General features: G+C 48.6%; 5 protein-coding genes across 10 annotated transcripts in view; 4 read left to right on the top strand and 1 right to left on the bottom strand.

Moving 5' to 3' along the window:
- Positions 1 to 3450, bottom strand: part of epor (erythropoietin receptor) — a 36758-nt gene extending 33308 nt beyond the window's left edge. Inside the window, exon 1 of one of the 2 annotated variants that reach the window (XM_070867260.1) lies at positions 3163 to 3450. In XM_070867260.1, the coding sequence (XP_070723361.1) occupies positions 3163 to 3262 (100 nt within the window). In that variant the 5' untranslated portion in view covers positions 3263 to 3450. The remainder of the gene's footprint in view (positions 1 to 3162) is intronic. The other variant, XM_070867261.1, reaches the window with a different exon arrangement.
- A 22716-nt stretch (positions 3451 to 26166) lies between these two features.
- LOC139237935 (AP-1 complex subunit mu-2) lies at positions 26167 to 60393 on the top strand. 3 transcript variants are annotated; one of them, XM_070867258.1, is made up of 12 exons: positions 26167 to 26718; positions 34388 to 34544; positions 38891 to 38958; positions 41158 to 41288; positions 43557 to 43704; positions 46839 to 46965; positions 49395 to 49537; positions 50480 to 50551; positions 52244 to 52402; positions 53922 to 54047; positions 58726 to 58801; positions 60286 to 60393. In XM_070867258.1, exons 1-12 carry the CDS (start codon positions 26677 to 26679, stop codon positions 60306 to 60308), a joined length of 1272 nt encoding a protein of 423 aa, XP_070723359.1. In that variant the 5' UTR covers positions 26167 to 26676; the 3' UTR covers positions 60309 to 60393. The 3 variants fall into 3 exon arrangements, with proteins under 3 accessions (XP_070723359.1, XP_070723360.1, XP_070723358.1); XM_070867259.1 differs by lacking the exon at positions 26167 to 26718 and adding an exon at positions 33644 to 33854; XM_070867257.1 differs by lacking the exon at positions 26167 to 26718 and adding an exon at positions 34032 to 34129.
- An 8564-nt stretch (positions 60394 to 68957) lies between these two features.
- Positions 68958 to 80850, top strand: mri1 (methylthioribose-1-phosphate isomerase 1). The gene is made up of 6 exons (XM_070867036.1): positions 68958 to 69172; positions 70859 to 71094; positions 73659 to 73828; positions 76627 to 76803; positions 78209 to 78433; positions 80569 to 80850. The coding sequence occupies exons 1-6, from the start codon at positions 69041 to 69043 to the stop codon at positions 80703 to 80705; spliced, it is 1077 nt and encodes a 358-aa protein (XP_070723137.1). The 5' UTR covers positions 68958 to 69040; the 3' UTR covers positions 80706 to 80850.
- A 4335-nt stretch (positions 80851 to 85185) lies between these two features.
- Positions 85186 to 95600, top strand: c24h19orf53 (chromosome 24 C19orf53 homolog). Its single transcript, XM_070867035.1, has 3 exons — positions 85186 to 85298; positions 90187 to 90242; positions 95326 to 95600. Exons 1-3 carry the CDS (start codon positions 85217 to 85219, stop codon positions 95446 to 95448), a joined length of 261 nt encoding a protein of 86 aa, XP_070723136.1. The 5' UTR covers positions 85186 to 85216; the 3' UTR covers positions 95449 to 95600.
- A 41237-nt stretch (positions 95601 to 136837) lies between these two features.
- LOC139237934 (zinc finger SWIM domain-containing protein 5-like) overlaps positions 136838 to 142863 on the top strand; it is a 122183-nt gene continuing 116157 nt past the window's right edge. For 2 of the 3 annotated variants that reach the window (XM_070867254.1, XM_070867253.1), the window contains exons 1-2: positions 136838 to 137034; positions 142625 to 142826. In XM_070867254.1, coding sequence (XP_070723355.1) covers positions 136846 to 137034; positions 142625 to 142826 — 391 coding nt within the window. In that variant the 5' untranslated portion in view covers positions 136838 to 136845. The remainder of the gene's footprint in view (positions 137035 to 142624; positions 142827 to 142863) is intronic. The other variant, XM_070867255.1, reaches the window with a different exon arrangement.

The raw sequence follows: 142863 nt of genomic DNA, 5'->3' as shown, positions 1-142863 counted from the left end.
CTCCAGGGACACCTTGGCGCGAACGTAACTTCAGAAGAGAGGCAGGCAGTCGGGCTGAACGACCCCCTCGAACGCCCGCTGCCTGGACCAGTTAATGGCCCCCTTGGCCAGGCCCAGGAGCAGTCCCACGAGGAGGCCCTCCTCCACAACTCTATAAAACCTGTGAACGTCCTCACACACCAGGGTTCAAAGTTCTTCTATAAAGTTAGATTTTTGGAACTTGTTCTCCAAAGTTAAATCGTCAATAATTAAATAAATGCAATTGGTTCAATGCGTCCACCGGTGAAAGCTGAAACTTGCACGAGTGTACAGAGCTTAAATGTGACGTAATCATTTAAATGGGATCTTTTGCTTCGTTAAAGGCGCCACATAAATGTGCATTGTTGTTGTTGCAAAGTTAATGAAGGAATCAAGGTATGGCTGGTTGAGAGGGTGAGGGATGGAATTTGGAATAACAAGCCTTGGTGAAAGGATAGATACCGGACTGCCTTTGGGGGTATAGTGGTTATGTTTCTGCACTCGTAACCCAGAGGCCTGAGTTTATGAAATTTAAAGCAACAGCAATGAAACTCCCTCCTGGAGGCAAGGAGTGGGGTGGAAACTCAGCCAACTGCAGAAGTCATGCGACGAAGCCAAGTTGCCAATACTGTGATTCTGGGGTTGCTTTAAGCCCGCAGAAGCTTTGGGTTGTCAGAAACCCCATAGTTAATCAGCCCTTCCGACTTTAATACACTCCAAAAGTACTTCGTTGGCTTTAAAGCGCTTTGGGACGTCCTGAGGTTGTGAAAGGCGCTATAGAAATGCAAGTTGCATTTGCATTGGCAGCCATTTTGCGCACAGCAAGCTCCCACAAACAGCAATATGATAACGACCAGATAATGATGTGGGTTGAGGGATAAATATCAGTTCAGGATACCGGGGAGAACTCCCCTGCTCTTTTACGTCCACCTGAGAGGGCAGACGGGGCCCCGGCTTAACGTCACATCCGAAAGACAGCACCTCCGGCAGTGCAGCACTCCCTCAGCACTACACTGGGAGTGTCAGCTGAGATTTTTGAGCTCAAGTCCGACTCAGGTGAGAGCCTGAAAACGTTATGGAAGTCGGGGTCATATGAAGGACATAGGGTCCCGACGGCATTTGAAGCGGTGGCTGACCGGGATATGTTAGCGAATCCTGGTCTGTCGGTGTTATGTATGTGAACCTCACCTGTGTGTAAGACTTGCCACTAGAGGGCACACCTGTGGGAGACCTATGGGTCACCTGTGTACCCTGGTGCAAGCAGGTATAAAAGGCAGTCCACCACGCTGCTGCCTCACTTTTGGAGTTATATTAAAGAGACCAAGGTCACAATGGTTAGAGCTTGCAATACAGTCAGTCTCATGGAGTTACTCTGGACATAACAGTCGGAAGGCGTGGTGGACAGAAGTGTTTGAACTTTCCTCTGTGAGGCCACGAGAAGTAGGAAAGACTGGGCCTCCACTGCCCCAGGCACAGCCCCCCCACCTCCCCCCCCACTCATCCCACTCCGCACCCTCCCTCCCCACCACACCATCCCAAGAAACCCTGCTGAAATCCTCCAACCCCGCTCCCCCACCCCCACTATCGCACAGCAACGTACCTGAGTTCTGATAGGTGACCTCCAAGTTGCCTGACCATCAACAGCCACCTGCCGGCCAGCTGCCTCCGTCCAGTTTTCCTTTCGGGCCTGCAGCTGGCCAGCACGATATAAATGAGGCCAGGCCTTTAAAACTTTTGGAGAACAGTCGCTGTTTTGCGGGCGACGGTCAAGTGCCTGCAGCAAAGTCCCATGGACAGCAAAACAAGACGGGTGACCAGTTAAGTGTCAGCCAGAGTCTCAGTGGGCAGCACTCTCGCCTCTGAGTCAGAAGGTTGTGGGTTCAAGTCACACTCCAGGGACTCGAGCACATAAATCTAGGCTGACACTCCCAGTGCAGTGCTGAGGGAGCACCGCACTGTCGGAGGTGCCGTCTTTCGGATGAGACGTTAAACTGAGGCCCCGTCTGCCCTCTCAGGTGGACTTAAAAGATCCCGCGGCACTATTTCGAAGAAGAACAAGGGGAGTTATCCCCGGTGTCCTGGGGCCAATATTTATCCCTCAATGAACATAACAAAAACAGATTGTCTGGTCATTATCACATTGCTGTTTGTGGGAGCTTGCTGTGCGCAAATTGGCTGCCGTGTTTCCTACAGTGACTACACTCCGAAAAGTACTGCAAAGCGCTTTGAGATGTCTGGTGGTCGCGGAAGACGCTATATCTATGATTCTTTTTATCATTCTATGATTGTATATAAAGATCACTGCATTTCCGTCGAAAAAAATTCAAATTGCGTAAACGTAAAAACACTATTGTGGCAGGGGCCGAGGGAGCTGATAATAAATTTGAATCACTGGGCAATAGTCGGGAACATAATTCTGGATCGCAACATTGGAATATTAATGCTATGAATCTCCCGACAGGAGAACTGTCAGACTCAGGAGGGGAAACATGGACTGGACTCCCACTAATTACAGCAAGACTCCCTGCATCATGTCTTTCGCTCACAAGGAAACAATGTATGTCTAAAAAATAAAATTATAATAATAATGTTTATTTATATAGCGCCTTTTACGTATTAAAACGTCCCAAGACGCTTCACAGCAGTGTTACAGACAAACAGATAAATTTGACACCGAGCCACAGAAGAAATTAAGGCAGATGACCAAAAGCTTGTTTAAAGAGGTAGGTTTTAACAAGCATCTTTAAGGAGGAAAGAGAGGCAGAGAGGTTTAGCGAGGGAGTTCCAGAGCTTGGGGCCCAGGCAGCTGAAGGCACGGCCACCGATGGTTGAGCAGTTATAATGAGCAATGTTCGAGAGACCAGAACTTGAGAGGCGCAGACATCTTGAAAGACCACGTATACGCCTTCCTTTGAAACAAGCTGCCCTGACAACGATTCTGCCTGTATATTTATTTTGAAAAATGGACATATTGGAGGAAACATTATAACTTGCGGGAAAACAAGTGTATATTTCCTAAAATCGTCTATAAGCGTCAAGGCATCTCTTAACACAATGGAAAGTTTATTCACAGTATTCACCGCTGCACAAAGGTTGGTTACTGAGGTTCTAAATGGGCACAGTAATAAATGTAAAAAGCCTTACTTTTGCCATCCAGATTCATCGACCTTGCCTTATAGACAGCTGCAGCGCTCAGCACAAGGAGGTAGAATCCCACATTCCGATGGCAGCCCGCATTAATCATGGTCGGAGGTTTCTCAGTTGTGAACTTTAAGCGGCCAAGGTGGTTCCTGAAAGTGTTCTGACACCAGCAACCACAAGTCGTGAAGCGGCTTTGCAAATCTCATGAGCTCTGTGCGGGGGGAGGGTGTGGGTCTGAGGGGGCAGGGGCAAGATGACTGACACTTCCAATCTATCGCCAAGGTTCGTGGAAAGTAGTCTGACCCGTCCCCCTCCCACAATGGTACAACCCGTATTGATTGGAATATTTCGCTCTCCCCTGGATCGGGAGCCCATTTACATTTTTCCAACATGTTTCTGTCCAGACAAGACTCACACTATTTCTCCACCTCACGATAACCCAAAGCGCTGCACAGCCACTGAAATACCTTTGAAGTGCAGTGACTGTTCCCTAATACAGGGAAATGCGGCAGCCAATTTGTGCACAGCAAGCTCCCACAAACAGTAACGCCAACGACAACAGATAATCTGTTTTAGTGATATTGTTTTGAGGGACAAATATTGGCCCAGGCCACCGGGGTTAGTGCCATGGGATCTTTTACATCGACCCGGGAGGGCAGACCGGTTCCCGGTTTAAAGTCTCATCTGAAAGACGGCACCTCCGACAGTACCGCACTCCCACAGCACTGCACTGGGAGTGTCAGCCTGGATTTATGTGCTCAAGTTCCTGGAGTGGGACTCGAACCCACAACCTTCTGACTCCGAGGTAAGTGTGCTGCCCACTGAGTCACAGCTGACACCTGAATATTCCCACATAAATTCATCCCGAATGCATTTTTAATTGGTGTTCTGCAGGTACGCTTTGTTTATCCAGTCACGATACAATTCACACAATGGTTTAAAAGGGCATATAACGGAGTTGAATTGCATCATCCCCACTGACACCTGGGAGTCCCTGGCCAAAGACCGCCCTAAGTGGAGGAAGAGCATCCGGGAGGGCGCTGAGCACCTCGAGTCTCGTCGCCGAGAGCGTGCAGAGATCAAGTGCAGGCGGCGGAAGGAGCGTGCAGCAAACCAGTCCCACCCTCCCCTTCCCTCAACCACTATCTGTCCCACCTGTGACAGGGACTGTGGTTCTCTGTATTGGACTGTTCAGCCACCTAAGGACTCATTTTTAGAGTGGAGGCAAGTCTTCCTCGATTCCGAGGGATTGCCTATGATGATGATGATTCGCACCGTCCTGTGCGCTTCCCCAATAGCTCTGTTGGTGATCTCCGTCCCAGGCAGTCGCAGTTGGTCTCAGCACCCGTCGGGTGGGCACGGGGTTAAGTTAGCTAAACATCGCTATCCCGCAGAGTGCACATGTGTGGATGTCTGGCGAGGCCAAGATCGGGTCCCTTATGCTCAAATCATCATCATCATAGGTGGTCCCTCGAGGCGAGGATGACTTGCTTCCACGCCAAAAAAAAGATGAGTTCACAGGTGTTTCAATGAAGGACCTAATATTCCAGATCCCGAACTACATGTTGAAGGGTGGAAGATGCCTGTGCGTGGATTTTTTTTAACGTGGGATGGCTGTTGCACACCAGACACCACACGGGCTCGACAGAGCTAGGTCTTGGTCCAGTGGCAAGGGTTAACCAGGACGAATGGAGACCAGCTCTGCTGCACGGGCCTAGTGTGCGCACACATATCGCAGTGTGCGCTGGGCCTGTGCTGCCCCTGGGACCCTGGCCCCGAACTCACGCCTCCCCTGGGCCCCAGTCACATCCCTCCACAGTCTCTCGCCGCTCCTGCTGTATCTGCCCACCTCCAATCACCGACCTGGACCTTGATGACGTCACTCTTCGCTGCTGTCGCCCTCCTGCACCAGCTCGCGCTGCTCCCTGAGGGGCCTCCACACTGCACCTGGGCCGCCGCTTGCCGCTCGTTTTATGGCCCCGACCTGCTGGTCTAATGGAGGTGTTTAAGACGATTGAAGGATTTGATCGGGTAGACAGACAGAAACAATTTTTTCTGGTGGGGGAAGAGTCCAGAACAAGGGGGCAGACTCTTAAAATTAGAGCCAGGTCGTTCAGGGGTGATCTCAGGGAGCACTTCTTCACACACAGGGTAGTGGGAATCTCGAACTCTCTCCCGCAAATAGCTGTCGAGGCCGGGGATCAATTGAAAATGTCAAAATTGAGATCGATTTAATTTTTTTAATTAAGGGTATTAAAGGTTATTAACCAAGGCGGATAAATAGAGTTAAGGTACAGCCATGATCTCATTGAATGGCGGAACAGACTCGAGGGGCTGAATGGCCTCCTCCTGTTCCTATGTTCCGACAAGAAAAGCCTATTCCCTCTGGTTACAAGTGATGATATTGGCCACTTTTCCACATGTCACGTCAGCCTGGCAAGGATCTCCCCTCTCAGTTCTTCATCTCCCCAAACTGGCCAATAAACCCTATAAACCAAGCCCTCCCAAAGTCAAGCGAGCAGTCACTCGTACTTGGAAACTCAGCATCGTTTGAAAGCACTCATTGAATACACGTGCAGTTCTGATCACCGCATTACAGGAACGATGTGATAGCACCAGAGAGGGTACAGAGGAGATTTACGAGGATGTTGCCTGAACTGGAGAATTTTAGCTGCGAGGAAAGATTGGACAGGCTTGGGTTGTTTTCTTTGGAATCGAGGAGGCTGAGGGGAGATTTAATTGAGGTGTATAAAATTATGAGGGGCCTGGATAGAGTGGATAGGAAGGACCTATTTCCCTTAGCAGAGGCGTCAACAACCAGGGGCCATAGATTTAAAGTAAATGGTAGGAGGTTTGAAATATTCTAAAGATTCGTGAGGAGAAATGTTTTCACCCAGAGGGGATTTGAGGTGAAATGCCTTCACCCAGAGGGTGGTGGGGGTCTGGAACTCACGGCCTGAAAGGGTGGTAGAGGCAGAAACCCTCACCACATTTAAACAGTACTTGGATGTGCACCTGAAGTGCAGTGACCTACAGGGCTACGGACCGAGAGCTGGAAAGTGGGATTAGGCTGGGTAGCTCTTTGTGGACTGGCGCGGACACGATGGGCCGAATGGCCTCCTTCTGTGCCGTAAATGTCTGTGGTCCTATTAACAAAACAGGAAGAAACTAACAAACTGAAGTAACCCTGTGCGGGAGAAAGAACCCGAACTTTGATTAAAGGCAGGAAGCCGTTTATCTCATGGAGGTGGCGAGGGAGGTGGGGGAGGATGGGGGGGGGGGTGGAGAGAAACAAAGTTACACTCAATAATTTAACAGGAGTTAGAGATAAGGTGGCTGAAGCAAAGGGAGTGTGTGTGCACCCTCTGATAGCCCATCGAGTGAGGGGCACCACATAGCACATTTGTCACAAGCCGTTCATGTCTTCACACCCAGTTGGCAGTTTAAAAATCGTCTGAATGTTCTTTGGAAACGGTTATTTATTCCGCGCCATTACATTGAGGCAGAGGCCTGGAAATGGGTTGCGGGCGGTGGCTGAAAATGGACGTTTTCAGATCAGTTCCATTGACTGCAACTCCTAACTCGCGCCAAGTCCCGCTCGCCCATCATCCTCCCTGTGCTCGCTGCCCTACATTGGCTCCCGGTTGAGCAACGTCCCGATTTCAAAATTCTCATCCTTGTTTTCAAATCCCTCCATGGCCTTGCCCCCTCCCTATCTCTGTAATGTCCTCCAGCCCAACAACGCACCCCCCACCCGCCCCCCCACCCCCCCCGAGATGTCTGCACTCCTCTAATTCTGCCCTCTTACGCACCCCCGATTTTAATCGCTCTGTCATCAGTGGCCGTGCCTTCAGCTGCCAACGCCCCAAGCTCTGGAATTCCCTCCTTAGACCTCTCCGCTTCCCTTTCCTCCTTTAAGTCACTCCTTAGAGCGGCACCCTCGCCTCTGGGTCAGAAGGTTGTGGGTTCAAACCCCACTCCAGGCTTTTTTCTCCTGCACAGAATTAGTCAAATCCAGGGACTTGAGCGTAAAAATCTAGGCTGACACTCCAGCTCTCGGGTGAAGTTGGGTTCGAGGGTGGAGGATAATTGGTTGCACAGATATAATTCAGACCCCATTTTAAAGCCTTCTATATCATATATTCAAATTATTTTTTCGCGTTTAACCTCCACAAAAGCAGACGGTTCTAATTGCATTTATCCACCCTGTTCCCAAACTCTTTCCGCTTTTTTCCCTCATCCACCTCTCCAATCTGATCTTCAATGTTGACAAAGTCTCTGCCTCAGCCGTCACCACTGGATGTGAATTCCGTAGCCTTTCAGCACTCTGTGTGGAGACTTTTTTCTTGACCTCGACTCTAAATCATCGGATGTACGGCACAGAAACAGGCCATTCGGCCCAACCAGTCCGTGCCGGCGTTTATGCTCCATTTGAGCCTTCTCCCGTCTTTCCTTATCTAACTCTATCAGCATAACCCTCTATTCTTACTGGGCTTGACAGGGTAGATGCAGGGAGGATGTTTCCCCCGGGCTGGAGAGTCTAGAACCAGGGGTCACGCAGTCTCAGGATAAGGGGTCGGCCATTTAGGACTGAGATGAGGAGAAATTTCTTCACTCAGAGAGTGGTGAATCTTTGGAATTCTCTGCTCCAGAGGGCTGTGGAGGCTCAGTTTTTGGGTATATTCAAGACAGAGATCGATTTATTTTTGGATATTAAGGGAATCAAGGGATATGGGGACAGTGCAGGAAAGTGGAGTTGAGGTAGAAGATCAGCCGTGATCTCAATGAATGGCGGAGCAGACTCGAGGGGCCGAATGGCCGACTCCTGCTCCTATTTCTTATATTCTTGTGTTCTTATTCCCTTCTCCCTCATACGCTTGTCCAGCCTCCCCTTAAATGCATCGATACTATTCGCCTCAACCACTCCCTGTGGTAGCAAGTTCCACATTCTCACCGCTCTCTGGGTAAAGAAGTTCCTCCTGGATTTCCTATTAGATTTACTTACATTAAATCACAGACATTTCATGAAAAATTATACTTATTGAAAACGGTTACAGGTAGAGCGTCTGAAATCCGGAAACCTCCGGACCGAGGCAGTTCCGGATTTCGGGTATTTCCGGATTTTGGAACGTCTTTCCGACGTCCCGAATCCGGAATCGCCTGGGCTGAAGTAAGGGTGCTGCGGCGGGAGAGGGGAGGGGAGGGTGGAGGGGCGGCAGATGGGGGTGGGGTGGGGGGGGGGGGGGGCGGGAGATGTGGCGAGGGGGGGGGGGAGCGGAGGAAGGTGGGGGGGGAGGGCACAGGGTTGGCGGAGGATACGGGCGGAGGAAATACAACGGAAACTGAAAGGGAATGAATACAACAGTAACTCAAAGTCAACATTCAGCTATCAAAGACAACAAAATTGGCCATTCAACCCACCGCCATTTTTGAGATCTTGATGATGCCGAATGCTGACAACTTAACAACGATCTTCGAAGGAAACAATATTTGTCAGGTGAAGCACTTTGAGATACTTCATTGTGAAAGAATTGGCAAAGATTAATTATTAGGATAGAGAGAAAAGGGAGAGAACAAGACATAGAGAGAGAGAGAGAGAGAGAGAGAGAGAGAAAGGAAGAGAGATAAAGAAAAGTAGGAAGAGAGATAAAGAAAAGTACATAATGTGACAGATACTGAAAGCGCTGGTATTGTGGTTATTTATCAGATACTGCCAGCTGTGGCCTGCATTCTTCAGATGGGGTTTGTGAATAAATGACTGTTCGCACCTGTCTGCTATCCGAAAAATCAAATTCAAGGTAAAAATATTGATCTATAAAAATAAAGATTGGTCAGTACGTCTCGCAGTTCAAAGAGTCAGAAGTGCACAAAAATCTAGGCTAACACTCTAAGTGCATCATAGGCAGTCCCTCGAAATAAGGATGACTTGCTTCCGTACCAAAAAAGGATCAGTTCACAAGTGTCTCAATGAAGGACCCAAACGACATCCTCAAGGGTGGAAGATGCCAGGGCAGTGCTGAGGGAGCGCTGCACTGTCTGGGGTACCGTCTTTCGGGATGAGACGTTAAACCGAGGCCCCGTCTGCCCTCTCAGGTGGACGTAAAAGATCTCATGGCACTATTTCAAAAAAGAGCAGCGGGGGTCCTGGGGCCAATGTTTATCCCTCAATCAACATAACACAAAAACAGATTATCTGGTCATTATCACATTGCTGTTTGTGAGAGTTTGCTGTGCGCAGATTGGCTGCCACATTACAACAGTGTCTACACTCCAAAAGTACTTCATAGGCTGCAAAGCACTTTGGGACGTCCTGAGGTCGTGAAAGGCGCCATATAAATGCAAGTCTTTCTTACTGTTAAAATAAAGGAAGTCAATGCAGTTCTGGTTCACTTACTTTCTGTCCAGTTTTCTCCCCCTTATTCCCTTGCAAAACTTTCCCTCTACACTAGAATTCCATAGTGTTACCCCTTACCTTCCACTCCCCTGTTACCATCGAATCATGTAGTACAGAAGGTGGCCATTCAGCCAATTGTGGCTGTGCCAGCTCTTTGATGGGGCTCTCCAATTAATCTCACTCACCCTACACTCTTCCCGCAGCCCTGCAAATTTTTCCTTTCCCAGTATTTATCCAATTCCCTTTGGCAAATCACTGCTGAATCTGCTTCCGACAACCTTCCGTTGGGCTTGCCGCGCAGGCACGTGAGGTGTCAGAGATCAAGGTTGTCGCTCCGACGGCCCAGTACACACACTTTGAGCTAAGTGGCCCTCACTGGGAACACAGGAGCTCAGAATTAGCCCTCATAGCCGATGATGGGGAGCCTTGCCACGTTAAAAACAACGCGTTTTAATTACAGGGAACTTCATAGAGTCATGGAAATTTACAGCATGGAAGGAGGCCATTTCGGCCCACCGTGTCCGCGTCAGCCGATCAAGAGGCTCCCCAGCCTAATTCCACTTTCCAGCTCTCGATCCATAGCCCTGCAGGATACAGCACTTCAAGTGCACATCCAAGTACTTTTTAAATGCAGTGAGGGTTTCTGCCTCTACCACCCTTTCAGGCAGTGAGTTCCAGACCCCCACCACCCTCTGGGTGAAGAAATTTCTCCTCAAATCCCCTCTAAACCTCCTACCACTTACTTTAAATCGATGCACATTGAATAAATTTAAGGCAGAGATTGACAGTTTCTGAACCGATAAGGGATTAAGGGGTTATGGGGAGCGGGCAGGGAAATGGACCTGAGTCCATGATCGGATCAGCCATGATCGTATTAGATGGCGGAGCAGGCTCGAGGGGCCGTATGGCCTACTCCTGCTCCTATTTCTTATGTTCTTATGCCCCTTGGTTGTTGACCCCTCTGCTAAGGGAAACAGGTCCTTCCTGTCCACTCTATTCCTCTTTAAACTAGCTTTGTGGCACCGCAGTCCGAATGTCTGTAAACCTCTAACGGACGTTATGTCAGGCTTGAATAGATAGAAAGAAAGCCATATATTTCATCCTGTGTTTGGATTGAGCCAATTGATCTCTACCTGACCTGATGAAGGGTCGTCGACCCGAAACGTTAACTCTGTTTCTCTCTCCACAGATGCTGCCTGACCCGCTGAGATTTCCAGCATTTTCTGTTTTTATTTCCGATTCCAGCATCCGCAGTATTTTGCTTTTTGTGTTGTGTGACCTTTACTTATGTTTACTTAACAACAATTTGAGGCATTAAAGAGATGCCTGAGTAGCAGAATTTTAAAAAAAATCTTCATTCACAGGCTGATGTAACTTTTATTTATTCGTTCATGGGATGTGGCATGACCGGCATTTATTACCCATCTCTAATTGCCCCTTGAGAAGGCGGTGGTGAACCGCCTTCTTGAACCGCTGCAGTCCATGTGGTGAAGGTGCTCCCACAGCGCTGTCTTCGTTGTAGCGGTTTGGTGCAACAGCGTGTCTCGCTGGGCCATTTCAGAGGGGCAGTTAAGAGTCAACCGCATTGCTGTGGGTCTGGAGTCACATATCGGCCAGACCAGGTAAGGGCGGCAGATTTCCTTCCCTGAAGGACATTAGTGAACCAGATGGGTTTTGACGACAATCTGGTAGTTTCATGGTCACCATTACTAACATTTATTCCAGATTTATTTAATTAACTGAATTTACATTCTCTAGCTGCCGTGGTGGGATTTGAACTCGGGTCTCACAGATTATTAGTCCAGGTCTCTGGATTAACGATTCCAGGAGCATAACCACTAAGCCACCGTTCCCTACTACCATTCAGAAAAAAACATTCTGAATTACATTCCACAGCAACACAGTCCTCATAAACCAAGTGACCTCCTGATTTATTCTGCGCAACACCACGGGATCTCTGCTCAAAATATATGTTCAAATGAAATGCGCCCAGGGTCAACAGGTAAACTCTGGGCACCACACTTTAAGAAGGATGTCAAGGCCTTGGAGAGGGTGCAGAAGACATTTTACTACAATGGTATCAGGGATGAGGGACTTCAGTTATGTGGGTAGACTGGAGAACCGGGGTGGTTCTCCTTCGAGCAGAGAAGGCTAAGAGGAGATTTGATAGAGGTGTTCAAAATAATGAAGGGTTTTGATAGGGTAAATAAAGTGTCATGTATCCTACATGGTTACTGCGTGTACTATTACAAAGTGTGCCACCAGAGGGCACTGCAGTGGGAGGCCTTGTAGGTTACCTGTACAGGTGGGCCAGGTCTACATAGAAACATAGAAACATAGAAAATAGGTGCAGGAGTAGGCCATTCGGCCCTTCTAGCCTGCACCGCCATTCAATGAGTTCATGGCTGAACATGCAACTTCAGTACCCCATTCCTGCTTTCTCGCCATACCCCTTGATCCCCATAGTAGTAAGGACTACATCTAACTCCTTTTTGAATATATTTAGTGAATTGGCCTCAACAACTTTCTGTGGTAGAGAATTCCACAGGTTCACCACTCTCTGGGTGAAGAAGTTTCTCCTCATCTCGGTCCTAAATGGCTTACCCCTTATCCTTAGACTGTGACCCCTGGTTCTGGACTTCCCCAACATTGGGAACATTCTTCCTGCATCTAACCTGTCTAAACCCATCAGAATTTTAAATGTTTCTATGAGATCCCCTCTCATTCTTCCAGTGAATACAAGCCCAGTTGATCAAGTCTTTCTTGATAGGTCAGTCCCGCCATCCCGGGAATCAGTCTGGTGAACCTTCGCTGCACTCCCTCAATAACAAGAATTTCCTTCCTCAGGTTAGGAGACCAAAACTGAACACAATACTCCAGGTGTGGCCTCACCAAGGCCCTGTACAACTGTAGCAAGACCTCCCTGCCCCTGTACTCAAATCCCCTCGCTATGAAGGCCAACATGCCATTTGCTTTCTTAACCGCCTACTGTACCTGCATGCCAACCTTCAATGACACCCAGGTCTCGTTGCACCTCCCCTTTTCCTAATCTGTCACCAATCAGATAATAGTCTGTCTCTCTGTTTTTACCACCAAAGTGGATAACCTCACATTTATCCACATTATACTTCATCTGCCATGCATTTGCCCACTCACCTAACCTATCCAAGTCGCTCTGCAGCCTCATAGCATCCTCCTCGCAGCTCACACTGCCACCCAACTTAGTGTCATCCGCAAATTTGGAGATACTACATTTAATCCCCTCGTCTAAATCATTAATGTACAATGTAAACAGCTGGGGCCCCAGCACAGAACCTTGCGGTACCCCACTAGCCACCGCCTGCCATTCTGAAAAGTATCCATTTACTCCTACTCTTTGCTGCCTGTCTGACAACCAGTTCTCAATCCATGTCAGCACACTACCCCCAATCCCATGTGCTTTAACTTTGCACATTAATCTCTTGTGTGGGACCTTGTCGAAAGCCTTCTGAAAGTCCAAATATATCACATCAACTGGTTTTCCCTTGTCCACACTACTGGAAACATCCTCAAAAAATTCCAGTAGATTTGTCAAGCATGATTTCCCTTTCACAAATCCATGCTGACTTGGACCTATCATGTCACCTCTTTCCAAATGCGCTGCTATGACATCCTTAATAATTGATTCCATCATCTTACCCACTACCGATGTCAGGCTGACCGGTCTATAATTCCCTGCTTTCTCTCTCCCTCCTTTTTTAAAAAGTGGGGTTACATTGGCTACCCTCCACTCGATAGGAACTGATCCAGAGTCAATGGAATGTTGGAAAATGACTGTCAATGCATCCGCTATTTCCAAGGCCACCTCCTTAAGTACTCTGGGATGCAGTCCATCAGGCCCTGGGGATTTATCGGCCTTCAATCCCATCAATTTCCCCAACACAATTTCCCGACTAATAAGGATTTCCCTCAGTTCCTCCTCCTTACTAGACCCTCTGACCCCTTTTATATCCGGAAGGTTGTTTGTGTCCTCCTTAGTGAATACCGAACCAAAGTACTTGTTCAATTGGTCTGCCATTTCTTTGTTCCCCGTTATGACTTCCCCTGATTCTGACTGCAGGGGACCTACGTTTGTCTTTACTAACCTTTTTCTCTTTACATATCTATAGAAACTTTTGCAATCCGTCTTAATGTTCCCTGCAAGCTTCTTCTCGTACTCCATTTTCCCTGCCCTAATCAAACCCTTTGTCCTCCTCTGCTGAGTTCTAAATTTCTCCCAGTCTCCGGGTTCGCTGCTATTTCTGGCCAATTTGTATGCCACTTCCTTGGCTTTAATACTATCCCTGATTTCCCTAGATAGCCACAGTTGAGCCACCTTCCCTTTTTTATTTTTACGCCAGACAGCAATGTACAATTGTTGTAATTCATCCATGCAGTCTCTAAATGTCTGCCATTGCCCATCCACAGTCAACCCCTTAAGTATCATTCGCCAATCTATCCTAGCCAATTCACGCCTCAGGTCTAGTATAAAAGGCAGGCCGCCAGGTGTGATCCTCACTCTGGGGTTATCAATAAATGGACTAAGGTCACGACAGTTCAAGCACAACACATTGCCTCGTGGAGTCATTATTTGAGCATCTGAAGACAGAACATAAAGAGAAGATGCTTCCAGTGGCAAAAGGGCCGGCAACCAGAGGATTATATATATATCAGCGTCAGCTGTGGCTTAGTGGGTACCATTCTCGCCTCTGAGTCAGAAGGTTGTGGGTTCAAGTCCCACTCCAGGGAAGTGAGCACATAAATCCAGGCTGACACTCCCAGTGCAGTACTGAGGGAGCGCTGCACTGTCGGAGGTGCCATCTCTCAGATGAGACATTAAATCTCTCAGGTGGATGTAAAAGATCCCACAGCCACTATTTTGAAGAAGAGCAGGAGGAGTTATCCCCGGTGTCCTGGTCAATATTTATCCCTCAATCAACATAACAAAAAACATTATCTGATCAGTATCACATTGCTGTTTGTGGGAGCTTGCTGTGCGCAAATTGGCTGCCACATTACAACAGTGACTACATTTCAAAAAGTACTTCATTGGCTGTTAAGCGCTTTGAGACGTAGGCTGGTCATGAAAGGCGCTATATAAATGGAAGTCTTTCTATATATATATACATGTATAAAAAAGTGCAAAAATAAATATAATTGATCAATAACATTTAAAAAAGTAAAAATGACAGATCCCAAGGATAATTTACAGCGGGAGTGTCAAATTGACATTGCTGGTCAAACGCTTGTTACTGGGGAGTTGATTTTTGGCTGCTTTCACCTGTCGTTAACGGGCAGTAACAGCCGCACCAAAACCCTGGTCTCAGTTTTGGAGCGTGGGCAGGAACATCGGCGGGGGCCCAGGTACAGCGGAGCGGGAAGGTCGGGGCGGATGAGCGGCGAGTGTTTGTGGCGAGATGCGGTGAATGTTCATGGCGGAGGAGCGGTGAGAGATCGTGGCGGAGGTGCGGCGAATAAGGGTACGGGGCCCAGGAGAGGCGAGGGCCCAGGGGCAGCACGGGCCCAGCCCACACTGCGATATGTGTGTGCGCACTAGGTCCGTGCAGCAGAGCAGGTCTCTAGTCGTCCTGGTTAACCCTTGCCATTGGACCAAGGCCTAGCTCTGTCGAGCGCGTGTGGTGGCTGGTGTGCAACGGTCACCACACGTTAGAAAAATCCACGCACAGGCATCTTCCGCCCCCCTCAATTGTTGTTCAGGATCCTTCATCGAAACACCTGTGAACTCGTGTTGAAGCAAATCATCCTCTTTCGAGGTACCACCCACCTATGATGGATAAGAAAATGTCTGATTGTCTACAAGGGATGGCGAGCCGTTACGCCAATCTGACTCTCCAACAGTGAGCGGGTTGAAAATTCCCTCCCGCCCGACTCGTTCTGTTTTCTGTTCATTCAGTAAACAGCATGTGATCATGCGGCAATGTGTTCTTTTTGCTAAAATGATGTCCTGTTTGTGCAATGTCTTGTTTTGTTTTTGTTTGTTGTTGTTGATTTGGCGCCTGAGATGTTTGTGAGATTGTGCGTGCCCAGCGAGGGTTGCTAAGAGACCGAGCTGCGAGGAGGAAGGGAGCGGGGGGAAGGGGAGTGGGCTGTAGATTGGGAGGAAGGGCCTCACTTGTCCTTATTTATGGTGGAGCAACTCCTGTGGCTTTGGCTGGTCGCAGAGATAAACACAGAAAACACTCAGAGGACCAGGGTGTTACAATTAACCACAAAGCTCGAGGCACATTCGATTCAACTTGTGTTTTTCCCCTTGACAGTGCGAGCTGCTCCTAATCAGCACCGAACAGAACACACCATGGTCAAGTGGGAGGGGCGGTCACATGTAAATAACAGAAGAGAAACACCTATAACAGCACGAGCGAAGATTTTTTCTTTTTTTGACTTCAGTGTCATTTCCCTCCACCCCCTCCACCACCCTCCCACGCTTTCCCGCTGTAATGTATTTGCGTCGTGGGTTCTTTACTTAATAATTCACAGCTACACATTTGCTGTGAAGAACGAGCTGGTTTACCAGCAAAGGTTTATCAATCAAATGGAACCCGACCAGTTCATCCACCAGGCTCACAACTGCCCATCTCATCGTGGAGAACCTCAACTTAATTAACCGGGGTTTTATTTATTGAGTCTTTTTTTTTCCAAAATATACTTTTATTCATATAAAATTTTCACAATACATTGGAAAAGAGTTCAGTCCCTTGCAGTCAGTAATTCCATACAATTTGTTTGGATGCTGATAGCGGTTCCATACAATGCACTAGCGTGCATTTCATTTCAAGGTACAGTTTACTCCAATCCATAAATCACGTTACATGTAGTACTGTGCAAATAAGGGTATTACATGGAGCAGATAAAAGCAGGTTTACATTACATTCCAGGATACATTTCAATATCGATCACGAATCACGTTACATGTAGCACTGTGCAGATGAAAGCAGTCCACGGAACGGATAGGAATACATTGATATTTCTTTACAAGTTACTAAACAGTGCAGAGACTTTCATTGTACAGGGCACAACACAGGTGTTTTTCAGTACATGGTGCTCTATGTATACAAGCAGATTAACAAGTACAGCCCGAGGGGGGTCTGATTCCATCCCCTGGGTTTACCGTGAGGGAAGGGCCTTAAACTCTGGCCCTTCCCCACCGTGCCTTTGCGGCGACTGCACCAACCATTAGTGCGTCCCTCAGCCCGTAGTCCTGGACCTTGGATTGCGCCAGTCTGCAACACTCGGCCGTGGACATCACCTTGAGTCTTGTGAACATCACGTGACTGGCTAAGCCACTCACAGTGCAACAGCTCCACAACTATTTTGGTAAAACTTTAAATCGAGTGCCTCCTTTTGTAAGCGCGCACAAATCCACAAATTAACTAATAAACATCAAAGGGAACCTTGACAAATCAAATTCAATAAGAATTTTGTTTCCTGTTGAAATGAAGCACTCCAGTCCCTCTGGTGCCCACCTCTCGCGGAAGGCCGCGAGCGTACCGGTGGACACCGCGTGCTCCATCTCCAGGGACACCCTGGCTCGGATGTAACTGCGGAAGACAGGCAGGCAGTCGGGCTGAACGGCCCCCTCGACCGCCCGCTACCTGGACCGGCTGATGGCCCCCTTGGCCAGGCCCAGGAGCAGTCCTACGAGGAGGCCTTCCGACCTGCCCACTCCCCTCCACACCGGGTGCCCAAAGATCAGGAGCGTGGGGCTGAAGTGCAGGCAAAAAATCGAGGAGCAGCCCCATCAAATAATGGAATGGGGGCTACAACCTCACACACTGTATATAAAAGTGGAACACGGACTCTTCCAGACCCCAAAAATTGCAGGCGGCCCGGGAGTCCGTGAACCGACTTAAAAACTTATTGCACGGGACTGCTCCGTGAAACACCCTCCAGGCCAAGTCCCCAATAAATAAAGGGAGGACTCCCACGTAGAGAGCATTCCACTGGGGACCCCTGCCTCCTCCGGACGGCAAAATGGTGCGCCGTGGCGTGTCCGGACAGCAGACGAGGATGGCAATGTGGAGAGTGTGCAGGAGCAGCCCGCACAGGAATCCCCTCCGCGCAGAACTGAAAGGCACGGAGGGGATTTCCCGGAGGAGGCTCAAGTTGTGAGGCCCCGGCTCCCGAGGGAGGTTTCGGAGCTTGGCGCCGATGAGGAATTCCGTCCGGACGGTCTCGACACACCTAACGGAGTCAGGGCCCAGTGCTGTTTTTAGTGACTCGATGGATTGACCGCGAGCCGAATGTTGGCCCAGGAAAGGCGCTGTGCCAGACAACAGCTCTATCCCGAGCTCTCTGTGGTGTCAGAATACTATTGTGATATTATGTAGTATTTACAGCACAGAAAAAAGGCCATTCAGCCCAACAAGTCCATGTCGGTTTTTATAAAACATAAGAATTAAGAGCAGGATTTGGCCATACGGCCTCTCGAGCCTGCTGCGTCATTCAATAAGATCATAGCTGATCTGATCTTTGACCTCAACTCCACTTTCCCGCCCAACTCCCATAATTCCCCCGAGAGTCCAAAAATCTATCGATCTCAGTTTTGAATATTCTCCACACGAGCCTCCTTCCACTCTTCATCCAACCCCATCAACATACCCTGCTATTCCTTTCTACCTGTGTGTTTATCTAGCTTTCCCTTAAATGCACTGACTTGTTCAACATCCAGTCTTGGATGAGCCGTAGATTATTCCTCCCGTTAAACATTAGGAAGGCCATTGTTTTTGGTTCCTGCAAACTCCGTACTCTTGGCCACAATTACATTCCCCACCTTGGCTACTGCCTCGGGTTAACTGTTTGTGATATCTTCACAGAGCACAGCACACACAGCTCCTAACATGGCAGGCAGCTCTCTCGGAAGCCTCCGGAAATCTGCCTGGTTCTGTTTAATTATTAACAGTGCACTTGCAGTTCACAATACGTCCACATCCACAGTGTGGAGCTACAAACATTACAAGCCGACAGACATTACACTTCTCCCTCCTTAATGAAGAAGCCATCATAACAAACATCATACATAACGTTCATGTTTCTACATAACACAGGATATAGACTTATTTTTTTCCATATTTACAAATTTAACTTTACTACTGGTTTTCTGTTTCGAAGAGGATACCTTCGCTCTCGAACAGAACCTTCCAAACATGGTGTCGAATCTAAACTCATTCGAGGCTCATCCTGAGGAACGTTTTCCTTCACAGAATTTCCTTGATTTTCATTTGAATTCACTCGACCTTCAGGCTCTTTGTTTTCCTGACTCAGACTTAGACTTTCATTCTGATTCTCTCCTGGATTTGTTTCCAGTACATTGGATTTAGGATTTGCTACTGGTGTATCAAAACTATCTGATGTCAGAAATAATTGAATTATTCCCACCTTTAAATCCTTCCATGTCTGTCAGTAAAATATGATCAATATGAACAAACCTAACCTGTCCATTATCAAACATCTTTACCAAATATGTGCGAGGACCACATATCTTCACCACTCTTCCTGGTAACCACTTTACCCATTTATGGTGATGGTTCTTCACTCTCACCTTCTGGCTTAATTTCACACTTCTCTCTTTTACTCTACCTCTATCATGATTCTCTTTCTGTCTTAATTGTGTCTCTTCTACGGACTGTGCCAAATTTGGCTTTAACAACGAGAATCTGGTTCGTGGCTGTCATTTGAGAAACAACTCTGCTGGTGTTCTACCAGTAGTTGTATGAGGAGTATTTCGATATTAATCAAAAAATTAGCCAATTTGTGATCCAATGACAACTGTCGTTTCCTTGGATTTGGATCTAACATTTATTTTATGAGTGCAAATTTTACAATTTGTACAGTGTGCTCTGCTGCACCATTCGAAGCAGGGTGGTATGGTGGAACCTTGGTGTGTTTCACACCATTTTTGCTCGTGAATTGTGCAAATTCTTCTGAACTAAATTGTGGTCCATTATCCAAAACAATTTCTTCTGGGAGGCCAAATGAAGAAAATTATTTTTGAAAAATGTCCAATGTTTTACTTGTTGTTATTTTCCACATTGGGAACACCTCAACCCACTTCAAATGGCTATCAATCACAATGAACAATTGTTGTCCTTATAACTCAGCAAAATCAATATGTAGCCTTTGCCACACCCTGGGAGGCCATTTCCATGGCTGTATTGGTACTGGTGGTGGTTGCTTGCTTACCGATTGACATGTCGTACACTGACTCATGATGTACTCTATATCTTTATCAAGACCTGGCCACCATAAATAACTGCGTGCAAAACTCTTGGTCAAACACATTCCCAGGTGCTGGTCATGGAAATCTCCTAATAATTTGGGTCTGAATTTATTTGGTATAACCACTCTTGCACCCCACATGATACAATCTTTATCGACTGATAATTCATTCCTACGAATGAAGAATGGATGTGTATCTTTGTCTGTTACCTGGTTTGGCCATCCATTTGCAATATAATCATACACCTTTGACATCACTGGGTCATGTTTGGTTGCTCTATCAATCTCTTCAGCTATGACTGGCAGTTCATCAATTTATGAAAAATAAAACACTTCTTCCCTATTGGGTGTAACTTGTGATGTGGAAGGCAATCTAGACATTGCATCAGCATTACTGTGATCAGCTGATCGTCTGTGTTCAATATCTTATGTATATGCTGACAAAATCAAAGCCCATCTCTGCATTCGGGTTGCAGCTAATGTTGGAACTGGGGACTTTGGATGGAGGATTGCTGTTAGGGGCTTATGGTCAGTAACGATGGTAAACTTACGACCATACAAGTATTTGTGAAACTTCTTGACCCCAAATATTAATGCCAAAGCTTCCCTTTCAATTTGCGCATAATTACTCTCACTGGCACTGAGAGTGCGTGAAGCAAAAGCAATTGGTCTCTCCTCCCCACTACTTAATACATGAGAGATTACTGCCCCAACTCCATACGGAGAGGCATCACATGCTAGCTTAATCTCCTTAGATATGTCATAGTGAACTAACATGGTGCTCTCTACCAATTTGCTTTTACACTCCTTGAATGCTGTATCGCATTCTTTTGACCACTTCCAATGGACCTGTTTTTTTCAAAAGTTCATTCAGTGGATGTAATACTGTAGCTAAATTTGGTAGGAACTTCCCATAATAGTTCAAAAGACCCAGGAATGAACAAAGTTCAGTGACATTCCTGGGAGTGGGTGCATTTCTAATTTCATCCAATTTTTCCTTGGTCGGATGTAAACCATCTTTGTCTACTCTGTACCCTAAGTACTCCACTGAGTTTTTAAATAAGTCGCTCGTACTCTGTGCTTCTCTCGCCGTTTGAGGACTTCATTCAATATGTTATTATGAATTTGCCTATTTGGTGCTGAAATTAGTATGTCATCCAAATAACATACTACCCCTTCAATACCTTGCAAAATCTGGTTCATCACCCCTTGGAATATGGCAGGGGCGGAAGACACTCCAAACGGTAGCCTATTTAAATTGATATAGGCCTAGATGAGTATTTATAGTCAAACATGACTTGGACTCCTCATCTAGTTCAAGCTGTAAGTAGGCATTCATAAGATCCAGTTTTGAGAAGATCTGACCACCTGTCAGTGTTGTGAACAAATCTTCTATATTCGGCAATGTATTGGGGACATTATCCTCTAGAACCTGGTTTACAGTTACTTTACAATAACCACACAATCTTACCTTGCCATCGGACTTAGATACAACAACAATGGGTGTAGCCCAATTACATCGATCTATCTTACAAATAATGTTCTCAGTCTCTAGTCTTTTGGGTTTTTGCTCAACTTTCTCCTTGAGTGCATATGGTACGGACCGTGGCTTGTAGTAAACTGATCTAGCATCCTTCTGTACCCTGACACTCACCTTGAAGCCTTGGATCGGACTGCCCGTTTCACAGAACACCTTCGGATACTTTGTTGATAACCTCATCCGTTGATGAAAATCTCGCTTCCACACAGAAAATCTTACTCCAATCCAGCTTCAGTGAGCTTAACCAATTTCTTCCGAGTAAGGCAGATTTGTCTCCTTTCACTATTATTAGAGGCAAGTTCTGAAATTGATCTTTATATTTCACCGATATGGTGATATGACCTACCACAGAAAATTTCTCTCCCGAGTAGCCTCGCAGCTCTATCTTGGATTTCTCCAGTTGGAAATCACTCAATTTGTCGAGGTACAGTGACTCCTGTACTACACTCACGGATGCACCCATGTCAATTTCCATTGGTATCTTGAATCCCGCAACATCGATGTGGATTTTGATGCTTTCCGAATCGCTGTCCGTTAACTTCGTGCTCCTGATGACGTGTAACTCTAACATCTCCTCGTCCTGTTGTTGTTCTTCCATGCTATGTAGTCTCTTGGGAGTTCTACTCATAGCTTTGAATGCTGGACTCATAGCTTTGGAAGCTGGTTTACCCTTCAGTCGCCATGCCTTCGCAAGATGCCCAGTCTTCCTGCAGAAGAAACACTCTGCCTTCACGTATGGACAACTTTGAGCAATATGTTGTCCCAGGCACCTATAGCACGACTTCGATGCTCTGTTAGAATTTCCAGTTTCTGAGACTTTGGGCCCCCACCGTCTTTTACTTTGAACCTGCAGGTGATTTACCTTGGTTGACTGACAACCGTAATTATTATTTAATTCTCGGGAATATTGTTCGGCCATGCCCATCGACCTCACTGTCTGACAAGCAATCTCAAAAGTCAAGTCATCCGTCGTCAATAACTTCCTTCTGATCGCATCACTTTTCACCCCACAAACAAAACGATCCCGTAATGCTCGGTTTTGAAAGTTTCCAAAATTGCAGTGCATCGATAGCTTTTTTAATGCTACGATGTAATCACTGATACTTTCATCAGCCTTTTGATTCAGAATCCCGAAACGATAGCTTTCAGCAATTTCTAACGGTTTGGGATAATAGTGCTGCTCCAGCTTCGTTAAAATCTCTTTAAGCGTTGTGTCCTTTGGCTCGTCAGGCACAAGCAAATTTAGAAGGGTCTCGTACAATGCCGGACCCGCCTCCGATAAGAAGATCGCTTTCTTACGTTCCAACACAGCCCGGTTCTGGACTGCATTGTCTGGAACTTCGATTACGTTATTTGCAGTGAAATACATTTCGAGTCGATCCACATACGCTTTAAAATGTTCCCGGTCATGTCTATATTCCCCCAAATGTCCGATTGCACATGCTATTTTAATGTCGAGCTGTTCACATGGTGTGCTGTATTTTACCTCGGATTTTTATAGCTTTTTCCAGAAACTTCTAAAGTCTCTCTGTCGGCTGGCTGAATCCTTCACCAACAAAATTTAAGCTTTAAATCATCCAAAAAATCCCATCTCAATTGGCAAATGTGACATCTTCACAGAACACAGCATACACAGCTCCTAACATGGCAGGCAGCTCTCTCGGAAGCCTCCGGAAATCTGCCTGGTTCTGTTTAATTATTAACTGTGCAACTGCAGTACACAATACGTCCACATCCATAGTGTGGAGCTACAAACATTACAAGCCGACAGACATTACACTGTTCATAGTCTCCGTGTCCTGTTTAACCTCGAGCTGAGCATCCTACCCCATATCATAAAGTCTGCCTACTTCCAACTCCAAGATATCATCTCCCTCAGCCCATCTGCTGCAGAAACCCTCATCCATGCCTTTTCCACCTCCCACCTTAACTATGAGCACATAAATCTAGGCTGACACTCTAGTGCAGTGCTGAGGGAGCGCTGCACTGTCGGAGGTGCTGTCCTTCAGATGAGACATTAAACCGAGGTCCCGTCTGCTCTCTCAGGCGGACGTAAAAGATCCCATGGCACTATTTTGAAGAAGAGCAGGGGAGTTATCCCCGGTGTCCTGGGCCAATATTTATCCCTCAGTCAACAAAAGAAAGAAAAAACAGATTATCTGGTCATTATCACATTGCTGTTTGTGGGAGCTGCCGTGTTTATTACATTACAACAGTGACTGCACTCCAAAAAGTACTTCATTTGCTGTAAAGTGTTTTGAGACGGCTGGTGGTCATGAAAGGCGCTATATAAATGCAGTGTTGGAGGCGCCATCTTTCGGATGAGCCGTTAATCCGAGGCCCCGTCAGCTCTCTCAGGTGCATGTAAAAGATCTCATGGCACTATTTCAAAGAAGAGTTATCCCCGGTGCCCTGGGCTAATATTTATCCCTCAATCAACATCACTAAAACAGATTATCACATTGCTGTTTGTGGGAGCTTGCTGTGCACAAATTGGTTGTCGCGTTTCTCACATTACACACAGTGACTACACTCCAAAAAGTACTTCATTGGCTGTAAAGCGTTTTGAGACGGCCGGTGGTCGTGAAAGGCGCGATATAAATGCAAGTCTTTCTTTTTATTCCAACGCTCTCCTGGCCGACTTCCCATTCTCCAGCCAACACAGCAGGTTCCACATAGCAGTAGCCTCATGCAAAGCAAGATCATACAAACAGCAAGAAGGGTGATGGCCAGTGGCACTTGTTCAGTGATTGATGTTGGCCAGGGCACCAGAAGTGTTATGTATGTAAACTTTACTTTCTATGTTTTTATCGAATGCACGAGGTTGCAGCCCCTGTTCCATTATTTAAAGGGGCTGCTCCTCAATTTCCCACACTCCTGATCGTTTGGGCACCCTGTGCGGAGGGGAGCGGGTAGGTCCGAGGGCCTCCTTGTATGACTGCTCCTGGGCACGGCCAAGGGCAGCCGGTCCAGGCAGCGGGCGGTCGAGGGGGTCGTTCAGCCTGACTGCCTGCCTCTCTTCCGCGCTTACATCCGAGCCAGGGTGTCCCCGGAGATGGAGCACGCGGTGTCCACCGGTACGCTTGCGGCCTTCCGCGAGAGGTGGGCGCCGGAGGGACTGGAGTGCATTATCACCCCCGGCAACCAAATGTTAATTTGATTTTACATGTTTTAAAGTTTAATTTGTTTTAATTGCCGGGGTTTTACTGTCCCCCTCCCCTTTTATAGGGGGCATTTGTAAAATATATAATTTTAATGCCCCCAAAAAATAAAAATAAAAAATATATATATATAAAAAAAAAGGGCAGTTAAAAGTGTCTGGAGTGTCCCCCAGATCAGAGTTGTAAACTTTACTAGTGTGTAAGACTTGCCACCAGGGGGCGCACCTGTGGGAGACCCAAGGGTCACCTGCACATCCCGGGCAAGCAGGTATAAAAGGCAGTCTACCATGCTGCTTTCGCACTCTGGAGTTACATTAAAGAGACCGAGGTCACAACAGTTTGAGCTGACAGCATACAGTCTTGTGGAGTTATTCTAAATATAACAAGAAGCACCCCTTGCTTTTTGTTGAATAGTGCCGTGAGGTCCTTCGCAGCCCTTGGGGGAGGCTGGTGCGTTGGCCCAAATCGCTGGGTTGATCCCACGACCTTCTGACCTCCACAAGTGAGAGCGCTACCAAGGGGGGTAAACTGACACTTCCAGCTGGGAAGTTTCTGCGGAGAAATCCCGGCCGGTGAAAACCGTCAAGGCACGAGCAAGAGCACAAGAACAGAGAGCATTCCGCCACAGCGACACGATTTAGGCATCAATCGCAAGAGCCATTCAACCCATCTACTCAGAAATAACCTCCCAGTCATGCAGTAACAGCTGTGGCTCAATTGGTAATAGCTGGCCTCTGAGTCAAAAGGTTGCAGTTTCAAATGCCCCCACCCCCTCCTTTTAGCCAGGAGGCACTTGAATAATTTGTGTGTTGGTGCCCTCAAACAAAAACAAGGGGGCACTTGTTTGAAAGTTTAGTGCCCTCCCCCCCTTTAATTAGGGGGCATTTGAGTTAACGATTTATGTTTTAACAGATTACAACAAAATCGTTGCAGGTTCAAATCTAAGAGATGGGCGCCGGAGGGACTGGAGTGCATCATCACCCCCGGCAACCAAATTTTAATTTGACGGTTTAAAGTTTAATTTGTTTAAAATTGTCGGTTTTAGTGCCCCTTTAACATTATTTATGGTTAACTTTAAGACTTAATTATGGTTTCAACTGAAATAGTTGCAGGTTCAAATCCAGGCTGACATTCCCAGTGCGGTACTGAGGGAGTGCTGCACTGTCGGAGGTGCCGTCTTTCAGATGAGACGTTAAACTGAGGCCCCGTCTGCCCTCTCAGCTGGACGTAAAAGACCGCACGGCACTATTTCGAAGAAGAGCAGGGGGAGTTATCCCCGGTGTCCTGTTTCACCCCTCGGTCAACATCACAAAAAAAACAGATTATCTGGGTCATAATCACATTGCTGTTTGTGGGAGCTTGCTGTGCGCAAACTGCGTGCTGCGTTTCTCACATTGCAACACTGACTGCACTCCAAAAAGTACTTCATTGGCTGTACAGCGCTTTGGGACGGTCCTGTGGTAGTGAAAGGCGCTATATAAATGCAAGTCTTTCTTCTATTTGGTGCTCCCTCTCCCTATCACAACAATCTTAGATGGTTCCAGGGTTTTTTTTTGCTGCCACTCAGGCTGTGAGGAAGGTTTGAGAGAAGGGGGAGGAGCCTCCAGGCTTCTGAACTGGTTCTGACCCTTCCCTTGCCATGCACTTTACTCCTGGAGTCCAGATTTTTGGAGTTCTGTGTCGAGATGAACTCCCTCCTAAAATCTGGAGCCAGGGTGGGAGGAGAATAGCAAAACGCAATTGATTGGCAAATCACTGAGAGTCAGAAAGTGATGAAACCTGATCCCCAAACTCTTGGCATCAAATCTTACCCTGCAGACTATTTAGACTGTCTGCCTTCTTGTTCCCTTTCTGTTCCTTTGTTCCTTGTTGCTGCAAGCTTATTAAGTCGGCTTTGATCTTGTTGATTTCCGCGTTTCTGTGTGCATTGAGTGTTGTATGTGCGCTTGTGTGTGTGTATGTGTGTGTCGGGGGAGTGTTTTCGATTTTCTGTCGGCGGACGTAAAAATCCGAATGGCACACCTGGTGGGCCGGCGCCTTTAAGAGGTTGGCCAGGTCCCGATTTACCTGCGAGTGGTGACGTGGGCTGAGCAATCTGGGGCTCCAGGAAGTCGGAAGCTGCCTTCTGCCAATCTCAGCCATTCTCCAGCACTGACCTGAAGAGGGACATGTCAGCCTCCGCAATCTTTATCCTGGACCTTAAAGGCAAGGTAAGGGCTTCAATATACATTACTTTTTTAAAAAAGTACAATTGCAGGATTTCAGAAGGGTCCATTGCCAAGGCTGGTTAATGCAGCCCTTCCCCAACCCAGTGGGTTGAAAAGCCTTCCAGCTTTCACTTTTGAGAGCAAGTCTACAGTTTTGGTTTGCATGGCCAGAGCTGGGGTGCAACAAGTTAAGCTGGTTAGTTAGGATCTTTTTCAGTTGCAAAATGAATTTTGCTTTTGTGCAAAATGCAGAATAATGCACACCTGGGACTGACGACAAGGCCACAACTTTACCACGCCTCCATTTAATCTGTGCATTTAAGGGGAGGCTATGAGGGAGAAGGCAATACAAGAAACTAAGACTTGCATTTATATAGCGCCTTTCACGACCACCAGACGTCTCAGTGCTTTACAGCCAATGAAGTGTAGTCACTGTTGTAATGTGGGAAACGCGGCAGCCAATTTGCGCACAGCAAGCTCCCACAATCAGCAATGTGATAATGACCAGATAATCTGTTTTTTGTGATGTTGATTGAGTGCTAAATATTGCCCCAGGACACCAGGGATAACTCCCCTGCTCTTCTTCGAAATAGTGCCCTGGGATCTTTTACCTCTACCCGAGTGAGCAGACGGGGCCTCGGTTTAACATCTCATCTGAAAGACGGCACCTCCGACAGTGCGGCGCTCCCTCAGCACTGCACTGGGAGTAGTGTCAGCCTAGATTTATGTGCTCAAATCCCTGGAGTGGCACTTGAACCCACAACCTTCTGACTCAGAGGCGAGTGTGCTGCCCACTGAGCCAAATAGCCAAGAGTGATGAGGGATGAGAAAGGGAAATTATAAAGTCACAGCTCGCTATTATCGCAGAGAGGAAATTTCATCAGATGTTGGGGAGATGGGTTAATGTAATTTTAATTTATATTAAATACAAGGTCAAAATTAAGGAAAAATAAATGAAGAATATCTTAAAAATATAATTCTGTCCCTACCTTTCACTGTCCCCGCCCCTTTGCTAAATCTCTTTCCCACCTTTCACTGTCTAAACTTTTATTTTATATCACTGTTATTCTTTCTTAAAGCAGCCGTTTTTTGAATAAAATACCTTCCTTCACCGCCTCCTAAAAGTTGTTGCTTTGGCACAATTCCATGGGCATCGCCTGCCCTCATCCAAAGGGGCATCTTTTATCAGAGAGTGGTGGGTGTGCTGGCAGTCTGTTCACTCGCACGGGGGCATCACCACGACTGGGACCTCACCTGCCACCCCACACATCGTCACAGGCAGTCCCTCGAAATCGAGGAAGACTTGCTTCCACTCTAAAAGTGAGTTCTCAGGTGGCTGTACAGTCCAATACGGGAATTACAGTCTCTGTCACAGGTGGGACAGACAGTGGTTGAGGGAAAGGGTGGGTGGGGGGGTCTGGTTTGCCGCACCCTCCTTCCGCTGCCTGCGCTTGGTTTCTGCACGCCCTCGGCGACGAGACTCGAGGTGCTCAGCGCCTTCCCGGATGCTCTTCCTCCACTTGGGGCGGTCTTTGGCCAGGGACTCCCAGGTGCCGGTGCGTATGTTGCATTTTATCAGGGCGGCTTGGAGGCTGTCCTTGAAGCGTTCCTTCTGCCCACCTGGGGATCAACTGCCATGTAGGAGTTCCGAGTAGAGCGCCTGTTTTGGGAGTTTTGTGTCGGGCATGCGGACAACGTGGCCCGGCCCAGCGGAGCTGGTCGAGTGTGGTCAGTGCTTCGATGCTGGGGATGTTGGGCCTGGTCGAGAACACCTGACGTTGGTGCGTCTGTCCTCCCAGGGGATTTGCAGGATCTTGCGGAGACTTCGTTGGTGGTGTTTCTCCAGCGACTTGAGGTGTCTACTGTACATGGTCCGTGTCTCTGAGCCATACAGGAGGGCGGGTATCGCTACAGCCCCGTAGACCATGAGCTTGGTGGCAGCCGCTAGTGTAGAGCAATAATCCCCCTCGCCGCTCCCCACCTCCCCAAACCCAACCCAGGAGCACGGTGGCCAATTCTGGAGCCCCGACTGCCAATTAACTCAGCGCAGATTGGCCGGAAAGCGTGAAGATTGAATATACAGTGCAGAAAACAGGCCATTCGGCCCAACTAGTCTGTGCTGGCTTTTAAGCACCACACAGTTCGCAAAGCGACCAGATCACTTTCTAACCACACCAAAGTGGGAAGTGATACATTTTGGTAGAGAGAGTGAAGAGAGGAAATCTAAACTAAAAGATACAATCCAGACGCACAGCAATATGGTTGACTCTTGAACTACAGGGGAGTCGAGGGTTGTGGGGAGCGGGCAGGAAAGTGGAGTTGAGGCCAAGATCAGATCAGCCGTGATCTTATTGAATGACGGAGCAGGTTCGAGTGTCCGTGTGGCCGACTCCAACTCCTATTTCTTATGTACTTAAAAAGGGGTGCATGAACAGAGAAACCTGGGGGTGTACGTGCACAAATCATTGAAGGTGGCAGTGCAGGTTGAGAAAGCAGTTAAAAAAGCTTCCAGAAGTAGAGAGTACAAAAGTAATTGAGTTATGATGGACCTGTATAAATCACCTGGTTTAGCCTCAACTGGAGCATTGTGTCCAATTCTGGGCACCACACTTTAGGAAGGATGTGTCGGCCTAAGAGAGGGAGCAGAAAAGATCTACGAGCATGATTCCAGGGGTGAGGTACTTCAGTTACGGGGATAGACTGGAGAAGTTGGGATTGTTCTCCTTGGAGCAGAGAAGGTTGAGAGGAGGTTTGATCGAGGTGTTCAAAATCATGAGGGGTCTGGCCAGAGTAGATCGAGAGAGAAACTGTTCCCTTTGGCGGAAGGGTCGAGAACCAGAGGACACAGGTTTAAGGCGATTGGCAAACAGACCAAAGGCGACATGAGAAACTTTTTCCCGCAGCGAGTGGTTAGGATCTGGAATGCGCTGCCTGAGAGGGTGGTAGAGGCAGACTCAATCGTGGCTTTCAAAAGGGAGTTGGATAAGTACCTGAATGGGGGAAAAAAAAAATTGCAGGGCTACGGGGAAAGGGCGGGGAGAGTGGGACTGGTTGAGGTGCTCCTGCAGAGAGCCGGCACGGGCTCAACGGGCCGAATGGCCTCCTTCTGTGCTGTAACCATTCTGTGATTCTCACCCATAAGTGTACCGGGGAGTACCAGCAAAACCAATTATATTTCCAGCTACTCCTGAAACACTGTTATATGATGCTGGAGGAAACATTTTCTGTTTCATAGAATGCACAGCATAGAACGAGGCCATTCGGCCCATCGTGCCTGTGTCGGCTCTTTGAAAGAGCGATCCCATTCCTCGCACTCCCTCTGCTCTTTCCCGATAGACCTGTCATTTTTTTTCTCTTCCAGTATTTATCCAATTCCATTTTTGAAAGTTACTATTGAATCTGCTTCCATCGCCCTATTGGGCAGCGTGTTCCAGATCACGACAATTCGTTGCGATTAAAAAAATAAAAATAATAATAATTCTAAATTTCACCTCTGGTACTTTTGCCAATCACCTTTAAATCTGGTTACCAATCCTTCTGCCACTGAAAACAGTTTCTCCTATTTGTTCCATCAAACTATTCAAGATTTTAAAGACCTCGATCAAATCTCCTCTAAACTCGATCATGCGAATTGCTAGGCCAAAATGGCCTGCCATTTTCTGAGGCCCTGTGTCAAGGGCTGTGATATATTCACAGAGCACAGCACACACAGCTTTCGATAATGGCAGACAGCCTCTCAGAAGTTCCGGAAGCTTCTGGTCAGCTGACTCCTTTATTCAACCTTTAGTTGCAGTGACACAGTACGTCCACACCCACAATGTGGAGCTACAGCATTACAAGCTTACAGACATTACAAGGGCTTAATAGTCCTGAGTCTGTGCTCCTCCAATTAAGGCCTCTTGCACATGTCTGATTGTAATCGCTCAACCATCGGTGGCCGTGCCTTCAGTTGCCTGGGCCCCGAGCTCTGGAACTCCCTCCCTAAACTTCTCCGCCTCTCTACCTCTTTCCTCCTTTTAAGTCGCTCCTTGAAACCTACCTCTTTGACCAGGCTTTTTGGTCATCTGTCCGAATATCTCGGTTCGGTGTCAAACTCTGTTTGATAACACTCCTGTGAAGCGCATGGGGACGTTTTACTACGTTAACGGCGCTACGTAAGTGCAAGCTGTTATTTAGGTGGGGAAAAAACCTCTCTGTTGAGAAATTATAACGGTAATAAATGTGCTGACCTCCGTTTAATTTACAACCAGGTGGCAGTCAATGAGTTTCAGCAAGTAATAGGGCTCGGTGTTCAGCAGATGTCCTCGAACTGTGGGAGAGGGTAAAAGGGACAGAGTTCAAATTTAAAAAGAATTGTGCTTTGTGAATCAAATCACTGCAACTTTAAATACCAGACTCCAGGGGGCGAAATTTCCCCTTATAGCCCTGTTAGCGCCTCCTGAAACATATTACTCGAGCCAACCAGAAGAACCATTGATAAGTCACACCCTCCCTCAGAGAACGTGGGAAAAGATTGGTTGTGACATATTCACACTAGATGGCCAAAACTACTTGTGCACAGTGGACTACTACTCAGACTATTTTGAGATGGACAGCTTGCATGGACAGAAAGATGCCACTGTCATCATCAAACACCTCAGGAAACACTTCTCCAACCACGGTATTCCAGACAAGGTTCAATCCGACAATGGACCTCCCTTCAACTCTCAACAGTTCACAAACTTTGCCGTAGAATATGGGTTCGATCACGCAACAAGTTCACCAGAATATCCCCAAAGCAACGGAAAGGTTGAGAACGCGGTTAAGCTCGCAAAGCGGTTAATCAAGAAGACAAAAAAAGACTCTGGTGACTTCCACATGAACCTTCTCATCTGGCAAAACACACCAACTGAAGGCCTGGAGAGTTCGCCAGCACAACACTTGCTCGGCCGCCGCACAAAGACCCACATCCCAATCGCAAACGAACTACTCAAACCAAGGATCATGCACGACGTCATCGTCAACAAGGAAAGGAACCATGCCAAACAAGCACACTACTACAACAGAGGTGCCCCAGCACTTCCGACACTGCAGGAAGGAGAAACAGTGAGATCCAAACAAACGCGAGAAAGCAAAGAGTGGCAAAAAGCTCAGGTTCAGAAACAAGGCGGCATTCGATCAGATCAGGTTGTTACAGAAGATGGCCGTGAGTATCGCAGAAATAGGAAACGTCTGAGAAAGAGCGCTGAGGCATTCATCGAAACTCCAGAGATCTCAGTGACCCCCACAGACGGTCCGTTGCCAACATAGCCAACTAACACGTGGAACAGCACTTCAATGACAACACATGGAAAACAGGGATATGTTGCCTGATATTTCCCCTCATAGCACTGATAAAGGGACTACAGCGATCAGTGCACAGAACACCACTGAAACAACCAGTTTGAGGTGAAGCAACAGAATCTTCACAACACCAAAATACCTGGTACAGAAATAAGAAGTCATGGACACTGGACACTTGGATAAAGAATTAATAAGACAATAGTTTTGTTGTTGTTGTTAAACTTGTAGTTGCACGATGACATGCTGGCCGTGATCCTTACCAACGGATCCATCACAGACCCAATCTACGTCCGGACCAGGGTCAAACAGGGCTGCGTCATCGCCCCAACCCTCTTCTCAATCTTCCTCGCCGCCATGCTCCACCTCACAGTCAACAAACTCCCCGCTGGAGTGGAACTAAACTACAGAACCAGTGGGAACCTGTTCAACCTACGCCGGCTCCAGGCCAGATCCAAGATCACCCCAATCTCTGTCGTCGAGCTACAGTACGCAGAAGATGTCTGCGTCTGCGCTCGTACAGAGGCTGAACTCCAGGACATAGTCGGCGTGTTTACTGAGGCGTACGAAAGCATGGGCCTTGCGCTAAACATCCATAAGACAAAGGCCCTCCACCAGCCTGTCCTTGCCGCAAAGCACTGCCCCCCCCACCCCACCAGTTATCAAGATCCAGGGCACGGCCCTGGACAACGTGGACCACTTCCGATATCGCGGGAGCAGGCAACGACGATGAGATCCAACATCACCCCCTGTGCGCCAGCGCAGCCTGAGGAAAAGAGTGTTTGAAGACCAGGCCCTCAAAACTACCACCAAGCTCATGGTCTACAGAGCTGTAGTAATACCCGCCCTCCTGTATGGCTCAGAGACATGGACCATGTACAGTAGGCACCAAGTCGCTGGAGAAATATCACCAACGATGTCTCCGCAAGATCCTACAAATCCCCTGGGAGGACAGGCGCACCAACATCAGCGTCCTTGTTCAGGCTAACATCCCCAGCATTGAAGCACTGACCACACTCGATCAGCTTCACTGGGCAGGCCACATAGTTCGCATGCCAGACACGAGACTCCCAAAGCGAGTGCTCTATGCGGAGCTCCTTCACGGCAAATGAGCCAAAGGTGGCCAGCGGAAACGACACAAGGACACCCCTCAAAGCCTCCCTGATAAAGTGTGACATCCCCCAACGACACCTGGGAGTCCCTGGCCCAAGAGTGCATCCGGGAGGGCGCTGAGAGTATGCAGAAATCAAGCGCAGGCAGCAGAAAGAGCTTGCGGCAAACCTGTCCCACCCTCCCCTTCCCTCAACGGCTGTCTGTCCCACCTGTGACAGAGTCTGTGGCTCTCGTATTGGACTGTTCAGCCACCAAATAACTCACAGCCACCAAATAACTCACTTCAGGAGTGGAAGCAAGTCTTCCTTGATTCCGAGGGACTGTCTATGATGATGAATTATTTAATACATTTATTCATAAGTTAACTACCCATTTTATATTGAAACTAACTTTAAATCATTTTTATTCCTTTATGAAAGGAAAGGTGTAACAAGATAATGTATAGCGCCCTCTAGCTAGGAGGTATAGGGAGCTGTATTGAGAGAGAGGGTCTGTGAAGGAATGTCATCTTAAAGCTCCACATGGCTGTCGGAGGTCTCCCAAATAAATAAAGTTAAGTTGAACTAAGAGTGTTCCACCGACTACAAAATACAGTTCTGTTGAGAATAGCGATGGATTGTCACAGGAACTGCTGAGGGGTGACAATTGCAGTGACACATTCAGTTAAAGGGCTTCAAGTTCATGAAAAAGTCTGTGGGGAAATACAGGTTTGTAAGTGGGGGATCCTAACGATGTCTCCGATTTCAGTACCCCCAGGTCTGGTACACCCACAGTATCTCAACCGTTGTGTACTTTTATATTTTTCCAGTGTTTATTGATTTTACTAGCATGATATTTCTGTTGTTGTGCACTGGTCTCGGAGTGTTTCAGTACTGGTATGGGTGGGGCCGTCTTGGAGTGTCTTGGTACTGATACGGGGATCTCCAAGTGTGCCAGTTCGAAACACCCAGGATGTCTCAACATGCTTTACAGCCAAAATAAGGTACTTTTGAAATGTAGTCACTGTTGTAATTGTAAAAAATGCGGAATTTGCTCACAGCAAGCTCCCACAAACCACAATGTGATGCTGACTGAGCGATAAATATTGGCCAGTACATTGCGGTAACTCCCCTGCTCTTCTTCGAAATAGTGCCGTGGGATCTTTTACGCCCACCTGAGAGAGCAGACAACTGTGAATAGCGAGAGAAGGAGGACAATAACCTTTAACCCTTATCTTTCCTTAAACTCTCTGTTGCCTCAGCTCCTGGTATGTCGGAACTACAAAGGGGATGTGGACATGTCAGAGATCGAGCACTTCATCCCGATCCTGACACAGATGGAAGATGAAGGGACGGTGTCCCCTCTGCTGACTCACGGCAAAGTTCATTTCTTGTGGATTAAACACAGCAACCTGTACCGTATCCTTTCTGTGCGACAAATACTGTGGCGAGTGTCTGCACCCAATGGGTAATAGGTGCCTGGGAGCCATGATAATTGTGGCATGGGCTGTTCCAACACGCAGTGTGATTGTGGGTTGGGCTGGGCTGGAATGCTGGAGGCTGACTGAGCGGTTGTCAGCTTTGTCTTTTCTCAATCACCATCTTGTTGATATATTGGAGAGAGGTAGAGAGAGAGCGAGAGAGAGAGCTAGTTAATTGCCTAAGGTGTTGCAATTGTCACTTTTTAATCTACCCCTCTCACTACCTCTACCTCTCTCGCTCTCTATCCCCTCTCTGTCGTTCTTGCTCTCTATCCCCGCACGCTCTCTCTCTCTCGTTCTCTATCCCCTCTCTCGCTCTCGTTCTCTACCCCCTCTCTCGCTCTCTATCCCCTCTCTGTCGTTCTTGCTCTCTATCCCCGCGCTCTCTCTCTCTCTCGCTCTCTGTCCCCCTCTCTCTCGCTCTCTGTCCCCCTCTCTCTCGCTCTCTGTCCCCCTCTCTCGCGCTCTCTGTCCCCCTCTCTCGCGCTCTCTGTCCCCCTCTCTCGCGCTCTCTGTCCCCCTCTCTCGCGCTCTCTGTCCCCCTCTCTCGCGCTCTCTGTCCCCCTCTCTCGCGCTCTCTGTCCCCCTCTCTCACGCTCTCTGTCCCCCTCTCTCGCGCTCTCTATCCCCCTCTCTCTCGATACCCGTTCTCTCGCTCTCTATCCCTATCCCTCCTCTCTCGCTCTCTGATATATTAGTGTTGTGTATCTGTAAAACATGCACTCCCATGTCCCACCACCAAGGAGCTCATCCCCTGAAGTCCCAAGGAATCCCAGCATCCCTTGGGAGCACTGTACCTAAGCCGGCTCCTAAGGCCTGTTCCTTACTCTGGAGTGTCTTATTAAAGACTCTTACTTTAACCTCCCTGTGTGCAGCCTCATCTGTGTTAGGAACACAATAATTAGATAGAGTCGGATGAGAGACTTCACAAAGTCTTGCCTCGCAACCACCTGGTGGCCAAATCATGCAACTACACTGTGACAATTCGCACGGCAAAATTGAATAGGAAATGTTTACATCGCGCTTTACAATGGGAAAGGTTAACAGAAAAACGTGGCCAAAATCGTGACGACAGGAAGTAAGGTTCATGGGCAGGAAGGACATGACTTACCTACGATTTCTGAGAATAGATTATGCGGGTCCAACGAGGACAAACTGATATCATTGTCTGATCCAGCAATGAGTTTTGAATAATGACTTTACCTACAAGGAACTGTGCAATAGTATATAACACTCCGAGCTGACTAATTGCAATGTTTCACAATGCTCTTCGGCTCTCAACCCCTCCTGAAGTTGCTGCCTCCATGATCTGTCTGGTACTGAGTGATGCAGAGCGCATAGATCCCCGTCTCGACTCCTGCTCGGTGGCGAGGGAGCTGATCGCGGACAAGGGGCAGTCCCGTGAAACGGTCAGCTTCGGCATCCTCGGGCGGGAGACGAGACACATCTCCCACAGCGTTCTTCTCTCGATCATCCTCCACTGGAATGAGTGAGCGTATGGCCGGGGAGAGGGGAGGGTATCTCCAGCGGAGGCATTAGGACTGCGTAATCCGAGGCAGTCGGGGGCCCAGGCTGACCCAGTGATAATTATTCCATGTCGTTGTTTAGCGAAAACCCCGACACCGGGCCATTGCAAGAGCAGAATCTGCCTCGGCTCTGATCACATGTAGAATACCCTATTCCACCTTGTAATGGATGCTCACAGGCTTGTAGAGCTGTTGCCCCAATGGAGGGCTCTCGACGCGGGAGTCCTCCCTCTATTGATTGGGGGACTTGTCCTTGAGGGTGTCGCACGGAGCAGTTCATGCAATAGGTTTTTAAGTCGGTTCATGGACTCCCGGGCCACCTTCAATTTCTGCAGTCTGGAGGAGTCAGTGTTCCACGTCTATATACAGCGTGTGAGGTTGCAGCCCCTCTTCCATTATTTGAAGGGGCTGCTCCTCGATTTCTGGTTGCACTTCAGTCTCACGCTCCTGATCTTTGGGCACCCGGTGCGGAGGGGAGCGGGTAGGTCCGAGGGCCTCCTCGTAGGACTGCTCCTGGATATGGCCAAGGGGGCCATCAACCGGTCCAGGCAGCGGGCGGTCGAGGGGGTCATTCAGCCCGACTGCCCTGCCTCTCTTCCGTGCTTACATCCGAGCCAGGGTGTCCCTGGAGATGGAGCACACGGTGTCCACCGGTTCGCTCGCGGCCTTCCGCGAGAGGTGGGCGCCGGAGGGACTGGAGTGCATATTCACCCCCGGCAACCAAATTTTAATTTGATCTTTGAAGTTCTCTTTAAAGTTTTATTTAATAATTTGTGGGTTATTGTCCCCCTTTAATAAGGGAGTGGCGTTATCTGTTTATTTTAAAATAGTTGTAGAGCTGTTGCATTGTGAGTGGCTTAGCCGGTCACGTGATGTTCACAAGACTCGTTGAGTCTAGGTTATCCACGATGAGGTATGCAGTGGTGAGCCTAGTGGATGAACTGGTGTAGTTTGATAAACCTTTGTTACTTAACCAACTAGTTCTTAATAGCAATGTGTTGCAATGAATTCTTAAGCAAAGAACCCATGAAGCAAATACCCATCAAAGCTCGCACCTGAAAAATAGAGGAGCAGGAGCAGGCCATTCAGCCCCTTGAGCCTGTTCCAACATTCAATGAGATCACGGCTGATCTGTATCCTAACTCCATTTATCCTGGGTTAGGGACGGACTCTGCCAGTATTCACCACACTGATTGCTGCACTGCGCACCCTGCTGCATGGCCTCCAGTGTTGGACGCAATCAAGTCTGGCTGCAATTCCGCTGTTCTCTCCTCACTGCAGTCACCTGGTTACTCCCACTGACCAGGGTTCAGATATAAGTAATGATCCGGAAACCCAAGTTCAAATCCCACCACGGCAGCTGGGGAATTTAAATTCAGTTAATTAAATAAATCTGGAATAAAAAGCTAGTATCGGTAATGGTGACCATGAACCTACTGGATTATCGTAAAAACCCATCTGGTTCACTAATGTCCTTTTAGGGAAGGAAATCTGCTGTCCTTACCCGGTCTGGCCTAGATGGGAGGAAAAGCAATGTATGAGGAGGACTCAAAAAATCTGCAAATGGACAGACAGGATCAGTGAGTGGGCAAAAAATTGGCAGATGGAGTATAATGTTGGAAAGTTTGGCTGAAAAAAAAATCAAAGAGCAAGTTATTATTTAAATGGAGAAAGATTGCAAAGTGCCGCAGTACAGCGGGACCTGGGGGTACTTGTGCATGAAACACAAAAGGATAGTATGCAGCTGCAGAAAGTGATCAGGAAGGCCAATGGAATCTTGGCCTTTATTGCAAAGGGGATGGAGTATAAAAGCAGGGAAGTCTTGCTACAGTTATACAGGGTATTGGTGAGGCCACACCTGGAATACTGCATGCAGTTTTGGTTTCCATATTTACGAAAGGATATACTTGCTTTGGAGGCAGTTCAGAGAAGGTTCACTAGGTTGATTCTGGGGATGAGGGGTTGGACTTATGAGGAAAGGTTGAGTAGGTTGGGCCTCTCCTCATTGGAATTCAGAAGAATGAGAGGTGATCTTATCGAAACGTACAAGATTATGAGGGGGCTTGACGAGGTGGATGCAGAGAGGATGTTTCCACTGATGGGGGAGACTAGAACTGGAGGGCACGATCTTAGAATAAGATGCCGCCCATTTAAAACAGATGAGGAGAAATTTCTTCCATCAGAGGGTTGTAAATCTGTGGAATTCGCTGCCTCAGAGAGCTGTGGAAGCTGGGACATTGAATAAATTTAAGACCGAAATAGACAGTTTCTTAAATTATAAGGGAATAAGCGGTTATGGGGAGGGGGCGGGAAAGTGGAGCTGAGTCCATGATCAGATCAGCCATGATCATATTGAATGGCGGAGCAGGCTCGAAGGGCCTACTCCTGCTCCTATTTCTTATGTTCTTATATGTGACTCCAGACCCACAGCAATGTGGTTGACTCTTCACTGTTCTCAGAAATGGCCCCAGTGAGACACTCAGTTGTACTCAAGAAGGCGGCTCACCACCATCTTCTTGAGGGCAATTAGGGATGGGCAATAAATGCCGGCCTTGCCAGCGATACCCACATCCTTTGAATGAATTTTTTTTTAAAGTACCAGCAACCAAAGGGCAGTCAGCACCTGCTAAACCATACCGCAGCAAGGAGTCGGGGCAGAAGGGCTTTAAGAAATACATGTCGATCAAATGTGTAGCGTTGAAAAAATGTGATCCGTTGAATACTGCTGAATGTTTATTTTTCTTAATCTAGTGTTCAGTGGTTGCAGTCACAATAAAAAATGCAAACGCTTCCCTCGTGTATGCATTCTTATATAAAATTGTGCAGGTAAAGCCCTCCCTCTTTATTATTTTAAATCCTGATATAATTGATGCTTAACTGATATTTTTTTCTTCCCCTCCTTCCAGCTGACCCTGTTCCATAGGCACCATCTCCCTCTGTAGCTTGCCTGAGTCACTATTCCCCTGCGGCCTGGACAGTGATTCCAGTATTGTCCACATGAAACACACACTGGGTAGAGAATGGGAGCCCCAACTCTCATTGGGGCATCACTCAACAAGGATGCATCTGTTGCCCATCACTAGTTGCTCACCCACATCAGCGTTCGCTCGCTCAGGCCAACATCCCCCAGCATGGACAATGCTCGACCAGCTCTGATGGACAGGCCACATTGTCCGCACGCGCGATACTAGACTCCCGAAACAAGCGCTCCATTCAGAGCGAGCCCCAGGTGGGCAGAGGAAACGCTTCAAGGACTCCTTGGGGAAAAAATATAACAACTCCCTCCCCCCCATCCCCCCCACCGACTCTTGGGAATCCCCGGCCCAAGACCGCTCAAAGTGGAGGAGAAGCATCCGGGAAGGAGCTGAGCACCTCGAGTCTCTCCGCCGGGAGCAGGCGTTAGCCAAGCGCGCACGGCGGAAGGATCGCACAGCAACCCAAGCACCCCACCCACCCGTCCCTCCAACCACCGTCTGCCCCACCTGTGACAGAGACTGTAGATCCCGCACTGCTCTCATCATTCACCTTCGAACTCATAGTAGTGTGGAAGCAAGTCATCCTCGACTCCGGGGGCGGGGGGCTGCCTGAGAAGGAGAAGAGTTCCCGTTGCAACTAATCACGAAGAATCAACGACCAGTGTGGGACTGGAGTCACGTGTAGGCCAGACTGGGTAGGGGTGGCAGGTGCCATTCACTGAGGAGCATTGGGGACCCATCCCCTTCCCCACTCCCCCGCATCCCTCTCCAAGGCCAAGTTACTAGATTAATGACATCGAGTGTACAGCACAGACACAGGCCATTCGGACCAGCTGGTCCATGCCAGCATTTGTGCTCAAGAGCCTCCTCTCGCCCGATCCTTCTTTTCCAGATGTGTTTGTCAAGCTTCCCTTTAAATGCGTCTGTGTTATTCGCCTCCCTGTGGGAGCGAGTTCCACATTCTCACCACTCTCTGGGTAAAGAGGTTTCTCCTGAGTTCCCCTATTGGATTTCATTACACGATGCTTTATCTCCTCACCCCTGGGTTGTTAGTCCTGTATCATAACCACGGGGCTGAGGGCGTGAGCATTGAACAGTACGTGGCTGCCAGGTAATTGAGCCTTGAAGCCACGCTTGAGCCGATCCTTCGCTGACATCCATGTTTCCAATCGTAGCCTGTTGCACTGTCCCCCTGTTGAGAAAGAAAGACAGACTTGAATTTATATAGCGCCTTTGCACGTCACAAAGCACTTTACACCCAGTGAAGTACTTTGAGTGTAGTCACTGTTGTAATGCAGGAAACGCCAATTTGCGTACAGCAAGCCCCCACAACCAGCAGTGTGATAATGACCCAGATAATCTGTTTTTATGTTATGTTGATTGAGGGATAAATATTGGTCCCAGGACACTGGGGAGAACTCCCCCTGCTCTTCTTCGAAATAGTGCCGTGGGATCTTTTACATCCACCTGAGAGAGCAGACGGGGCCTCGGTTTAACGTCTCATCCGAAAGACGGCACCTCCGACAGTGCGGCGCTCCCTCAGCGCTGCACTGGGAGTGTCAGCTTAGATTTTTGTGCTCAAGTCTCTGGAGTGGGGACTCGAACCCACAACCTTCTGACTTGGAGGCGAGGGTGCTGCCCATTATGGGGCAAGTGGTTCCACAGGGTGGTTAGCGCACGGCCTGGCACACCAGGACGAAATCGCGGTCCGTGCTGGGGTCACCGACGGCGGCAAGGAGGTGATCGGCCGGGAGATGCCTGTTCCTGATCACAATCCACGGGCTCCGAATTGCAACGTGCCTCGGGTGAGGGCAGGATTGGGCATCTCCGCTGCCTCCCCTGTGGCCTGTTGGCACTCGCTGCCCAAGCATGTTCTTGGATGAGGTATCCGAGGGCGACTCGTGCCCGTGGAGCTGTACCCCCAAGTGTCCTCGTCTTCGGGAGAGGAAGGAGGGTGGGGAGGTCGGGGGGGGACTGCTGGGAGATGGCCTTGAAATCATCATTCATTCATTGTGCGTCCCATGTTAGCTCACTCCTGCATTCTCTCCAGGTCTTCACGGAATATTTCAAGGAGCTGGAGGAGGAGAGCATCCGGGACAACTTTGTGATTGTCTACGAGCTCCTGGATGAAGTCATGGATTTCGGCTTCCCGCAGACCACGGACAGCAAGATCCTGCAGGAGTGAGTGTGCGAAAGCGATCTGTTCCTAACTCGCTCACCCAGCCAAGAGAAATGGTCTAGAAGTCAGTCACTGTGCAGACATCCCCAAACAGTAAAAAAAAATCTATACTCACAAATTGCATTTATATAGCACCTTTAACGTCCCAAGATGCTTCACAGGAACATTCTTGAACAAAAAAATTGACATCGAGCCACAGGAAATTAGCGCAGGTGACCAAAAGCTTGGTCAAAGGAGTCGGTTTTAAGGAGTGTCTTAAAGGAGGAAAGAGAGGTAGAGAGGTTTAGGCAGGGAGTTTCAGAGCTTGGGGCCCAGGCAACAGAAGGCACGACCAAGAATGGTTGAGCGATTATAATCAGAGATGCAGAGGAGAGCAGACACCTCGGGGGCGGGGGAAGGGGTGGGGTGTGGGGCTGAAGGAGATTATCGAGATAGCGAGGGGTGAGGCCACAGAGGGATTTGAAAACCAGGATGAGAATTTTGAAATCGAGGCCTTGCTTAACTGGGAGCACAGTGGGTGATGGGTGAGCGGGACTTGGTGCGAGTTAGGACACTGGGCAGCCAAGTTATTGGATGACCTCAAGTTTACATCGGGCGGAATGTGGGAGGCCAGCCAGGAATGCATTGGAGTAGACAAGTCTAGAGGTAATGTTGCTTTGGATGAGAGTTTCAGCAGCAGATGAGCTGAGGCAAGGGCGATGTTACGGAGGTGGAAATGGGCGGTCTTAGTTTCACTGCGGTATGTGGTCGGAAGCTCATTTCAGGGTCAAATATGACACCTAGGTGTCAACTAGCAGGAGAAAGCCTGGCATTCAGGTGTGATGGGGAGTGTACGTATTGGGAGGCACGAGGCATTTTGTGGGACAGGCTGGAGGGACCAGAGGGTCTTTTCCTGTCCGTCATTGTTCGTATATGCCTTCTTGGAACAAGGATAGGGAAATATCTAGAACTTTATCTGTGATACATTCTTTACGAGGTCACAAGATGGCTCTATTTTACACAGGCACTTGTCAGGTGGAGCTCTATGTTACATTATCTTTCACAGACTGGAGTGAAAATGTGTTGGAAGACAGTGCTGTCGTAGAATGTTAAAATGTTAAACAGATACTGTTCGCGGGGAGAAGTAGTGTAGATCGCGGGTTCCCGCCCCCTCCCCCCTCTCTAAGCCCCCCTGAGGTTGAATCTCGAACCTGGCTCGCTGCGGCCAACACGGACAGGTCAGATTAACGCCGTCGTTCCACGAGGAACATGGTGTCCACTTTGGAGCTCCCACTTGGAGCGAGGATTTGAAGTTGACCCTTGACCCCGGCCCGGCATGATTGGGAGCCCTGGTCAACAAACAGGCAAGCAGAGGCGATCTTCCTTCACTTTACACAACAGAAACCTCTGCCGTCATTGCAGCGGCCTGTGGCGAAAGTTAGGAGGGTGGGAATAGCCTGTGTGGCCTTCTGTGTTCTTTAAATGAACCTTATCCTCCTTCCCCAGCTCCCATTTTCCTCCTACATTTACTGAAGGCGCTGACCTGCGTAAGGCCTGCATTTGCTGGTGTAAGAGTTTTAAAAGATGGAAAAATTAAATTTTAGCACTAATTTATATATTAAAAAACCCTGTCCATTAAGGCAATAAACCTATTAAAACATTTTCAAATCCATTTTTTCCCTAAAACATTTAATTTGATTTTAATTATTTTTAAATATCTGAGATGTTTCTTTTCATTTTATTGTGTTGTGTTTCTGTGTTGAATAAGAACATAAGAAATAGGAGCAGGAGCAGGCCATTTGGCCCCTTGAGCTTGCTCTGCCATTCAATACGATCATGGCTGACCTGATCTTGGCCTCAATTCCACTTCCCATAACCCTTTACTGACTTATCGGTTTTGGGGGGGGGGGTGGGGGGCGCGGTCTTCTCATTGATAGTAATGGAAGCTCGGTACAAACGGAACTCGCCATTGTTATCACCTTGTGATTGGTGGTCTAGGCCCACGTGATCCCAGGATGCGTGTACGTTCCTGGGGTGCGTGGGCCTCTGCGCTGGACTGCGAATGGAGGCCTCGGACAGGAAGTGTCCGTTCCTCCGGGACCGCCAGGTACTTGCGTAAAAATAATTTTGGTCAGAGCCTCCGACAGCGTTTTTTTTTTCGTCCCGTGTCGATTGCGGGGTCTGGTTGGGATTCCGCTCTCTGTTTCTTTTCTCTTTTGTTCTGATTTGGGCTGTGATCGGAGCGAAGCAGCTTTGACTCGTGCCTGGTCGTTTTTGTTCCCACCGGACAGATATATCACGCAGCAGGGGCAAAAACTGGAAGTGGCCGCCCCTCGGCCTCCTGCCACCGTCACAAACGCTGTGTCCTGGAGGTCGGAGGGCATCAAGTATAAGAAGAACGAGGTGTTCATTGATGTCATTGAAGGCGTTAACGTGTTGGTGAGTGCTGCTTTTTTTTTTGTTGAGGTGAATGATTGTCATGCCACCCATAACCCCATGGCCCGTAGTCTCCTGGAAGGGTGCAATTCTGCCCTGCACTTGCGTGCCGTTCCCTCAGCACCAGTGGGGGCGCTGTCCTGGAAGAACAATAGCAACTCGCATTTTAGACAGCTGGGGAATTTAGATTCCGTTAATTAAATAAATCTGGAATAAAAAGCTAGTATCAGTAATGGTGACCATGAAACTATCGGATTGTCGTTAAAAACCCATCGGGAGGCTGCTCAGAGAAGGTTCACTCGGTTGATTCCAGAGATGAGGGGGTTGACTTACGAAGAAAGGTTGAGCAGGTTGGGTCTATGCTCATTGAAGTTCAGCAGAATGAGAGGTGATCTTATCGAAACATATAAGATAATGAGGGGGCTCGACAAGGTGGATGCAGAGAGGATATTTCCACTCATAGGGGAAACTAAAACTAGAGGACATAGTCTCAGAATAAGGGGCCGCCCATTTAAAACTGAGATGAGGAGGAATTTCTTCTCTGAGGGTTGTAAATCTGTGGAATTCACTAACCCAGGGAGCTGTGGAGGCTGGGTCTTAGAATATATTTAAGGCGGAGATAGACAGATTTTTGAGCGATAAGGGAATAAAGGATTATCGGGAGCGGGCGGGGAAGTGGAGCTGAGTACATGATCGGATCGGCCATGATCTTATTAAATGGCGGAGCAGGCTCGAGGGGCCAAATGGCTGACTCCTGCTCCCATTTCTTGTGTTCACTAATGTCCTTCAGCGAAGGAAATATTACCTGTTCTGGGCCTATATGTGACTCCAGACCCACAGCCCCTCTGCTAGTGGGTAAGGACAGAAGTGCTGAGTGAGCAGGACTTGGTGCGGGATGGGATACGGGCAGCAGAGTTGTGGATGAACTGAGGGTGGAGGACAGGAGTCGGGAAGTGCCAGGGGCTGAGATGAGGGATTCACCAACAGCCAGAAGATCAGCTGAGTTTACCGACTCGCGACTCGGTGAACGTTGGAAGTGGTCCAACTGTGTAAATGGCCGCCAGCCCTGGTTTCTCTGGCTGAAGAGAGGCTCGAGTGCCATATGGATGCTCCTCTGCTATCTGGGAAAGGTCTATGGCCTGAAATCCAGGGGGCAGATTCTGGAGTCGTGGGATCCAAGGCCTTTTCTCATCCTTGAGTTGGAAGTATGACTTTGCGTGCAGTAAAAACCATTGTGTAGCGGGGCAGGGTGGGCACAGCAAGTGTGCGACACCGATGAGGTGAGTCTGGAGAATAGGTTAGAACTGATTGGCCATTGGGTGCATCCTTGCTGCGGCTTACCATTGGGTTGCATTGTGCATGTCCACAGTCCGCCTCTTCCCGACAGAACGCTTCGGCTAACGATTTTCCCCAAATTGGCCTGGGTTTTTAATCTGGATTTTGCCTCTCCCAGGAGATCCCATGGCTCCGGTTGGGGTGGAGTGTAGAATGTTTCAGTGTAAGGGGTGTCGCAGTTGTGTGGGGCGGACTGGTTGGGCTGGGTGCTCTTTGCATGTCTGCCATTGTTCATTGTTCATCGGTTTATATGTCACCTTCAGGGCTGCTGACCGAGGGCCATGCGGGTCTTTGTCGGCCGGCGTGGACACGATGGGCCGAATTGGCCTCCTGCTGCGCTGTAAATTTCTATGTTACTATCAGTCAGTTACGTTATTTCCACTAATTATATTATAAAGAGAGCTTTGAACTCATTATTTTGAAGGGAAGGGGAGAAATACTTTTACCCATGGATTGTTGCAAATGTTGTCTCCACTGGGGGGTTTACTCAACTCATGCCTGGTACTTATTGTAGACTCATTGACAGAGACTGATTGCTCTCATAGAATGATAACGAAAGACTTGCATTTATATAGCGCCATTCATGACTATCGGATGACCCAAAGCGCTTTACAGCCAATGAAGAACTTTTGGAGTGTAGTCACTGTTGTAATGTGGGAAAGGCAGCAGCCAATTTGCGCACAGCAAGCTCCCACAGACATGAAATGTGATAATGACCCAGATGGTCTGGTTTTTTTTCGTTTGAGGGATAAATATTGGCCCGAGGGCACCTGGGATAACTCCCCTGCTCTTGTTCGAAATAGCACCATGGGATCTTTTACTTCTACCTGTGAGAGCAGGCGGGGCCCTCGGTTTAATTTCTGATCCGAAAGACAGCACCTCCGACAGTGCGGCACTCCCTCAGCACTGCACTGGAGTGTCGGCCGAGATTTGTGTGCTCAAGTCCCTGGAGCGGGACTTGAACCCACAACCTTCTGACTCGGAGGCGAGTGTGTTGCCCACTGAGCCACAGTTGATCCAGCGCCAAAGGAGGCCATTCGGCCCATCATGCCTGTGCCAGCTCTTTGGTAACACTATCCCATTAGTCCCATTGCCCCCACTCTTTCCCCATTGCCCAACAAATTGTTTCTCCACTTCTCTTTTGAAAGTTACGATTGAATCTGCTTCCACCGCCATTTCAGGCAGTGCATTTCCAAACCGTAACAACTCCTGTGTGTAAAAACAAAAATGTTTCCTCATGTCAAATGTTCTGCCATCTGGCAACTTTCTACCCTCAACCTCTCCCCTCCCACTGTCTAAACTCTCGCTAGCCCTAATAGACACTAATAGGTGATGCACACACTTAATCCTTAGCTTAAACCTAACCCAATCCAATCCCACAAGTTCGGGCCTACCTGTTGCCACTGGTTCTACAAACCACCGTAAATGTGTGTCCTCTAGTCTCTGACCCTTCTGCCACTGGAAACTGTTTCTCCTTACTCTATCAACACCATTCATGATTTTGAACACCTCTCTCAAACTCCTCTTTACCTTCTCTGCTCAGAGGAGATCAACCCCAGCTTCTCCAAGTCTCTCCACACAACTGCAGTCCCTCATCCCCGGGACCATTCTGGTCAATCTCCTCTGCACCCTCTCCAAGGCCTGTGATTGGCCAACACAGCCATGATCGTCGTAGCATGCGACGACCAGGAAGGGCGCAAGGCGAACACGACGGGACCGTGGTCTTTCGCCACCCGGCAGTCCCTCCATTCCTCCGATAGCCGCACAGTTGCTCCGCTCACCTCTCCTTGTCTTTCGGGCAGGTCAGTGCCAACGGGAACGTTCTGCAGAGCGAGATTGTCGGCAGCGTGAAGCTACGGGTCTTTCTCTCGGGGATGCCAGAACTGCGGCTTGGACTCAACGATAAGGTTCTCTTCGAACTAACGGGGCGTAAGTAGCATGGTGGCATCCTGCGAGTCTCCCCACTGCCTCTTGGTACGGTCATGCGAAGAGTTTTACCATCTGTGTTATCGGAGGAAGTAGTTGCTTAGTCATAAGTGTTATGTTGGTAAACCTGTAAATGCCATGTCTAGCCACCAGAGGGCCTATCGCCTGGAGTCCCAAGGGATCCCACAATCCCTTGGGAGCACCTGTACATAAGGAGGCCACACAGGCTGGAGAGGCACTCTGAGATCTGTAATAAAGGACTGCGGTCACACTTACTTTGAGCTTGCAGCGTCTAGTCTGACTCTTTATCCAAGACAAAACAATAAGAACATAAGGAATAGGAGCAGGAGTCGGCCATTTGGCCCCTCGAGCCTGCTCCACCATTCAATAAGATCATGGCTGATCTCATCTTGACGTCAGCTCCACTTCCCTGCCCACTCTCCATAACCCTTGACTCCCTTGTCGCTCAAAAATCTGTCTATCTTCGCCTTAAGTATATTCAATGACCCAGCCTCCACAGCTCTCTGGGGCAGAGAATTCCACAGATTCTTGACCCCCAGAGGGAAGAAATTTCTCCTCATTTGCGTTTTAAATGGGCGACCCCTTATTCTGAGACTGTGCCCCCTAGTTCTAGATTGCCCCACAAGGGGAAACATCCTCTCTGCATCTACCCTGTCAAGCCCCCTCAGTATCTTATACGTTTCGATAAGATCACCCCTCATTCTTCTAAACTCCAATGAGTACAGGCCCAATCTGCTCAACCTTTCTTCATATGACAACCCCTTCATCTCAGGAATCAACCTCGTGAACCTTCTCTGAACTGCCTCTAATGCAAGTATATCCCTCCTTAAATAAGGAGACCAAAACTGTACGCAGTACTCCAGGTGTGGTCTCACTAAAGCCCTGTACAGTTGTCGCAGGACTTTTCTTTTATACTCAGGATCAATTTTATTTCAGTGCGTGAAGAATTTGCTTCAACACTGTTGCTCAACAATCTGTCTATCTCCACCTTAAATATATTCAATGACCCAGCCTACACAGCTCTCTGGGGCAGAGAATTCCACAGATTCTCGACCCCCTGAGAGAAGAAATTCCTCCTCATCTCAGTTTTAAATGGGCGACCCCTTATTCTGAAACTATGCCCCCTAGTTGTAGATTCCCCCACGAGGGGAAACATCCTCTCTGCATCTACCCTGTCAAGCCCCCTCATGATCTTGAATAAAAACAGAAAAGGCTGGGAATCTCAGCAGGTCAGGCCGCATGAAGAGTCACAGACCCGAAACGTTAACTCTGTTTCTCTCTCCACAGATGCTGCCTGACCCGCTGAGATTTCCAGTATTCTCTGTTTTCATTTCAGATTCCAGTATCCGCAGTAATTTGCTTTTGTATTCCCCTCAGAATCTTATACGTTTCAATAAGATCACCTCTCATTCTTCTAAACTCCAATACGTACAGGCCCAACCTGCTGAACGATTTCGGTTTGGTGTTGTGTTCGAAAGGGTGTTTTTCCCCCACGTTCTATTATAGACTGCTATATATCGAACAGCTCCCACAACATTTAAAAAAAAATAATAAAATTAGTTCCTGGAATGTGGGCGTTGTTGGCAAGGCCGGCATTTATTGCCCATCTCTAATTGCCCCTTGAGAAGGTGGTGGTGAGTCGCCCTCTTGAACCGCTGCAGTCCATGTGATGAAGGAACGGTTGAGTAGTGGTTATGTTACGTTGACAAGCAATCCAGAGGCCGGGACTGATGATCTGAGGACATGAGTTCAAATCCCACCATGGCAGCTGGGGAATTTAAACTCCGTTAAATAAAACAAATACGAATCTGAAATTTAAAGCTGGTATCAGTAATGGTGACCATGAAACGACCAGATTGTTGTTAAAAACTTTGGAATTTTTTTATCCCAAAGGGCTGTGGATGTTGAGTATATTCAAGGCTGCGATGGATAGATCTTTGGACTCGAGGGGATTATGGGGATCGGGCAGGAAAGTGGAGTTGAGGTCGATGATCAGCCCTGATCTCATTGAATGGCGGAGCAGGCTCGAGGGGCCGTATGGCCTACTCCTGCTTGTTATGTTCGCTATCTCTCTCCCTCATAGTCCACTCCTACTCCTAAATATCTCTTATGTTACATTTAGAATAACTCCACAAGACTGCACATCTTAAGTTCAAACTGTTGTGACCTTGGTCTGTTTATTGTAACTCCAGAGTGAGGAGGCAGTGTGGTAGACTGCCTTTTATACCTGCTTACCCGGGGTGTGCAGGTGACCCTTGGGTCTCCCACAGGTGCGCCCCCTGGTGGCAAGGCTTACACTTGGTAATGTTTGCATACATAACATCTTAAAATTTAGTTACCAGAGAGCTCCAGACCTTGAGTGGGATCGAGCTTCCAGGTGTTGTTAACTCACTCTCCTCTCCCTGGTTTAGGAGGCAAAAGTAAGTCGGTTGAGTTGGAGGATGTGAAGTTCCATCAGTGTGTGAGACTGTCCCGCTTCGAAAACGACCGGACAATTTCCTTCATTCCACCGGATGGAGATTTTGAACTCATGTCTTACCGGCTCAACATCCATGTGAGTGAGCAGTCTTCCGAATAATTTTTTTTCCCCCAGTTTCCCTACATAGGCACAGACGATCACCAAGTAGTCAACCTTTCGTAAACGCCTTGACTGTGCGGGGAACCTTGCTCGCACGTTTCTTGGGGAATGGCATGGCGCTCTGCCCTCGGTCAAAGTAACAGGAAAAGTCTTCGTTTGCGTTGAAATGCACCGCGAATCCAAATGTGCAGTGACATTAACAACTCTTTGGTTTAACCTCGGCTGTCGGCTTTGACACCATGGCATTGCAAACCGTTTACAGTTCTCCACTTCATAGTCCAGGCACCCAGTAAAGATTAGATGCGAGGTCACGCGGAGCGTTCCCCTGCCGAGCGCCCACTCACCCCCGCCCCCTCCTCCCCCCCTGCTGAGCGCCCCCTCCCCCACCCGCCGAGCACCCTTCCCCCCCCCATACCCACCGAGCGGCCGCTCACCCTGGTATAAAAGAAAAATGAAGGGCCGATTTTCACTTTAGGCGGTGGCGGGAAAACGGGTGCTAGCGGATGGGCCGCCCGGTGTATACACCGCCCGGTCTATACGCCGCCCGAGCTTGCTTCCCGTTTCACCGTGGGGACTGAAGGACAGTCCGTTATCCTCGAGGCATCGGCAAGAGTTTTGCAACGGCTGCAGGACGCGACCCTAAACGGTCGCCATCAAAGCACCGAGGGCAGTCCGATGTAGTTGGGCGAGGTGGGGACCGACTGTCCCTGGGGGCTGGTAGGGTGGGGGTGGGGTGGGGGGGGGCAGGGGGGGAGCGGTGATTGAGGACCGGGTGCCCATGGGGAATGAAAGATATGAGCCTGAGTTTTGCAGCTCTTCTTAACCCGGTGTAACCCTCCCCGAGACCCAACTCGAACCTGATGAGTAGTTGGGACGGTTTGTGAGGTGGAAATGATTAAAAACATTCTCTGTTTCTAGGTGAAACCTCTGATTTGGATTGAATCAGTAATCGAGAAATTTGCTCACAGCCGGGTTGAATATATGATCAAGGTAAAAATAAAAACACCTCAAACTGAGCTCTGAATAATGTGTGAACAATTCAAACTAACTTGCTTCTCATTTTATTGCTGCTACCATGGTCCTGTGAACTTCCTTCTTTTGTTGATCCATCACGCACCCCCTTCCTCCATCCTCGTAGGTTGAAATCAACATTCATCGCCCAATCCCAACTGCAATTCACTCTTTCCCAGTACCTCAGAACCATGAAACTGTTCTATTTCCATTTGTCTTCCCACAAACTACTCTTGGCTTCATCTAATATGTCAGCCGTGGCTCAGTGGGTAGCACTCTCACCTCGGAGTCAGAATGTCGTTGCTTCAAGCCCCACTCCAAGGGACTTGAGCACAAAAATCTAGGCTGACACTGTTATGTATGCATGCTTGTATTAATATGATGTTCTGTAACACCTTACCTGTACACCAGAGGGTGCTGCTGCTGGAGACCTAAGGGTCACCTGTACACTGCAGGTAACCCAGTATAAAAGGGAGCTCACCTCTTGGTGTCCTCACTCTCGGAGCTGCAATAAACGGACCACAGTCTGTCCAGTCTGAGTACCATACCCTTGCCTCGTGGCGTCATTAACACGGTGCCTACGCATATAATAGACACTCCCAGTGCAGTGCTGAGGGAGTGCTGCGCTGTCGGAGGTGCCTTCTTTTGGATGAGATGTTAAACCGAGGCCCCGTCTGCTCTCTTAGGTGGACGTAAAAGATCCCATGGTGCTATTTCGAAGAAGAGCAGGGGAGTTATCCCTGCTGTTCTGGGGTCAATATTTATCCCTCAAACTACATATTATCTGATCATCATTAAATCTGTGAAATTCTCTGCCCCAGTGAGCTGTGGCGGCTGGGTCATTGAATATATTTAAGATCGAGATAAACAGATTTTTGAACGATGAGGGTTATGGGGAGTGGGCGGGGAAGTGGAGCTGAGCCCAGATCAGATCAGCCATGATCTTATTGAATGGCGGAGCAGGCTCGAGAGGCCAAATGGCCTATTCCTGCTCCTATTTCCTACGTTCTTATGTGCAAAAGATCTAACCTGACATTCCAGTACAGTGCTGAGGGAGCGCTGCACTGTTGGAGGTGCCGTCTTTCCAACAAGATGTTAAACTGAGGTCCCGCCTACCCTCTCGGGTTAATTCCCATGGCATTATTTGGAGCAGGGGAGTTATCCCCGGTGTCCTGGCCAATACTTATCCCTCAATCGACATAACAAAAACAGATGATCTGGTCATTATCACATTGCTGTTTGTGGGACCTTGCTGTGCGCAAATTGGCTGCCGCGTTTTCCTACATTACAACAGTGACTACATGGTTTGGGACTGAGCTGTGCGGACCAGGTAAGCCTATCGCCAACGAGGAGTACCAGTACCACCTCCTGATAGTCATCCAGTAACCCCCGCGAAAGGAGTGTGTGTGTCAGACGACGGAAGTAGCCTTAGCCACGATGCCCATGTGGTTGAATAGCCAGCTGGCACTCCCTGTACCAAACTTGCCCATGAAGAGCGGCCGCTTGAGTGAGATACTGTGGGGGGGGTGGGGGGGGAGCGTGGCAGGGAAACCACACTCCTCAAGAGAAGTCCCTTCGGGAAAGGAGGGGAGAGAATTGGAGGCGGAAGGGGAGAAGTTAGTACGGTTCAGAGGCAAGTCAGTTGACGATAACTTTGTTCTTTTCCGACAGGCTAAAAGTCAGTTCAAGAAGCAATCCGTGGCCAACAATGTAGAGATCATTATCCCAGTGCCCAGCGATGCTGATTCACCCAAGTTCAAGACCAGTGTGGGTAGTGCCAAGTGGGTGCCTGAAAATAACACTGTGGTGTGGACCATCAAATCCTTACCTGTGAGTAGGAGTCATTTTGTGGTGTTTGTAGCAATTCCGACGAGGTCAGCCGTGGGCTCAGTGGGCAGCACCCTCACCTCGGAGTCAGAAGGTCGTGGGTTCAGCTCCCACTCCAGGGACTTGAGCACATAAATCCAGGCTGACACTCCCACTGCAGTGCTGAGGGAGAGCCGCACTGTCGGAGGTGGCGTCTTTCGGATGAGACGTTAAACCGAGGCCCCCGTCTGCCCTCTCAGGCGGACGTAAAAGATCCCGCGGCACTATTTCGAGGAAGAGCAGGGGGAGTTATCCCCGGTGCGCTGGCCAATATCGATCCCTCAACCCACATCGCTAAAATGAATGATCTGGGTCATTAGCACATCGCTGTTTGTGGGAGCTTGCTGTGTGCATATTGTCTGCCGCGTTTCCTACATTACAACAGTGACTGCACTCCAAAAAGTACTTCTTTGGCTGTAAAGCATTTTGGGATGTCCAATGGTTATGAAAATAACTTTATAAATGCAAGTCTTTCTTTAAAATGGGAGGATATGCAGAAAGAGCAGGGAACTGGGATTAAAGTAGATAGCACTGGGATTAGTGCAATGGGCCTCTTTGAAACATAGAAACATAGAAACATAGAAACATAGAAAATAGGTGCAGGAGTAGGCCATTCAGCCCTTCTAGCCTGCACCGCCATTCAATGAGTTCATGGCTGAACATGAAACTTCAGTACCCCCTTCCTGCTTTCTCGCCATACCCCTTGATCCCCCGAGTAGTAAGGACTTCATCTAACTCCCTTTTGATGCTGTAATTTCTGATTGCTCACTGTTATATCATCCTATATTAATATATTTAGTGAATTGGCCTCAACAACTTTCTGTGGTAGAGAATTCCACAGGTTCACCATTCTCTGGGTGAAGAAGTTTCTCCTCATCTCGGTCCTAAATGGCTTACCCCTTATCCTTAGACTGTGACCCCTGGTTCTGGACTTCCCCCAACAACGGGAACATTCTTCCTGCATCTAACCTGTCTAAACCCATCAGAATTTTAAACGTTTCTATGAGATACCCCTCTCATTCTTCTGAACTCCAGTGAATACAAGCCCAGTTGATCCAGTCTTTCTTGATAGGTCAGTCCCGCCATCCCGGGAATCCGTCTGGTTTGCGAGGAAGGTTTAATCCTCCAGGTTGTACTGTGGGGTCCTCTGTAAGAAATCCATTCCGTATGTCGCAGTTCTTCCAAGCATTCCGCCGTCGGTCATCGAGGCTGAGGGGAGATCGCTGAAGGGCTCCGGCGACAGTCCAAAATGGCCGCCTAGATTTGAGACGGGCCTAGTGGTCGGTTGTTCAAGTCGGCCTGGATCGGCCTGTCTTTGCTGGTGTAGCGGTTGTATTCTCTGGAGACTGCACATTCGCGGCGTAGATGTGGTGCTGCGAGATGTTGGTGTCAATAAAAGTGCTAATTATTATTTAAATCGACCTTTAGGTTTTAATGGCTGACGCACTCTCTCTCTCTCTCTCTCTCTCTCTCTCTCTCTCAGGGCGGGAAAGAATATTTAATGCGGGCTCATTTTGGCCTACCGAGCGTGGACAACGAAAATACCGAAGGCAAGCCACCAATCACCGTGAAGTTCGAAATCCCGTATTTCACCGTGTCGGGGGTGCAGGTGAGTGCGACCGTGCGTTGGTTTTCTGTGCGTGCTCCCCCTGAGGGGGATCGAGACTGTCTCCCCAAACCCGGTCACGCGATGGAACAAGGTGCAAGTGCTGGCGGTCTCAAACGTGCGAAACAGACCAAGATGCTGAAGTGCGCGGCAGGTTAATCGAAACAACAACAACAACAACTTGTATTTATCTAGCGCCTTTAATGCCGTGAAACGCCCCGAGTAGTAAGTAGCGCAGGTGACCAAAAGCTTGGTCAAAGAGGTAGGTTTTAAGGAGCGTCTTGAAGGAGGAAAGAGAGGCGGAGAGGTTTAGGGAGGGAGTTCCAGAGCTTGGGGCCCAGGCAACAGAAGGCACGGCCACCGATGGTTGAGCGATTATAATCAGGGATGCTCAGGAGAACAGGAGGTGGCCATTCAGCCCCTCGAGTTTGTTCCGTCTTTCAGTGAGCTCATGGCTGGTCTGCGTCCTAACTCCATATACTTTTGCCCCATAATCCCGCTATCTTTGTTTCACAAAAATCTAACAATCTCAGATTTAAAGTTTTTATTTTTACGCAATTTCAGATGGCAGGACTGTCACATGAGGAGAGACTGGGTCGACTAGGCCTATATTCATGGAGTTTAGAAGAATGAGAGGGGATCTCCTTGAAACGTATAAAATACCGACGGGGTTGGACAGACTGGATGCGGGGAGGATGTTTCCCCTGGCTGGGAAGTCTAGAACAAGGGGTCACAGTCTCAGGATACAGGGTAGGAAATTTAGGACTGAGATGAGGAGAAATGTTTTCACTCAGAGGGTGGTGAACCTGTGGAATTCTCTACCACAGAAGGCTGTGGAGGCCAAGTCACTGAATATAGTTAAGAGGGAGATAGATAGATTTCTCAACACAAAAGGCATCAAGGGGAATGGGGAGAAAGAGGGAATTATGGGCCCAACTTTCCACATGATTTGCGCCTGATTTTTAGAAATCGCAATTCTCCACATTTTTTTTTCTGCAGTTCTAGTCAGGTAGAACAGTTCTACTTTGGAACAGAATTTTTTCTTCAAAAGGGGGCGTGTCCGGCCACTGACGCCTGATTTGAAAGTTTCCACAGTGAAAACGTACTCCAAACTAAAGTAGAATGGAGCAAGTGAAGATTTTTGTAGAACTGAAAAAACCTGTTCTACACGTTAAAAAATCAGGCGCAGGTTACAAATTAGGCGTCCAGAACGAGGTGGGGGGGGGAGGGAAGTCATTAAATTCTACAATCAATCCTTATTTATACTTCTACAAATATTATACAAATAAATCCAACCTGAATAAACATTTATAAGCAAAGAAAAGATTAAATAAACCATCTTCCTACCTGTGTGAAAGTGCTTCAGCCAGGGAGAATTCTGCAGCCGTTCGTTGCCGCTGAGCGGGAGGGGTGGCGGGGGGAGGAGAAAGCGGTTTGTTGCCGCGGAGGGGAAGGAGACAGCGGTTTGTTGCTGCGGAGGGGAGGGAGGGGAGGGAGACAGCGGTTTGTTGCTGCGGAGGGGAGGGAGGGGAAGGAGACAGCGGTTTGTTGCCGCAGAGGGGAGGGAGGGGAGGGAGACAGCGGTTTGTTGCTGCGGAGGGGAGGGAGGGGAAGGAGACAGCGGTTTGTTGCCGCGGAGGGGAGGGAGGGGAAGGAGACAGCGGTTTGTTGCCGCGGAGGGGAGGGAGGGGAAGGAGACAGCTGTTTGTTGCCGCGGAGGGGAGGGAGGGGAGGGAGACAGCGGTTTGTTGCTGCGGAGGGGAGGGAGGGGAAGGAGACAGCGGTTTGTTGCCGCAGAGGGGAGGGAGGGGAAGGAGACAGTGAGAAGGGTAGCCTCAGTGCTGATGGCAATGTGATTTTATTTAAAAAAATATTCAAAAATTAAACAGCTACAAAGAACTACAAAAATGGCCGAGTGCCAATGTTTTTTTTCACACTGAGCATGTGCGAACGCTCCAACGCGCACGCGCAGCGTTGCCGGCAGGAAAAAACCTAATTTAAATAGTACCCGCCCCCTCCCACTTACAAAATCGGCGCGAGTGTAGGCTCCGCCCCCCCTGGGCGCCGCACCAAACAGACAAGGAGCTGCAAAGTGCTCGAGAATTGCGCGTTATTTTTCTGGCGCGAAAAACGGGCGCCCAGCTCGGAGGGGCACCCGTTTTTTATCCTGTGGAAACTTGGGCCCATGTTGTTGAGATAAAGGATCAGCCATGGTCATATTGGATGGCGGTGCAGGCTCGAAGGGCCGAATGGCCGACTACTGCTGCTATTTTCTATGTTTCTATGTTTATTGAGCGCACCCAACCCTATTCTTTTATTTTGAGTCTGATCCTAATCAGTCACAGCTTTCAAAACTCTGACCAGACACGCTGCATGGCTCCCTCCCTGGCCAACACTGCCACGCACACACAGACTGCATGGAAAGTGCTGGACTGGGTAAGACTGTGTTCATTGCCCTCTCCATCACCGATTTAAAATTAACATTTGGCCTCGCATCAACTGCCGTTTGCGGAAGAGCGTTCCAAACTTCTACCATCCTTTGTGTGTAGAAGTGTTTCCTAATTTTGCTCCTGAAAGGCCTGGCTCGTTTTTGGACTGTGGCCCTTCTAGTCCTAGACTCCCCAACCAGCGGAAATGCTTTCTCTCTATCTACCCTCTCTGTTCCCCTTCTGCATAGAATCACACAGCACAGAAGGAGGCCATTCGACCCATCGTGTCCGAGCCGACCGACAAAGAGCAATCCATCCCTAATCCCACTTTCCAGCTCTTGGTCCGTAGCCTTATGGGCCCCTGGTTGTTGACCCCTCTGCTAAGGGAACTAGGCCCTTCCTCTCCACTCTATCTCGGCCCCTCATCATTTTGTACACCTCAATAAGGTCTCCCATCTATCTCCTCTGTTCCAAAGAAAACAACCCCAGCCTATCCAATCTTTCCTCGTAGTTAAAATTCTCCAGTCCAGGCAACATCCTCGTAAATCTCCTCTGTACCCTCTCCAGTGCAATCCCATCTTTCCTGTAATGTGGTGACCAGAACTGCACACGGTACTCTGTACCAGAAATAAAAGAGGCAGATGGCTTAATGTTTCCCCTGACTAGTGCTCCATCTGTGTACCTGGTTAATCATTCCTCCTCTATATTCATAATCTGTTAAAACCCAATCTAGGCGTCATCTCGTCATGACTACTTGGCTTCCCTTGTCTTCTCTGCTATTGGTGGTGCCCTGCACTTTGACCTTTGACCCTTCACCTGGGTTTGTCAAAGTGACGTTTTAAAGAGCACTATTTCTGTCGAGATAAATCGCAAAATCTGACAGGGAGGAGCAAATGGTTTTACACTTCCCTTTGAGTGTACGGATTCCTGGGGTGTTGCTCTTTGAAGGGGCTAATAACAGTAAGAATATTGGACTGCGCTCCTGCATTTTGACAGTCACTGCACCTGACAACAACACAAAATCCTGCAGCTGTTTCTCTGTGTGCACTCCCAGGTACAGTGTTAACAGTGACTCAGTGAGCAGCACAATCGTCTCTGCGTCAGGAGCTTGTGGGTTCAAGTCCCACTCAAGGGACTTGAGCACACAAAAATCTAGGCTGACACTCCAGTGCAGTGCTGAGGGAGTGCTGCACTGTCGGAGGTATGGTCTTTCGGATGATACGTTAAACTGAGGCCTCGTCTGCTCTCTCAGATGGATGTAAAAGATCGCACGGTACTATTTTGAAGAATAGGGGAGTTATCCCTGGTGTCCTGGGCCAATATTTATTCCTCAATCAACATAACAAAAACAGATGATCTGGTCATTATCACACTGCTGTTTGTGGGAGCTTGCTGTGCGCAAGTTGGCTGCCGCGTTTCCCACATTACAACAGTGACTACCTTCAAAAGTACTTAATTGACTTGGATGAGCCGTAGATTATTCCTCCCGTTAAACATGAGGAAGGCCATTATTTTTGGTTCCCGCAAACTCCGTACTCTTGGCCACAATTACATTCCCCACCTTGGCTACTGCCTCGGGTTAACTGTTCATAGCCTCCGTGTCCTGTTTAACCTTGAGCTGAGCACCCCGACCCCGTATCATAAAGTCCGCCTGCTTCCCGCTCCATAATATCCTCTCCCTCAGCCCATCTGCTGCTGAAACCCTCATCCATGCCTTTTCCACCTGCCGCCTTAACTATTCCAACACTCTCCCTTCAAAACGTGTTGAAAAATCTTATCAATCCAAGCCTTGAATAGACTGAACGACAGAGCCTCCACAGCCCTCTGGGGTAGAGAATTCCAAAGATTCACCACCCACCGAGTGAAGAAAGTTTCTCCTCATAGTCCCAAAATGGCCGACCCCTTATCCTGAGACTGTGGCCCCTGGTTCTCGACTCTCCTGCAGCATATTTCCAGGATTTGCTTTGCTTTTATTTTCATTGTAACAGCTACTGATATTCCTTATCCTTCCTACATGCGCTCTGCAAGCGATGCATTCGTCTGGGTCACGGCACAAGTCGGACGGGAGCGAATCAGCAGCCAGTTTAACACTCCACGTTCCCATTTGGAAAACGAAAATTGAGCAGAGTGCAAAGCGTCCCCTGTATTGCGTTGCCTCTTCAGGACCAGTTTCTGCCCCACGGCCTTTTCAAAATGTCCGCAGCCCCCGATTGTGACTAACTCCTGTTCATTTGGTCTTCCTTGTGTTCCAGGTGCGGTACATGAAAATTATAGAGAAGAGCGGCTACCAGGCCCTGCCCTGGGTCCGATACATAACTCAGAGTGGAGGTGAGTACTTCAGTGGCACTGCTCGTGGAGAAAGCTGAGCTTAAAACATCATTTTTCGCGTATTGTGGGGATATTTTTCCTTCAGTTCGACCTTCTGATTGAATTAAGAAGCATGTAGATGTGCAACAAGTCAGTTTGGAGTTGCTTCATGGCCCCGTGGGTGCCGTGACATGGGGGCCCCCCCCACCCATGGGTGCCGTGACATGGGGGCCCCCCCCACCCGTGGGTGCCATGACCTGGGGCCCCCCCACCCCCAGTGGGTGCTGGCGTAAAGCCCTGTGGTTACTAGCGCCCCAGCCTGTCCGTTGCTGAAGTGGCTATTATTCATGGGTGAACAGTATCTGCCAGTGGTCCATTCAACCACAAAATCACTGCCAACGTCAATTCGACCTCTCTCAACACCCGAGCAGCCACATCTTCCCAAAGGTGCACTGGATAAGAAGGAACGGAATCTGTGAAGTATGGAAGGCGACTCCTCCAGTTGTCTGACTTGAGATCAGCTACTAACACAGACCAGATAGCAAACCTGTCCGGCCAGAACAGCGCAGTCCCACACTTCATGGTGAAATCAGTAAAGCACAGGATGTGAGAGTGAGGGTTGGCAGTAAATGCACCTTCCTTTATTAAAAGTTAACACGCAGGTACAGCGAGCAATTGCAAAAGCAAATAGTATGTTGGCCTTTATTACGAGAGGATTGGAGTATAAGAGTCTTACTGCAATTATATAGGACCCTGGTGAGACCACACCTGGAGTATTGTGTACAGTTTTGGTCTCCTTACCTAAGGAAGGATATACTTGCCATAGAGGGAGTGCAACGAAGGTTCACCAGACTGATTCCTGGGATGGGGGAATTGTCCTTCGAGGAGAGATTGAGTGGACGCGGCCTATATTCTCTCGAGTTTAGAAGAATGAGAGGTGATCTCATTGAAATATACAAAATTCTTACAGGGTTGACAGGGTAGATGCAGGGAGGATGTTTCCTCTGGCTGGGGAGTCTAGAACCAGGGGTCACAGTCTCAGAATAAGGGGTCGACCATTTAGGACTGAGATGAAGGGAAATTTCTTCACTCAGAGGGCGGTGAATCTTTGGAATTCTCTACCCCAGAGGGCTGTGGCGGCTCAGTCCTCGAGTATATTCAAGACCGAGATCAATAGATTTTCGGATTCCAAGGCAATCAAGGGATATGGGAATCAGGCGGGGAAAGTGGAGTTGAGGTCGAAGATCAGCCATGATCATATTAAATGGCGGAGCAGGCTCGAGGGGCCGAATGGCCGACTCCTGTTGCTATTATGTTCTTGTGTTCCTCTGTAACGCTGAGAATTTGTGGATCAGTGCTGGTGAACACAGTTTGTCTCTAAATTTGATATAATAAAAAAAATTGATCTCTGATTCAAATTTTGAAGTTGACCGGTTTGAGTGTGTTTCTCTTGCAGGAGCTGAACTTTATAATGGATTTTTTTAATTCTGCGTCTTATTTTGCAGATTACCAACTCCGAACACATTAGCGACCGTGTCAACTCGAGAAATATTGTCTGCCCTTCTCGCCGATTTCCTTCTCTCTATGCTACAGTAAAACCAGGCTGCGTATAACTATTGTGGCAGTGGCTTCATTCATCCCATTAATGCCTCTTCTCTTCTGTTAATGTAACCCCCCCATAATCATTCAGGATGGCTGTCTACAGTTACTGGTGTCTGTCGGGAACCACTGCCGCCTGATCAAATAAAAACTGGGAGCTGGCACCCACTGGGAACGACCCTGATGGGACATCATTGGGGCAGACGATTGGTTCACCGGAACAGGAGGCGTCCAATCATCGCCTCGAGCCTGCTCCTCGAATTCTATTAGACCACGCCTGCTCTGTACCTCAACTCCATTTATCCGTCTTTGCTCCATACCCCTCGATACCCTTCCACAGCAAAAATCTATCAATTGGTCACGGTCTTGAACATTCCTGTTGCCCTCCCTCCCTAGTATCCATGGCCCTTTTTGGGGGAAGAGAATTCCAGATTTCCGCTACTTTGCACTGAGTTGATTCCTGATTTCACTCCTGAATGCCCGAGCTCTCATTTTGAAATGATGAACCAGTAATCCAGGGAAGGCAAGTTCAAATCCTACCACGGCAGTTTTGAGGATTTGAATTCCGTTTTGTAAAAGGGGGGAAAAAAAAATCTTTGGAAATAAAAAAATCTGCTTTCGGTGAAGGGGCGGGTGAAGCTGTTGGATTGACGTAGAAATCCAGCTAGTTCTCTGATGTCCTTATCCGAGCTGGGCCTACATGTGACTCCAGACCCACACCAACTCTTGACTTGCCCACTGAGCGAGCCACTCCGGTGCATCACCACCTTCTCTGGGCATCTGGGGTCGGGCAATACAAGCAGGCATTGCCAGCGACGCCCATATCCCAAGACCCACATCTCGAGAATTAATTTTTTTTTTTTTAAAACAAAACCGGTTCCAATCCGAATCCGCTTTTTCCATTGCCGCTGGAAAATGTTATGGGAAAACTGCGACACTTGATCGGCAAATGTCACCTCTCTGTGGGATTGGTCGTGAGACGTTGCACCATGGCGAGTGGCTTGCCCAGTCGTGGTGCCTGTCCCAGAGTGGTGGGAAGCGGGTTTGGCCCCTCGGTGTGTGACTGGTCGTGGCTGTGGAAGTGCCTGACTGGAGGCCCCACACAGAAAGGCGCGGGAGGCCACGAGAGATGGTCAGCTGAATGTGCTTCTGCAACTCTTGGTCAGTTTAAAAAGCAGCAGTGGTAGAACCTGATGACTGGCGGGGTGGGGAAGGCGGGGGGGGGAAAGAGAGAGTGGGAAATAGGTCACATGAATTGCATGTGGCGAATGATACATTCACCGGCAAGGCTGTCGGTTTATCGTGGCTCACAAACTCGCATTATTGGGTGTTTTTATTTCACGGGATTTTCAGGGATCATGTCCTGACCGACATGGTCCAGCAACACCTCGATTTTAATGTTCTCAGCCTTGTTTTCGATCCCTTCCATTGCTGCACACCTTCCTTTCTCTGTAACCTCCTCCACAACCCTCTCCGATTGCAACAATCCTCCAATTCTGGCCTCTTGCGCATCCCCCATTGAATCGCTCCACCGTTGGCGGCCGTGCCTTCAGCTGCCTTGGCTGCAAGCTCTGGAGTTCTCTCCGTCTCTCGCCCTCTCCTCCTTTTAAGACATTTCTTAAAACCTACCTTATCTATTCTAATTGGTTCTGTGGCTCGGTGTCAAATTTTGTTTGATAATCGCTCCTACGGAAGCGCCTTGGGATGTTTTATTACATTACAGGCGCTATATCAATGCAAGTTTTCATTCCATCCATTTTTTTTTTTCCCCGCACGAGTGAGAACCACAAAATCACTGGCCGTGGTAACGGGAGAAAATCAACAAATAAAACGTTGGAAAAGGGAATGTAAAATGTTTTAACGGGAAGAAATGCCGGCGTAGAAATACGTAGACATTCCAACAAGGAAACCAACCATTTGCCCCAACCGGCCCATGTTTGAGTTTACCCTTCGCACAGGCAGACATTTCTAATCACATTTACCTACCCTGTTCCCATCTCCCTGCACCCCCCTTCTCTCTCTCATCCACCTCTCCAATCTAACCTTGAATATCGACATCATTTCTGCCTCAACCATCAAACCCGAGAAATTAATCCCCATTAGAGGGTGGTGGGGGTCTGGAACTCACGGCCTGAAAGGGTGGTAGAGGCAGAAACCCTCACCACATTTAAAAAGGATTTGGATGTGGTACGGACCAAGAGCTGGAAAGTGGGATTAGGCCAGCGCGGACACGATGGAATGAAATGACTTCCTTCCGTGCTGTAAATTTCTATGATTACCTCGTAAGTCCCTGAAGAACTTTCTCCCACCCTCTGTTCTAAATCTTTTACATTTGTTCTTGTATCTGTCCTCCCACACCCCACAATTCAGTTCTTAACCCCTCAACTACTGGAAAGTCTCCGAACTACCCTGTCCGATCCTTTCTTAACTTTCAACACTTCTATCGGATTGCCTCACGGTCTGAATGCTAAAGAGAAAACGGTGCACATGATTGGAGATTTATCGTTTAAAGTGGGCCCTCGTAGGTCAACACTTTGTGATGTACCTATTCCAGGGACTTGAGCACAAAACAATCCAGGCTGACACTGCAGTGCAATCCTGAGGGAGTGCTGCACTGTCGGAGGTGCCGTCTTTCAGATGAGACGTTAAACCGAGGCCTCGTCTGCCCTCTCAAATGGACGCAAAAGATCCCATCAGACTATTTCGAAGCAGAGCAGGGGAGTTATCCCTGGTGGTCCGAGCCCAATATTTATCCCTCAATCAACATCATAAAAAAAAAACATTATCTGGTCATTATCACATGGCTGTTTGTGGGAGCTTGCTGTGCCCAAATTGGCTGCCACGTTTCCCACATTACAGCAGTGACTATGCTCAAAAAGGTCTTCATTGGCTGTAAAGCGCTCTCCTATATGGCTCAGAGATGTGGACCATATACAGTTGACACCTCAAAGCGCTGAAGAATACCATCAGTGCAAAATCCTGCAAATCTCCTGGGAGGACAGATGCACCAGCGTCGGTGTTCTCGATCAGACCAGCTCCGTTGGGCGGGCCACAGTGTCCGCATGCCCGACACGAGACTCCCAAAGCAAGCGCTCTACTCGGAACTCCTACACGGCAAGTGAGCCAAAGGTGGGCAGAGGAAACGTTTCAAGGACACCCTCAAAGCCGCCCTGATAAAGTGCGACATCCCCACCAACACCTGGGAGTCCCTGGCCAAAGACCACCCTAAGTGGAGGAAGAGCATCGGGGAGGGCGCTGAGCACCTCGAGTCTCATCGCCGAGAGCATGCAGAAACCAAGCGCAGGCAGCGGAAGGAGCGTGCGGCAAACCAGACTCCCCGCCCAACCACTGTCTGTCCCACCTGTGACAAGAGATTGTAATTCCTGCCTTGGACTGTACAGTCACCTGAGAACTCACTTTTAGAGTGGAAGCAAGTCTTCCTCGATTTACGAGGGACTGCCTGCTGTGCTATAAAGCGCTGTGAGACGTCCGGTGGTCGTGAAAGGCGCTATATAAATCCAAATCTTTCAGCTTATCACTGAGTACATCTTGCTCCAGTTGCTAATGCGGGCAAATTGTCCCATAGCAGCATAAAAACTCGTATCGGGGACTGATAGGGGGGAAATTAGAAGTAAATCTCCCAGCAGTTATTCTATTTGACGGACTTGGGTTGAGGTTTCAAATCTCACAATGGACACTGCAGCATAGATCAATAACGTTTTGCCCCAGTGCTGGTGAAATATTGATCAGAATATTTAAGATGGCACCTCCACCTCCACTTGTCCAACACCTCAACACATTTTGGAAAGCTGCACAGCTGAGGTAAGTGGTCGTGGCTCTTTTAACCCCGTGATGACTGCATTATTACCTCGCATCAAATTCAACCAGAGCCTCCTCGTTCTTGCACTGGTGAGTGCCGCGATGTGGTTGTGGTGAAGGGGTTTGCAGGAAAACCCTGGCACATTGCCGGCTTCATCTCTGGCTCCCTTCCAGCCATTTTAGAATTTTATTCAATCAAATGTGTCATTTCTAATTTTAGCTGTGAGGAAAGATTGGATAAGCTGGGCGTCATTTTCTTTGGGACAGAGGAGGCTGAGGGGAGACCTCATTTGAGGGTGTATAAAATGATTTAGGTTGGGGAACTTCTCTGATTGTATTGTTAATGCTTCACTATACGTTTGTAGAAAATCATGTCTGTGTACGTTACATGAATGGAAAGCGATGTGTGTTTTGATACTTTGTGAATAAATAATTGAGAATTTGGTTGCGTAACCAAAATCCCTTTTGTAATTTGCATTGTCTGATGAAGGGACTTGTGTGTTCCTGAAAGCTAATGCCTTCACCCTTTGAAATGCCAGCTAATCTCAATAAACACAATCTCAATAAACTCGCTGTGTTGCTGTTGGATGAGTGTGGCATAAAAAAAAATTTTCAGCACGCTTCAAGGACACCCTCAAAGCCCAGTTTGAAACAGTGCAACACCCCCACCGGCACCTGGGAATCCCCGGCCCAAGACCGCCCAAAGTGGAAGAGGAGCATCCAGGAAGACGCCGAACACCCCGAGTCCCTTCGCCAGGAGCACGCGGAGGCCAAGCGCAAACAGCGGAAGGGGCGCACGGCAACCCAAGCCCCCCACCCAGCGTCTGCCCCACCTGTGACAGGGACTGTAGGTCCCTCATTGGTCTCTTCAGTCACCTGACAACTCATTAATGTGGCAGCAAGTCATCCTCGACTCCGAGGGACTGCCGAAAAAGAAAAGTGGCGTAAATCTACAGTTAGCTACTTACATAAAGCTTAAATGGAAGGCTGCAAACCACAGGGCTAGTTCTCCTGATGGTATATTGGGTACGGCTTTGTGTGGTAGAAAGAACGACTTAGATTTATGTAGCGCCTTTCACGACCACCGGACGTCTCGAAGCGCTTTACAGCCAATGAAGTACTTTTGGCGTGGAGTCACTGTTGTAATGTGGGAAACGCGGCAGCCTATTTGGCGTGGATGCGCTTATTTGAATCGTAAAAATCGCCACCGTGCTCCACCCTTTGTCTGTGATTGGTCCCCTTGGAGGATAAGCCACACCCTGAAGTTTCACAGGAATGTGTCACTGCAACCGCCCGCCCCAAGGTCTCACTGACTTTGCAAATTGTAACTCGATCCACTTTGACTTCCTGAAGCGACAGAGGACAGAGCTCCCCAGAAGACAGAAAGGGCCAGCCAAAGTGCCTTACCCCAGTCCAAGTGCATGCCTCCCCCAGCCGAAGTGCCTTACCCCAGTCCAAGTGCATGCCTCCCCCAGCCGAAGTGCCTTACCCCAGTCCAAATATATCTCTTCCCCCAGCCGAAGTGCCTTACCCCAGTCCAAGTGCATGCCTCCAACAGCTGAAGTGCCTTACCCCAGCGTAAGTGCATCCTTTCCCTCCCCCACCCCACCATAGATGTGGCAGGCATTGTGTACGGATTATTAACAGGTTTATTGGGAATGAAGATGACTAGTGACAGTGTCGTGACTTCTGGATATCATCCACTCCAACGATGTCCCTTGTAGGGGTTTGAAGAATGCGATCCATCTTCCCTGGGTTCCCCCTCTCCTCTCTGATCCCCCCACCCATGTCTCTCCCTCTCCGCCCACCCGTGCCCATGTCTCTCTCTCTCTCTCTCTCTCTCTCTTCTCCCCCCAATCTCTCTCGCTCTTCCACCCCGCCTCACGGCCGCTTCTCTGCCCGCCGTCGCTCTCAGGCGTCCACGGGCCCTCTCAGCCCCCCGAGAGGAGTTGGAGTCGGAGTGGGTGAAGAGAGTCAAGGCCTCAGCAGAGTCTCAGGCCTCGGGTCCTGATTCTCTGCAGCACGTGGAGGGAATGATTTGGGGCTAGGATTGGCGGGGGTGGGAGCAAGGCTTTTTTTTTTTAAATTCATAGCCAATCGTTCCAATTCTTTGTCAAATCACAAACGCCAGAGGTCACCTTGCACACGTCAAGGATCACTCTGCGCCAATGCTCTTAGCCAAAAGGCCTAGAGCCACTGCACCGTTCCTGGAAGTACTGCAATACCAGGTTCGTGCCATGGAGGTGGATGGGTCAGGCCCCCCACACCTGGATGGGTCAAGCCACGCCACCCACCTCCTATTTCCGAAAAAGCAAGCATATACCTTCCTGATCCAGGGAGAACCACCTTGGGGTTATGGTGGTTACTCCCCTGTCAGGTCAGTTACGCATGATCTTAGCCAAAAGGCCGAGCAAGGCTTGACCGACGCGGCATTTCAGTCAAAAAAAGCGCAGTGCAAATAGTTACACTGATTTTGTGCACAGCAAACTCCCACAAACAGCAATGTGTCAATGACCAGGTAATCTGTTTTTTTTTGTTATGTTGATTGAGGGATAACTATTGGCCAGGACATCAGGGATAACTCCACCTGCTCTTCCTCGAAAGAGTGTCATGGGATCTTGTACATTCACCTGAGAGAGCAGACAGGGCCTCGGTTTAACATCTTGTCTGAAAGACGGCACCTCCGACAGTGCGGCACACCTCCAACAGTGCAGCACTCCCTCAGCACTGCACTGGAGTGTTAGCCTGGATTTTTATGCTCAAGTGTCTGGAGCAGGACTTGAACCAACAACCTTCTGACCCAGCAGTGAGGGTGCTGCCCACTGAGCCACGGATGACAAGGAGGAATAAGAAGGACAGAGAATTATTTCAAGTGCTGTGTAACAGATTGGGGAAACGTATCACTTTAAATAACAAATGACCATTCTGCAAACCACAAGGACACTGCCTTTGTGAGAAACTGGTGGGCCAATTGTATTTTTCTATAAACACACAGCTCGAGTACGTTTACTGACCACGTTTATATCTGCCAGCTTGTGGCTGCAGTGGGTATAGCTCAAAGTATGACATTAGCACAGTTTCCACCAATCTTCCCGAGGTCAAGTGCACCCCCTTGTGGCCTCTGGACAAAATGGCAACACGCAAACCAAACAATAGTTCCAATCTCTCCTTGCTTGCTTAGGTGTGCAGCAGAACTATATTTGGGCACAGCTGCATAGAAAATGGACTCCTCCCTAAATACCCTGTCCATTATAAATACTACTTACAATTCCCTGTACCCGTATCTAGTCTTTCCATCCCCAAATAAAAATAATGCTTACCAAACATATAAAAATCTTTTTTTTAACCAGTTTTCCATCATGCTCTCCTTGAAGTGCTGATTTAAACTGGGACACTGATTCTGTGGTTCTCAGTCTAGTGCTAGGCTCAAGCGTGATGTCTTTAAGGGGACGCCAAAAACTGCATTCCCTAGCCACCGACTCCATCCCTCTCCCTAGCATCTGTCTGAGGTTGAACCAGACTGTTCGCAACCTTAGTGTCGTATTTGACCCTGAAATGAACTTCCGACCACATATCCACAGCATAACTAAGACCCCCTATTTCCACCTCCATAACATCGCTTGTCTCCGCCCCTGCCTCAGCTCATCCGCTGCTGAAACCCTCATCCATGCCTTTATTACCTCTAGACTTGACTATTCCAATGCACCCCTGGCTGGCCTCCCACGTTCTACCCCACGTAAACTAGAGGTAATCCGAAACTCGGCTGCCCCGTGCCCTAACTCGCACCAAGTCCCGCTCATTCATCACCCCCTGTGCTCGCTGACCTACATTGGCTTCCGGTTAAGCAACGCCTCGATTTCAAAATTCTCATCCTTGTTTACAAATCCCTCCGTGGCCTCGCCCCTCCCTATCTCTGTAATCTCCTCCAGCCCCACAACCCCCAAGATGTCTGTGCTCCTCTAATTCTGCCCTCCTGAGCATCCCTGATTTTAATCGCTCAACCATCGGTGGCCATGCCTTCTGTTGCTTGGGCCCCAAGCTCTGGAACTCCCTCCCTGAACCCCTCCCCCTCTCTACCTCTCTTTCCTCCTTCAAGACGCTCCTTAAAACCGACCTCTTTGACCAAGCTTTTGGTCACCTGCGCTAATTTCTCCTTATGTGTCAAATTCTTGTCATACAACACTGCTGTGAAGCACCTTGGGCCATTAAAGGCGCTGTATAAATACAAGTTGTTGTTGCTGTTTGCCTCAGTGTCCTTAAAGGGACAGTCCAAGTTAACAGTAACAACTTGCATTTATATTGTGCCTTTAACGTGGTAAGACGTCCTAAGGCGCTTCACGGGAGCGTAAATCCGATAAAAATTGACACCGAGCTGCATAAGGAGATAGTGGGACAGGTGACCAAAAGCTTGGCCAAAGAGGTCGGTTTTAGGGAGCGTCTTAAAGGAGCATGGAGAGGCGGAGAGGTTTCGGAAGGGAATTCCAGAGGGTGGGTGGAATATCACAGTTCTGCTCCAACCCCCAGGCTGACCAGTGTGAAATGGGCTCAATTTATTGCAAATTGGTCACATGTATGTTCTAAATATCAATCACTGTAAAACAATAATTTGAAGAAAATATGTTCTACTTTGGAAATCATTTTGATTAACTTTGGTAACAAGGTGCAATTAATGCAAAGAATTGAAGCAGAACTAGATACACTTTTTGTAACTGAAGCAATGATTTGCAACACTGTACAAAGGGGAAGCGAAACCCAAAGTCTCGCCCACCGGGCGCTGGGGCGGCGCTCGCGTCCTCTGTGCAGCCGGAGCCGGGACACAGTGGGAGCTCAGAGCCGCCAGCAATGACTCTGGAGGCGGTCCGCTACCGGCGGGGCAGCCTGCAAATCCTCAACCAGCTGCTGCTGCCCCAGCGCAGCCTGTACCTGCACATCAGCAGCGTGCGGGACGGCTGGCGGGCCATCAGGGAGATGCAGGTCTGTGGCCGGGTCACTGTGTGTGTGCAGGGAGCAATGTGGGCCTGTGGATGGAGGTGTGTGTGTGTGTGTGTGTAGAGGGATAGAGAGGCTCTGTGTAGACCTATAGAGGCAGAGTGTGTGTGTGTGTGGAGAGGGATAGAGAGGCTGTGTGTGTGTGTAGACCTATAGAGGCAGAGTGTGTGTGTGTGGAGAGGGATAGAGAGGCTGTGTGTGTGTGTCGACCTATAGAGGCAGAGTGTGTGTGTGTGGAGAGGGATAGAGAGGCTGTGTGTGTGTAGACCTATAGAGGCAGAGTGTGTGTGTGGAGAGGGATAGAGAGGCTGTGTGTGTGTCGACCTATAGAGGCAGAGTGTGTGTGTGTGTGTAGAGCTATAGAGGCAGAGTGTGTGTAGAGCTATAGAGGCAGAGTGTGTGTGTGTGTAGAGCTATTGAGGCAGAGTGTGTGTGTATGCGTGTGTGTAGAGCTGTGTGTGCATGTGTGTGTAGAGCTATAGAGGCAGAGTGTGTGTAGAGCTATAGAGGCAGAGTGTGTGTGTGTGTAGAGCTATAGAGGCAGAGTGTGTGTGTGTGTGTGTACAGCTCTCAGTCATCAAGATCCACTGCATGGCTCTGGACATAATATCTCGGGAGCCTCCTATCATCAAGAGCAGGCATCGACGACGAGATCCAACACCGCCTCCAGTGCGCCAGTGCAGCCTTCGGTCGCCTGAGGAAAAGAGTGTTTGAAGACCAGGCCCTCAAAACTGCCACCAAGCTGTAGTAATACCTGCCCTCCTGTATGGCTCAGAGACATGGACCATGTACAGTAGACACCTCAAGTTGCTGGAGAAATATCACCCAACGATGTCTCCGCAAGATCCTACAAATCCCCTGGGAGGACAGACGCACCAACATCAGCGTCCTCGACCAGGCCAACATCCCCAGCATTGAAGCACTGACCACACTCGACCAGCTCCGCTGGGTAGGCTACATTGTTCGCATGTCAGACACGAGACTCCCAAAGCAAGCGCTCTACTCGGAACTCCTTCACGGCAAGCGAGCCAAAGGTGGACAGAGGAAACGTTACAAGGACACCCTCAAAGCCTCCCTGATAAAGTGCAACATCCCCCACCGACACCTGGGAGTCCCTGGCCAAAGACCGCCCTAAGTGGAGGAAGTGCATCCGGGAGGGCGCTGAGCACCTCGAGTCTCGTCGCCGCGAGCATGCAGAAATCAAGCGCAGGCAGCGGAAAGAGCGTGTGGCAAACCAGTCCCACCCTCCCCTTCGCTCAACGGCTATCTGTCCCACCTGTGACAAGGGACTGTGGCTCTCGTATTGGACTGTTCAGCCACCAAAGAACTCACTTCAGGAGTGGAAGCAAGTCTTCCTCGATTCCGAGGAACTGCTTATGAGGGGATGATAGAGGCAGGGAGAGTGTGTGTGTGTGTGTGCAGCTATAGAGGCAGAGTGTGTGTGTGTGTGTGTGTGCGGCTATAGAGGCAGAGTGTGTGTGTGTGTGTGTGTGTGTGTGTGTATGTAGAGAGGGATATAGAGGCTCTGTGTATGTAATAATAACAGAGAAACAAAGAAAATTGGAGCAGTAGTAGGCCATTCAGCCTACTTCGAGCCTTGGGGCACCTGCTCGGAATGCACGAAGGACCTAGTTTTCCGGTGTTGCCTCACAATGCGTTGTTTTGCCGCAGGTGAGGGGTGCCCCCGCTATCGCTATCGTCGGGAGCCTGAGTCTCGCCGTAGAGCTTCACGGTGGCAAGCCGCGTGACAAGGAAGGCTTGGCGACCTTTGCCCTGGAGTCGCTGGACTATCTCGTGACCGCCCGGCCCACAGCGGTCAACATGGCAAGGGCGGCGCGGGAACTGTCCGACTTTGTCGCGAGCGAGGTCAAGCGGCCGGACTCCACTGCGGAGAGCTTCAAGGAAAAGTGAGTTGTGGTCCCACCCCCGTTCGTTCCCTCCCGTGGCCACTTTGGGCGACGCTTCTCCCGTCGTTGCTGACGGAAAGGCGGTTTCGCGGTGCGGAATTCATTTCAATTGTTGTCCGTGTTTGGTTCGGGCTCCATAGGAACATAAGAAATAGGAGCAGGAGTCGGCCATTCGGCCCCTCGAGCCTGCTCCGCCATTCAATAAGGTCACGGCTGATCTACCTCAAATCCATTTTCCTGCCCGATCCTCTCTGTCTGCACCTCTCTCCTCCTTTACCACGTTCGCTAAAGCCTACCTCGTCACCCACCTGTCCTGATATCTCCTTGCGTGGCTCGGTGTCAAACTTTGTTTGATAACACTCCTGTGAAGCGCCTTGGGACGTTTTACTGCTACATAAAGGCAAGTTGTTGTTGTCTGCTTTTCTAGGTGGATGCAAAACATCCCGTGACATAAAGAAAGACTTGCATTTATATAGCGCCTTTCACGACCACCGGACGTCTCAAAGCGCTTTACAGCCAATGAAGTACTTTTGGAGTGTAGTCACTGTTGTAATGTTGGAAACGGGCAGCTAATTTGTGCACAGCAAGCGCCCACAAATAGCAGTGTAATAATGACACAGATAATCTGTTTTTGTTATGCTGATTGAGGGATAAATATTGGCCCCAGGACACTGGGGATAACTCCCCTGCCGTTCTTCGAAAAAGTGCCATGGGATCCTTTACGTTCACCTGAGAGGAGCAGACGGGGCCGCAGTTTAACGGTTGATCCAAAAGACGGATATTATTCGAAGAGCAGGCGGCCTGGCCAACATTCCTCCCTCAATCCAATACCTTGGGGGCAAGGGAAGCGGTGGGGGACAGACTAACTGGTTCAGCTCCTTCCACTTAATGTCCCAACGTCCATCAGTGACTGGCCCAACCTCACCTGCTCAGTCTGGGCCTGTACTCGGGGCCCAGCTCCCGCAGGAGAAATTCACCATGTTCCCTTCGTGCGGCAGCTAATCCTGTTTGTAATGTATGCACCTGTGAGGATGCTCACGGGCTTGTCGAGCTGTTGGGGAGTCCATGTTCCACGTGTATGTACAGTGTGTGAGGTTGCAGCCCCTCTTCCAATATTTGAAGGGGCTGCTCCTCAAATTCTGGCTGCACTTCAGTCCCACACTCCTGATCTTTGGGCACCCTGTGCGGAGGGGAGCGGGTAGGTCCGAGGGCCTCCTCGTAGGACTGCTCCAGGGCACGGCCAAGGGGGCCATCAGCCGGTCCAGGCAGCGGGTGGTCGAGGGGGTCATTCAGCCTGACTGCCTGCCTCTCTTCCGCGCCTACGTCCGGGCCAGGGTGTCCCTGGAGATGGAGCACGCGGTGTCCACCGGTACGCTCGCGGCCTTCCGCGAGAGGTGGGCGCCGGAGGGACTGGAGTGCATCATCACCCCCGGCAACCAAATTTTAATTTGCCTTTATATGTTTTAAGATTTAATTTGTTTTAATTGCTGGGTTTTTAGTGTCCCCCTCCCCTTTCATAGGGGGCACTTGTATATATATCTCTGGTTTTACTGCCCAAAAAAACCCCCCAAAAAACACAAAAATCACAAAAAAAAACAAACAAAGGGCATGTAAAAAGTGTTTAGAGTGTCCCCCAGATCGTGGGGCACTTGACTTAAATGTTTAATTTTGTCCTATCAAAACAGTTGTAGAGCTGTTGGGGAATCCGTGTTCCACATGTATGTACAGTGTGTGAGGTTGCAGCCTCTTTTGCATTATTTGAAGGGGCTGCTCCTCAATTTCTGGTTACACTTCAGTCCCACGCTCCTGATCTTTGGGCACCCTGTGCGGAGGGGAGCGGGTAGGTCCGAGGGCCTCCTCGTAGGACTGCTCCTGGGCACGGCCAAGGGGGCCATCAGCCGGTCCAGGCAGCGGGCGGTCGAGGGGGTCGTTCAGCCCGACTGCCTGCCTCTCTTCCGTGGTTACATCTGAGCCACGGTGTCCCTAGAGATGGAGCACACGGTGTCCACCGGTACGCTCGCGGCCTTCTGTGAGAGGTGGGCGCCGGAGGGACTGAAGTGCATCATCACCTCCGGCAACCGAATTTTAATTTGAACCACGTTAAAAGTTTAATTTGTTTAAGTTTGTCGGTTTTAGTGCCCCCCCGCCTTTTAGCCAGGGGGCACTTGTATAATTTGTGTTTTTGGTGCCCTCAAAAAAAAACAGAAAACAAAAAAAAGAGGCACTTGAAAAGTTTTTGAAGTCTGCCCCTCCTTTAATCAGGGGGGCACCTGATTGGTTGCAACAAAATAGTTGTAGAGCTGTTGAGTGGGAGTGGCTTAGCCAGTCATGTGATGTTCACAAGACTCAATTAAACCCCAGCCAGTTGGGTTCGGGGGATCCACGATGAGGTATGCAGTTGTGAGCCTAGTGGATGAACTGGTAATGTGTAGTGTGTTAAACCTTTGCTAATAAACCAACTAGTTCTTAATAGCAATGTGTTGCTATGAATTCTTAAGCAAAGAACCCATGAAGCAAATACATTGCACTGATCAAAGCTCTTTGCTTTCCCTCCATATAAAAAGTCTTATTTCCAGAATCGAGGCCATGTTGGAGAAGGACATCAGCGACAACAGAAGTATTGGAAGCCACGGAGCCAAACACATCCTATCCGCAGCAAAAACGGAGAAAGTAATAATCCTCACTCATTGTAACACTGGTTCCCTGGCAACAGCAGGATATGGCACAGCGTTAGGTAAGGGCCATGTTCCCTTGTGAACTTCTTATTATCCATTGGAGATGGGCCATTGTTCTCTGACGCCATTTTCTCTTTTGTGCCTCACCCCTCCCTCTCTCTGTAACCTCGTCCAGTCCGACAACTGTGACTGTCAGCTGTGGCTCAGTGGGCAGCACCGCTCCCCTCGGAGTCAGAAGGTTGTGGGTTCAAGTCCCACTCCAGGAACTTGAGCACATAAATCTAGGCTGACACTCCCAGCGCAGTGCTGAGGGAGCACTGCACTGCCGGAGTCGCCGTCTTTCGGATGAGACGTGAAACCTATCTGCCCCCTCAAGTGGACTTAAAGATCCCATGGCACTATTTCGAAGAAGAGCAGGGGAGTTATCCCCGGTGTCCTGGCCAATATTTATCACTCAATCAACATCACAAAAACAGATTATCTGGTCATTATCACATTGCTGTGTGCAAATTGGCTGCCGCATTTCCCACATTACAGCAGTGACTACACTCCAAAAGCACTTTGAGAGGTCCGGTGACAGGCGCTATAGAAATCCAAGTCTTTGTTTCTTTCACAACCTTCCGAGATTGCTGCATTCCTGACCTCAAATCCGCCTTCCCTATCCCTAAGCTTTGGAATTCCCTCACTAAATCTCTCCGCCCTTCTCTCTCTCCTCCTTTTTGAGGCACTGCTCAAAATCTAAGTCCTAAGAGCTCCTTCTGTGGCTCGTGGTCAAGTTTTGTCTGACAACACATCTGTGAAGCACATTGGGACATTTCACTCCTTTACTCAGCTGCCCCGTGTCCTAACTCGCACCAAGTCCTGCTCACCCATCACCCGCTGTGCTCACTGCCCCCGTGTCCTAACTCGCACCAAGTCCCGCTCACCCATCACCCTCTGTGCTCACTGCCCGTGTCTTAACTCGCACCAAGTCCCGCTCACCCATCACCCCCTGCGCTCGCTGCCCCGTGTCCTAACTCGCACTAAGTCCCACTCATCCATCACCCCCCGTGCTCGCTGCCCCGTGTCCTAACTCGCACCAAGTCCCGCTCACCCATCACCCCCTGCGCTCGCTGCCCCGTGTCCTAACTCGCACCGAGTCCCGCTCACCGATCATCCTCCTGTTCTCGCTGCCCGTGTCCTAACTCGCATGAACTCCCGCTCACCCATCACCCCCTGTGCTCGCTGCCCGTGTCCTAACTCGCACCAAGTCCCGCTCACCCATCACCCCCTGTGCTCGCTGCCCGTGTCCTAACTCGCACCGAGTCCCGCTCACCCATCACCCCCTGTGCTCGCTGCCCCGTGTCCTAACTCGCACCGAGTCCCTCTCACCCATCACCCCCTGTGCTCGCTGCCCTGTGTCCTAACTCTCACCGAGTCCCGCTCACCGATCATCCTCCTGTTCTCGCTGCCCGTTTCCTAACTCGCATCAACTCCCGCTCACCCATCACCCCCTGTGCTCGCTGCCCCGTGTCCTAACTCGCACCGAGTCCCTCTCACCGATCATCCTCCTGTTCTCGCTGCCCGTGTCCTAACTCGCATCAACTCCCGCTCACCCATCATCCTCCTGTGCTCGCTGCCCTGTGTCCTAACTCGCACCGAGTCCCGCTCACCCATCATCCCCTGTGCTCACTGCCCCGTGTCCTAACTCGCACCGAGTCCCGCTCACCGATCATCCTCCTGTTCTCGCTGCCCGTGTCCTAACTCGCACCGAGTCCCGCTCACCCATCATCCCCTGTGCTCACTGCCCCGTGTCCTAACTCGCACCGAGTCCCTCTCACCCATCATCCTCCTGTGCTCGCTGCCCGTGTCCTAACTCGCACCGAGTCCCTCTCACCCATCATCCTCCTGTGCTCACTGACCCGTGTCCTAACTCGCACCGAGTCCCTCTCACCCATCACCCCCTGTGCTCGCTGCCCCGTGTCCTAACTCGCACCGAGTCCCTCTCACCCATCACCCCCTGTGCTCGCTGCCCCGTGTCCTAACTCGCACCGAGTCCCTCTCACCCATCACCCCCTGTGCTCGCTGCCCTGGGTCCTAACTCGCACTGAGTCCCGCTCACCCATCACCCCCTGTGCTCGCTGCCCCGTTTCCTAACTCGCACCGAGTCCCGCTCACCCATCACCCCCTGTGCTCGCTGCCCCGTGTCCTAACTCGCACCGAGTCCCACTCACCCATCACCCCCTGTGCTCGCTGCCCCGTGTCCTAACTCGCACCGAGTCCCTCTCACCCATCACCCCCTGTGCTCGCTGCCCTGTGTCCTAACTCGCACCGAGTCCCGCTCACCCATCACCCCCTGTGCTCGCTGCCCTGTGTCCTAACTCGCACCGAGTCCCTCTCACCCATCACCCCCTGTGCTCGCTGACCTATGTCGATTAAGCAACGCCTCGATTTTTAAAATTTCCATCCTTATTTTCAAATTCCTCCATGGGCCTCGCCCCTCCCTATCTCTGTAATCTCCTCCAGCCCCACAACCTCCCCCGCCTCCCCCTCAAGATGTCTGCCCTCTTGACCATCCCTGATTATAATCGCTCAACCATCGGTGGCCGTTCCTTCTGTTGCCTGGGCCCCAAGCTCTGGAACTCCCTCCTTAAACCTCTCCACCTCTCTTTCCTCCTTCAAGACGCTCCTTAAAACTTACCTCTTTGACCAAGCTTTTGGTCACCTGCGCTAACTTCTACTTATGCGGCTCGGTGTCAAATTTTTATCTCGTTGTGCTCCTGTGAAGCGCCTTGGGACCTTTCACTGCGTTAAAGGCGCTATATAAATACATGTTATATTATATCCAGTGCTTTTAGTTATCTCTCTCCCCTCCCAGGTGTGATCCGTTCTCTCTGGTCCATGGGTCGCCTTGAACACGTTTACTGCACCGAGACCCGGCCCTACAACCAGGGGGCGAGGCTCACTGCCTACGAGCTGGTGCACGAGAAAATCCCTGCCACGCTCATCGCCGACAGCATGGTGTCCATGGCCATGAAGGAGAAGGGCATTTCAGGTAACTCTCCCCAAACTGTGCCCTGTTGCGTCCCCCCGGAGGATCGCAGGCGCTGGCTCGCGGCTTGGCGTTAGCGTGTCGTGATGCTGGCCTTGCGCCAACCTGCCATGCCTGTTGACGACCTCCTTGCGTGATGACCTTCTCCCTTTATGTCGTACGCTGCATGTTGTGCCTCGATGCTGTTGAAGAAAGATTTGGATTTGTACAGCGATTTTTATAAGGACTGTCCCACGGAGCGGGGCAACAGAACCGAGGTGTTCAGTGAGTCAATGAGAGGGTACATGTGAGAGACAAACTGGTCAGGATGTGTGTGCGTTCCTCCTCCTTGTATCACTGATGGAGAGGTTTGCAGGTTGGACATTCCTCCCTGACCCCCATGACTTCGAAAGAAGACTTGGATTTATATAGCGCCTTTCACGACCACTGGACGTCTCAAGGGCTTTACAGCCAAAGAAGTACTTTTGGAGTGTAGTCACTGGAGGGAAACTGGATGATAGTTATTAGTAGTTTGTAGAAGTACATAACTGGTTTTAAAAATCGACTGGCCTATTTTATTTATCTGGTTTATTTCCCCGCTGGGGTGTATGAAATCCCAAATGAAGCATTTTTGTCTTACATTTAGCACGGTATTGATTCTGTTGTGGCGCATAAGCGGTTAAAAACCAGCTTCACTTACCGAAATCAGGTGCCAGCTGAACTTGATGCAGTTGTCATGACAATTGGTTGGTTGCCAAGCAGTTGGTATGAGGGAGGAGCTAAGCTACTCCATTTAACTACAAACGTGTGATGCTGTTTGTTTAGAAAACTGGGGGCACTTTTAACCGAACTTACTTGGCGGGGGAGCCGATGGAATTGGGTGGGAGGCCAGAGTTACACCTGGCCTGATTTTGACTTCAAAGGAGAGTAAAATCAGGGGAGGCGGGTGGGGAGAGGTGGGCCCCGGAGGGACTGAAGGGCATCATCGCCCCCCGCTACCAAATTTTAATTTAATTTGATTTGACAAGGTTCTCTCTAATTGTTACCTTGGTGCCCTTAAAAAAAAAAAGAGGGTACTTGATTTTAAAGTTTTACCAATATAGTAGTCGAGCTGTTGCATTGTGAGTGGCTTAGCCAGTCACGTGATGTTCACAAGACTCAATAAAACCCCGGCCAGTTGGGTTTGGGGGATCCACGATGAGGTATGCAGTTGTGAGCCTGGTGGATGAACTGGTAATGCGTAGTGTGATTGTTAAACCTTTTGCGAAAAAACCAACTCGTTCTTAAAAGCAGTGTGTTGCTATGAATTCCGAAGCAAGGAACCCGTGAAGCAAATACATGACAAAGCGTGCTGGCTTCGGCCGGGGGAATGTGCTGGTGTTGTTCTGACCTGCCTGCTCGGTCTATCTTTGTTACCGTTGGTGTGCAGCGGTGGTGGTGGGAGCCGACCGGATCGTGGCCAACGGCGACACGGCCAATAAGATCGGGACGTACCAGCTGGCCATCGCGGCCCGGCACCACGGCATCCCGTTCTACGTGGCGGGGCCCAGCACATCCTGCGACCCGGCCCTGGAGAGCGGCGAGCAGATCGTCATCGAGGAGCGGCCGGGGGAAGAGCTCACGGACGTCAACGGGGTCCGCCTCGCCGCGCCAGGTGAGACGGGGGACGCGGTCGGTGGGGGGGGCCATGCCCGGGTGGGAAAACGGCACAGGGAAGTGTAAGGGGGGGGGGGGGGGCGGGACTCCCCACCGGCCTCGGTGAATCCGTTGCCTTGGGAGGCACTGGGATATGGAGCAGGAGGTCCTATGTGCGACCCCCTTGCCAAATCTGTCTGCTGATTCGGCTGATTTCACCGGCAAATGTCGTCACCATCATAGGCAGTCCCCCGGAATCGACTTGTTTCCACTCTAAAAGTGAGTCCTTAGGTGGCTGAACAGTCCAATATACTGGCTTTGGAAGGGGTACAGAGACGATTCACGAGGCTGATTCCGGAGATGAGGGGGTTACCTTATGATGATAGATTGAGTAGACTGGGTCTTTACTCGTTGGAGTTCAGAAGGATGAGGGGTGATCTTATAGAAACATTTAAAATAATGAAAGGGATAGACAAGATAGAGGCAGAGAGGTTGTTTCCACTGGTCGGGGAGACTAGAACTAGGGGGCACAGCCTCAAAATACGGGGGAGCCAATTTAAAACCGAGTTGAGAAGGAATTTCTTCTCCCAGAGGGTTGTGAATCTGTGGAATTCTCTGCCCAAGGAAGCAGTTGAGGCTGGCTCATTGAATGTATTCAAGTCACGGATAGATAGATTTTTAACCAATAAGGGAATTAAGGGTTACGGGGAGCGGGCGGGTAAGTGGAGCTGAGTCCACGGCCAGATCAGCCATGATCTTGTTGAATGGCGGAGCAGGCTCGAGGGGCTAGATGGCCTCCTCCTGTTCCTAATTCTTATGTTCTTATGTTCTTATAACCACAGTCCCTGTCACAGATGGGACAGACAGTGGTTGAGGGAAGGGGTGGGTGGGACTGGTTTGCCGCACGCTCCTTCCGCTGCCTGCGCTTGGTTTCTGCACGCTCTCGGCGACGAGACTCGAGGTGCTCAGCGCCCTCCCGGATGCACTTCCTCCACTTAGGGCGGCGCGACAATTGACATCCATGCTTGAGCTAGCGAAGAGGAAATCATTTCATGGCTCTCACCTGCCATGGGTTCAAGACCCACTCCGGAGGCTTGAGCACCGAATCTAGGCTGACACTCCCAGTGCAGTGCTGAGGGAGTGCCGCACTGTCGGAGGTGCCCAGAGAGAAAGTGTTATGTATGCAACATCTTGGTAACCAGCATTCTACCGCCACCAGGGGGCGCATCTGCTGGAGTCCCAAGGGATCCCAGCATCCTTTGGGAGCATTGCATATAAGCAGGCCTCCCATGCTGTGCCAGCACTCTGGAATCAGAATAAAGAGATTAAGGTCACACTTGCTCAAGTCCACAGTACTCAGTCACATTGCTTTACTTGAGACATAACAGAAAGAAAGAAGACATTTCATTTGTATAGCACCGTTCACAACCCCCGAATATCTCAAGGAGCTTCACAGCCAGTGAAGCACTCTTTGAAGAGCTGCTGTCATGTCGGAAACGCAGCAGCCAATTTGCGTAAGGTCCCACAAACAGCGATGCGACAATGAGCAGACAATTTGTTTTTGTGATGTTGGTTGGCAGAAAGATATTGGCCAGGACACCGGGGAGAACGCCCCCTGCTCTGCTTCGAAAGAGTGCCATGGGATCTTTTACTGCATGCTCTCGGCGACGAGACTCGAGGTGCTGAGCACCTCGAGTCTCGTCGCCGAGAGCGTGCAGAAACCAAGCGCAGGCAGCGGAAGGAGCGTGCGGCAAACCAGTCCCACCCTCCCCTTCCCTCAACCACTGTCTGTCCCACCTGCGACAGGGACTGCGGTTCTCATATTGGGCTCTCGAGACCTGAGACCTGAGAGAGCACTCGGGGCCTCGGTTTAACGACTCATCGGGAAGACGGCACCTCCGGCAGTGCAGCGCTCCCTCGGCACTGCACTGGGAGCGTCAGCCTGAATTATGTGCTCAAATCTAGCAGGATCTGAGACGAGGGCACTACCCACTGAACCAAGGCGGATGTACTGACTCGGAATGGGTTTCTGCGCTATTGGTAGAAGCCCACATAGCGTGGGGTGACCTCGTGGCGAGACAAGTGGGGTTGGGGGGAATATAGAATAAAAGCAGCTCTAACGCAGAAAGGTCTCATTTCTCTCCCTCTTGGCAGGTATTGGTGTGTGGAACCCAGCATTCGATGTCACGCCTCACGGCCTCATCACAGCGGGAATCATTACAGAGTTCGGAGTTCATGACCCGCGAGAGCTTCGGAAAGTGCTCGCTGAAAAAGCCTGTTTCAAACGCTAAACGCCCTCCTGACGCACAGATCGGAACTCGAGTTACACCTCCTGGCTTCTTCTTCACTTCTCTCCTCCCGTGGTCGTCGATTCTCTAAACTTTCTTTATATTTTTGTTCCGCATAAAATCCAAATAAACTCTTTTTAAAAAAATTTTTTTTTTTCCTGAACTTGAGAGTATTGACATCAGTTTCTCCTCGTTGCTCAGTCTTTCTTGTCAAAACTGGAGAATTCCTTCCATTTTTCATGCCTCCCACAATATAACCAGCGAAATTTGCAGCGCAGGAGGAAGTCATTTGGCCCCTCGTGTCCGTGCCGGCCGACAAGAGTTCTGTCCAGCCCAATCCCACTTTCCAGCTCTCGGCCCGTAGCCCTGCAGGTTACGGCACTTCAAGTGCACATCCAAGTACTTTTTAAATGCGATGAGGATTTCTGCCTCTACCACCCTTTCAGGCCGTGAGTTTCCTCTGGGTGGAAAACTGTTCTCTCCAACTCCCCTCTATTACGTTAAAATCTGTGCCCCCTTGATTACTGATCTCTCCGCTCAGGGAAATAGGCCCTTCCTATCCACTCTATCTAGGCCCCTCATAATTTTATACTCAATAAAGTCTCCCCTCAGCCTCTTCTGTCCCAAGGGAAACAACCCCAGCCTATCTAATCTCTCCTCATAGCTAAAATTCTCCAGACCTGGCAACAACCTCGTAAATCTCCTCTGCACCCTCTCGAGTGCAGATCACATCTTTCCTGTAATGCACGCAGTACTCCAGCTATGGCCGAACTAGTGTTTTACACAGTCCAAGCATAACCCCCCTGCTCTTGTATTCTGTGCCTCGGATAATAAAGGCAAGTATCCCGTCTGCCTTCCAACAACCCAAGCTTGGTGCACCGAACTATGGCCTAATTATATCACTGTCTTCTCTCCTACTCTTTTCCTGGCCTTGGTGTCGTCTCACAAGCTGGGCTCTGGCCCTTCACCTGGGCTGTTCAAACTAAATTAAAACAGATTTGGGATATTCTTGCACACACGAGTGATCCTGCTTGTTTCCACGGTTGCCAATTGTGAAAGAGATGGTGGCCACCATATCAGCTGAGTAACGTACTGCTGGTGTGGCTAATTATGGCCCACGGTTTGGGGTTGCTGGACAACCCTGGGGTCGGCTCCGCCGTCTGGCCTGATCAGGAATGCTTTCACCCCGGAGAATCGACCATGGAATTAAAAAGTCAAACGTGAGGGGATTTTTAATAAAACGTCAGTACGTTTGAAGAGTGAAAAATGGTCAGTTCTCCCACTGCTTGTGGCTCCAACATTTCCCAGCTGAGCATTGGTTCAGGGTTCTGATTTCTCTGGGGTGATGGTTCGGTGGGTGAATGTACCCTGTGACCGAGGTGCAGCCAGATGTAAAGTGTTGGGGAGGACCAAGGGCCCAGTTCTGGGGTTCAGAAGGGGGAGAAGGGAATAAAATACTGCCAAAAAAGATTGGCAGGGGCACATTCACCCTCTATTCTTACCACCAATGTTCCCTGTGAGTGGGATGTTTCCACTGCTGGGGGAGGCTAGAACTAGAGGGCCTGATCTTTGGGCAATGAATGCTCCTGGGTACAAAATGGAGAACTGAGCACAAAGCCAGATCCAACTCGCCAATAAGGAAAAGTTGAGTAGGTTGGGCCTCTACTGATTGGAATTCAGAAGAATGAGAGGTGATCTCATCGAAACATATAAGATTATGAGGGGGCTTGACAAGGTGGATGCAGAGAGGATGTTTCCATTGATAGGAGAGACTAGAACTAGAGGGCATAATCTTAGAATAAGGGGCCGCCCATTTAAAACTGCAATGAGGAGAAGTTTCTTCTCTCAGAGGGTTGTAAATCTGTGGAATTTGCTGCCTCAGAGAGCTGTGGAGGCTGGGACTTGAATAAATTTAAGACAGAAATTGACAGTTTCTTAAACGGTAAGGGGATAAGGGGAGCGGGCGGGGAAGTGGAGCTGAGTACATGATCGATTCAGCCATGATCTTATCGAGCAGGCTCGAGGGGCCATATGGCCTACTCCTGCTCCTATTTCTTATGTTCTTATGAGCTGCACTTTATACTGCGTGGCCTGTTTCTTTAAATGCGCGGTCCCTTTAAATTTCTTTGCATACGTGGTATTTACGGTGTAAAAGTCGGTGAGCGTCCTGCACGGGATCTTTTCGATTACTGCGCGGCCATGCATGCCCCTTAGCGGAAACATTGCTTTCCACCCCCACTCTTCCAACCCTACTCCTCTTCCTCCCCCCTCTAGTTGTGTGTGTGTGTGTGTGTGTGTGTGTGATGCAGCACTGAATCAGTAGTTCGAGCCCCCAGGTTTGACTCGATTCGTTGATCTCGGCCTAGACAGTGGGTGGCCGGAGGATGGCCAATCCTGGTGGAGAGGATGTTAAAATCGATCCTGATCACGATCATATCCACACAGAGTGGCATTCCATAAGGTTGGGATACCGAGGGCCATTGTAGTTCCGCCTACCATCGTCGCCATGGCGCCTGGGACCAACCAGGGATTGAACCTGTGGCCCTCCTGAACTGCAAGGCTTTATCACATTGGCCAGTGCCCTTGCTACTCTGGGCCACAGGGGGAGGGCGGGAATGTGCCTTTAAGGGCTTTTTTAACCCGATTGACTTCCAGACATCCCCTTTAACTGGGCATCTGTGCCTTTGGAGATTCGGAGGCTGATGTGGGGGAGTCTGTAATGTATGCACCAGTGAGTATGCTCACAGGTTTGTCGAGCTGGTATTCAGCCTGACTGCCTGCCTCTCTTCCGTGCTTACATCCGGGCCAGGGTGTCCCTAGAGATGGAGCACGCGGTGTCCACCGGTACGGTCCGCGAGAGGTGGGCGCCGGAGGGACTGGAGTGCATCATCACCCCCGGCAACCAAATTTTAATTTGATTTTATGTTTTAAAGTTTAATTTGTTTTAATTGCCGGGTTTTAGTGTCCCCCTCCCCTTTTATAGGGGGCACTTGTAAATTACATGATTTTAATGCCACAAAAAAAACCACAAAAAAAACAAAATTTTTTTTTTTTAAATTAAAAAAAAAAGAGGGCAGTTAAAAGTGTCTGGAGTGTCCCCTTGATCGGGGGGCACTCGATCTAATGTTTATTTTGTCTCCCCCAAAAAGAGTTGTAGAGCTGTTATATCCTGAGTGGCTCAGCCAGTCACGTGATGTTCACAAGACTCAATAAAACCCCAGTCTAGGTCATCCACAATGAGGTATACAGTTGTGAGCCGAGTGGTAATGTGTAGTGTGATTGTTAAAGCTTTGTGAATAAACCAACTAGTTCTTAATAGTAATGTGTTGCTGTGAATTCTTAAGCAAAGAACCCATGAAGCAAATACATTACAGAGTCCATAACAAGGAAGCATAGCCTTAAAATTAGATCTGGGCCGTTCAAAGGGTGATGTCAGGAAGCAATTCTTCACACAAACGGTCATGGAAATCTGGAACTCCCTGCCCCAAAAAGATGTTGAGGCTGGGGGGGGTCGGTCAATTGAAAATGTCAATACTTGAGATTGATAGATATATGTTAAAGACTTGTATTTATATAGCACCTTTCATGATAGCCAGTCTCAAAACGCTTTACAGCCAGTGAAGTACTTTTGGAGTGTAGTCACCGTTGTAATGTGGGAAACGCGGCAGCGAACTTGCGCACAGCAAGCTCCCACACACAGCAATGTGATAATGACCAGATAATCTGATTTGACCAGGACACCGGGGATAACTCCCCTGCTCTTCTTCAAAATAGTGCCATGGGATCTTTTTACGTCCACCTGAGAGAGTAGACGGGGCCTCGGTTTAACATCTCATGCGAAAGGCGACACCTCCGACAGTGCGGTGCTCCCTCAGCACTGCACTGGGAGTGTCAGCCTAGATTTCTGTGCTCAAGTCCCTGGAGTGGGACTTGAACCCACAACCTTCTGTCAACTGAGCCACAGCTGACACATGGGCTGAAGTACTGCGTCACTGTCAGCAGCTGCCCCGCACTATCCCACAATGCGCCGCGCCCTGCCCCGCACTATCCCACAATGCGCCGCGCCCTGCCCCGCACTATCCCACAATGCCGCGCGCCCTGCCCCGCACTATCCCGCAATGCGCCGCGCCCTGCCCCGCACTATCCCACAATGCGCCGCGCCCTGCCCCGCACTATCCCACAATGCGCCGCTCCGTGCCCCGCACTATCCCACAATGCGCCGCGCCCTGCCCCGCACTATCCCACAATGCGCCGTGCCCGGCCCCGCACGATCCCACAATGCCCCGCGCCCTGCCCCGTACTGTGCCACAATGCCCCGCGCCCTGCCCCGCACTATCCCACAATGCCCCGCGCCCTGTCCCACTCTATCCCACAATGCGCCGCTCCGTGCCCCGCGCCCTGCCCCGCACTATCCCACAATGCCCCGCGCCCTGCCCCGCACTATCCCACAATGCCCCGCGCCCTGCCCCGCACTATCCCACAATGCCCCGCGCCCTGCCCCGCACTATCCCACGATGCCGCAGGGCCAGATGAAGCTCGCGGCGCGCAGGGCGCCGAAGAAAAAACCGCCGCAAAGCCGCGGGCCCCGGAAAGGCGGTGAGTGAGTGAGTGAGTGAGTGAGGGAGGGAGGGATATAGTGAGGGATATAGTGAGAGGGCTAGTGTGGGGGAATGAGAGATATAGTGAGAGAGTGTGTATGTGTGGAGGAGTGAGAGGGGGAACGGGAGAGAGTCAGTGCCGGGACCCAGGCCTGTGCACAGCACCCGGGGCTCGGGCCTGCCATCCTCGGGCTCCGGGCCCCACCGCTCCCCCTCTCCCCCTCAGCCATTCTGCAGCGCCTCAAACCGCTCCCCCCCCCCCCCCCCCCCATCCATCAGCATTGCGTTTTGTGGGGGATAAGAATTTAATCCTAATCCCCAATACTGCCAGTCGGGGCTCAGTGGGCAGCACTCTCGCCTCTTGAGTCAACAGGTTGTGGGTTCCAGCCCCCCACAAATCTAGGCTGACACTCCCAGTGCAGTGCTGAGGGAACATCATCACCATCGTAGGCAGTCCCTCGGAGGCGAGGAAGACTTGCTTCCACTCTAAAAGCGAGTTCTCAGGTGGCTGAACAGTCCAGTACAGGAATTGCAGGCCCTGTGGGACAGACAGTGGTTGAGGGGAGGGGTGGGTGGGACTGGTTTGCCGCACGCTCTTTCCGCTGCCTGCGCTTGATTTCTGCGCGCTCTCGCTGACGAGACTCGAGGTGCTCAGCGCCCTCCCGGGATGCACTTCCTCCACTCAGGACGGCCTGAGGGAGCGCCGCACTGTCAGAGGTGCTGTCTTTCAGATGAGATAGAAACATAGAAACAGAAAATAGGTGCAGGAGTAGGCCATTCAGCCCTTCTAGCCTGCACCACCATTCAATGAGTTCTTGCCTGAACATGCAACTTCAGTACCCACTTCCTACTTTCTTGCCATAACCCTTGATCCCCCTAGTAGTAAGGACTTCATCTAACTCCCTTTTGAATATATTTAGTGAATTGGCCTCAACAACTTTCTGTGCCAGAGAATTCCACAGGTTCACCACTCCCTGGGTTAAGAAGTTTCTCCTCATCTCGGTCCTAAATGGCTTACTCCTTATCCTTAGACTGTGACCCCTGGTTCTGGACTTCCCCAACATTGGGAACATTCTTCCTGCATCTAACCTGTCTGAACCCATCAGAATTTTAAACGTTTCTAAGAGGTCCCCTCTCATTCTTCTGAACTCCAGTGAATACAAGCCCAGTTGATCCAGTCTTTCTTGATAGGTCAGTCCCACCATCCCGGGAATCAGTCTGGTGAATCTTCGCTGCACTCCCTCAATAGCATGAATGTCCTTCCTCAAGTTAGGAGACCAAAACTGTACACAATACTCCAGGTGTGGCCTCACCAAGGCCCTGTACAACTGTAGCAACACCTCCCTGCCCCTGTACTCAAATCCCCTCGCTATGAAGGCCAACATGCCATTTGCTTTCTTAACCGCCTGCTGTACCTGCATGCTCACCTTCAATGACTGATGTACCATGACACCCAGGTCTCGCTGCACCTCCCCTTTTCCTAATCTGTCACCATTCAGATAATAGTCTGTCTCTCTGTTTTTACCACCAAAGTGGATAACCTCACATTTATCCACATTATACTTCATCTGCCATGCATTTGCCCACTCACCTAACCTATCCAAGTCACTCTGCAGCCTCATAGCATCCTCCTCGCAGCTCACACTGCCACCCAACTTAGTGTCATCCGCAAATTTGGAGATACTACATTTAATCCCCTCGTCTAAATCATTAATGTACAATGTAAACAACTGGGGCCCCAGCACAGAACCTTGCGGTACCCCACTAGTCACTGCCTGCCATTCTGAAAAGTCCCCATTTACTCCTACTCTTTGCTTCCTGTCTGACAACCAGTTCTCAATCCATGTCAGCACACTACCCCCAATCCCATGTGCTTTAACTTTGCACATTAATCTCTTGTGTGGGACCTTGTCGAAAGCCTTCTGAAAGTCCAAATATACCACATCAACTGGTTCTCTCTTGTCCACTTTACTGGAAACATTCTCAAAAAATTCCAGAAGATTTGTCAAGCATGATTTCCCTTTCACAAATCCATGCTGACTTGGACCTATCATGTCACCTTTTTCCAAATGTGCTGTTATGACATCCTTAATAATTGATTCCATCATTTTACCCACTACTGAGGTCAGGCTGACCGGTCGATAATTCCCTGTTTTCTCTCTCCCTCCTTTTTTTAAAAAGTGGGGTTACATTGGCTACCCTCCACTCGATAGGAACTGATCCAGACTCAATGGAATGTTGGAAAATGACTGTCAATGCATCCGCTATTTCCAAGGCCACCTCCTTAAGTACTCTGGGATGCAGTCCATCAGGTCCTGGGGATTTATCGGCCTTCAATCCCATCAATTTCCCCAAAACAATTTCCCGACGAATAAAGATTTCCCTCAGTTCCTCCTCCTTACTAGACCCTCCGACCCCTTTTATATTCAGTTGTTTCTGTCCTCCTTAATGAATACCGAACCAAAGTACTTGTTCAATTGGTCTGCCATTTCTTTGTTCCCCGTTATGACTTCCCCTGATTCTGACTGCAGGGGACCTACGTTTGTCTTTACTAACCTTTTTCTCTTTACATATCGATAGAAATTTTTGCAATCCGCCTTAATGTTCCCTGCAAGCTTCTTCTCGTACTCCATTTTCCCTGCCCTACTCAAACCCTTTGTCCTCCTCTGCTGTGTTCTAAATTTCTCCCAGTCTCCGGGTTCGCTGCTATTTCTGGCCAATTTGTATGCCACTTCCTTGGCTTTAATACTATCCCTGATTTCGCTTGATAGCCACGGTTGAGCCACCTTCCCTTTTTTATTTTTACGCCAGACAGGAATGTACAATTGTTGTAATTCATCCATGTGGTCTCTAAATGTCTGCTATTGCCCATCCACAGTCAACCCCTTAAGTATCATTCGCCAATCTATCCTAGCCAATTCACGCCTCATACCTTCAAAGTTACCCTTTTTTAAGTTCTGGACCATGGTCTCTGAATTAACTGTTTCATTCTACATCCTAATGCAGAATTCCACCATATTATGGTCACTCTTCCCCAAGGGGCCTCGCACAATGAGATTGCTAATTAATCCTCTCTCATTACACAACACCCAGTCTAAGATGGCCTCCCCCATAGTTGGTTCCTCGACATATTGGTCTAGAAAACCATCCCTTATGCACTCCAGGAAATCCTCCTCCACCGTATTGCTTCCAGTTTGGCTAGCCCAATCTATGTGCATATTAAAGTCACCCATTATAACTGCTGCACCTTTATTGCATGCACCCCTAATTTCCTATTTGATGCCCTCCCCAACATCACTACTACTGTTTGGAGGTCTGTACACAACTCCCACTAACGTTTTTTGCCCTTTGGTGTTCTGCAGCTCCACTCATATAGATTCCATATCATCCAAGCTAATGTTTTTCCTAACTATTGCATTAATCTCCTCTTTAACCAGCAATGCTACCCCACCTCCTTTTCCTTTTATTCTATCCTTCCTGAATGTTGAATACCCCTGGATGTTGAGTTCCCAGCCCTGATCATCCTGGAGCCACGTCTCCGTAATCCCAATCACATCATATTTGTTAACATCTATTTGCACAGTTAATTCATCCACCTTATTGCGGATACTCCTTGCATTAAGACACAAAGCCTTCAGGCTTGTTTTTTTAACATCCTTTGTCCTTTTAGAATTTTGCTGTACAGTGGCCCTTTTTGTGCTTTGCCTTGGGTTTCTCTGCCCTGCACCTTTCCTCATCTCCTTTCTGTCTTTTGCTTTTTCCTCCTTTTTGTTTCCCTCTGTCTCCCTGCATTGGTTCCCATCCCCCTACCATATTACTTTAACTCCTCCCCAACAGCACTAGCAAACACTCCCCCTAGGACATTGGTTCCGGCCCTGCCCAGGTGCAGACCGTCCGGTTTGTACTGGTCCCACCTCCCCCAGAACCGGTTCCAATGCCCCAGGAATTTGAATCCCTCCCTGCTGCACCCCTGCTCAAGCCACGTATTCATCTGCGCTATCCTGCGATTCCTACTCTGACTATCACGTGGCACTGGTAGCAATCCCGAGATTACTACTTTTGAGGTCCTACTTTTTAATTTAGCTCCTAGCTCCTTAAATTCGTTTCGTAGGACCTCATCCCTTTTTTTACCTATGTCGTTGGTACCAATGTGCACCATGACAACTGGCTGTTCTCCCTCCCTTTTTAGAATGTCCTGCAACCGCTCCGAGACATCCTTGACCCTTGTTAAACCGAGGTCCCGCCTGCGCGCTCTCGGGTGGATGTAAAAGATCCCATGGCACTATTTCAAAGAAGAGCAGGGGGAGTTATCACTGTTATAATGAGGGAAACACAGCAGCCAATTTGCGCACAGCAAGCTCCCACAAACAGCAACGTCATTAATGACCAGATAATCTGTTTTTGTTATGTTGATTGAGGGATAAATATTGGCCCCAGGACAATGGGAATAATTATCCTGCTCTTCTTCGAAATAGCACCATGGGATCTTTTACGTTCACCTGAGAGAGCAGACGGGACCTCATTTAACGTCTCATCCGAAAGACGGCACCTCCGACAGTGCAACGCTTGCTCAGCTGAAATGTCAGCCTAGATCGTGTATTTGTGGCCGGAGTGGGACTTGAACCTATGACGTTGTGACTCTTAAGAGGCGAGAGCGCTTTCACTGAACCAAGGCTGTTACCAAAAGGGCAAAAGCTTGCAGACTACGAGGAGACAATATGCGTGCCTGAGTGCAGGCATGTAAAATCCCGGTACTTCCCGAGCCCTCTGTGTTAAAAGTCCAGGTTAACAGAGCTTTGCTTTATTTTGTATAGTATGTTGTACAAAACCAATCCGTTGAGCTGCTATTTCCTTTGTGATGATGCTTTTTTCCCCCCTGACATTAGGAAGAATAATTGCTCCTAAAAAGGCTAAAGTGGTTCAACAGCAGAAGTTCAAGAAGGTATTTATTTTGGGGTTAATAAATATTTTTGGATATCTAGAGCTAGTTTTATTTATTTTTTAAATCCCAGAGGGCAGTGGAAAGTTTTGTAATGGAGGGGGACACCTCAGTATCTGTCTCCGAGAATAAGCAACTGTGTTGAAGCAAATTCTTTGCGCACTGAAATAAAATAGATCCCGAGTATAAAAGGAAAGTCCTGCTACAACTGTACAGGGTATTGGTGAGGCCACACCTGGAGTACTGCGTACAGTTTTGGTCTTATTTAAGGAGGGATATACTTGCATTGGAGGCAGTTCAGAGAAGCTTCACGAGGTTGATTCCTGAGAAGAAGGGGTTGCCTTATGAAGAAAGGTTGAGCAGGCTGGGCCTATACTCATTGGAATTCAGAAGAATGCGAGGTGATCTTATCGAAACGTATAAGATACTGAGGGAGCTTGACAGGGTAGATGCAGAGAGGATGTTTCCACTCGTGGGGGAATCTCGAACTCGGGGGCATAGTTTCAGAATAAGCGGTCGCCCATTTAGAACGGGGATGAGGAGGAATTTCTTCTGAGGATCGTGAATCTTTGGAATTCTCTGCCCCAGAGAGCTGTGGAGGCTGGGTCATTGAATATATTTAAGGTGGAGATGGACAGACTTTTGAATGATAAGGGAGTGAAGGGTTATGGGGAGCGGGCAGGGAAGTGGAGCTGAGCCCAAGATCAGATCAGCCGTGATCTTATTGAATGGTAGAGCAGGCTCAAGGGGCCGAATGGCCGACTCCTGCTCCTATTTCTTATGTCTTGTGTCTAAATGTAATTTCCTAGTTTGTCGGTCAATGTACTCCCACAATTGATAGCCCTGGTTGAGCAGATCCCGTGTTGTTCTGTGTGTCTGTGGTACTGTTAGGTATTTTGGACTTGAAGCAAGTGTAGAATACCACACTTCCATATGTTCATTGCCGCAACACGCTCAGATGAAATTAAAGACTTGCATTTCTGTAACGCCTGAGGACGTCCCAAAGCGGTTCACAGCCAATGAAGTACTTTTGAATAAAAGCGAAATACTGCGGATGCTGTAAATCTGAAATAAAAGCAGAACATGCTGCAAATACTCAGCTGGTCAGGCGGCATCTGTGGAGAGTGAAAAAGAGTTCTGACAAAAGGTCATCAAACTGAAAGGTTAACTCTGTTTTTCTCTCTCACCTGACCTGCTGAGTATTTGCAGCATTTTCTGTTTTTATTTAAGTGCTTTTGAAGTATCATCCCTATTGTAATGTAGAAAACACGCAGCCAATTTGAGTTCGCAAGCTCCCACAAGCAGTGTGATAACGGCCAGATCATCTGTTTTTTAGTGACATTAGTTAAGGGGTCAATATTGGTCCGAGGACACAGCAGAACTCCTCTGCTCTTCGAAATAGTGCTATAGGATCTTTTACGTCCACCTGACAGAGCAGACAGGGCCTCAGTTTAAAGTCTCATCCGAAAGACGGCACCTCCGACAATACAGTGCTCCCTCAGCACTGCCGCTCCTGACAGCTCAGCGCTGCCCCTCCGACAGTGCAGCGCTCCCTCAGCGTTGCCCCTCTGACAGTGCAGCGCTCCCTCAGCATTACCCCTACGACAGTGCAGCGCTCCCTCAGTGCTGCCCCTCCGACAGTGCAGCGCTCCCTCAGTGCTACCCCTCCGACAGTGCGGCACTGCCTCAGTACTGCCCCTCCGACAGTGCGGCGCTGCCTCAGTACTGCCCCTCCGACAGTGCGGCGCTGCCTCAGTACTGAAAGTCAGCCTAGATTTTGTGCTCTAGTTTTTGGAGTGAGTCTTGAACCCACTGACTCATCCGAGAGTGCTGCCCACTGAGCCACGGCTGACCACTGAAACGTCACGATGTGCCAAAGTGCTTTGAGAGGGCTAATAAGGAAAGGGTGTAAACATTAAGCGGCAGACCACTTTATAGTGTGGATGAACAAAGGGACCTTGGAGTGCTTGTCCACATATCCCTGAAAGTAGCAGGCAAGGTGGATATGGTGGTAAAAAAGGCATACGGAATGCTTGCCTTTATTGGCTGAGGCAAACAATATAAGAGCAGGGAGGTTATGCTTAAATTGTACAATACTTTGGTTCGGCCACAGCTGGAGTACTGCGTGCAGTTCTGGTCGCCGTATTATAGGAAGGACATGATTGCACTAGAGAGGGTGCAGAGGAGATTTATTAGGATGCTGCCTGGACTGGAGAATCTTAGTTATGAGGACAGATTGGATAGGCTGGGTTTGTTCTCATTGGAATAGAGGAGGTTGAGAGGAGACCTTATTGAGATGTACAAAATATTGAGGGGCCTGGACATAGTGGATAGCTAGGGCCTATTTCCCTTGGTGGAGGGGTCTATTACGAGGGGGCATAGTTTTAAGGTGGGTGGTGGAAGGTTTAGGGGGGATTTCTTTACGCAGAGGGTTGTGTGGCTCTGGAACTCGCTGCCTGGAAGAGTGGTGGATGCGGAAACCCTCACCACTTTTAAGAGACGGTTGGATGGGCACTTAGTGTCGTAACCTGCAGGGTTACAGACCTGGAGTTGGTAATTGGGATTAGACTGGATGACCTTTTGTTGGATGGCGCAGATATAATAAGTACTGCAGGGAATAGAATATGGCCAGGGTGGTGATCTGGACTAGTTTCGATCGCCTGGATGGGTCGGAGAGGAGTTTTCCCAGATTTTTTTCCTCCCCAAATTGGCCTGGGTTTTTATCTGGTTTTTGCTTCTCCCAGGAGATCACATGGCTCCGGTTGGGGTGGAGTGTAGAATGTTTCAGTATAAGGGGTGTCGCAGTTGTCTGAGGCGGACTGGTTGGGCTGGGTTCTCTTTGCCTTTCCGTCATTGTTCATAGGTTTATGTCACCTTCAGGGCTGCTGACCAAGGGCCGTGCGGCTCTTTGTTGGCCGGCGCGGACGCAATGGGCCGAAACTGGCCTCCTCCTGCGCTGTAAATTTCTATGTTTCCAGCCAGTGAAGTACAAGTAGAAAACTCAGGACAAAGCCAGGTCAGCAAGTTGTGGCTTTAGGCCTCTGATTCTGCACCGGCTGAGTTGCACTCTTGACAAGATCCTCGTATGAAGGCATTGAGCTGAAGATTCAGTCACCCTCTTCATTGCTGTTGCCCTCCTGCCGTTCGCGCTGCTCCCTGGAGTGGTATGCTCCTTTTAGGCCAAGGAGCGGGAGAGATCGTGGAGTGGCGTGATCAGGGGCAGTACGGGCCAGCCCACACTGCGATATGTGTGCGCACTAGGCCCGTGCAGCAGAGCTGGTCTCCAGTTGTCCTGGTTCACCCTTGCCACTGGACCAAGACCTCGCTCTGTCAAGCCCCACCGGCCCCCACACGTTTTTTTTTTTAAAACCATGCCCAGGCATCTTCCACCCTTCAGGATGTAGTGCAGGACCTGGAATATTAGGTCCTTCATTGAAACACCTGTGAACTCATCCCTTTTTGGCGAGGAAGCAAGTCATCCTTGATATGAGGGACCGTCTATGAAGAAGGTAAACAGATGAGTTGCAACCTGTTTGCCCCGTCGATTAGAGTGCTGCTAGCAGGGCATCGAGGAATAGATCATCTAATCCGCTTCTCAATCTGGCAAGGGCGTGAGGCTGCAATGGTGGGAGAGCTTCCCTCCGCACGCTGTTGCTGCGCATTCACTGCCATGCTCCTTTTCCAAGTTTTACGGTACACTGTGCACGGCTGCAGTGCTCTAATTCTGCCAGCAGAGGAAGCCAGTGAGCAGGATCAATGGCTTGTCACAGCAAAAGCTGCAGTGAGGTTCCTGTCTTTTGGACATTGGAACGATCTTTGTAGCAGGGCTGGAGCACGGCGTAAAAGCAGGTCCCAGTTTTGTGCTCAACACTACCTCGAGGCTGGACAGGCTGCTGGGCAGGGCTCAGCCAGTGGTGTCCTGTAGCTCTCCTCAGGGAGGTGAAAGAGATTGGTCCAAATGAGCCTTTTTTGCATCCTTCATTCTTGTGCAGAAGTGCACGACCTCTGCCAGTTCTCCTAGTTCATCTGGGAGCAGTAACTGAGCCGGTGTGGGGATCGTCGACATAAACCACCTCCTGTACAGTTCTGGGAACAGAAAACATGATTGCATGAGAGAGGGTACTGAAGAGATTTACGAGGATGTCAGAACTGGAGAATTTTAGCTATGAGGAAAGATTGGATAGTCTGGGGTGGTTTTCTTTGGAACAGAGGCTGAGGGGAGACCTAATTGAGGTGTACAAAATGATGAGGGGCCAAGATAGAGTGGATAGAAAGGACCTATTTCCCTTAGCAGAGGGGTCAATAACCAGGGGGCATAGATTGAAAGTAATTGGTCGGAGGTTTAGAGGGGAGTTGAGGAGAAATCTTTCACCCAGAGGGTGGTGGGGGTCTGGAACTCGCTGCCTGAAAGGGTGGTAGAGGCAGAAACCCTCACCGCATTTAAAAAGTACTTGGATATACTTGAAGTGCTGCAACCTGCAGGGCTACGGACCGAGAGCTGAAAAGTGGGATTAGGCTGGGTAGCTCTTGGTCGGCTGGCACGGACACGATGGGCCGAAATGGCCTCCTTCCGTGCCCGAACTTTCTATGATTCTGTGTGCAGCTACTTCGGTGTGCTGCTGCTAATCAGTTTGTTACTTTTGAATGAATTTTTTTGGGGGTGGGGAGGGGGGAAGCTTAATAATCTTTCACTTTCACCAATCTGTGATGGGGGTGGTGCAGACTGATGTCGCAGTGAACCACCAGGAAGCATGTTTGAGCAACGCACGCCCAGCTTCTCTGTCTGATCCCTGTCCCCCTCGAGATCAGAAGGGAAACCTGTGAGAAATATTTTTTTTTTCATCTGTCGTCTTGTTGCTTGATGTTTTACGTCAATTGTTGACGAGCTGCCTCTGTAGCGTTTGTATTGCAAGTCCCTGGTAGTGCTTAGCTTTAGTGTGCGTTGCTCGTGCTTGAAGAGATGCGGAAAGAAACTCTCTCTGCCCGTAGGAATCTCGGGCAGCGCTGTAAGTCTGCACGTGCTGAGATGGGAGCGGGTGAATCCTTTAAAGGTGTCTGACAGCTGGCTTTTAAACTTGTTCCACAGAACCTGGAAGTTGCGATAAGGAACAAGATTGAACACGACGTCACCATGAAAGCCAGCTCCAACATGCCCAAGAAGCTGAACATTGTCAAAGCACCACAGAAAAAGCCCAAGTCAGACAAATAATGGGCAATACAAGACTGGGAAATGCTTGCCGATATCGGAAAAGAGGACTGCAGTGCAATCGAAGCTCGTTAAATGAGACATCTCAGACGCTTGCCCACTTTGACACGCTTTCTTTCAGCCATTAAAAAAACAGATTTACTTTGATTATACAATGCTGTCGATGGGCTTATTTTGTGCACTTGTGGCTCAGGGGTAGCATTCGTGCCTCGGAGTCAGAAGGTTGTGGGTTCAAGTCCCACTCCAGGAACTTGAGCGCACAAATCTAGGCTGACACTCCCAGTGCAGTGCTGAGGGAGCGCTGTGATGTCGGAGGGGCTGTCTTTCAGATGAGACATTAAACGAGGCCCCGTCTGCCCCCTTAGGTGGACAGAAAAGGTCCCGTGGTCACTATTTCAAAAAAAGAACGTGGGAGTTATCCCCAGTGTCCAGGGGCTAATATTTATCCCTCAATCAACTTAACAAAAAAAACAGCTTATCTGGTCATTATCACATTGCTGTTTGTGGGAGCTTGCTGTGCGCAAATTGGCTGCCGCGTTTCCCACATTACAACAGTGACTACACTTCAAAAATACTTCATTGGCTGTAAAGCACTTTGAGCCATCCGCTGGTCGTGAAAGGCGCGATATAAATCCAAGTCTTTATTGCTACCAATGTACTATGGGGAAAATAACGCTGCAACCAATTTGCCTTTTAACGGTGACGATATGTAGCTTATTTGATGCTCGGAATTCAATGGCCAGGAATTTGCAGTCAGCGGCGAAGCAAAGGCATTTGCCGCTGGCCCACAAAGAAGTTTGCCTTTTTCGGCGCGCAAGTGATTTCAGTTCTGTATAATGGAGTCCCTAACGCGAGCTGCCGTGATGTCAGTAAGCAGCCAATCGCAGTGCAGAATTCTCACGGGGGGTGGGGAGAGGAGCAGGAAATGAAAACCTGCTTTTATCCTGACTTTTTAAAACTGTTAAGAGAGCAAAACAAAGATTGGGGCTCTCTCGTGGTATGGGGGGGGGGGGGGGAGGAGCGGGGAGGGAAATAAACAAACTGTCAAATATTTTAGTTTCCCAAATTGTAATTTTTAATCATAATGGAGAGATTTGACACTCCATAAAATTAAAAATTTGTTTTTCAGGGCCAAAACGTTTGTTCGGCGGTCAATACGCTGTTAAAATCCCAGTTGCACTTAAATCCAACAAGGCCTAACATTTAACGGAATATTTAACAGCGATATCACCACGGAAAAGCCCAAGTTTTCATCAGATTCCCTGACTGCCGGCTGTTGCGGCGGGCAGGGAAGTGGAGCTGAGCCCATGATCAGATCCGCCATGATCCTATTGAATGGCGGAGCAGGCTCGAGGGGCCAAATTGCTTGCTCCTATTTCTTATGTTCCCATTCAGGGCCTCTTCAAACCCACATCTTTGTCTGTGCCAAGTCCACTTGCCCGAGTTTCGCTGCTGCCTCAATCCAGGCCTGACGCCCAACTGTGAAGGGCTTCGGAATGTTGCTTAGATTAAACTCTTGTCTATAGCTGCAAGTAATCACTCCTGCTACCCTGTAATGTGCCTCTAACCACCAATTTCTTAAAAGTACATGGCTCAAAACTGCCTCTCCAGTTCAGAAGGACAAAATCTATAATTGTGCTGGTATGTGCATTTTACACATCCGCCATTTGACTTCAATAAACTCCTCAATACAGCACAGGTAGTCACAGCAAGAGTCTGTGATGTCGGTGAGGAGGCCCACATTGTCTCTAACAAAAATAATAATTGCTTCAGGTTCAGTACCTCTATTTCATCAGTCAACATGCAAAGTTCTTTACAAGCAAAGTAGATTAAACAGATACGAATACAGAAATGTAGACATGCACCACTATTCCCTCGCTGCACAAACTTTCCTAAGCACAAATATGGTTCGTGTCCCCTTGCTGAACTCAAATCTGCCTTTTCTCCCTTGATTGGATTCTTTCTGACATAACGTGACGCCTCCCCTTCAGTAACCTTCCCACGGTGTCTATGCTGAACCAAGGCCTAAGCTCCTTGTCACGTAGCACCCCAACACCTCAGTTTGCCTTCCTATGTGAACAGTGGAATATTACTTACTTGGAGTGATTATCTGCACGAACATTTTTGTGTCCTTCTGCGCATGTGTGCGGGTGGCTCCGCCCCTTTGTACGCATGCGCACCCCAACACCTGCATATGTGTGCAGCCGCTGACACGTGCGTGTCCGGTCGTGCATGTGCAGTACCCCACTGTGGCCGTTGCCGTACAGCACGGGCCACGCTTTTCCTCAGGTCCGTGGGAGAAGATTGGATCCTAAGGGGAGGGGAGAGATTGGAGTGGAAGAGAGGGTGGGGGGGGGAATTGGAGGGAGCGAGGAGGTCAGGAACTCGGGGACGGGGGAAGAGTTAAGAGTACGGAGAGCACAGTGGGGAGGGCAGCAGAACGCGATCCAGATCTAAAACGGTGGTTGAGAGTGAGAACGTGATCCAGATGGTAAGACTGGATGAAATCTGGAAGTCACAACACTATCACAATTCACTTCATCGCCAATAAACCCATTAACAATCTGTGACCCACACACAATGCCCTATCTATGGACGGGGGGGGGGCGGGGAGTTGGTCAGGAACTTGGGGCAGGGGAGTAGGTCAGAAACTTGGGCAGTGGGGGACAGGAACTTGTTTGTGGGGTGGGAGAAGGTCTTAACCCGTGAGAGTGAGACCCGTGTTCCAAGTGAGCTCTGTTCTGTCGGGGGTCAGCAGTCAGAATGGCTCCAGTTACACTTTGCAAAGTCACTGATTACATAGACTGGGCGGTTTTAATGACACATTCCAGAGAAACTGCTGGGTGTATCTTATCCTCCAAGGGGACGAATCAGCAATCAGGTCATGTGATCAAGGGGGCCCAATCAGAGCTTTAGATGTTGCAAATAAACGCATCCTTTTTTTACACTCTGCAGCTGCATGTTCAATCTGATTTTCTAGGTAAGACTTTCTTATGTTCTTATGTAAACTCTTCTTGGGCAAGTATTTCCACTTCCAGGCATGGTTCAATTAAGTCTTTGTGCTAAGTTAACTTTTAATCTCACAGCAAGCTCTGCCTCTTTTTCTGTATTCCAAAATTCTCATTCTTGTTTACAAATCCCTCCATGGCCTCGCCCCTCCCTATTTCTGCAATCTCCTTCAGCCCCACAACCCACTGAGATATCTGTGCTCCTCAAATTCTGCCCTCCTAAGCATCCCTGATTATAACTGCTCATCGATTGGTGGCCGTGCCTTCAGCTGCTTTTCATGACCACCGGGCGTCTCAAACTGCTTTACAGCCAATGAAGCAACCGCTGTTGTAATGTGGGAAATGTGGCAGCCAATATTGCGCACAGCAAGCTCCCATAAATAGCAATGTGATAATGACCAGATAATCTATGTTTTTTGTTATGTTGGTTGAGGGATAAATATTGGCCAGCACACTGGGGATAACTCCCCTGTTCTTCTTGGAAATAGTGCCATGGGTTCTTTTACATCCACTTGAGAAAGCAGACGGGGCCTCGGGTTTAACATCTCATCCGAAAGACGGCACCTCTGACAGTGCAGCACTCCCTCAGCACTGCACTGGAGTGTCAGCCGAGATTATTTGTGCTCAAGTCCCTAGAGTGGGACTTGAATCCATAACTTTCTGATTCAGAGGCGAGAGTGCTGCCCACTGAGCCACAGCTGACACTGTGGAGGAAGGAGAGGATGTAGGATTTGAAGCTCAATTGTGTGTTGGACATGGATCACATGATCTCATTCAGACATTACCAGTCTGCTTCGAAGCAAACAGAAACGCTTGGTTGAGGAATGTGCTATTTTAGAACTGGCTGCACAACTGATTGAAGGGTTGGTCAAACAGTGTGGCTTGATGATTGGCAGATCAGCTTGAAGGCTGCCCTTAAATTCCTGGAAAACTAATGCCATCCGAGTCCCATTTCTCCCACCGAAAGCCATTCGTACGCTTGGAGATAATCCATAACTTGAAAATGCACTGAAGGAACAAGGCCCGACACCTCTCAATATGCACACACACACGCACTGGAAAAGAATGAAAGAAAGACTCGCATTTCTATAGCGCCCTTGCACGACCACTGGACAGCTCAAAGCACATTACAGTCAATGAAGTACTTTTGGAGTGTAGTCATTGTTGTAATGTGGGAAACACGGCAGCCAATTTGCGCACAGCAAGCTCCCACACAAACAGCAATGTGAGAATAACCAGATAATTTGATTTTGTTACGTTGATTGAGGGTTAAATACTGGCCAGAACACTGGGGAAAACTCCCCCCTGCTCTTCTTCGAAATAGTGCCGCAGGATCTTTTCCGTCCACCTGAGAGAGCAGACGGGGCCTCGGTTTAACGTCTCATGCGAAAGACGGCACCTCCGACAGTGCAGCACTCCCTCAGCACCGCACTTGGAGTGTCATCCTAGATTTTTGTGCTCAAGTTCCTGAATGGGACTTGAACCCACAACCTTCTAACTGGACGCACATTTCAAGGGTCAAGTTATGAGATCGGAGGTTTAAGTACTGACGGTGACATTCAAGATCAATCCTACGTCAGTGGTAGCTATGACAAACATGATAATACTGTTGGTCCCCAACAAACCCAGCCCTCCCGGCACCGCCCCCCCCCCCCCCCCCCCCAACGACAGGGTTACCATCAGCATAATGGTTTGCACCAGTCTGCAAACTCAGAACAGGCACAACTGACATTAAGGGCACTGAATCGCGGTCCGTCTGCACCTACTGAAGACAAAAGGGAGGAAACTCCTCAGATGAGCACAGAAGACAAAAGCATTGCAGGAGTGCAGTTGATGGCAAACACTCTGCTCTCTCTCCGCCAGCCTTGTTCCTTCGTGTAAATGGTCGGGCCGACCTGGAGCCATTCACATCGTAGCCCCCTGAAAATGTGGAGTTACAAATCTGCTGCTGGGTTATGGTTGCCTGTTCCTTGTAAAATAAACGCAGGCACCCCATCCTTTCAATGCTTCCACATCACAGGAGAGGAATCCAGAGCAGAGCCACCATTGAACTAAACTGGTGAAAAGGGAGAGAGGAGTGAAAGGAGGTCGTTCAGCATCGATTTTAGAATATATATGAATATTTAATATGCATTCCTTAGGGCGGAGAAGGTTAAGGGGAGATTTAATAGAGGAGTTCAAATTTAAGAGGGGTTTTGATAGAGAATTACATGGGATATACAGGCCATTCGGCCCAACCAGTCCGTGCCGGCGTTTATGCTCCACTCGAGCCTCCTCCTGTCTTTCCTCATCTAAATCTATCAGCATAACCCTCTATTCCCTTCTCCCTCATACGCTTGTCCAGCCTCCCCTTAAATGCATCGATACTATTCGCTTCAACCACTCCCTGTGGTAGCGAGTCCACCCTCTGGATAAAGAAGTTTCTTCTGAATTCCCTACTTGATTTCTTGGTGACTGTCTGGCCTCTAGTTATGCTCTTCCCCACAAGTGGAAACACTCTCTCTCTATCTACTTTATCAAAACCTTTCCTGATTTTAAAGACCTCTATTAGGTCATCCCTCAGCCTTCTCGTTTCAAGAGAAAAGAGATGCAGCCTATTTTTTTTGTTTCAAAAATATACTTTATTCATATAAAATTTTCACAATACATTGGAAAATAGTTCAGTACCTTGCGGTCAGCAATTCCATACAATTCGTTTGGATGCTGACAGCAGTTCCATTCAATGCACTAGCGTGCATTTTATTTCAAGGTACAGTTTAGGACAATCTGCAAATCACGTTACATGTAGTACTATGCAAATAAGGGTATTACATGGAGCAGATAAGAGCAGGTTTACATTACATTCCAGGATACGTTTCAATACCGATCACGAATCACGTTAACATGTAGCACTATGCAGATGAAAGCAGTACACGGAACGGCAGCCTGTTCATCCTTTCCTGATATGTATACCGTTGCATTTCTGGTATCATCCTTGTAAATCTTCTCTGCACCCTCTCCTCTATGGCGACCAGAATTGTTCACAGTATTCCAAGTGTGGTCTAACCTAGGTTCGATACAGGTTTAGCATAACTTCACTACTTTTCAATTCTATATCGCTAGAAATAAACCCTTGTGCTTGGTTTGCTTTTTTATGGCCGTTTGTCGAGTCTTTTAGTGATCCGAGATCCCTTTTGCTCCTCTACCTCAGTTAGATTCTTAATTTCCAAGTAATATGTGACCTCCCTATTTTTCTTACCAAAATGTAGTACCTCACATTTATCTGTGTTGAATTTAATTTGCCAATTTTAGTAGATCGGGAGTAACTCTACCATTGGCAGGAGGGTCGGTAACCAGCTATGTTCCTTTACATTTTTTTTTGGGGTGCTTGGCTCATTCAAAATGTCGGAGGTGCCGTCTTTCAGATGAGACATTAAACCGAGGCCCCGTCTGCTCTCTCAGGTGGACCTAAAAGATCCCACGGTACTATTTCGAAGAAGAGCAGGGGAGTTATCCCCGTTGTCCTGGGGCCAATATTTATCCCTCAATCAACATAACAAAAAAACAGATAATCTGGGTCATTATCACAGTGCTGTTTGTGGGAGCTTGCTGTGCGCAAATTGGCTGCCGCGTTTCCCACATTACAACAGTGACGACACTCCAAAAGTACTTCATTGGCTGTAAAGCGCTTTGAGGCGTCTGGTGGTCGTGAAAGGCGCTACAGAAATGCAGGTCTCTTTCTTTGGCTCAGTGTCAGTTTTCATCTGATCAGCACCTTGGGAAGTTTTGTACCGTTAAAGGCATGATATAAATGCCAGTTGCTGTTGTTGGTAAAGTACGATTGTGCTGGGGCTGCAGGATTCTAACCTTCCATCTGGTCATTATCGCATCGCTGTTTGTGGGAGCTTGTTGTGTGCAAATTGGCTGCCGCGTTTCCCGCATTACCTCGACGCAAGACCTCAAAGTAAAACCTGGCCTGTTGGAAATTGCTGCTGGAAAATTAGATATTTGATTTGTATCCAAACAAACAGTGGTAACTATGCCATTAATTACTGCTTTGCATTAGCTAATGATAGATAATAATTACACACAGACTGCAATAAAAGGCACATGTTGACTGCTGTGAAATTTGCACTGATTATCAAGCACTTTGTAGCATATACTTAAGGGCAAAGCCATATGTCTCTCTTATCTACAGCCAAACATTGTAAACCTACGATTTGAAGCACATTTGGATATTGGCAGAGGAAAGAAAGAAAGACTTGCATTTATATAGCGCCTTGCACAACCTCAGGACGTCCCGAAGTTCTGTGCAGCCAATGACGTGTACTTCTGAAGTGTTGTCATGGAGGCAACGCAGCAGTCAATTTGCAATGAGCTAATGACCAGATCATCTGTTTCAGTGATGTTGGTTGAGGGATAAATATTGGCCCGGGACATCAGGGAGAACTCCCCTGGGAAGGACTGAACCTCATCGCCCAATATAGCAAGTCCAGAAGATACAAGAGTAAAAAAAAAAGAGACTTGGATTTATACAGCGCCTTTCACGACCACCGGACGTCTCAAAGCGCTTTACAGCCAATGAAGTACTTTTTGCAGTGTGGTCACTGTTGTAATGTGGGAAACACGGCAGCGAACTTGCGCACAGCAAGCTCCCACAAACAGCAATGTGATCATGACCAGATAATCTGTTTTCGTTATGTTGATTGAGGGATAAATATTGGCCCCAGGTCACTGGGGATAACTCCCCTGCTCTTCTTTGAAAACTAGTGCCATGGGATTTTTTTTTACATCCACCTGAGAGGGCAGACGGGGCCTCGGTTTAAGGTTTCATCTGAACAACAGCACCACCGACAGTGCAGCACTCCCTCAGCACTTCTTAGGGCAGTCCCTCGTACCGAGGATGGCTTGCTTCCACGCCAAAAAGGGATGAGTTTACAGGTGTTTCAATGAAGGACCTGACATTCCAGATCCCGAACTACATGTTGAAGGGCGGAAGATGCCTGTGGGTGGATTTTTTTAACGTGGGGTGGCCGTTGCACACCAGCCACCACATGGGCTCGACAGAGCTAGGTCTCGGTCCAGTGGCAAGGGTTGACCAGGACGGCTGGAGACCAGCTCTGCTGCACGGACCTAGTGCGCGCACATATCGCACAGTGTGGGCTGGTCCCCGTGCTGCTCCTGGGCCCCTCGGCGCTCCTGGGCCCCTCGGCTCTTCTGGGCCCCGAACTCACGCCCCTCCTGGACTGCACTGGTTATGTCAGCCTTGATTTATGTGCTCAAGTTCCTGGAGTGGGGACTCGAAACCACAGCCTTCGGACTCCGAGGCGGGTGTGCTCCCCACTGAGCCACAGCTGACAGCGACTGCCCAATCCTCTGCAAGCTCTTCAATCCTCCAATCATGTCAGGCCGCCAATGATATGGCTGTGCAGGCATTCCATAAGTGTAATAGAGACCTTTCAATTGGCCTCTTGCTGGCATTCACTGATTGTCCATGTATGGTTCAGGGTGTCTAAGTTCTTTTACGGCACATTTTATGGCACTGCATACCCGTATTTGTTTCCTAACCTAGATATATTCTTAGTGGCTTTTTGTGAAAACCTTCACTCTGCGTAATCCTTTAATTTCACTGTGATTTTAATTCAGTTGACGTTGCGGTTTTAAAACATGTATGTAATTAAATTCTCCGTTGACTTTTAAATGTGTTTAATGGAGTAATTGTATCCTTCAACAACAAAATGAAACACCAGTGAAAATGTTAAAGCTGTGGAGCCCCACAATTTGGGTTTAATTCTAAAGTGCTTCTCAAAATAAATTGAACTTGAGAAATATCTGGCTGCAGTTCCCTTCAATTACGAAGCCATGGTATTCCACAGTTTCTTTAGGAACCATCAAGGCATAGCTAGAATCATTGGCTTCTGCCTACTTGACTGACTGGCAGCTTTGGAGGTGGACCTCTGCATCAATGGTAACAATAACCTGCATTTATATAGCGCCTTTAACATAATAAAACATCCCAAGGCGCTTCACAGGAGCATCATAAGACAAACAAATTTGACACCGAGCCACATAAGGAGAAATTAGGGCAGGAAGAGGTATGCTTTAAGGAGCGTCTTATGGGAGGAAGGAGAGGCGGAGAGGTTTAGGTAGGGAATACCGGAGAAATCAGGGCAGATGACCAATACCTTGGTCAAAGAGGTAGGTTTTAACGAGTGTCTTAAAGGAGGAAGGAGTGGTAGAGAGGTTTAGGAAGGGAATTCCAGAGCTTGGGGCCTAGGCAGCTGAAGGCCAATGATTGAGCGATTCAAATCAGGATGCTCAAGAAAAAGAAAGAAAAAAAAGACTTGCATTTATATAGCGCCTTTCACAACCACCGGACGTCTCAAAGCGTTTTACAGCCAATTAAGTACTTTTGGAGTGTAAGGGCAGAATTAAAGGAGCACAGGTATCTCTGGGTGGGTGAGGGGCAGGGGGATTGTTGTGGGGCTGGAGGAGATTACAGAGATAGACCTGAGCTACACTGATCATAGAGATCCAAGGGTTTGATCCCCAGAGTATTGGAGTTAACCTGATAGTCTGGGGTGGGTGGGTGGGGGCGTGATGAATCCATTGGCCTCAAAAGCCCTGGGATAGTCAATGGAAAACACATCACCCAGGGATCCAATGGCATCTGCCTGAACATGCCCAAGCACGAACGTCAGCGGGAGACAGGACAGGACTGCTGTAATGATATCCGCTGTCAAAGAGCCTGTTGGTATTCGCTGTCTGGGCTCACACATGAACAACTTGGAGCAAATAGTTTTATCAATCACTCCATCATATTCAAAGAGTGCTGTCTTCTTCAACACACATCTAAACCGCAGTTGCCACACCCGACATAAACTTGGAATTCATCCAAAACTCGGCTGCCCCGTGTCCTAACTCGCACCAAGTCCCGCTCACCCATCACCCCCCTGTGCTCGCTGCCCCGTGTCCTAACTCGCACCAAGTCCCGCTCATCCATCACCCCCCTGTGCTCGCTGACCTACATTGGCTCCCGGTTAAGCAACGCCTCAATTTCAAAATTCTCATCCTTCTTTTCAAATCCCTCCATGGCCCTCGCCCCTCCCTATCTCTGTAATCTCCTCCAGCCCCACAAACCTCCTGAGATATCTGCTCTCCTCAAATTCTGCCCCCCCCCCTGAGCATCCCTGATTATAATCGCTCAGCCGTCGGTGGCCGTGCCTTCAGCTGCCTGGGCCCCAAGCTCTGGAACGCCCTCCCTAAACCTCTCCGCCTCTCTACCTCTCTTTCCTCCTTCAAGACGTTCCGTAAAACCTCCCTCTTTGACCAAGCTTTTGGTCACCTGCCCTAACTTCTCCTTATGTTGGCTTGGTGACATCGGAAAGGGGTACTGATCAGCCATGATCTTATTGAATGGTGGTGCAGGCGCGAAGGACCGAATGGCCTACTCCTGCACCTAGTTTCTATGTTTCTATCAGTTCTTCAACAGCCTATCTCTTTCCAAGCCTATTTATCGTGAACCCTTTTATATTCAGCTGGCTGGGGAAAGTCTCCTTCCACTCCAGGTGCAATTATCTTTAAAGAGGAGGTTCGAAAGGAGCCATACCCTTCCTCCAGGATCACGGCCCTCAACTGCCTCCTGCTGACATACCGGCCCTCAATTGAGCTCCTGAGGCACACAGGAAGTCAAGTCATAGTATAGAATTCCGGTGAAACAGGGTTGGAGGGCGGGTTATAATCAGAATAAGGATGCACATAATTTAGACTCCATTTTAAAGTCCGTATTTTTATATTCCAATTATAAATCCCTATATCCACATCTATAATGGAAATTGTTGATGTAAACTTGTCACACTGTGATTACACTCTCCGGGCAGTGATGGCGCTACAGCATCTCCAGTGGTGGGAGGGTGCAATCACTGCGTGAACAGTTTACATAGAGTTTCAATGTAAATGTGGTCATGGGAACCAATAATGGAGAAAACTGCCAGAAAACGCATGCAGATGTTCGTTTTTAAATAAAGTAAAAGAAAGACTTGCATTTATTGCCGTCTTTCGGATGAGACGTTAAACCGAGGCCCCGTCTGCCCTCTCAGGTAGATGTAAAAGATCCCGTGGCACTATTTCGAAGAAGAGCAGGGGGAGTTATCCCCGGTGTCCTGGCCAATATTTATCCCTTAATCAACATCACTAAAACAGATTATCTGGTCATGATCACATGGCTGTTTGTGGGAGCTTGCTGTGCGCAAATTGGCTGCCGTGTTTCCTACTTCTTCTCTGAGGCAGTCCCCCGGAGCCGAGGATGACTTGCTTTCACACTAAAATGACTTCTAAGGTGACTGATGAGACCAATGCAGGCCCGGTCCCGAACTTCATTTTAAACGGTGGAAGATGCCAGTGCGTGAATTCCTTTAATGTGGGGTGGCCGTTGCACACCAGGCCACCACACAGGCTTGACAGAGCTAGGTCTTGGTCCAGTGGCAAAGGGATCTCAGACGACTTGAAACCGGGCTCTGCTGCATGGGCCGAGTGCATGCACACACACACACACACATATACACACACACATACATATACATACACACACACATATATACACACATACACACACATATATACACACACACACACACATACACAATACACACACACATATACACATACATACACAATACACACACACACAATACACAATATACACACACACACACACACATATACACACACATATTCCTACTGACCCCCTCCCTCCCTCCCTCAGATCCTCTCTCCCTGGGAGATCGCAGTGTAGGTGAGCGCATTAATCTTGGAAAGCTTGTCCATAGAATACTGACCCCCGCTCCCCCGCCCATCACCCCCACCTCCCGACCCCCGGCTCCAGCTCGCTGCTGTTCCATGTGCAGGCTCTGCTGTGCTTTTTCCGCTCTCTCTCCAGCCACTCACGCTTTGGTCGTTGGTTACCCCGCGTGTTCCGGCCTTGCGGTCCCGACCCTGCAATGTCACCGACATCACAACGGTGACTACACTGCAACAAAAAGTACTGCATTGGCTGCAAAGCGCGTTGGGACATCCTGCGGCTGTGAAAGGCGCTACAGAAATGCAAGTCTTCCCTTTTAATCTCCTTCTTTCAGGACGTGCCAACGCGCTTTACTGCCAATGAAGTACTTTCGAAGTATGGTCGCTGGTGCAATGTAGCAAGTAAAGTGGAAACTGGGGGAATCTTGAGCCGTATACGTTGCAACTTTAATATTTTCTACGAAACAAATTGGGGCCTCCGCATTTTTTTTTTTACAGAGTTCGTTTTGTACTTTGTGCCAAATATTTTCCGAAAGATCTGAGCTGTAAGTAATTGCGCTGTGGGCTCCTAAATTAGCATCGACTGTGCTTGAGACCAATTAGACATTTTCCTTACATTTCCAAACCAGATTTGTAGCCAAGCTTTAAAGAAACGAGAACCGAGAGTCGTATATATTTGGGGGAGAAAAGTAATGAAACGAGGCATGGGGAGGTTAGCCTGTCTGGCGATGGGCTCTTTGTACTCTAACCCGCTGTTTGAGCCAAGATAGTCTCTCTCTTTTTAGACTCTCTGCACCTTCCTCCCTGCAAACCCCCCCCCCCCCAACTCTTCATCACTTCCCCTCCCCCTCCCATAACATTCTAATCTAATTATCTTTTATTAAGGATTTGAAGGGCTTTGAATTTTTTAATGGGTTTTGTCCTGCTTGTTTGGAAAGATTAAAGTCTCACTCGGATTCCCGTGTCAAAGATCACTGCTGTGGTCGGGGCGGCAGGGGGGCACAAAAGCGAAGGTAATAAATAGAGACAAAAAAATTGGGAGGCGACCGGGATCAAAGGCAGGGTCCTGTGAAGTGTGACGGGATTGGATTAGGACCCGGGAATTGTCGGCCTGCAATGTGGAGAGGGAGGGTTTATCACCACCACCGCCCTCTCCTGCCCCCCTCCGCCCACCAAGCAAAAGGAGTCAGAATGAATTGCATGTTTTATTTCATGAACCTACCCTTGAATTAACCCACAAGTATCTATGGGCGGCAGCTCAACAACAACACATTGGACAGCCAAGGCCCCAAGCTCTGGAATTCCCTCCCAAAACCTATCTTCCTCTCCTTCCTCCGTTAAAGCCCACATCTTCCTGCCCTAATTTCGCCTTATTTGGTCAAATTGTTATCTGCTAACACTCCTGTGAAGCGCCTTGGGACATTGTATGACTTTAAAGGCACTATATTAATACAACAACAACGACTTGTATTTATCTAGCGCCTGTAACGTAGCAAAACGTCCCGAGGCGCTTCACAGGCAGTGTTACGAGCTTAAAAATTTGACACCGAGCCGCATAAGGAGAAATTAGGCCAAAAGCTTGGTCAAAGGGGTCGGGTTTTAAGGAGCGTCTTGAAGGAGGAGAGAGAGGTAGAGAGCTCAGCATAAAGGAGAAGGGAGGGAGGCTTGAATAAACGCTCATGCCAACCTTGCGATCTTTACCGCTGCCACATTTGCTGATGCGTTTCCCGGCAGTACCCTCCCCCCAAATCGTTCGACGTCATGTACGAAGGAATCGCAACTATGATCAGAGTTTCCAGCCGCTGTCTTTGTCCACGCCTGTCATGCGTGGGGCTGTCCTGCCTCTGAAAAACAGAGTATTCAGTGAAACGTCTCTCTTTCAGATGGTCGTTGTTCGTCCTCCGATATTGAAGATGTTATGTATGTATGTAGACCTTGCCCAAATGTAAGACTTGCCACCAGGGGGCACACCTGTGGGAGACCTACGGGTCACCTGTGTACCCTGGGGCATGCAGGTATAGAAGGTGACTCACCATGCTGCTTCCTCACTCTAGAAATAAAGAGACCAAGGTCACAACAGTTTGAGCTTGCGATATAGTCCTGTGGAGTTATTCTGAGCATAACAGAAGAAGCCAACAGAAAAAGCATCACCAACAGCTTGCATTTATAGAGCGCCTTCAACTTTGTGAAAAGGTCTCAAGAGGCTTCACAGGATTTGACACCGAGCCTCATAAGGTGATATTAGGACAGGTGACTAAAGGCTTGACCAGAGTGATAGGTTTTCAGGAGCGTCTTGAAGGAGGAGAGAGAGATAGAGAGGTTTAGGGAGGGAATTCCAGAGCTTAGGGCTGAGGCAGCTGAAGGCACGGCCTCCAATGGTGGGGCAATTAAAATCGGGGATATTGAAGAGGCCAGAATTGGAGGAATGCAGACATCGCGGAGGGACAGGGGGGAGGGTAGGACTGGAGGAGCTTACAGAGATAGGGAGGGGCGAGGGCCATGAAGGGATTTGAAAACAAGGGTGAGAATTTAAAAATTGAGATGTTGCTGGATAGCCAGAATATCATCTCATTTTTTGCAGTGTGTTCTTTGGTGACCTATGAGACCTATTTTTGTTTGGAATGAGAGTTTGTAGATTGAACAATGGATCTCAGATACACCAGGTTGGGAATCTTGACTTTGCAAGCGTGGTTTCCTCAGCTGGCATTTACAATGCTATTATAATGTTAATCTCACACCATAAACAATATATATAGTATATATATATCATCATCATAGGCAGTCCCTTGGAATCGAGGAAGACTTGCTTCCACTCTTAGCATAAGTTCTTAGGTGGCTGAACAGTCCAATACGAGAACCACAGTCTCTGTCACAGGTGGGACAGATAGTCGTTGAGGGAAAAGGTGGGCAGGGAGCCTGGTTTTCCGCACGCTCCTTCCGCTGTCTGCGCTTGGTTTCTGCATGCTCTAGGCGACGATACTCGAGGAGCTCAGCGCCCTCCCGGATGCACTTCCTCCACTTAGGGCGGTCAGGGACTCCCAGGTGTTGGTGGGGATGTTGCACTTTATCAGGGAGGCTTTGAGGGTGTCCCTGTAACGTTTCCTCTGCCCGCCTTTGGCTCTTTTGCCGTGGATGAGTTCCGAGTAGAGCGCTTGCTTTGGGAGTCTCGTGTCTGGCATGCGAACTATGTGGCCTGCCCAGCAGAGCCGATCAAGTGTGGTCAGTGCTTCAGTGCTTCAATATATATATATATATATATTTTTTTTTTAAGAAAGCATCCTTTCCTGCTGCACAGTATAAGGAACATCGAGTGGACTTACTGCCACTCACAGGACTCGATGAGATCGAGCTTGGAACACAGTGACTCCAATCAGCAGTAAAACAATGTTGATTTTGAGTGAAATGAGTTCTCGGTGCAGTCAAAATAAAAGTAAAATAATTTCACAACATTTCGTGAAACCAGTGTCTGTGTATAAATTATTAAAAATCTTACTTCCTGGTCTCATGATTTTTCGTCACTCTTTTCTATCAACATTTCCTCTTGTATCAGCAATTTCCATTCAATTTTACCAAGTCAACTGTCACGGTGCAGTACATGCTCGGACCACCGGGTGGCTCTGCGGAGCCAGTTTCTGGAGGACTCTCCTTTCCCTCCGTCGCCATCTTGTAACTCAAAGGAGGTTGACTCGGTTGGTAGCACTCTTGTCTCTGAGCCGGGAGGTCGCGGGTTCAAGCCCCTCCCCAGCGACTTCAGCACATAATCTGGGCTGACATTTCAGTGCAAGTACTGAGGGCGTGTTGTACTATCAGAGGGTTCATCTTTTAGATACAATGTTAAACCGAGGCCCCATCTGAATCATAGAATCATAGAAGTTTACAACACGGAAAGAGGCCATTTTGGCCAATCGTGTCCGTGCTGGCCAGCAAGAGGCTTTCCAGCCTAATCCCACTTTCCAGCTCTTGGTCCGTAGCCCTGTAGGTTACAGCACTTCAAGTGCACATCCAAGTACTTTTTAAATGTGGTGAGGATTTCTGCCTCAACCACCCTTTCAGGCCGTGAGTTCCAGACCCCCACCACCCTCTGGGTGAAGAAATTTCCCCTCCAATCCCTCTGAACCTCCTACCAATTACTTTAAATTGATGCCCCCTGGTTGTTGACCTCTCTGCTAAGGGAAATAGGCCCTTTCTATCCACAATATCTAGGCCTCTCATAATTTTATACACCTCAATGAGGTCTCCCCTCCTCTGTTCCAATGAAAACAAATCTAATCTGTCCTCATAGCTTAGATTCTCCACTCTCAGCAACATCCTCTTAAATCTCCTCTGTACCCTCTCCAGTGCAATCACATCCTTCCTTAATGCGGTGACCAGAACTGCACGCAGTACTCCAGTTGTGGCCTAGCCAGTGTTTTATACAGTTCAAGCATAACCCCCCCGCCCCCCCCGCTCTTGTGTTCTATGCCTTGGCTAATAAAGGCAAGCATTCCATATGCCTTCTTAACCACCTTTATCTACCTGGTTTGCTACTTTCAGGGATCTGTGGACATGCACTCCAAGGTCCCTTTGTTCCTCTACACACACTTCTCAGTATCCTACCAATCTGCAACTTTCAAGTCGATGTAAAAGACCCCACGACAATCTTTGAAGAAGATCGGGGCAGTTTTCTCGGAGCCCTGGCCAACGTTTATTCCAAACCACTACAACAGAGTTGTGGGTCATTTATCCCATTGCTGTTTGTGGGACCCTGCTCGCCACAAAGGTTGAGCAGAGGACATGAAAGATGTTATGTCAATGCAAGTTCTTTCTTATATTCAACACCTGATAAAGCCACGGCCAATTTACTGGTAATATATCAAAAATCTTGCGTCACTTCCTGTCACAATTTCCCCAACACATTTTGTTGATGACACGCCACACGGTGTATCACGAGGTGGAGAGGGAATGGCAAGGTGAATCCTTATCCTTCTGTCTTGCCATTTGTTGGTACTGCCACTACTGTGGTATTGGGTTCTCCAAAAATAATAATTTTATCCTGTGTCTTTGAATTGTCTGACCCGTGCTGTGGTTTAAAGGACTGTGGTCCAAGTCTTGGGCTGACTGTGCTGACTCTCGGTGCGATATATTTGCTTCATGGACTCTTTGCTTAAGAATCCATAGCAACACGTTGCTATCAAGAACTAGTTGGTTTATCAACAAAGGTTTAACAATCACACGACACATTACCAGTTCATCCACCAGGCTCACAACTGCATACCTCATCGTGGATCCCCTGAACCCAACTGGCTGGGATTTTATTTAGTCCTGTGACCATCACATGACTGGCTAAGCCACTCACAACTCAACAGCTCTACAACTATTTTAAACTAAACTTTACATCAAGTGCCCTCTTTTTGTAAGGGCGCCAGAACCCTCAAATTTACAAATTAGCTGGCAACTTTGACAAATTAAATTAAAATTCTGTTCCCCGGGGGTGATGATGCACTCCAGTTTCTCCAGTGGCCACCTCTCGCGGACACCGTGTGCTCCATCTCCAGGGACACCCTGGCGCGAATGTACCCGCGGAAGAGAGGCAGGCAGTCGGGCTGAACGACCCCCTTGACCACCTGCTGCCTGGACCGATTAATGGCCACCGTGGCCAGGCCAAGGAGCAGGCCCATGAGGAAGCCTTCTGACCTGCCCGCTCCCCTCCGCACCTGGTGCCCAAAGAGCAACAGCTCTACCCTACATAAATAAAGGTGATCCAAAACTTGGCTGCCATGTCCTAACTCGCACCAAGTCCTGCTCACCCATCACCCTGTGCTCACTGACATTGGCTCCCGGTTAAGCAATGTCACGATTTCAAAATTCTGATCCGTGTTTCCAAATCCCTTCATGGCCTCGCCCCTCCCTATCTGTAATCTCCTCCAGCCCCATAATCCCCCGAGATGTCTGCGTTCCTCTAATTCTGCCCTCTTGAGCATCCCTGATTATAACCGCTCAAACATTGGTGGCCGTGCCTTCTGTTGCCTGGGCCCCAAGCTCTGGAACTCCCTGCCTAAACCTCTCCGCCTCTCTACCTCTCTTTCCTCCAATAAGACGCAGTAACACATCTTTATTCTTATACTCAACCTACCTCTTTGACCAAGCTTTTGGTCACCTGACCTAATTTCTCCTGATGTGACTTGCTGTCAAATTCTTTATCTCACAACACTCCTACGAAGCGCCTTGGGATGTTTCACAACATTAAAGGCGCTATATCAATACAAGTTGTTGTTATGAACGTGCAGTTTCCTGACATGGAGTGAAGGGTTGCTATGTGTCGCTATGTGATTTGCAGAATGTTACAGCTAAATATGGCTGCGCTCAAATTTTCGAAAAGGAGAATCTCCAGCTTTAGGTTTGGAAACTTCCATTTCTTGAAGTGCTTCGAGAGATGTGATAAAAGCAGATTGTATCACAAGCCCATGTAGGGATAGGGGACTGCTCATGGTTAACAGTATCAACTATTGAAACGGTTCCAAAGATTAAAGGTCTACCATGTGTTGTTAACATAGCAAGATGGGAGATTGTCAGCCAAACAGAAAATGGCTGACAAATGTTTCCAGTTGGCTTTGTTCTGTGATGGCCATATGTGCATTAACCCACTGTTATGCATTTAGATTTGCAATGGAAGAATGAGAGGTGATCTTATCGAAACGTATAAGATTATGAGGGGGCTCGACAAGGTGGATGCAGAGAGGATGTTTCCACTGATGGGGGAGACTAGAACTAGAGGGCATAATCTTAGAACAAGGGGCCACCCATTTAAAACTGAGATGAGGAGGAATTTCTTCTCTCAGAGGGTTGTAAATCTGTGGAATTTGCTGCCTCAGAGAGCTGTGGAAGCTGGGTCATTGAATAAATTTAAAACAGAGATAGTCAGTTTCTTAACCGATAAGGGATTAAGGGGTTATGGGGAGCGGGCAGTGAAGTGGACCCGAGTCCATGATCGGATCAGCCATGATCGTATTGAATGGTGGAGCAGGCTCGAGGGGACGTATACTCCTGCTCCTATTTCTTATGTTCTTATAATCCCTCGAGTTAATCATTGAATCACAGACATTTACAGCTCAGAAGGAGGCCATTTCGGCCCATCGTGTCCGTGCCGGCCGACCAAGAGCTATCCAGCCTAATCCCACTTTCCAGCTCTCGGTCCGTAGCCCTGTAGGTTACGACAATTCAAGTGCACATCCAAGTACTTTTTATATGTGGTGAGGGTTTCTGCCTCTACCACCCTTTCAGGCAGTGAGTTCCAGACTCCCACCACCCTCTGGGTGAAGAAATTTAAGTGAAGTTGAGCTTATCAATGATAAATTGACCCAAAAAATGTTAAAGAGAAGAAAGACTTGCATTTATATCGTGCAACTCAGAGTGCTTTACACTCAATGAAGTACTTTTGGAGTGTAGGAAAGGCAGCAGCCAATTTGCGCACAGCAAGCTCCCACAAACCGCAACGTGATAGTGACCAGGTAATCTGTGTTAGTGATGTTGATTGAGGGATAAATATTGGTCAGGACACCAAGGATAACTCCCCTGCTCTTCTTTGAAATAGTGGCCATGGGATCTTTTACGTCCACCTGAGAGAGCAGACGGGGCCTCGGTTCAACATCTTATCCGAAAGACGGCACCTCCGACAGTGCGGCTCTCGAGCGTCAACCTAGATTTTTGTGCTTAAGTCTCTGGAGTCGTGGGACTTGAACCCACGACCTTCTGACTCAGAGGCGAGGGTGCTATCCACTGGGCCACACACCACACACATACAGTGTATTTTCTGAAATTTGGGGATTTCCACACCATGTTTCAGAAAAATAATTCCTTGATTCTGTTTTTGTTGAAAAACAAAGGGGTGCAGGATTTCAGTTTATGACTTGAGTCATATCTTAAGTAGCAGGACTGAGTGTTGGTTACAGCCCTGGGTTATGAAGAAAGTCTGGAGAAACAACCTAGTCAGCCTTGAAAAGAGATGTCTGAGATCTGACTGTGGTAGAAAAAGGTGGTAAATGATATGGAACAGATTAATCCAGATTTAGCAACCAAATTGCAAGAGGAGGATGAGGCGACAGAAATTCAAAAGTAATAAAAGGTAAATTAAGGACATATTAGGAGCAATCAAAACATAGAATGGACTCCTGGTTAGATCATTGGACGTCAAGGGTCTGGAATCGTTTTAGAAATAATTGATTGCCACAATGAGGGGATTATACGGCCTTTAGGTTGGATGAACAAGAGGGGCCGAATGGGCTTCCTTGACCGTCACTATCTTGTGATATGTACTATCTGTGAAAACTGAGAGACTTTCTGTTATATCTTTAATACTCTTATGAATGACTCCACGAGGTCTAGTATTGTACTTGAGCTGTTGTGACCTTAGTCCCATTTATTGTAACTCCAGAGTGAGGCACAAGCACAGTGGGCACCCTTTTATACTGGGCCCTGCACACCTCTGCAGGTGACCCTCTGGTCTCCCACCGCAGTGCCCTCTGGTGGCACACCTTATGTGACTATACAGTTAGTATACATGGTCTACATACATGATACTTTCTGTGGAAGTTGGGTGTACATACCTGGGAGATCCTGGCCAGAAACGGCCCTAAGTGGAGGAAGAGCATCCAGGAGGGGGCTGAGCACTTTGAATCTCGTCGCCGAGAGCATGCAGAAACCAAGCAGAAGGAGCGTGCGGCAAACCAGGCTCCCCACCCACCCTTTCCTTCAACCAGTGTGACGGAGACTGTAATTCCCATATTGGACTGTACAGCCACCTGAGAACTCACTTTTAGAGTGGAAGCAAGTCTTCCTCGATTTCAAGGGACTGCCAATGATGATGATGATGACTGCTATTGTTTATGTACTTCTGCTGCATGGCTTAGGTCTTGGCCAGAATGAGGCGTTGTGAGCCCTCAGACCTCTAAAAAATCGAGGCCACAGTCTCGGGATAAGGGGTCGGCCATTTAAGACCGAGATGAGGAGGAATTTCTTCACTCAGGGAGTTGTGAGTCTCTGGAATTCTCTGCCCCAGAGGGTGGTGGATGCTGAGTCTCTGAGTATATTCAAGGCTGAGATCTATAGATTTTTGGACTCTCGGGGAATCAAGGGATATGGGGATCAGGCGGTAAAGTGGAGTTGAGGTCGATGATCAGCCATGATCTTATTGAATGGCGGAGCAGGCTCAAGGAGCCGTATGGCTGACTCCTGCTCCTGTTTTTATGTTCTTGTCATGTAGCTTACATGGCTACTGTTGATACTATCTTATGGTGTCACTACAGTTCAAGCACAACACACTGCCTCGTGGAGTCATTGTTAGAGCATCTAAGGACACAATAGTTCTTATGTTCTCAGCCCACTCCGAACCCCATGGAAGCCATGGTTTCATCTGTACCTGAATGTTAAGTCACAGAATCGCTGATTGACACTGTACCTTTCATGAAAATATCTCCCCGAATGTGTGCAATCAAATTCCTGAAACTTGATTTATCACCAAGTTTTTGGTGCAATGCTGAGTGAGTGCTGCACTGTCGGAGGTGCCGTCTTTTGGATGAGACGTTAAACCGAGGCCCCGTCTGCTCTCTCGGGTGGACGTAAAAGATCCCGCGGCCCTATTTCGTAGAAGAGTAGGATACTTCCCCTCACCCCGGTGTTCCGGTTTAATTTAATTATTTAATGTCCAACCAACATCACTAAAGCCGATTATTTGGCCATGCATCTCATTGCTCTTTGTGGGAGCTTGCTGTGCACAAATTGGCTGCTGCGTTCCCTACATTACAACAGTGATTGCACTTCAAAAAGTACTTCATTGGTTGCAAAATACTTTAGGAAGTCCCTAGGCCATGAAAGGCGCTATAGAAATGCAAGTCTTCTTTAGCTGACAATTCAGTATATTTTATGAGGGTGCTTTATGAAAATTTCAGATTGATGGAACAAAACTGTGAGGAGGATATGTAATTTGATGCTACTTTGGTCAGTTATACTTTGTCTGTCTGTCTATCGCAAGCCACTTTATACGGTGCGAATGACCCTATGGGGCCAAAATTGCCCCTATTTAATAAGGTTCGAGGCCGAGTGAAAGTGCTGGCTACGGGTCGGCGTGGAATGGTCGCCGAGTCGCTGTGGAGGGGCCGCCATTTTAAAAATTGTCCTCGTTCAGTTTTGGGGCGGTGCCCGGGACCGTTCCGCACGTTTTCCCGCCGCGGCGTGCACGTGCCGACCCCTTACCGAGCGGCGGGGACCCCCTCCCGAAATTGCCCCTCGAGAAATTGCCCCTTTCTGGAGGAACTAAAGGAAATCCTTATTAGGCGGGAAATTGTGTTCGGGAAATTGATGGGATTGAAGGCCGATAAATCCACGGGGCCTGATAGCCTGCATCCCAGAGTACTTAAGGAAGTGGCCCGAGAAATAATGGATGCATTGGTGATCATTTTCCAACAGTCTATCGACTCTGGATCAGTTCCTATGGACTGGAGGGTAGCTAATGTAACACCACTTTTTAAAAAAGGAGGGAGAGAGAAAACAGGTAATTATAGACCGGTTAGCCTGACATCAGGAGTGGGGAAAATGCTGGAATCAATCATTAAAGATGAAATAGCAGCGCATTTGGAAAACAGTGACAGGATCGGTCCAAGTCAGCATGGATTTATGAAAGGGAAATCATGCTTGACAAATCTTCTAGAATTTTTTGAGGATGTAACTAGTAGAGTGGACAAGGGAGAACCAGTGGATGTGGTGTATTTGGACTTCCAAAAGACTTTTGACAAGGTCCCACACAAGAGATTGGTGTGCAAAATTAAAGCACATGGTATTGGGGGTAATGTACTGACGTGAATAGAGAACTGGTTGGCAGACAGGAAGCAGAGAGTCGGGATAAATGGGTCCTTTTCAGAATGGCAGGCAGTAACTAGTGGGGTGCCGCAGGACTCAGTGCTGGGACCCCAGCTCTTTACAATATACATTAATGATTTAGATGAAGGAATTGAGTGTAATATCTCCAAGTTTGCAGATAACACGAAGCTGTGTGGCGGTGTGAGCTGTGAGGAGGACGTGAAGAGGCTGCAGGGTGACTTGGACAGGTTAGGTGAGTGGGCAAATGTATGGCAGATGGAGTATAATGTGAGGTTATCCACTTTGGTGGCAAAAACACAAAGGCAGAATATTATCTGAATATTCAGATTAAGGCAGATTAAGAAAAGGGGAGGTGCAATGAGACCTGGGTGTCATGGTACATCAGTCATTGAAAGTTGGCACGCAGGTACAGCAGGCGGTGAAGAAGGCAAATGGTATGTTGACCTTCATAGCTAGGGGATTTGAGTATAGGAGCAGGGAGGTCTTACTGCAGTTGTACAGGGTCTTGGTGAGGCCTCACCTGAAATATGGTGTTCAGTTTTGGTCTCCTAATCTGAGGAAGGACGTTCTTGCTATTGAGGGAGTGCAGCGAAGGTTCACCAGACTGATTCCCGGGATGGCAGGACTGACATATGAGGAGAGACTGGATCGACTGGGCCTGTATTCACTGAAGTTTAGAAGGATGAGAGGGGATCTCATAGAAACATATAAAATTCTGATGGGACTGGACAGGTTAGATGCGGCTAGATGCAGGAAGAATGTTCCCGATGTTGGGTAAGTCCAGAACCAGGGGTCACAGTGTAAGGGTAAGGGGGTAAGCCATTTAGGACTGAGATGAGGAGAAAGTTCTTCACTCAGAGAATTGTGAACCTGTGGAATTCTCTGCCGCAGAGAGTTGTTGAGGCCAGTTCATTGGATATATTCAAGAGAGAGTTAGATATGGCCCTTACGGCTAAAGGGATCAAGGGGTATGGAGAGAAAGCAGGAAAGGGGTACTGAGGTGAATGATCAGCCATGAACTCATTGAATGGTGGTGCAGGCTCGAAGGGCTGAATGGCCTAATCCTGCACCTATTTTCTATGTTTCTATGTTTCCTGGAATTGCCCCTTTCCCGAAATTGCCCGGCGGGAGCGGTGCCGCCGATCGGTGTCGGTACACTCTCTGCGGCTCGGTGGCACCGCCGCCCTTAAAGGGGAGGTGGCACTGCCGCCCTTAAAGGGGAGGTGGCACTGCCGGCGATCCCATCTTAGTTTTTTTTTGTCCGCCCACTGCCTGGTCAGGCCGCCAATTATGGCCAACAGGCAGCCCGGCGCCCCGTCTTGGGCAGAGTCCGCAGCGTCCCTCCCCTTTAACTGAAGGGGAGGGACGATGATATCATCAGCGCGGCACTGATGCCTGGCCGGGGCAGCTGACCCACATGCCCAAAAACAAATTCAAAGATGTGAATTTCTCTGGTACCTTCCCCCCTCCCCATGGACTGGGTAGCGGAGAAAAACTTTCCAAAACGTTGGTGCTCCCCGTTTGGGTTGGGGCCCAATTTCGGTCCCTTTTTGTCTGAGTCCACTCATCTCTTAGCAGCAATAGGCCATCCCCCCCACCACCCCGTCAAGCCTGTACCGTCATACTATTAGATCAGGGCCGATCTGCACCTCCACTCCATGTGAGCTGCGAGGAGGATGCTATTAGGCTGCAGAGTGACTTGGATAGGTTAGGTGAGTGGGCAAATGCATGGCAGATGAAGTATAATGTGGATAAATGTGAGGTTATCCACTTTGGTGGTAAAAACAGAGAGACAGACTATTATCTGAATGGTGACAGATTAGGAAAAGGGAAGGTGCAACGAGACCTGGGTGTCATGGTACATCAGTCATTGAAGGTTGGCATGCAGGTACAGCAGGCGGTTAAGAAAGCAAATGGCATGTTGGCCTTCATAGCGAGGGGATTTGAGTACAGGGGCAGGGAGGTGTTGCTACAGTTGGACAGGGCCTTGGTGAGGCCACACCTGGAGTATTGTGTACAGTTTTGGTCTCCTAACTTGAGGAAGGACATTCTTGCTATTGAGGGAGTGCAGCGAAGGTTCACCAGACTGATTCCCGGGATGGCGGGACTGACCTATCAAGAAAGATTGGATCAACTGGGCTTGTATTCACTGGAGTTCAGAAGAATGAGAGGGGACCTCATAGAAACGTTTAAAATTCTGACGGGTTTAGACAGGTTAGATGCAGAAAGAATGTTCCCAATGTTGGGGAAGTCCAGAACCAGGGGTCACAGTCTGAGGATAAGGGGTAAGCCATTTAGGACCGAGATGAGGAGAAACTTCTTCACCCAGAGAGTGGTGAACCTGTGGAATTCTCTGCCACAGAAAGTAGTTGAGGCCAATTCACGAAATATATTCAAAAGGGAGTTAGATGAAGTCCTTACTACTCGGGGGATCAAGGGTTATGGCGAGAAAGCAGGAAGGGGGTACTGAAGTTTCATGTTCAGCCATGAACTCATTGAATGGCGGTGCAGGCTAGAAGGGCTGAATGGCCTGCTCCTGCACCTATTTTCTATGTTTCTATGTTTCCCCACTTTTACTCCACATCCCTCGATATCCTTACCCGACAGAAACCTATTGATCTCAGTCCTGAAAACTTCCGTTGACCCCTAGCATCCACAGCCATTTGGGGAGAGAGTTCCACTGTCCTTTGCGTTAAGTCCGTAGTGTTCCTATGAATGACTTCACGAGGCAATGTGTTGTACTCAAACGGTAGTGACCTTGGTCCTTTATTCGTAACTCCAGAGTGAGGCACAAGCATGGTGGGCAGCCTTTTATACAGCCCCTGCCACCAGGGCAGGAAACCCCGGTCTCCACCAGTTGCACCCTCTAGTGGTGCCACCATAGTATATACACAGTGTAAACCTTATTGATAGTACACCAGGTAAATAAGTCTCCATCTTATGCAACTATACAGTGACGACACAGATGGTATACCTATAGTCAGCATATATAACACTTTGTGTGAAGACTTGCTTCCTTCAACCCTAAATGGCTTAGCTCCAATGTTTAAGATTATGCTCCCTTGTTCTGGACTCCCTCATCAAAGGAAACTGTTTCTCCGTGTCTATCCTATCAAATCCCTTAATTATCATCGGTACGCTTTTATCGACACCAACACCTTGCAAACATCGCACCCCCACACCCACGCCGCGAATGTGCAGTCTCCATAGAATACAACCGCTACACCAGCAAAGGCAGGCCGATCCAGGCCGACTGGAACAATCGACCACCAACCCGTCTCAAATCTAGGCGGCCATTTTGGACCGTCGCCAAAGCCCTTCAGCGATCTCCCCGCAGCCTCGATGACCGACGGCGAAGAGCTTGGAAGAACTGCGACACACGGAATGGATTCGTTACAGAGGAGCTGAAGGATCAAACCTTCCTCGCAAACAGTGGACAACCATCAAACCGCCTCACAACGATCACCTTCTCCACAGCTAGAAGATTAAAGCATCCCCATCATGCGACTGTGGAGCTCCTAATCAGACCCTGGGGCACATCACTGAGCACTGCCCTCAGAGGGAATTCACAGGCCGCCTACACAGTATCCACGCTGTTACACCGGAAGCTTTGGCCTGGATATCCGACTTGGATATTGACCTTTGATTTGCTTTGCTACCACCATACGACAGAAGAAGATGATTATTTTACTATCTTGATTGGATCACCCCTCAACCTTCTAAACTCAAGAGAATACAAGCCCACGTCTATGCAGCCTGTCCTCATAATATAACCCTTTAAGCCCCGGGATCACTCGGTGCGCTGCTGCCCCTCCAAGGCCAATATATCTTTCCTGACTAGCGGTGCCCAGAGCTGAACGACTTGCTCCAGATGGGGGCCTGACCCAGGCTCTGTACAGCTGAAACCTCACTTCCTCCCCTTTGCAACCCAGCCCCCTTGTGATAAAGGCCAACATTCCATGAGCCTTTTATGATTACCGCTGCTTCAGCCAATATAGTGGTACGGGTTTTTAGATCCATGGATTGTTAAAGATGTGGGTATTTGCTCTGCATCTGTTGTCAATTGCAGACTGTTAGAATGTCTATTTTCGATCATATGTACAGTCTGTGCTTGGACTCTAAGCACACTGGGAAAATAGAGCCTGTTGTGCAGATCCCAAGCACTCCCATCATCTTCTCATGCAGTATATAAGTTGCTGAATCTCGGTCCGTGTGACATGCCTAATTATGGGTGTAGCATATATAAACACACACACAAGATATGTTTTAGATCAAAATTTCCTTACGTCTCTCTGAAGCGACTTGGCACATTTCTTTCTATGTTAAAGATGCTATATGTTTTTAAAAATATTCGTTCCTGGGATGTGGGCGTCGCTGGCAAGGTCGGCATTTATTGCCCATTCCTAATTGCCCCTTGAGAAGGTGGTGGTGAGCCGCCTTCTTGAACCGCTGCAGCCCGTGTGGCGAAGGAACTCCCACAGTGCTGTTAGGGAGGGAGTTCCAGAATTTTGACCCAGTGATGATGAAGGAACGGCCGATATATTTCTAAGTCAGGACGGTGTGTAACTTGGAGGGGAACGTGGAGGTGGTGGTGTTCCCATGCGCCTGCTGCCCTTGGCCTTCTAGAGGGTCGAGGTCGCGGGTTTGGGAGGTGCTGCCGAAGAAGCCTTGGCGAGTTGCTGCAGTGCATCTTGTAGATGGTGCACACTGCAGCCAGGGGGCGCCGGTGGTGGAGGGAGTGAATGTTGAAGGTGGTGGATGTGGTGTCAATCAAGCCGGCTGCTTTGTCCTGGATGGTGTCAAGCTTCTTGAACGTCGTTGGAGCTGCATTCATCCAGGCAAGTGAAATTCTCTCCCCTCTAGGGTAGAGAATTCCAAAGATTCACCACCCTCTGAGTGAAGAAGTTTCTCCTCATCTCAGTCCTAAATGGCCGACCCCTTATTCTGAGACTGTGACCCCTGGTTCTAGACTCCCCAGCCAGAGAAAACATCCTCCCTGCATCTACCCTGTCAAGCCCTGTAAGAATTTTGTATGTTTCAATGAGATCACCTCTCATTCTTCTAAACTCGAGAGAATATAGGATTAGTTTACTCAATCTCTCCTCAAAGGACAATCCCCCCATCCCAGGAATCAGTCTGGTGAACCTTCGTTGCACTCCCTCTATGGCAAGTATATCCTTCCTTGGGTAAGGAGACCAAAACTGTACACAATGCTCCAGGTGCGGTCTCACCAGGACCCTGTATAATTGCAGTAAGACGTATTTATTCTTATACTCAACCTACCTTTTTGACCAAGTTTATGGTCACCTGTCCTAATATCTCCTTATGCGGCTCGGTGTCAAATTCTGCCTGATAACACTCCTGTGAAGCACCTTGGGACGTTTTTACTGCGTTAAATGCCCTATATAAATGCAAGTTAGTTGCACAGGTAAACCACTCACATTAGGAATAAACCCCAAGGCGTATTTCCTCCTTTCTGCTCATCAGCTTGCACCCAGGATTTTCTGCCCTGAGGCAAGAGTACTACCAGTGAGCAAGGCTGACACCCTTGGTTTGAAGCAAGTTCTGTCGGTCCACTCTTCCAGATCCTAACAGTGTTGTGGGGAAAAAAGTAAGAAAGCCTTGCATTTAGATAGCGCCTTTGACAACCTCAGGATTGACCCAAAGCGCTTTACAGTCAATTAAGTACTTTTTGAAGTGTAGTCACTTGTAAGGTAAAAAACGCAGCAGACAATTTGCGCACAGCAAGCTCCCCACAGACCGAAATGTGATAGTGACTCGGATAATCTGTTTTTTTGTTACGTTGATTGAGGGATAAATATTGGCCCAGGACACTGGGGGATAACTCCCCTGCTCTTCTTCGAAAGGGCGCCGTGGGATCTTTTACATCCACCTGAGAGAGCAGGTATGGGTTTAATGTCTTATCCGAAAGATGGCACCTCCGACTGTGCAGCGCTCCCTCAGCACTGCACTGGGAGTGTCAGCCTCGATTTATGTGCTCAAGTCCCTGGAGTGGGACGGAGAGCTGGAGAAGGAGCCGACTCGTGTTGGGGGGCACGAAGTCACATTCAGCGGCGCTCTGTCAGTGCCTCATCCCATCGCCCGTTTTGTCCGGAAGTGAGAGTCGGCCGGCTATTCGCCAACACAGGGCATCGCCCTTGAGCTCAATTTGATCTGCGACTGAACTGAAAAGAGGAAATGCTGGAAACGCGCGCGAACTGGGATTCTCTCTCCACGGGTTCTGGCCGACCTGCTGAGCTTTTCCAGCATCGTAGTTCTTATTTATTTCTTATTTATGATCTTATTTCAGATTTCCAGCACCGGCAGTATTTTGCTGTTGTTCTCCCACCGTCCAAGCTCGCATTCCTCGCTCAACCAACTCTGCCAACAATGAAACAAAAAACGGATTTACTGATCATTCATCTAACTGGCTGCTTGTGGGATCTTGCGGTGCTCACGTAGGCTGCCGCATTTGCCTCTGCAGCAACTGCACGTCAGAAGTAATTCATCGCTTGCGAAGCACTTTGGGATGCACTGAGCACGCGGATAAGGTGCTAGTTCATTCTTCTTTTCTTGTCTGATGCGTGCAACAACAACCACAACAACTTGCATTTATATAGCGTCTTTAACGGAGTGAAACGTCCCACGGCACTTGAGATTTCATGAGATTTAAAAAATGTTGACACCGAGCCATAAGGAGAAATTAGCGCGGGTGACCAAAAGCTTGGTCAAAGAGGTAGGTTTTAAGGAGCGTCTTGAAGGAGGAAAGAGAGGCGGAGAGGTGGGGAGGTTTAGGGAGGGAGTTCCAGAGCTTGGAGCCCAGGCAACAGAAGGCACGGCCACCGATGGTTGAGCACATTGTGCACAGGTGCTTTCCAGCAGAGATTGCTGGATTTGTCGGGACTATGTGTGGTTTCCCCCTTGGTATTCTCTTACCTCTCTGCTCCTTTACTTCATCAGAAGAGAAATGTAAAAAAAAAACTGCGTTCCAAAACAAGAGCATCTGGATTAGTCGCGAGTGACAAAACTCCAGCTCTCACAATGACTAGTGCTATATACATATAAAGAGTGTACCGGGGAGCAGAAGAAGCAGCGTGGCGGTCTAGCCCAGCAGTTTGCGTGGCCCCCCAGCCTGCGAGCACCACCGGAGCAGGCCGGGAAGCGGAAGGAGCAGCTTAGCGGCATACGGCTCCAGGGAGCAGCACGTGCTGGAGCAGGAGAGCGACGGCAGCGAAGAGTGACGTCATCAAGGTCCAGGTCGGTGATTGGAGCGTGGGCAGGTACAGCAGGAGCGGCGAGGTCAGGGCGAAGGAGCGGCGAGAGATTGTAGAGGGACGTGATCGGGGCCCAGGAGAGGCGCGAGTTCGGGGCCCAGAAGAGCCGAGGGCCCAGGGGCAACACGGGCCAGCCCACACTGCGATATGTGCGCACACTAGGCCCGTGCAGCAGAGCTGGTCTCCAGTCGTCCTGGTTAACCCTTGCCACTGGACCAAGGCCTAGCTCTGTCAAGCCCGTGTGGTGGCTGGTGTGCAACGGCCACCCCACGTTAAAAAAATCCACCCACAGGCATCTTCCAGATTTAGTTTGGACCTGGAATTTTAGGTCCATCATTCAAACACCTGTGAACTTTTTGACGTGGAAGCAAGTCACCCTCGACTCGAGGGACTGCCTACGATGACAAGAGTGTAGGTAATTGTGCAGGCTGAGCACTGGGTGGCGCTGTGCTGGGAAGCCAGATGTCAGCAACTCACCTTGCTGCACCAGACAAGATTACCGAGGTCAGGTGAGTTGAAGAGTGATTGCTTGATCCAAGATCATCTCACTTGGCGCAGAAATTGGGACACTGTGGTCCTTTTGACTTTGTTTAATTGCCCAACAAACTTATGCAGTGAGGCATTCAAGAATGACCCATGATGTGAATCATCATAGAAATTTACAGCACGGAAGGAGGCTATTTTGGCCCATCGTGTCTGTGCCGGCCGACAAAGAGCTATCCATCCTAATCCCACTTTCCAGCTCTCGGTCAGTAGCCCTGTAGGTTATGGCACTTCGAGTGAACATCCAAGTACTTTTTAAATGTGGTGAGGGTTTCTGCCTCTGTCACCCTGTCAGGCCGTGAGTTCCAGACCCCCACCACCCTCTGGGTGAAGATATTTCCCCTCAAATCCCCCTACCAATTACTTCAAATCTATGCCCCCTGATTGTTGACCCCCTCTGCCAAGGGAAACAGGTCCCTCCTCTCCACTCTGTCAAGGCCCTTCATCATTTCATACACCTCAGTCAGGTCTCCCTTCAACCTCCTCTGTTCCAAAGAAAACAGATCCAGCATCTCCAATCTTTCCTCATAGCCAAAATTCTCCAGTCCAGGCAACATTCTTGTAAATCTCCCCTGCACCCTTTCCAGTGCAATCTTTCCTGTAATGTGATGACCAGAACTGCACGCAGTACTCCAGCTGCGGCCTAACCAGTGTTTTATACAGTTCAAGCAGAACGTCCTTGCTCTTGTATTCCATGCCTTGACTAATAAAGACAAGTATCCCTTCTGCTTTCTTAACCACCTTATCCACCTGGCCTGCTACCTTGAGGGATCTGTGGACCTGCACTCCAAGGTTCCTCTACACTTCTCAGTGTCCGACCATTTAATGTGTATTCCCTTGCCTTGTTTGACCTCCGCAAATGCATTACCTCACACTTAGCTGGATTGAATTCCAATCGAAGAGCCCATGAGTGAAGGTGATTGGATGGAGTGACCTTTAATGCAATGGCTGGTGGCGGGGAAAGCAGAAAAAAAACCTCTTCAGAATTTGATAAAGCAGGAAGTCCCAGGAGAGATGGTAACATTTTAGAATTTTCCCCTTTGGGCCAAATGGCCTTTTGCAGTTGCTGCTGAATGACTGCCCTGGAGTAAAACGTAAATTGTGGATTTATAGTGCCACATTTCACTTTGGAAAGAGAAATGTTTTGTACTTCCGTTTACTTTACTTTTTCTTGTGCTTTAATGAAAGGTGTCTGACGTTTGTGGCACTTATGTTGTACCTGTCCCCCAAGGCGACTTTAGTTTGCATTCTTACCTGTCTAGAGCCTGTGGCATCGGTAATCTATGGCGATGCAATGAATTGTTGGACTGCAGGGTAATTTTTAAAAAATGCTTTCCAATTGTATCCCCTTTTCTCTTAACGGCAACTTGCATTTATATAGTACTTTTAATGTAAAGATATATGGCCTATTGGTGAAAGGACAATGCATGCCATGCCAGGAAGGGATTGATTTGCAAGAGCAACTGGAAAACCTCAGCACATCCCAAAGTGCTTTGCAGCCAATGAAGTACTTTTGAAGTGTAGTCACTGTTGTAATGTGGGAAACGCGGCAGCCAATTTGCACACAGCAAGCTCTCACAAACAGCAATGTGGTAATGACCAGATAATCTGTTTTTGTTATGTTTAATTGAGGGATAAATATTGGATGAACAATGCAGCACTCCCTCAGTACTGCACTGGGAGTGTCAGCCTAGATTTTTGGGCCCAAGTCCCTTCAAGACTCGGAGGCCGAGTGTGCTGCCCACTGAGCCAGAGCTGGCACAGCTTATCGCATGTTCGGTGCGTTGCAAAGTGATGAATTATTTCTGAAGTGCACTCACTGTTGCTGCAAAGACTACCTCCCTCAGTACTGCCCCTCCGACAGTGCAGCACTCCCTCAGTACTGCCCCTCCGACAGTGCAGCACTCCCTCAGTACTAGCCCTCCGACAGTGCAGTGTTCCCTCAGTACTAGCCCTCCGACAGTGCAGTGTTCCCTCAGTACTAGCCCTCCGACAGTGCAGTGCTCCCTCAGTACTAGCCCTCTGACAGTGCAGTGTGCCCTCAGTACTAGCCCTCTGACAGTGCAGTGTGCCCTCAGTACTAGCCCTCCGACAGTGCAGTGCTCCCTCAGTACTAGCCCTCCGACAGTGCAGTGTTCCCTCAGTACTAGCCCTCCGACAGTGCAGTGCTCCCTCAGTACTAGCCCTCCGACAGTGCAGTGTGCCCTCAGTACCAGCCCTCCGACAGTGCAGTGTTCCCTCAGTACTAGCCCTCCGACAGTGCAGTGCTCCCTCAGTACTAGCCCTCTGACAGTGCAGTGCTCCCTCAGTACTAGCCCTCCGACAGAGCAGTGCTCCCTCAGTACTAGCCCTCCGACAGTGCAGTGCTCCCTCAGCACTGCGTCGGGAGTGTCTGCCTAGATTTTCGTGCTCGAGTCTCTGGAGTGGGACTCGAGCCCTCAACCTTCTGACTCAGAGGCAAGGGAGCTGCCCACTGAACCGCAGCCGAGCCGAGCATTGCCCAGCATGGGCCATTGGCGGGGTGGGAATTTTGCGGGGGTGTGAGGTGCAGAAACCAACTGATTCACAGTATTATGTTCTAACCGACGGGATGCAAGTGTTTGATGTTTGCTTTCTGCCTGTTATTTGACGGAATTTTAAAAATATTTGCTGCTACAGTCTCTCTGTTGGGCTCCATCTGCTACATGTGTTCTTTATTGATAGAATGCCAAACAGATGTAACGATTTATTGATTGTACAAAGGAGCAAAGTGGCACCACAAACATAAAAATAGGCTAATTTTCATCCTCAAGGCATTTTATGCTAACCTACAAGTTTGAATTTGTTTCAATAGAAACAATTAGACAATATTTTTTTCCGTAATGGAAGCTATTTAACAACACCAGCACGTCAAGCCGGCTGCGCTTTTCTTGTCTAATATAGTAGTTAACCCTTCGCTTCCCACCTCCTTGCAGAGTTGGAAGATGAGGCAGGATTATCGTGAAACAAAACCCGCGCATGTCCCTCCAACCACGAGGGCAGCAACATCGTAGCCGAGCCCCGTCCTGTCCTCAATTTGTGCCTCAGCTCCCTGGCTCAGTGGGCAGCACGCTCGCCTCTGGGTCAGAAGGTCGTGGGTTCAAGTCCCGGTCCAGGAACTTGAGCACATAAATTTAGACTGACACTCCCAGTGCGGTGCTGAGGGAGCGCTGCACTGTCGGAGGTGCCGTCTCTTTCGGATGAGACGTTAAACCGAGGCCCCGTCTGCTCTCTCAGGTGGGCGTAAAAGATCCCATGGCATTATTTCGAAAAAGAACAGGGGAGTTCTCCCCGGTCTCCTGGGACCAATATTTATCCCTCAATCAACATAACAAAAACAGATTATCTGGTCATTATCACATTGCTGTTTGTGGGAGCTTGCTGTGCACAAATTGGCTGCTGCGTTTCCCATATTACAACACTGACTACGCTCCAAAAGTGCTTCATTGGCTGTAAAGTGCTACGAGACGTCCAGTGGTCGTGAAAGGCGCTATATAAATGCAAGTCTTTCTTTTCTCAGTTGCCAACTCATTCCCGGCTGCTCACTCGGGCAACCCTGATGTCCTCTTCAATCCCAAGCAGAGTTTCTAGCTTCAGACCTGGCTTGCCGTCATAGACTGTACAACACAGCAACAGACCATTCGGCCCATGCTGCTGTTTATTCTCCACACGAACCTCCTCCCACCCTATCAGCATAACCCTCTGTTTCTTTCTCCCTCACGTGTTTATCCAGCTTCCCCTCAAATGCACCTTATGCTAGTCGCCTCCACTGCTCCTTGTAGCACGTTCAACAATCTAAGCACTCCCCGGGTTTCTCCTGAATATTTAATAATGGATTGAGCACTATGTTTAATGCAGTGTCAGCTGTGGCTCAGTGGGCAGCACTCTCGCCTCCGAGTCAGAAGGTTGTGGGCTCAAGTCCCACTCCAGGGACTTGAGCACATAAATCTAGGCTGACACTCCAGTGTAGTGCTGAGGGAGTGCTGCAGTGTCGGAGGTGCCGTCTTTCGGATGAGACGTTAAACCGAGACCCGTCTGCTCTCTCTGGTAAACGTAAAAATCCCGCGGCACTATTTCGAAGAAGTGCAGGGGAGTTATCCCCAGTGTACTGGGCCAATATTTATCCCTCAATCAACATAACAAAAACAGATTATCTGGTCATTATCACATTGCTGTTTGTGGGAGCTTGCTGTGCGCAAATTGGCTGCCGTGTTTCCTGCATTACAACAGTGACTGCACTCCAAAAAGTACTTCATTGGCTGTAAAACGCTTTGAGACGTCCAGTGCTTGTGAAAGGCGCTATATAAATACAAGTCTTTTTCACTTTTTACAGACTTAAGGTTTGTCTGCGCTCCTCTAATTCTGCCCTCCTGGGCATCCCTGATTATAATCGCTCAACCATCGGTGGCCGTGCCTTCTGTTACCTGGGCGCCAAGCTCTGGAACTCCCTCTCTAAATCTCTCCGCCTCTCTCCCTCTCTTTCCTCCTTCAAGACGCTCCTCAAAACATACCTCTTTGTTACCTGCGCTAATTTCTACTTATACGGCTCGGTGTCCAATTTGTATTGCATAATACTCCTGTGAAGCGCCTTGGGACTTTTCACTATGTTAAAGGTGCTATATAAATACAAGTTGTTATAGTTATCAGGCCAAGTGCAACCACTATTACCCACCCCTTCACCCCTGAGAGCAAGACCAGTCTACAGCACCTTTAACCTTTTACAGCACCCTGCGAGGACAGAGGCACCAACGTCAGTGTTCTCTCTCAGGCCAACATCCCCAGCATCGAAGCACTGACCACACCCGACCAGCTCCGCTGGGTGGGCCACATCGTCCGCATGCCGGACACGATACTTTCTACTTGGAAATCCTTCACGGCAAGCGAGCCCCAAGTGGGCTGAGGAAACGTTTCAAGGACACCCTCCTTGATAAAATGCAACACCCCCACCGACACCTGGGAGTCCCTGGCCAAAGACCGCCCTCAGTGGAGGAAGAGCATCCGGGAGGGCGCTGAGCACCTCGAGTCTTGTCGCCGAGAGCGTGCAGAAAACAAGCGCAGACAGCGGAAGGAGCGTGCGTCAAACCTGTCCCACCCACCCTTTCCCTCAACCACTGTCTGTCCCACCTGTGACAGAGACTGTAATTACCGTATTGGACTGTTCAGTCGCTTGAGAACTCACTTTTAGAGTGGAAGTAAGTCTGCCTCGATTTCGAGGGACCTTTAACATAGAAAGCCTGCAGGCTAGGGTAAAGTGGGGAAATCTGGAAGGAACACTGAGCAGCTAATCAGAATGTTCTATTTCGTATTCCTGACGCCATGTCTTTGGAGATTTGCCCAAATATTTAACCGTTCTGCTTTTCGTAATTCTATCACAGTATTTTCTTGTTTATTTCCTTTTTGTCCATGCCTGTCCATCCCTCCTGCACTTTCCTCTCTTTTTTTTCCCCGTTGCAAGTCATCATAATACCCAGTAAAAATAAACGCTTGAAGCCTCGGCCTGCAGGCCTCATCTGGCTTGCTTCTAATTTTTCTGACGGATGTTCAGGGACAATACTTGTGTATTGCGTTTATCCATATGGATATTCACTATGATTCAAATGACCTCCCGTGGGAGAGGTTAAAAAAATCCAGTCGAAAGTGTGAATGCGATTGTGTGTCTTCAAAGGTAGCTTCCTGATTTCAGTTCACGTGCTGCTCCGGGAGGTGTGAGGGCTTTCCTTATGTACTGTACCTTTCTCATCAGCTCTGCGCTTGAACCGTCTCTAATGGTTGCTTGTTCACACCTCGTTCTTGGTTTTCTCAGTGCATTGAAATTCTGGCCCTAGTTCCGATGACAGCCCAGTGTGTTAAACCAAGGCCCGGTGTGCTACAAAAGGCACCTTTGCACGACACAAGTGCAGGCTTGCAAACTGGCCTCTCGCTATCTCTGCGACCCCCCCGCCCTCGCCCCCGCCCTCGCCCCTACAGCTCTCCGAGATCTCTGCATTCCTCCAACTCTGACTCTTGTGCACCCGCCCCCCCCCCCCACCACCACGCCCTTCGCATCCACCATTGATGGCCGTACCTTCAGCTGGGTGGGCCCTAAGCTCTGGAATTCCCTCGCTAAACCTCTCTACTTTCCCCGTTTAACAGAATCAAGGGTTATGGGGAGCGGTTAGGATCAGAACAGCCATGATCTTATTAAATGGCGGGGCAGGCTCAAGGGGCCAATGGCCTACTCCTGCTCCTATTTCTTATGTCGGCACTCCTTAAAACCTTTGACTAAGCTACTGGCACCTGTCCTGAAATCCCCTTATGGGGCTCATGTATCATTTTGCCTGATAATGCTCCAGTGAAACGCCTTGAGACATTTTTTTCTACGTTAAAGGCGCTATATAAATGCAAGCTGTTGTTAATGCTTTTGTTGTTGTTGTCTTCGATATCGGAGGACGGACGACGACCATCCGAAAGAGAGACGTTTCACTGAATGAAACTTCGTGTCAAATTTTGATAATGCTCCTGGGAAGCGGCTTAGGATGTTTAAAGGGGATATGTAAATGCAAGTTTTTGTTAGCTGCACCCCATAATATAGAGGGGGAAAAAGGCCAGATTCTAGAAACTAATAGACGCTGAAAACGTGGGTCTGTTAATCCGCTGACACGGCAAGAGGAGTCGGTCTCAATAGTGTCAGCTGTGGCTCAGTGGGCAGCACTTTCGCCTCTGAGTCAGGAGGTTGTGGGTTCAAGTCCCACTCCAGAGACTTGAGCACATAAATCTAGGCTGACACTCCCAGTGCAGTGCTGAAGGAGCGCTGCACTGTCGGAGGTGCCGTCTTTCGGCTGAGACGTTAAACCGAGGCTCCGGCTGCCCTCTCAGGTGGATGTAAAAGATCCCACGGCACTATTTGGAAGAAGAGCAGGGGAGTTATCCCCTGGTGTCCTGGCCAATATTTATGGATCCAGTTATTGCACCGTGTTCCTGGCTGATTGGCTCTCCATTATCATCTGACTCGATTGCTGATTGGTCCCCTTGGAGGATAAGAAGTTCTGAGTGACTTTACAAAGTGTAATTCGAGCCATTCTGACTTCAGAACTCCCCTGCGAGCAGTCACATAGAAAGTAGAGCTCTCAGCAAAAGCCAACCAAATCCCTGACCCCAGCCTGCGTGCTTACCTCCCCTAGGCAAAGTCCCTGACACCCTCAGCCCAAGTTCATTCCCTCCCCCCACCCTCCGCAAGTTTTTACATTACAATAATAACTACACTCCAAAAGTACTTCATTGGCTGTAAAGTGCTTTGAGACATCCGGTGGCCATGAAAGGCGCTATAGAAATGCGAGTCTTTCTTCCTTTTTATATAGATATATATAAATAATTTGTGAAGCAATAGGAAATTGTATATCCCAAGTGTGCAATTCATGCTAAGTTAGGAGGCACTATACGTTGTTTAGATGAGAGGAGGAGGTTACAAACGAACACATAGACAGAGTAAGCGAGTGGGCAGATGTGGGGAAGTGTGACTTTGGATGTGAGGAAAAAAATGGAACATTTTCTTAATGATAGGAGACTAGGTGGATTTAGATGTCCCATTACACAAATCATTAAAAGCTGTGCTCGCTGACCTACATTGGCTCCCGGTTAAGCAATGCCCCCTTGTTTTCAAATCCCTCCATGGCCACGCCCCTCTCTATCTCTGTAATCTCCTCCAGCCTCACAACCCCCCGAGATGTCAGCGCTCCTCCAATTCTGTCCTCTTGAGCACCGTGATTATAATCGCTCAACCATCGGTGGCCATGCCTTCTGTTGCCTGGGCCCCAAGCTCTGGAACTCCCTGCCTAAACCTCTCCGCCTCTCTACCTTCCTTTCCTCCTTCAAGACGCTCTTTAAAAACCTACCTCTTTGACCAAGCTTTTGGTCACCTGCGTTAATTTCTACTTGTGCGGCTCGGTGTCAAATTTTTAATCTCATAATATTCCTGTGAAGCACTTTGGGACGTTTCACTACGTTAAAGGTGCTATTTCAACACAAGTTGTTGTTGTACAGCTACAAAAAAGTATCAAAAAAGCTCATGGAATATTGGCCTTTTTCTCATTGGGGTTTGAATACAAAAATGAGGAAATTGTGCTTCAGTGTATCAGACCCCATCTGGAGCAGGAAGGATACATTGGCCTTGGAAGGGGAAGTGTGCAGATTCTCCAGAATGATATAAGGGCGTAAAGAGATAAATTATGAGGACAGGTTCCATAAACCTGGCTTATATTTCCTTGAGTTTAGAAGATTGAAGGGTGATCTCATCGAATATTTAAATGATTAAGGGATTCAATAGGGTAGATACAGTGGAAACTATTTCCTGTGGTGGGGGAATCCAGAACCAGGGAACATAATCTTAAAATCAGAGCTAGGCCATTTTGGAGTAAAATCGGGAAGCACTTTTTACACACCAAGGATAGTGGAAATTTGTGACTCTTTCCCCCCCCCCCCCCCGCCCCCACCAAAAAGTTGTGGATGTTGGGGGTCAATTGACATTTTCAAGACTGAGACCGTTCGATTTTTATTGGGTAAGGGTATCAAACGATATGGAGCAAAGGTGGGGAAAATGGAATAAAGACAGAAAATGCTGGAAATCTCAGCAGGTCAGGCAACATCTGTGGAAAATAGATCAGCCACAATCTAATTCAATGACGGAACAGGCTCGAGGGGCTGAATGGCCTCCTGTTCCTATGTTTCTTTGGGTGAAAGTGTACAGACAAGGGATGTTATGTTGGAATGTGTGCGTAACCCAGTAAGCCTAACTGATTGAAAAATGTTTCTCCTAGTTGTAAAATTTCATGCGTATTATCGTGCTTATCAAAGAGGGTTGTTATAGCTGGGGAACAGTTCAACCTCTGCGGTTGCCGTCTTTCGGATGAAATGTTAAACCGAGGCTCCGTCTGCGACCTCTCGGGTGGATGTAAAAGATCCCGCGGCACTATTTCGAAGGAGAGCAGAAGTTATCCCCAGCGGCAGGTCGGGGCCATAAAAGGAGTGGCCCATGGACAGCGTGGCAGCGTACCACTGCAAGGTACAGCGCGAGCTGGAGCAGGAGGCTGATGGCAGCGAAGAGGGACCCTATCAAGGTCCAGGTCGGTGATCGGAGCGTGGGCAGGTACAGCAGGAGCGGCGAGGTTGGGGCGAAGGAGCAGCGAGAGATTGTAGAGGGACGTGATCGGGGCCCAGAAGAGGCGAGGGCCCAGGGGCAGCACGGGCCCAGCCCACACTGCGATATGTGTGCGTACTAGGTCCGTGCAGCAGAGCTGGTCTCCAGTCGTCTTGGGTAATCCTTGCCACTGGACCGAGACCTAGCTCTGTTAAGCCCGTGTGGTGGCTGATGTGCAACGGCCACCACACATTTAAAATAAATCCCCGCACAGGCATCTTCCACTCTTCAAGATGTGGTTCGGGACCTGGAATATTCGGTCCTTCATTGAAACACCTGTGAACTGATCCTTTTTGGTGTGGAAGCAAGTCATCTTCGTTTCGAGGCACTGCCTATGATGGCCAATATTTATCACTCGATCAATGTTGGGGAGTGGGAGCTTGCTGTGCACGAGTTGGCTTCTGTGTCTCCCATGTTACAACAATGACTACACTTCAAAAGTGCTTCATTGGCTGTAAAGCGCTTTGAGATGTCTGGTGGTTTAGAAGAATGAGAGGGGATCTCATAGAAACATATAAAATACTGACGGGACTGGATAAGTTAGATGCAGGAAGAATGTTCCCGATGTTGGGGAAGTCCAGAACCAGGGGTCACAGTCTTAAGGATAAGGGGTAGGCCATTTAGGACCGAGATGAGGAGAAACTTCTTCACACAGAGAGTTGTGAACCTGTGGAATTCTCGACCGCAGAGAGTTGTTGAGGCCCGTTCATTGGATATATTCGAGAGGGAGTTAGATGTGGCCCTTACGGCTAAAGGGATCAAGGGGTATGGAGAGAAAGCAGGAATGGGATACTGAGGGAATGATCAGCCATGATCTTATTGAATGCTGCTGCAGGCTCGAAGGGTCGAATGGCCTACTCCTGCACCTATTTTCTATGGTCGTGAAAGGCGCTATATAAATGCAAGTGTTTTTTTTATCATTGAGCACTAAGATCGGAGGAAATGCGCAGGCAGCCTACAAGATATCCACGCTGTTACACCGGTAGCTTTGGCCTGGATATCCGACTTAAGATATTTGATATTTGATTTCCTTTGCTACTACCATACGAAAGAAGAATAATCTGGAACGTTTAGTGATGTAGTTCCATAAGATAACTTTTTTGAGGGATTTTCCACATTTACAGTCCTTGTCTGGTAATGATTTAAAAGCACCAAGACTAGACTGCCCCAGACATGAGCAGGATTGACTCAGTCTGCTATAAGAGACATTATTAATTTCCCTTGCAGCTGGGTGGGCTGGTACACGAGGATGATGGACATCCCGTTCCGCCAATGGGAGAAAGGAAGGGCGGGCTGTGAGGCTGATTGACGCGCGCGGGAGGATGATTGACAGGGTCAGCCGAGCAATCAGAAGCCAGCGGGTGGGGAGAAGCGAGCCAAGGGGAGCCGGAGGGAGGCGGGAGCTCGGAGGCGAGTGATTGACAGGAGGAGCTGAGCAATCAGAAGGCGGAGAGTGGGGAGATGCGGTCCAATGGGAGCCAGAGGGAGTCGGGAGCTGGCAAGCGCGTGATTGACGGGGGGCAACGGAACAATCAGAAGGCGGCGGGTGGGGAGAAGCCGGGCCAATGGGAGCCGGAGGGAGGCGGGACGGCCCAAGCGGTTGATTGACGGGGGGAACTGAGCAATCGGGAGGTAGTAGGCGGAGCAGCGGGCCAATGGGAGTGGGAGGCGGGAGCGCGGGTGGTGGGGGGCGGGGGGAGCTATAAGAGGGGCGCTGAGCGCCGGCGTGCGGCCAGTGGCGAGCGAGTCGGCGGCGATGGAGGACGTGGGAGCGGAGCTGCCGCCGGCGGCCAAGCGGCTGTGTCTGGGCAATTGCGGCGCGGCGGCCGCGGCGGTGGCGGCGAGAGCGGCCCAGACAAAGCCGGGCCACGGCAGGTTCCACAAGCCCGACACCCTACTGGACATCAGTGCCAAGAAGGTGGCGGAGAAATGGCCGTTCGAGCAGGTGAGAGACGGAGAGGGAAAAAAATAGAAAATTAAAAAATAAATTACCACAGTAAACAATAAAGACCGAGCTGTCACTGCTCCAGCAGCTCCCAAAATCCACAACAATCTCCCAACAAACACTCCCAGCTTTTAACCTCTAATAAATTTTAGTTCCAATCCCAATATTTAAAAAAAAGACATATTTTCCAATGTATACCAGTGCAAATCCTTAACCAATTCTCTCTTTTTAAACCTATTTTATTCAAATTGAAGTCTTATTTGCTGTTAAAATTGTTTACAATCTTCCAATAAACAACCCAGCTTTAACTTTTTTATTAAATATTATAGTTCCCATCCCAATATTCTTTTTAAAAATAGATTTTCCAATGTATACCAGTGCAAATCCTTAACCAGTTCTCTCTTTACACCTATTTTATTCAAATTGAAGTCTTATTTGCTGTTAAAATTGTTGTACAATCTTCTAATAAATATCCCAGCTTTAACTTTTTTTATTAAATATTTTAGTTCCCATCCCAATATATTAAAAAAGGGGGATTTTCCAATGTATACCAGTGCAAATCCTTCTTTAATTGTCTTTTTTTTTAACACACTTGTTCAAGTTGAAGTCTTGTTTGCTGTCAAAATTGTTCCAACAAACACCACAGCTTTAACTTTTTTTAAAAATTAAATATTTTAGTTTGTCATATTTTGCCCCATTTTTCATTCCTCAAGAGATTTTCCAAAACGGAGCAAAGTTTGTCCTATTGCTGCATATTCTAATTGAAGTCTTAGTTACTATTAAAATTGTTCCAACAAAGTCCCCAGCTGTAACTTTTATTAAACTATTTGTTCCAATCATTTTTTTGCCTTTTTCGTTAAAAATAGATTTTTCAATGTATACCAGTGCAAATCTTTCTCCCATCTATCATTTAAAAAAAATATTTATTCAAATTAAAGTCTTATTTGCTATTACAGTTGTTGTACAGTCTTCCAACACAACGTCCAGCTTTAACTTTTATGAAATATATTAGTTTCGGTCCAATTTTTTTTGCCCAAGAGATTTTCCAGTTTATACTATGGTACAGATGTCTGTCCTCAAATTATCTCATTTATTCAAATTAGAGACTTTTACTATAAAAAATTTTTTGTGTAAAGTTATTACTTTTTTTTCTAAACCTGTTGTTTTGTCGAGTTACTCCCCACAAGCAGAAAAGTGAAGAGCCTTTTTTAACTTTAAACAAAAAATGAGGAGGAGGAAGGGAAAAAAGTGATTATAAACAGAGCAGAGGGAAGTCGAAATCCTCCTCTTTGAATTGAAAGCTGGGTTTTTAACTTCTGTCCAGTGGGAGAGTGGAATTTGTTGTGTGGAAAGGTAAAAATCTGAATAGTAACTGGGGAGAGGAAGAAAATTGAAGAATGGGGGAAGAAATTGATTTGTATACATCCTACGTTCCCCCAAATTTACTATCATTTATTGAGTTAAAGGGCTTGTTAAAGACTGTCTTGAAGTACAAGATGGCCTAAAACAGCACAAACTGAATAGTTTGTCCAGTTTTTTAAAATCCAGAATTAGATTTTTTTTCCAAACTTTTTTTGCAAATTCCTCATTTTAGATGTAAAAAAATGTAACTCACAACTGATTCTGGTAGTGGCCGTCATTTCATTTCTGAGTGTAATACCCTTGTGTCTGCAGTTAATTTTAGCATCAATACGAGTGATTGACTGACAGACTTTGGCATTTTCTTCCAGATTACATTCTTGGTTTTGTGGTTCAGCAGATAACACAGTAATAGCTGCTTTTGTGGAGTTATTTTGCAGTAAGTTAGTACGGGATAGTTTTGCTAACTGCTCCTCCTAATTGGCTTATGTGTGTATATGTGTATGTAAGTTGACTTCATTTGCACAATGCTCTTTCCAAACAATGAACAGCATTACCCAAGAGCTCTTTTCTGTACATGGGCATGCCTGTCATGAAACCGAGAGTATTCTAATTAATTGACACATAGACTTGATCTTGTGCTACCAGTCTTGTACAAGGTTGTTTACAAGAATTGAGCATGTAACTAATGAGCCATTCTTGAGAGCATATCCTTTTGTTTGTTTTTTACATAGTTACTTCTGGAAAAATATATCCATTGATTTTCTGTAGTTCGTATTTTGAAGTGTGTGTGTGCTCATAGTTTAGTTTTGGGTTGAAGAAAGATGGGTTTCTGGTATGTGTGTCATAAGCCTCCAGATTTATCTGTGAAAAGCTGTACTGTTTCCACAGGAACCATCCAGGAGGTGTGTGTGTGAGCAAGGGTGGAAGGACTTTAGTGTCTCTCTTCATTGTGTTTCCGTCTGACTTTTTACCCACCCTCCCTTTTTTTTTTCCTCCTGGGGGCTTGTGACCCGGTAGAGAGAGAGAGAGAGCCTGAATGCAAAAGTTGGTTAAGATAGCCACAATTCAGACTCTAGTCTGTCACTTTAATCTCCTCGTCAGAGCCACTCGCAGAAGTTTTTTGAGTCGGTCTGTGCACTAAAATTTTTAATAATTGTGGGAAGAGAGAAAAAAGTCGTGAGACCATGGGAATTATTTTGTTTTACCGAAACAACATAGTTCCGAGTGTTTTTTCATTGTCGGTCTGGGCCCAGAGAATTGGCTAGTTTCAAATGGCTTGTTTGCACAATATGGGTCTTGAATGACCCGGATTCTTGGTTGGGATGTCATGGTACACTTAATGAAACGCTGATTAAACACTCAATTCTGCCAGACCCAATTGTAATCGTAACACCTTTAATCAGTCCAACTGTGGATTATATTGTGTATGCATTGCGATTTTAATCTGACAGCCGACCTTCCGATCCGAGAAGGTTGATCTGTAAAGCTCCTCGTCTGAAATTGATTTGTCTCGTGGGCTTGTAAGTTACTGGCTAGTTCATCTTCTGCTCCGTGTCCCACTTTTTTTTTTCCTGTGTGTTGCTTTTGCTCTCTGGTTTAACATTTGTGAAAAGTTCCACACAGTCAATTCTATAAAGAGTTTGTGTTGCTTGTGAAGCCTGGTTATCTGAGTGGGTGTGGAAATAAAAAATGCCATCAGATGTTCCCCCTCCTCCTCGTTATGAATCCCCTCCCTCCCCGGACGTACTGATCCCACAGCCATGTACTGACGTAATTTTGTCTCAAGGCGATTGAAGCTGTAGCAACTAACAGAAAAGCATAACAAAGCCTTTCCACTTCAAAGCAGAAATTTCCAAGAGAAACAACATGGTTTGTGGTTTCTTGTAGTGTTGCTATCGATATGCTATATGTAGAATAACAGATGTCAAGGAGGGAGGTTAAAAGCTGTGACCATCAAAAAGGGTTCCTATAAATTCATGAGTGACGCGTAAGTGATTGTCTGAACCCACACTGTCTGTTATTTTACATGTTTAGATCACGATGAAAGAGTCGAGAACTAGGGGTCAGTCTCAGGATAAGGGGTCGGCCATTTAGGACTGAGATGAGGAGAAATTTCTTCACTCAGAGGGTGGTGAATCTTTGGAATTCTTTACCCCAGAGAGCTGTGGAGGCTCAGTCATTGAGTATATTCAAGGCAGAGATCGATATTAAGGGAATCAAGGGATATGGGGGTAGTGCAGGAAAGTGGAGTTGAGGTAGAAGATCAGCCACGATCATAATGAATGGCGGAACAGACTCGAGGGGCCGAATGGCTGACTCCTGCTCCTATTTCTTATGTTATTTGTCGCTTGGATTTTAGTGTAGTGGAAGTGATGTAAACTTTTTAAGACCAGCGGCGATATACAATTGTTTTATTCTTTTGGATCTTGCTAAGGTGTAAGGGTACATATGGGGGCGGGAAACAAATCAAAAACAATGTTCATTTGAACTGTGGGAAAAAAGCAACACAATTCGATTTCGCCCTTGCCACTGGGGAGAATGCTGGCAGCTATCACTGATTGCCATCAGAGTGGGGAAACAATTTCAGTTAACAAATTGAGAATATTGCGTGAGTGCATCGGTTTAAGTTTCTTTAGTGTATTATGAAATCACAGAAATTTAGGGCGCAGAAGGAGGCCATTGGGCATCGTGTCTGTGCCGGCCGATAAAGAGCTACCCAGCCTAATCCCACTTTCCGGCTCTCGGTCCGTAGCCCTGCAGGATACGGCACTTCAAGTGCACATCCAAGTACTTTTTAAATGTGGTGAGGATTTCTGCCTCAGGCAGTGAGTTCCAGACCCCACCACCCTCTGGGTGAAAGAAATTCTCCTCAACTCTCCTCTAATTCTCCTACCAATTACTTTCAGTCTATGGCCCATGGTTATTGACCCCTCTGCTAAGGGAAACCCGGTCATTCGTTATCCACTCTATTTTGGCCCCATATAATTGTATACACCTCAATCAAGTCTCTCCCCTCGGCCACCTCGGTTACAAGGATAACAACCCCAGCCTATCCAATCTTTCCTCAGAAAATTCTCCAGTCCTGGCAACATCCTTGTAAATCCTCTGCTGTACCCTCTCGTGCAATCACATCTTTCCTGTAATGTGGTGGCCAGAACTGAACGCAATGTTCTATTGGCATCACTCCACTGCACAAGTCTGTTGCTGATGTTGTACGACTGCCCAATGTACTTGTATCAAATTCCTGAACTGAGGCCTTAATTTGTTTAGAATAAATGGGCTAACACTTGTGTTGAAGTGGTGGGGAGAGCAGCTTCAATGAGTGCGGTGAGCGTTTGTAGGTTAACATGCCCACTGATTTACAGGTGCTAATGTTTGTCTAGTTTTCCCGAAGCCTAATTTGATTACTGTAGAAATTCAGTTCTTCCACTATCTTGCGCTCTTGGCAGAGAGATAGTAACCTAGTCAGCAGGTGACGGACTGGCTCCAGAGGGCATGTTGTTGAAGAAATCTGTTGTTTAAATATCTGCGGTAGTGTTTTATGCAGTCGAGGCTGTGCTAAAAGCTTGGGGATGAACTGCCAACAAGTAATGAAGGGAGAAAGCTCTGCCACTCCTTCTGATGGTTTGGGTGGTGTCCATGATGGGATGAATTATACATCATCTGCAGAAAGGGGCCAAATGGCCTTTCTTGTCGCATGTTTTCTAAATTACTTTGAATTAGTCAGTCTGTCCTGAGCAAGTTAGGACGGTGATTTATACGAGCAAACTGTACAAAACTAATTACTGTGTTTGGGGGGAGTTGGATTGGATTGTGGAGGGGCTGGGGGGAGGAAAGAGCAGCTGATATTCAGACTCTAGTTGCTATCTTTTTTTTAAAAAAAGTGTGCTACTAGCCACATCATACATTGCTGCTGGCACAGCCTGTGCAAGATTAATAATCCTCATCAGAGGCAATCTATCATGACCTTATAATAAACCTTTTGTGGGATTTGCTGTCCTGTATATTGTGACTTTCACCGATTTTCGTTGAAAGTTGGAAAATGAAAATTGCTTAATTCAACTTTAGAGACGCATACATTCAGCTGATTACTTCTGAAGGCCAGGCAGCATTTTGTTCCCACGCTATTGTCTTCAGTTCTCCCTCTTGAAGCCTTTACTATGCTATTCTCCACTGACGTGATACCGTCGTGTTCAATCTTTTATTTTGTCTACCTTTTTATTTGTAGGTAGAGGAGAGATTTTCTCGCATTCCAGAGCCGGTTCAGAGGAGGATTATTTTCTGGTCCTTCCCCAGAAACGAGCGGGAGATCTGCATGTACTCGTCACTCAGCTATCAGTGTCAGGAAGGGGAGAAGGACGGCGAGGTTCCCTTCAACAAAGGGCTAAGATTGTTGGAAACCGGAGCCATAGATCGGGTACTACAAGTAGGTGAGTACCTTGTGAAGTAATCTATAGGCGGCAGTTG

This window comes from Pristiophorus japonicus, chromosome 24 (assembly GCF_044704955.1).
Source record: "Pristiophorus japonicus isolate sPriJap1 chromosome 24, sPriJap1.hap1, whole genome shotgun sequence".
In the NCBI taxonomy this organism is placed as follows: Eukaryota; Metazoa; Chordata; class Chondrichthyes; family Pristiophoridae; genus Pristiophorus; species Pristiophorus japonicus.
The sequence above is the reverse complement of the archived record's forward strand: the minus strand, read 5'-3'. Positions and strand labels throughout refer to the sequence as shown.

Excerpts from the sequence above, each read along its gene's own strand:
- LOC139237935 (XM_070867258.1), top strand. The coding sequence starts at position 26,677 with ATGTCAGCCTCCGCAATCTTTATCCTGGACCTTAAAGGCAAG. Across the intron at positions 49,538-50,479 it reads CTTACCGGCTCAACATCCAT|GTGAAACCTCTGATTTGGAT; the intron begins GTGAGTGAGCAG and ends CTCTGTTTCTAG. Across the intron at positions 58,802-60,285 it reads ATACATAACTCAGAGTGGAG|ATTACCAACTCCGAACACAT; the intron begins GTGAGTACTTCA and ends CTTATTTTGCAG.
- c24h19orf53 (XM_070867035.1), top strand. The coding sequence starts at position 85,217 with ATGCCGCAGGGCCAGATGAAGCTCGCGGCGCGCAGGGCGCCGAAGAAA. Across the intron at positions 85,299-90,186 it reads CCGCGGGCCCCGGAAAGGCG|GAAGAATAATTGCTCCTAAA; the intron begins GTGAGTGAGTGA and ends CCCTGACATTAG. Across the intron at positions 90,243-95,325 it reads AACAGCAGAAGTTCAAGAAG|AACCTGGAAGTTGCGATAAG; the intron begins GTATTTATTTTG and ends CTTGTTCCACAG.
- mri1 (XM_070867036.1), top strand. The coding sequence starts at position 69,041 with ATGACTCTGGAGGCGGTCCGCTACCGGCGGGGCAGCCTGCAAATCCTC. Across the intron at positions 73,829-76,626 it reads AGGATATGGCACAGCGTTAG|GTGTGATCCGTTCTCTCTGG; the intron begins GTAAGGGCCATG and ends CTCCCCTCCCAG. Across the intron at positions 76,804-78,208 it reads GAAGGAGAAGGGCATTTCAG|CGGTGGTGGTGGGAGCCGAC; the intron begins GTAACTCTCCCC and ends GTTGGTGTGCAG.